The 121896-nt window shown below is 44.3% G+C and overlaps 5 protein-coding genes across 19 annotated transcripts; 3 read left to right on the top strand and 2 right to left on the bottom strand.

Moving 5' to 3' along the window:
- The first annotated feature begins 225 nt into the window (after positions 1-225).
- pacsin2 (protein kinase C and casein kinase substrate in neurons 2) lies at positions 226-30806 on the top strand. 11 transcript variants are annotated; one of them, XM_023795522.2, is made up of 13 exons: positions 227-393; positions 10982-11087; positions 12298-12376; positions 13448-13604; positions 13707-13942; positions 21458-21610; positions 22800-22975; positions 23292-23412; positions 23928-23975; positions 25822-25940; positions 26686-26802; positions 28469-28647; positions 29057-30806. In XM_023795522.2, exons 3-13 carry the CDS (start codon positions 12320-12322, stop codon positions 29164-29166), a joined length of 1473 nt encoding a protein of 490 aa, XP_023651290.1. In that variant the 5' UTR covers positions 227-393; positions 10982-11087; positions 12298-12319; the 3' UTR covers positions 29167-30806. The 11 variants fall into 11 exon arrangements, with proteins under 11 accessions (XP_023651293.1, XP_023651290.1, XP_023651289.1 ...); XM_023795521.2 differs by having other exon boundaries at positions 12295-12376; XM_023795520.2 differs by having other exon boundaries at positions 227-436.
- Positions 30807-31107: 301 nt separating this feature from the next.
- Positions 31108-43370, top strand: LOC111835338 (ADP-ribosylation factor GTPase-activating protein 3-like). Of its 2 annotated transcripts, XM_072708907.1 has the most exons (17): positions 31108-31303; positions 32550-32668; positions 32985-33057; positions 33200-33331; positions 33505-33585; positions 34587-34668; positions 35053-35103; positions 35201-35236; positions 35642-35688; positions 38338-38483; positions 38715-38846; positions 38969-39085; positions 39849-40001; positions 40214-40337; positions 41463-41550; positions 41779-41900; positions 42004-43370. In XM_072708907.1, exons 1-17 carry the CDS (start codon positions 31235-31237, stop codon positions 42019-42021), a joined length of 1590 nt encoding a protein of 529 aa, XP_072565008.1. In that variant the 5' UTR covers positions 31108-31234; the 3' UTR covers positions 42022-43370. The 2 variants fall into 2 exon arrangements, with proteins under 2 accessions (XP_072565008.1, XP_072565034.1); XM_072708933.1 differs by lacking the exon at positions 35201-35236.
- A 101-nt stretch (positions 43371-43471) lies between these two features.
- On the top strand, positions 43472-66830 carry ikbip (IKBKB interacting protein). 3 transcript variants are annotated; one of them, XR_011989268.1, is made up of 4 exons: positions 43472-44337; positions 46668-46785; positions 47855-50775; positions 50811-56958. XR_011989268.1 is itself a non-coding variant. In XM_072709001.1 (3 exons), the coding sequence occupies exons 1-3, from the start codon at positions 44114-44116 to the stop codon at positions 65812-65814; spliced, it is 1071 nt and encodes a 356-aa protein (XP_072565102.1). In that variant the 5' UTR covers positions 43472-44113; the 3' UTR covers positions 65815-66830. The 3 variants fall into 3 exon arrangements, 2 of the variants coding, with proteins under 2 accessions (XP_072565102.1, XP_072565067.1); XM_072709001.1 differs by lacking the exons at positions 47855-50775; positions 50811-56958 and adding an exon at positions 65086-66830; XM_072708966.1 differs by having other exon boundaries at positions 47855-56958.
- Positions 66831-96395: 29565 nt separating this feature from the next.
- LOC140587283 (uncharacterized) lies at positions 96396-105379 on the bottom strand. Of its 2 annotated transcripts, XR_011989236.1 has the most exons (9): positions 105068-105379; positions 104635-104709; positions 104451-104536; positions 104324-104371; positions 104148-104231; positions 103971-104071; positions 97732-97797; positions 96596-96944; positions 96401-96488 (listed from the first exon to the last, which is right to left on the bottom strand). XR_011989236.1 is itself a non-coding variant. In XM_072708774.1 (8 exons), the coding sequence occupies exons 1-8, from the start codon at positions 105183-105185 to the stop codon at positions 96848-96850; spliced, it is 675 nt and encodes a 224-aa protein (XP_072564875.1). In that variant the 5' UTR covers positions 105186-105379; the 3' UTR covers positions 96396-96847. The 2 variants fall into 2 exon arrangements, 1 of the variants encoding a protein (XP_072564875.1); XM_072708774.1 differs by having other exon boundaries at positions 96396-96944.
- Positions 105380-105779: 400 nt separating this feature from the next.
- Positions 105780-110411, bottom strand: LOC140578581 (uncharacterized). Its single transcript, XM_072700137.1, has 12 exons — positions 110359-110411; positions 109597-109691; positions 109417-109515; positions 108085-108926; positions 107716-107882; positions 107342-107584; positions 106699-107251; positions 106527-106585; positions 106364-106411; positions 106132-106233; positions 105954-106054; positions 105780-105845 (listed from the first exon to the last, which is right to left on the bottom strand). Exons 4-7 carry the CDS (start codon positions 108227-108229, stop codon positions 106829-106831), a joined length of 978 nt encoding a protein of 325 aa, XP_072556238.1. The 5' UTR covers positions 108230-108926; positions 109417-109515; positions 109597-109691; positions 110359-110411; the 3' UTR covers positions 105780-105845; positions 105954-106054; positions 106132-106233; positions 106364-106411; positions 106527-106585; positions 106699-106828.
- Between the last annotated feature and the right edge of the window lie 11485 nt (positions 110412-121896).

Genomic DNA, 121896 nt, shown 5'->3' with positions numbered 1-121896 from the left:
ACATTCATAAATTGTTTCATTAATTGTAGAAAATGCATTTTTTGTTAGAATCCTAAAACAAAAATGTTACATGTGTTTCACATCCCTCTAAGATATTGAATTTAACATTTTTCAATTAACATCTAACGTTTATTGAGTCGAGGAGCGCGCCCGGCGCGCCGTCACAGCTAGAGCCGCTTCGCCTCCCGGGCGCGTCACCGCCGCCGCTCTCTCAGGGCGCAGCCGGCTGAGGGGGCCTGACGTCAGAGAGGCGCGCCGCTGCTCACGGTCACTCTTCTGTTAAGTGGAACTGCCCAGAAATAGTGCGGGGGAAAAGACCCACTGAAGTTTTCGCCGGGGCTTTGCAGCTGTCTGTCTTGTCGGATATTTGCTGGCTCAAGTTCTTGTGCCAAGGTAAAGACCGAAAGTTCGCTTTTACCGGAGTTGTGCCCCCTTGGTAAGTTTTCGTGGCTTGCTTGCTGGCCATCTTGCGACATACAGGGCTGCTAATGTTACACAAGTTAATGAAGGCTTTTAACTGCACTTTAAAGGGGCGCTAACCCCCAGGAGGGCTTCGTGATCTGTTCGGGTGACCGTTCCGCCCTAAAATTTACTTTATAACTTTTGATAGTTATGAATTCTTCAGAAATGCTAGTCCGTAGTATCCAGATGTTGTCATTACAGACATACTGTTGGAATAAACTTTTGAATTTTCCCGTTTTAGTTATGTGGAGGTCCATATTGGACCTTTGAATTTTCATGATATAAAACATTTCACTATGTTGAAATAACGCACGTTCACAATAATTGTTTTTGCTTGGGACAAGAGTTTTCTATTTACGAGGATATTTGTATTTATAGTTTTCTGTATATGTCGAAATCCGAATTGTTAAAATCAAGTCACATCCGTGTGTATGTATGTTTTTTCTTTGTGCGACAGTAAATGTTTGTATGGAGTAGAAAATATTGCATATTTGCATTGTGCTGCTACTTTATTTTTATTTGGGGGTGGGGGGGGGTTGTAATGTTGCGGAGGGAGGGGTGCGCGTTTGGAGGAGCAGTACGAAAGTACATTAAGCGAGGGTGAATGGCAGAAGGAGTTAATCGACTGGCTGAGCGATAACTTTCCTCCCCTGCGGCACGGTGGCTGTCGCTGGTTGGCGGTGTGCTGACTGGCTTTCCAGCTTCTGGCTGTGGGAATGCTCGTACGGGCGTGGGCCGCTGCTCGGGCTTGGCATTGTATTTCGCCAGGTAACTCGAACGGGGCCTCGCTCTGCACATGCCTTGGGGAAACTGGAAACCGCTTCTCGATGGGAAATGTTTAGCGACACCGGCTGTTTTAATGTTAAAATACAAACGCAGAAGCCCACTGTTCAGGGGTCTCGCTAATGAGTGCTGTCCGAATCTTACACCCAAATGAGAGTAAACTTTGACGACTTTTGGCCATTTACTACTCTCCAAGATAAACGAGAACTTACATTTCCGGCGTTTGGCAGATGCCCTTAGTCAGAGCGACTTAATAAATTCAATGTATGTCGAAAATAGCCTTGGGGGTAATCAAGTCATTTTTACTTTGTGATTTGTGCATTTTTTACCTTTTAGGGATTAATGTAGTAAATAAGAACAGTCTAATAGCACACTTTATACTTTGATAGGCTTTATCCTCCACGTTTCTAAGCAGATTCAACACCCATAAAACGCAAGTTTTGAAACAGGGCATGCCTTTCTGACTTGAAAAATGTATAAAAAATACTGTTCCTGTTTTTGCTCGTCGCTATGGTAGCACTAATCTAATCGCACACTGCAGAGTGAGGGACTGGAGGAGGGAGTGACATACTACTTAATTTTTTCCGGATTCCCCCACAATTAAACTATACTCTCTGCTGCTCCAGGAATGTAGGAGAACAATGGCATTGTCCACGGGGTTATGCCCCATGCTTGGCTGAGTCACATCCTGTAATGGTGCTGATGTTGCTTGAGAAACATGAGAGTAAAAAGTAACGGGTCAGTTTCGAGGGTGGGGTATCCGCTGTTGTACCCTTGAACAGGGAGCTTTATTTGACTTGTTCCAAACAAGTTGGGACAGCAGGAACAGTCAGTTCTGGTGGATAAAAGGCACCGGTAAAATCCAGGCGATGGACACATTAATTGGTTGTTACTACTGTGTCATCCAGAGAGAGTTGAATTTTTGATAGGCATGTTCCTCAGATGGTGTGGGTTTGTGGAAGGCTACAGGAGCTCTGCTTAAAATATATCTAGCTATTTGCAGCACTACCCTTGGGTGGTTCGTTTTACTGAGAAGGAAGTATCGGCGAAAGACGGAAGTGATGATAGTGACTCATGAATGACAAGTCCAGTGCTGAGGCGGGATGTGAGAGGTTTCTGTTTTGTTTATTGCTCCACGATAGAGATTAGGCCACTGTGAAAAGACTGTACTGCATACATGCACTCGTAGTCTGTCTTTTCTCTGGGTTGCACATAAATGTCCCCCCAGTAGCCATAATGTGCTCTGGTACTACACATCACTACACATCACTGCCACAGAGACATCTGGGTAATCGTGGCCTCTGTCACCAAGAAAAATAACATAAAGTGGTCTTAAAATAGAACAGACCATAGGTTAGGTTCCTGCAGTATCCTTGTTGTGTATTGTGTTGCTCTTGTGCCGATGCCAAGTTGCAGTAAACAAATAGGTACTTGTCATTTCTTGAAAGTTCACCCTAGTTGCCCTTTTGCCTTGTTGTGTCCTTGACCCCTGTATATTTAATGTTCTATTTGCATCTGTTGTATGTCTCTTTGGACAGAAGTGGATGCCAAATAGACAAATGTAAAACCTGAGAGCCTGGGCTGACTTCTCTGCGGACTGAGCCGTGTGTTTATGGAAAAGAATGAATCAGAGGAGGAGCAGGAGCCTGTCTGTACACATTCCAGCCCGTGAGCCTGTTTCAGCAGAACTCTGCAGCTGTTGTATAAGGATAATATGCAAAAGCGGAAATATATTTAGAAAGGGTTAGGGCAAGCTGTCTGCTGGTCACATGACCATCATTGGAGACTGTTTATAATAAATTTTCAACTGTTGTGTTCTTCTATAACTGGAATTCATGAAATGTGGTTTGTAAATTTTTCTTGAGTACCAAAAAAAGTTTTCTTTTTTATATTTCATGGAAAATCTTCTTCTCGCTTGTTTTAGTAATGAATTATAAGTGGCAGTGTCTCATGTTACCAGTGCTCAGGTCCCTTGTGCCAGGAGAGATGATGGCATGAGCTTTGGCCTATGTTGACCTTTGGCCTTCTGACTGGTATGAACAGTGCCGCATCAGGTGTCCGAAAGGGAAGTTGTGGCTTTGCCCAAGCTATTTTCCTGGTATCCAGGCAGCAAGTTGTTGGTCTGTTTGACTTCCTGAGCCTCAAATGACTCTTATTTCTGAAATGTCTCTTGCAACAGGCATTTCAGCGTTACTGTTACTGGCAGCTCTCCATGTGTTCAGCTTGCTAGCTATGTGTTCTGTGTTTTCCTCATTAGACCTGTGTTGGGGGGGGGGGGGGGATCTGCCTCCTGTCATCCCCTGATCTAGCTGCACTATACTGACCACTAGGCCCATACTGGCACAACATGCCCTCCCCTCCCCTTGGGGAGATCTCTGAGCAGCCTGGGACAAACACCAGAACACTTGGCTCACCGCTGTTTGGAGCCAGACTACTGGTTTCTGAGGGAAAAGGTCACTTGTGTCTCAGACATCTACATGCTTAAAAGTGACCGTTAAATTCCCTTTTTAGGGTTAGCTGGTGTTTTCATATACAGATGGCCCAAATGAGGAATTTGACATATGCACTCCCCCCCCCATCCCCCCCGCCGCACACACACACACCTGTCCCTGACATGCAAAATAAGGATTGCATCGTGTCACTCATGAGTTTCTACAACTGAAACTGAGTTCCTGAATCTGATGCCTTTCCTGAAGTTGGCAGACAGGCCTCCCTTTCAGAATGTTGTCTTACAGAGGTCTGAGACACACTAGGAGAGATGGAGCCCAGCCAGGGGGTCATGATCACCGAGGAGGTTTGGGTGAGCCCTGACACGCTGATGGAGGTGTTATGCACATCACTGCAACAACCCTGGAAGTTATTTAAACACCTGAGTCCAGTATCAGCCCAATGAAGACCGGTAATTAGCCTGTTCACTCCTGGAGAAGTTTTTTATTCAGAACTTTTCTGAACCGGTACTGCAGCAGCAGCATCCTGGGCCTTTTGTGGCCATTTGAAGAGCAATCTAAGTGGGAGCCTTGCCCTAATTGTAGGGGGGGGACCCTCATGATGATTAAGTTCAATTTAGTAAATTTTTATGTAGTGCCTATCGCAACAGAGTTGGTGCTTTACATGGGTGTGGTGTGATACATTCCTGCATCATTTATGCAGAATAATTTAAAAACAGGGAAAAGGGAAGACAAAGAAATGAAAGAAAGCGGAGGATGGAGGAGAGGAACCAAAAACTCCCAAGTAGGTGGAAAAAACACCCCTGGGGGGTCTGAGGTCACCTGGCTGCCCCCCCCCCCAGGCATGCTAATTATATAGAAAAAGAGAGTGGGCTGGCTTGCTAAAAGCAAGGAGTAAACTGGGGTCAAGGGCAAAGCCAAAGTCCATCACTGAGTCAGTTCTTCATGTCGGCCTGTGCAGGATGGCTGTGTGGCATTGCTCTAAGGAATTGTGGGAATTTTTCATTTACCTCCTCTACTGTCAGCTGACGGTGGGAAAATTTATAACTGAGCCAGACAGAGGAGAGACAGAATTCTGCTTAATATCAGCTGCTTCAAGAAAGTACCTGAAGTATGGTGCTTCAAGGTGATTTTCCACTGGCATAATAACTGGTACCGGCACTGAATGACATCACAGTGCAAAAAAATGGCTGAAGTATATTATAGGGCTGGCCAATATGGGATATTAATACCAAAGAGCAGGCTTTTTCTTACCTTCAGTTCAGTACGGACATTATAGCACAGGGAGTTTGTCTCACTGAAACATCTTTATTATTTAATTTTATTATCTTTATTAAGTATTTAACATTATTATTCCTTTTCAAGATTATCTAGTATGTTTAAAAATCAGTTTAAAGTTTACCTCCGCTGCTTTTGCATGAGTGCTTTGTGTGTTCTCTGAAACAGTCATAATCATTTTCATCCTTGCTGTTTAAATCACTCCTAGACACGTTTGTGAGAAATTTATGTTGAACCTACTTTTCTGTTTTATAAATACCCCAATATTTATTACAACAAAATTACATTGCAGTACTTAAAAATTGTCCAATACCATGCTGTCTTAGTATATTATACAAAATACTTTATTACTTTTCATTCTATCCTGATCTCTGGTTCTTCCAACCTAATCGCAGTTAAAGCATCATTTGCCCACGCATCCATTATTATTTTTATTTTATTTATCATTGTTTTCTGAGTTTGCAGCTGTTTTCACGGTGGCATTTCTGTTGAATTTCAGAGGCAGGCTTTTTGCATAACCATTTGACAAAGAAAGTCCCTCCCCAAAGTACCGTGCTGTCTTACCAAAGTACCAAAAAAGTACCCCCCCCCGGCACTTCTGGTACTGGCACTTTTGGTCTGGCTGTTTTGGTTGCCCTAACTCACAGGTGTCAAACTCCAGTCCTGGAGGACCGGAGACCTGCACATTTTTGGGATTTCCCTCGTTTAACACACATCTTTGTGCTAATTACCACACAGCTCTTGAGCTGAATAATTTGTGATGGAACAGGAAAAGAACTAAGCTACACTGGGTTCTGGCCCTCCAGGACTGGAGTCTGACACCCCTGCCCTAACTGAATGGCCAATTGAGCGTTTCCTTTTTGTTGTCAGAAGTTGATATGCCGGTCCTGGCATATGTTCATATCAATCATATGTTTGGCACAATCATTTCTTGTTTCCTTTTGCAGTTTGAGTAAACATTTACATTGAATAAACATTTACCTTTGGGAAAAACGTTAGAGAATCGTGATCTCAATTCAAGCAACAAAAGGCAATTTTTTTTTTCAGAATTGTGCAGCCCTATTTAGCTTTCTTTTTTTAAATTCTAAACTTTCCCTGTACCAGAATTCACCCTTGTCGTAGACAAGAATTCACAACCTTAAAAAAATTAAATGTTAAAAGCCTTCAAAATCTAAAACTAACAATACGTACTGATGTGTGTGCAGCGTTTCACTATTGTAATAATCTTAGTTTAAAAATGTGTATTTTTATGAAAATGGTGCTCCTTTAAAGTCGTGTCCCTGATTTTTGTCAGCTCCGTCAGATTTCTACACAAACACAATTTAATGTATCCTAAGGACCACTTCCTCAGTTCCTGGTTTAAAAATGAGAGAATACTGCTCAAGCACTGGTAAGCTCTCTTCTAAGTTCATGAAATAATATTGAATCAGGTATGTCTCAACCATAACAGGTCGACTCCATAGCCCTTTTAAATAAAACTAATTAAAATTATGGTTTTAATATGCATATGTTGGTTACCATTAAGAGAACTCTTTACAACTTTTAAAAATAAAATGGCTACTCATTACGATTGTGCTGTGAAATTAAAAAATATAACAATTTTGTCAACCCTGTCTCATTTTACAGGTTTCGATATGAGTTCTGAAACAGCTAAAAATAGTATGAATGTTTGAAATGATGTTCTTTGTGCTTCTAAGTTTTTAAAATGTACAGTTTTGTGACGTCAACACTGTCAGTTGGCTGTCAGCTCAGTCAGATGGATTTTTTCTGTTATTGATTGAAAGTATGCTTAGAATGTTAATGAGTTTGTCATTAAAAATTGTCATAATAGGGTTATAAATGTTTCATATTACACAAAAATTCATAATATTATAACTGATGGAGTTGATAAAACTTTTCAGCTGCAAAAAATACTGTTTAAAATGAAATAAAATGAAATCACTGGGAGGTTGGCCTGTTCCAAAGTTTAACAGCCACGACTTTGATCTTTTAAAATATATTTTCCATATTTTCAAGAGTGAGTGAATAAAAATGATGGAATAAAATATCTGCCAGGCTCTGGGATGCTGACTTGTTCTCTGTATGATTTCTTTCATTTCTTGATGCGCTTGAAGTCTCTTGTTGCTGGTTTGACGTTCCTTTTAGTGTGGGCTCTGACCTTACACTGGAGGCAGCCTGTGCACTGTTGGGTGTTTTTCTGAGACCATGCAGTGGGCGTGACTGAGGCTTGTGTGTCTCCAGTGAAACGGAAAGGTGGGGCTGCTGTAATGCCAACCAGAGCCGTGCCACTTTATCGACAATGTTTACCAGTGAAATCAACCATGCAACAGGTGGTGCTACATTCATGGAAGGGCTTTTCTGCAGTGAGCTGTACTCACTGGGGGTCCTGCACAGACCTCACCCCTCCTCTCCTCTCCTCCCTCTCTCCTTTTATCCCACACCTTCTCCCTGTTCAGCCTAGTTTGAAAGTGGACTCTGGTGTTCCTTGGAACAGTGACGCCATGCTGCCAATAACACTTGCCTGTTTTGCTTGCATAGTTTTCACCGTGATCTCCACTCAGCTGCTCTATAGCTCATCTTGTGTTTGTGCTTAAGCAGCCTTTACATAGCTGCTGGGTAGCGGGTGCTGGGGCGTGGGCCATTTCAACCTGGTTGTTTTGGCAGCCCCCATGGAAAGGTGTCCTTGGGGGGCAGTGGTATTTACCCAGTGCGAGGCTTTAGTGTTTATACCTCCAACCACAGTGTTCAGCCCACGGCTCCGCTGGTCTGCAGCCCACACCTTGCTCTTCTCCAATGTTTGGAGTTTGCTCATGAACCAAATCTGCTAGCGGTGTAAGTTTTGGCACACTAGCACATAAAGGTTGGTGTGTGTCTTGCCTCGTTTTCACCAACATGGAGCTTGTGCTGGGCTGGGTTTCTCTTGGTGCCTTTTGAGAACTTGCCCACATTTCCAGCGATTTCAAAAAAGAATGGAACAGAAATGTTACATAGATGGAAGTGAGTAAAATAAAGGTTCATATGAATTCCATTTTTTGGATTTATTCTGATTTCTATCTAAGTTGATCTTAAGTTTTTATACAACCAGTTTTGAATCTTGTTTTTGTAAGCAGCTGAACCAAAAATATCAGCCTTTGTCTCATAGTTTTCAGAGTATGACTCTTTGCGCTTTGTCCATATTGCCTGCATCCATTTTTATCCCCTTAAACGCTATTTGTCCGTGTGTGTGAGTGAGTTTATTCTTGCTCGCTTTTTTGTCGCTGTTCTTTTAGGATCATGCAATAAGAGTCTGCTAAAAATTGAACATTTCTTTCCACTTCATGATTTGTTCAGCACTTGAGTGTCATTTTTTTAACTCGATCCATGACATGTTTATAATTTATTAAATCTGGCCAGCAGATCAAGTTTTCATTTTCCACAGAAGAAGAAAATGATGATGAAACGTTCTGTTAATAAACTGGCAGTTTGTTTCACTGTCAGCACCTGCGATATCAGATAAAATTACAATAATTATGCATTGAATTCTGGGTATGTGGAATATTTCAATGTGATAGCCTGTCCCACTTTTATTGACGTTTTGGTTCCAAATTCTGTGAAGAGCTTTTCTGTAGTGCCGTGCTGGAGCCGTTTTTTCTAGCCCAGACCCAGTTTTTTCGTGGAACCATGCGCAGAACCAGTTCCAGTTTGGGGAAGAAGCCTTGCACCAGCTCCGGCACCGTGTTGCAGTAAACAAGGGATAAGAAAACACTTTGTCTGAAATTGGCTTGCTTTTTTGCCAAGGTCAAACCATTTATCCGGGGGTGGGTTATAAGCCTTGCTCAAGGACCCACTGGTGATGGGACTATTCTGTTGAGGCTGAGGCTGGTGCTCGAACCAGCTAGCTGATGGTCACTTAGCACTTAGTCTGCTCCATATCGCCCCCTTGTTTGTTGGATGTTAAGTTAAATCTAGGGCTGCAACTGACAGTAATTTTCATATTTGAGTATTCTATCGATTTATTTTTATGATTAATCAGGGAATCGTATAAAATAAGTATTTTGTTCATTTTGTTCCCTTATGCCTAGCAGGTCTTTGAATAAACTAATAGTGGTTTTCATGTCACAAAAAAAATTATTGCACTTATTGCACGAATTACCAATCAAAAAAAAAAATTTTTTTAAAGTGCCACTCCTGTTCAGTGCATGCCTGCCGTATTGCATCTTTATCTAATGTCTAATAAACTGCATCCATTTTTCGAATTCAGTACGAAATACCCTGTCTCATGCTATGATGTCATTCAGCACCGGTACCAGTTTTTATGGCAGTTCAAAACCAACACCTTGAAGTACCAAAAGTAAGGTACCTGGTGTGGTGGAAAAGCACCCTAAAAAGAGAATGCAGAATTATGGGATGCTTGAGACCCTCTTCGGGCAAAAGGAGGAATGCTCCCAAACTTGTGATAGATGACTGGTAGAAAACAGCAGAAATTCTTTCGCTTTCCCCATTTTCATTGTCTTCCATTCTTCCACACAACCACACACACCTCTTGATGTTCCAGTTAATATCGTCCGTGCCCTGCTGTTACGAGTTAAGCAGTTAAGTTATGAGTGTTGAACTTAATCTTTGTCAAGGTCTCACTCTTGCTGCTTTAGACTGCCTGACCCAATATCTTTGGTCCGTCTGGTATAGGTATTAGTTGTTTTGTATTGGATGGGCTTGTGTTGGCCCTTCGGTTTACACTAGAAGCCACTGTTTGATTTGAGGAAGACGTGTGTGTGTGTGTGTCTCCCTTGCATTCCTGGGAGGTGAGGCATGGACTTCAGTGTAGCAAACATCTTGGTGAGGTCAGCCTGAGGACCCCAGAGCCATCCGGTGCTTGAGACCAGCTGGGGGGACTCACACTTTTTCCAGGATCTGCACCCCCCTGCCATTGTTGGAAACAATACCATTTTTTTTTTTTTTGCTGGGGTCTAAAGTCGCCATCACGAGTATGGAAAGTATGGGCTGGTCCCCCATGGCCCTCTGGGGGTAAGCCGCTTTGGCCAGGCCGTTGTCGGGCCCGTCCTTCCCTGGAAGAATGGCAGGAATGTTCATCGCTTCCCTTGGAAAGAACATGCTGCTACACGTAACAGCTACTGGGCTCTGTGAGGACAGGCTATAACTAACCGGCGGGGGACTGGGGAGGATCCCCCCTCCCCTCCCCAGAGTTGCCCTGGAATGGTGGCGGCTGTGTAGAGATGATCACTGTTTATCCTCATTGCTGGTTTGGTGGTTCCTTCTGCAGTCCATAGACATGCATGTCTTTCCTCCATTTCAGCTGCATATATTAACCAAGGAAATATCCACTGGGCAAGTGAGGGCCTGTAACTCCCTGCTTTTCATCTGCGAGATCAAAAAGGCGACTCGTTCGCCACGCTAATGATCGACTGCGGCACAAACCCTTAGTTCATCAGTCAAAACAAGGAGACCCCCTCCCCCCTTTTTATGATGTGGCTCAGGGGCCTGTGGAGGGGGGGTTGGGGCTGCGGCATTGGGAGGCTCCTTTACAGGCGGCTTTTCTCAGATTAACTTTTGTCTTACTTTAAATGTGCCAAAGAGCAAGACACTTGGTTGTTAAACCACTTAATTTTTATCAGAACAATTTAGTATAAATATAGAGGCTTGGTTAGGATTTGTTTAAATAAAAAGAAAAATGCTGCATTCTGTAGTTATTGAATACTAACAAAATAAGCTTGGGGGGTTTTAAATGCCACCGAACTATGCCAACAGGTAAAGTGGGACCGCTGCTGTCATGTCCTGCGAGGGGCCCCGTCTCCGCACCCTCCGAGGGGCCCCGTCTCCGCACCCTCCGAGGGGCCCCGCTGCAGCCCTGTGCTGCTTCACCAATGATTCTGCAGCTGCATGAGTTTCATCTCTGTCTTGACATTACATGTTCCTTATTTAGTTATTCAGCAGAGCCATACTTAGTGACACACACAAGGGCCCAATGGTGAAACCGCTCTGCTGACCCTTGGATTTGAACTCATGACCTTCAGTTTACAGGCAGAGCATCCTAGCCTGCTGAGCCACACCCATCAGGCCCGGCAGCAGGGCACTCCGGCTCCTTCATCCCGCTTGCCCTCCATCTCAGCTGATTAAAGGGTATGTGTTAGGGTCGCATCTTTTCTTATGGAGGAAAAGCTTATGCTGCTCTCCATTTCAACTCAGAAGTAGGAAGTTTTGCATTCCTAGTTGGAGTGACCCTCAAAGTCTGAATGAAAATCGGAGGAACCTCTGCAACCCAACCTCAGAATTCAAGGTGGCTCGCCTGTTGTCAGCAGACATTAAAGCTGTGGTTATATACTGTATATTAGCGCTTATGTTTTATTTGTGTCTCATTATATTGGTTGTACAGACATTACTCTCTAATTGTTATTTGTAGCTGTGTCGCTATGGTGTTCTATGTGGGGGAAAAACTGCACAATGAATTGATATCAATTGGTAATGCTAACAATAGCTAACAATGAACCTGGCTAGAACTGGTTTTGCTAAATGGCTTTCCAACTTGTTTTGCTGGAACGTGATTAATTCAGGTGTGACATAATTTCTAGCTCCGACTTCTGACCTCCGAGGTAAATGGATGGCAACCTTAGGACTTCATTTTCCTCTAGGGTTCAAGCTGGAGGAAAGCAGCCCGCAGGGTGTGAATGAGTGCCGGGTGATGTTAGCAGATCCCTTTAGCAGCGGTCATGCAGGCGCTGACTGTTTCTGAATCAGTGCGTGAGGTCGAGGTGTGGCCCGCTGCTTCATCGCTGAGTCCGGACACCTGATTCTGAGTTTGCATGTGATGGTAGCCCAGGGCACAAACGCAGCCTATCATTAGAAATGAGGTGACATCTGAAGATGCTTCACTGCCCTGCAGGCTTTACCCTGCCCTGGGTGCGATGTGGGGGGTAAAAATACCCATGGTGGAGGAGCGGTGTCCTGTTATGCCCTGGCCACTGGCCGTTTACATGACAACAGCTGTGCCGTTGTCAGGCTGGCTATTTTGAATGCACTGTGTGTGTGTGTGTGTGTGTCTATGAGGGGGGAGTGTGCCACATTGTGGGAACCTGTGGGAACATTTTTCAGGCGCCTACAATATAAACCTCATATTTATAAAAATCTTTAACTGACCAGAAAACTTAATGAGCCAAATGTTTGGTTCCTTATGGTTAAGGTTATGGCTGAAGGTTGTTGTTAGGATTATGGTAATGCCCATAGAAATATATGGAGTGATTCCCACAATGATAGGAATATATGGTCCATATTCCTGATGGCTATGGTATAACCTGGAGGAAAGCTGACACACTGGTTTGTCCCATTCCAGTAGCTGAGACCCCATAACCCCAGCCATGTCCGGCTCCTACGATGACTCCATGATCGACGTCTCCAGTGACAGCTTCTGGGAGGTGAGGCTCTCATGCAAACACACATGCATGGAGATCACAGCTGCTCACTGCGGCCAAGAGTAAAACACATACATTTCCAAAATGCACACAATCACCCGCTCCAGCGCATGCCCCTATAAGATTGCAAACAGCATATGCTCAGGTTTGGACACCAGTGTCCTGTCCCTCCCTCACACATGCACAAGCAGCAGTAATCTCCAGTCTCCTCTAAATAAGTCCCATTTTTGTACTTGCATGACGTTTGCAGTTCCATCTATCCATCCTCCCTCCCTCCCTAACCACTTATCTGACCGCGCCCCAGGCATAACATCATCCTCTAAACTGATGTCACTGTGCCTTACATCTTCAGATTAATTACTCAAGGCTCAGGACTGGTACAAACTCTAACTGTAAAAATATTAGTGAGATTTTAATCTGGTGACAAGTTGATACTTTGTGCACTCCCAAGGGATGTGCACCTGCTGTCACGCACACTTATCCAGCTGTGTAGCCGGCTTCCTTAACAATGATATCATTTAAGAAACCGGGAGAACGACAAGCTAATTCCAGGCAGGTTGATTTAGTCACAGAAGAGAAACTCGATGCTCACTCGTTTTATCAAACTGCTAGGCCCTGCTCCCTCTGGTTGTCCTCACCTCGGCCCTGCTTCCTGTAGCATTTTCCACATTTTCTACCCCACGACCTTCTTTCCCTGTGTCCTGCTTCCCCTCCTTGCTTTTCCTCCCCGCGGCCCTCTTCCCCTCCTTGCTTTTCCTCCCCGCGGCCCTCTTCCCCATCCTTGCTTTTCCTCCCTGTGGCCCTCTTCCCCCTCTTCCCCTCCTTGCTTTTCCTCCCCGCGGCCCTCTTCCCCCTCTTCCCCATCCTTGCTTTTCCTCCCCGCAGCCCTCTTCCCCCTCTTCCCCATCCTTGCTTTTCCTCCCCGCAGCCCTCTTCCCCCTCTTCCCCATCCTTGCTTTTCCTCCCCACGGCCCTCTTCCCCCTCTTCCCATCCTTGCTTTTCCTCCCCACGGCCCTCTTCCCCCTGAGATCACTGCTGCACATTCTCATTCCCCTCCCCCATCCTCCCTTCAGGTGGGGAATTACAAACGCACGGTGAAGCGCGTGGACGATGGGCAACGCTTGTGCAATGAGCTGATGAACTGCATCCATGAGCGTGCACGCATCGAGAAGGCGTATGCCATGCAGCTCACCGAGTGGGGCAAGCGATGGCGGCAGCTCATCGAGAAAGGTAACCCCCCATGATGCTCCCTGAATCACCTGAGCGTCGTGGCTCTGCTTTCTGACCACTGTGATTGGTTTCCTAAACTGGATCTGACCCTGATTCCCTCAGGTCCCCAGTATGGAACACTGGAGCGAGCCTGGACTGCCGTGATGACCGAAGCGGAGAAGGTGAGCGATCTGCACATGGAGGTGAAGACGTCGCTGATGAGCGAGGACTTTGAGAAGATCAAAAACTGGCAGAAAGAGGCCTATCATAAGCAGATGATTGGTGGCTTCAAGGAGACAAAAGAGGCAGAGGATGGCTTCCGCAAAGCCCAGAAACCCTGGGCCAAGAAGCTCAAAGAGGTATGATTCCATGTTTAAGGAGAAACACTGTGCTGTGAGCCTGGGCGTGACTCTGGGCTTTACGCGCAATAAACAGGCCTGCTTCTGTTCCTACTGAGGCTGCTCTGTGCTCCATGATAAGAGTGGGAAAGTGATTTGCTGAGGAGAAAGGCCTTCTGGCCTGGTCAGGAGCACTGGATCCATGCTTGCAGGCCCTGAAATGGATATTAACACTATTCTGATGGGGTTTTGGGAGTATACATTTCCAGTATGCCAGCAAGAAGCAGGCTTAGGACTGAGCCTGTTACCAGTACCACTGGGTTGACAAATCCCGAGAGTTTTGACACAGCCCATTTATTTGCTGACATAGCCTTGGAAACTGGCCCTTGTTTATATTCTGGCATCAGATGCCTGTTAGCGAATGTGATGTGATGTGTGACATGTGGCATAAACCAACATAGTCAAATCATTAAGGGCCAGGAGCCAGCAGAGGAGAATGAGTTTGCTGATTGGTCTATGTTTCCCCCCCCCCCCAGTGATCAGAGCCTGGCTGTTAAGCAGACAAAGCTTCTTGGGCTGATTAGAGGTCTATTTAATGTCATATTCATGCAAAGGCCTGCTTGCCTGGGTTTAAAACCAGGACGGTGTTCTTATGACTGTATGGGGACCTCATTCAAACCAACAAACAGAAAGGCTCTGGTTATGGTTCTAGGACTGGTGGGCAAAGGATGTTTTTGGTTTCAAGTACATAAGAACATAAAAAAATAATAGATTTGCAAACAAGCTCACTTGGAGGGAATTAAACTAATAATTTAAAGTTTGCAGGATCTTGTCGAGCTCAGATTTGAAGGACTCTAGGGTTTTAGCTTGCAGACTATTCCATAAGTTTTCTCAGATCCACACTAAAGTGTTCCCCCACTAATTTCCGACTGTGGCTATAGGTTCTTGAATTAGAACTTATTTTGAAGTAGCAATTTCAATGAACAACATCTAGACCTGTTAGAACCTTATATACCTGAATCATTTCACCCCTTAGTCTCCTACCTTTCTGCCAACCTTTGCTCGTAAGACATCCCCCTAAGGCCAGGAATCATTCTTGTAGCCCTGTGTCGGGCCGCGTCTAAAGCAGCAATGTCCTTTTTGTGGTAAGGTGACCAAACCTGGACGCAGTATTTTAAGGTGAGGTTTGACAAAGGAATTATACAATCTTAGCGTTACCTCCCTAGATTTAAACTCAACACACCTGGAGATGTAGCTCAGCATCCTCCATCCATCCATCCATCCATTAACTTCCGCTTATCCGAGGTTGGGTCGCGGGGGCAGTAGCCTCAGCAGGGAAACCCAGACTTCCCTCTCCCCAGCCACTTCCTCCAGCTCCTCTGGGGGAATCCCGAGGCATTCCCAGGCCAGCCGAGAGACATAGTCCCTCCAGCGTGTCCTGGGTCTTCCCCGGGGCCTCCTCCCAGTGGGACATGCCCGGAACACCTCACCAGGGAGGCGTCCAGGAGGCATCCTAAGCAGATGCCCGAGCCACCTCATCTGGCTCCTCTCAATGCGGAGGAGCAGCGACTCTACTCTGAGTCCCTCCCGAATGACTGAGCTCCTCACCCTATCTCTAAGGGAGAGCCCAGCCACCCTGCGGAGAAAGCTCATTTCGGCCGCTTGCACTCGAGATCTCGTTCTTTCGGTCACTACCCAAAGCTCGTGACCATAGGTGAGGGTAGGAACGTAGATCGACTGGTAAATCGAGAGCTTTGCCTTTTGGCTCAGCTCCTTCTTCACCACGACAGACCGATGCAGCGCCCGCATCACTGCTGACGCCGCACCGATCCGCCTGTCGATCTCCTGCTCCATCCTTCCCTCACTCGTGAACAAGACCCCGAGATACTTAAACTCCTCCACTTGGGGAAGGACCTCCTCCCTGACCCGGAGAGAGCACTCCACCCTTTTCCGGCTGAGGGCCATGGTCTCGGATTTGGAGGTGCTGATTTTCATTCCAGCCGCTTCACACTCGACTGCGAACTGCTCCAGTGAGAGCCGAAGGTCGCGGTCTGATGAAGCCAACAGAACCACATCATCTGCAAAAAGCAGAGACCCAATCCTGAGGTCACCAAACCGGACACTCTCAATGCCCCGGCTGCGCCTAGAAATTCTGTCCATAAAAGTTATGAACAGAATCGGTGATAAAGGGCAGCCCTGGCAGAGTCCAACCCTCACCGGGAACGAGTCCGACTTGCTGCCGGCAATGCGGACCAAGCTCTGACACCGGTTGTACAGGGACTGAACAGCCCTTATAAGGCAGCCCGGCACCCCATACTCCCGGAGAACTCCCCACAGGACTCCCCGAGGGACGCGGTCGAATGCCTTCTCCAAGTCCACAAAGCACATGTACACTGGTTGGGCAAACTCCCACGCACCCTCAAGGATTCTGCGGAGAGTATAGAGCTGGTCCACTGTTCCACGGCAAGGACGAAAACCACACTGCTCCTCCTGAATCCGAGGTTCGACTATCCGACGGACCCTCCTCTCCAGCACCCCCAAATAGACCTTACCAGGGAGGCTGAGGAGTGTGATCCCCCTATAGTTGGAACACACCCTCCGGTCCCCTTTCTTGAAGAGGGGGACCACCACCCCGGTCTGCCAATCCAGAGGCACCGCCCCGATGTCCACGCGATGCCGCAGATGCGTGTCAACCAAGACAGCCCCGCAACATCCAGAGCCTTGAGGAACTCCGGGCGGATCTCATCCACCCCCGGGGCCCGGCCACCGAGGAGCTTTTTAACCACCTCAGCGACCTCTGCCCCAGAGATAGGCGAGTCCACCAGACTCTGCTTCCTCATTGGAAGGCGTGTCGGTGGGATTGAGGAGGTCTTCGAAGTATTCCTTCCACCGACCCACAACATCCCGAGCTGAGGTCAGCAGTGCACCATCCCCACCATAAATAGTGTTGATGCTGCACCGCTTTCCCGCCCTGAGACGCCGGATGGTGGACCAGAATCTCCTCGAAGCCGTACGGAAGTCGTTCTCCATGGCCTCGCCAAACTCCTCCCATACCCGAGTTTTTGCCTCAGCAACCGCCGAAGCCGCGTTCCGCTTGGCCCGCCGGTACTCATCAGCTGCTTCCAGAGTCCCACAGGCCAAAACAGCCCGATAGGACTCCTTCTTCAGCTTGACGGCATCCCTCACCGCCGGTGTCCACCAGCGGGTTCGGGGATTGCCGCCGCGACAAGCACCGACCACCTTACGGCCACAGCTCCGGTCAGCCGCCTCGACAATGGAGGCGCGGAACATGACCCATTCGGACTCAATGTCCCCCGCCTCCCCCGGGACATGGGCGAAGTTCTGCCGGAGGTAGGAGTTGAAACTCCCCCTGACAGGGGATTCCGCCAGACGTTCCCAGCAGACCCGCACTATACGCTTGGGTCTGCCAGGTCTGACCGGCTTCCTCCCCCACCAGCGGAGCCAACCCACCACCAGGTGGTGATCGGTTGACAGCTCCGCCCCTCTCCTCACCCGAGTGTCCAATACATGCGGCCGCAAGTCCGATGACACGACCACAAAGTCGATCATCGAACTGCGGCCTAGGGTGTCCTGGTGCCAAGTGCACATATGGACACCCTTATGCTTGAACATGGTGTTCATTATGGACAATCCGTGACGGGCACAGAAGTCCAATAATAAAACACCACTCGGGTTCAGATCGGGGGGGCCGTTCCTCCCAATCACGCCCCTCCAGGTCTCACTGTCATTGCCCACGTGAGCATTGAAGTCCCCCAGCAGAACGAGAGAGTCCCCGGGAGGAGCGCTCTCCAACACCCCTTCCAAGGACTCCAAAAAGGGTGGGTATTCTGAACTGCCATTTGGCGCATAAGCGCAAACAACAGTCAGGACCCATCCCCCCACCCGAAGGCGAAGGGAGGCTACCCTCTCGTCCACCGCGGTAAACCCCAATGTACAGGCGCCCAGCCAGGGGGCAATAAGTATGCCCACCCCAGCTCGGCTCCTCTCCTCTCAGCATCCTGTTTGCCTTTTTAACTGCTTCCCCTCATTGGTGAGGGTGAAACATGGAAGTGTCAATATACACTTCAGCTGGGTACCGAACATTGGTACTTTTGTGGTACCAACCGAAATGCTCTGAGGATGGGAAAATGATCTTTTGGTACCCAGTTCTGATACCCAAACAGTAAATCTCGACATCTGTGAGGTACTTGTGTGAAGATCTAAGGTTACTGGCGGTCTAATGAAATGTTACACAAACGCGTCATAAAGGCCAGAAGGAAAATATGCCCAGAGACAGCTTTGTGAACTGGCTTGTGTGTGTGTGCTGTTGCTTTTTGTGTCATATAGTGTAAATGCCCAAGAAGTCAAGTGTGGTTCCACAGGGTTCCAGACTATCATTTGGTCACATTTTGCCTCAGCAATCGCTGAAGCCGCATTCCGGTTGGCCCGCCAGTACTGATCAGCGGATAGGACTCCGTCTTCTTGATAACATCAGGGTTCCCCCTGGAGTTTGATTTCAATTCTTCACTTTTCTTTGTATTTTTGCTTCTATTAATCAAATTCTTCACTTTTTTTCAGCATCCGTTTTTTAGTCACTCTCTCACCGCTTCTTAATAAATTAATCATTAAACTCACTGAATATACACTGTGATTGGTCAACTAACGGCATGGGCGAGTCACGAGTCTACTTGATAAGGTTGGGAGAATACTGTGTAAAAATTTGCGTGCTGGCGTGCTGAAAACATGATGTATAGTACGCATTTCGGAAATAATGTTCTAATTACTATATATATAAGGTAAGCTAATACTTTCCCGGTGTTTCATAGTACCTTTGAGAGGGACATTCTAAAACGCTTAATGTGAAAGCGCTTAATGTGGTTTAATGTACCAAAATAGCGACCAATAATAACCAAATTTCGCACACACACATCTGGTCGTCATAAAGACTTTCACCTGACAAAAAAATCAAAACCGAAATACAAGGAATATGGACTTCATTTTACGTTAAGCGTTTTCCCCTCCATTGACGCCCATTATAAGGAAAAGGCTTAATGTAACTTAAAGTACCAAGACAGCCACCAAAAATCACCAAATTTCTCACACATATATCTGGTCATAAACACTTTCACCTGACAAAAAAATCAAAACCGAAATACAAGGAATATGGACTTCATTTTACGTTAAGCGTTTTCCCCTCCATTGACGCCCATTATAAGGAAAAGGCTTAATGTAACTTAAAGTACCAAGACAGCCACCAAAAATCACCAAATTTCTCACACATATATCTGGTCATAAACACTTTCACCTGACAAAAAATCTAAACTGAAATACAAGGAATATAGACTTTATTTTACATTAAGGTGAAAGTGTTTATGACCAGATATATGTGTGAGAAATATAGTGATTATTGGTCGCTATTTTGGTACATTAAACCACATTAAGCGTTTTCACATTAAGCGTTTTAGAATGTCCCCACACCGATCGATAACATTTGCTACTTTTAGAACGGCCCATGCTCATTTGACATGGATGATCGACGATCGTGTGTCCGGGGCGCCGGGCCAGTTTTGATTAGGTGCTACGGTTGAAAATTGGGGGAAAATGAAATTCGACTTTTCAAAAATTCAAAATTCGTCATTTGAAAATTGAATTCGCCAGAGTGACGATTTGATGCCGTTTTTCTTCGTCACCATGGGTTCCGTTTTCGTCAATGACGAGAGTGACGAGCGGCAGCGGGAACCCTGTAACATCCCTGTTTGCTGGTGTCCACCAGCGGGTTCAGGGATTGCTGCTGCGACAGGCACCGGCCACCTTACGGCCAGAGCTTCGGTCAGCCACCTCCACAATGGAGGCGCAGAACATGGCCCATTCGGACTCAATGTCCCCTGGGCGAAGTTTTGCAGGAGGTAGGAGTTGAAGCTCCTTCTGACGGGGGATTCCGCCAGACGTTCCCAGCAGACCCGCACCATACGCTTGGGTCTGCCAGGTCTGACTGGCTTCCTCCCTCACCAGCGGAGCCAACCCACTACCAGGTAGTGATCGGTTGACAGCTCCGCCCCTCTCCTCACCCGAGTGTCCAAGACAAATGGCCGTAAGTCCAATGACACGACCGCAAAGTCGATCATTGAACTGCAGCCTAGGGTGTCCTGGTGCCAAGTGCACATATGGACACCCTTATGCTTGAACATGGTGTTCATTATGGACAATCCGTGACAAGCACAGAAGTCCAATAACAAAACACGACTCGGGTTTAGATCAGGGGGGGCCTAAGTATGCCCACCCCTCCTCGGCGCCTCTATATATAGTCCGAACCTCACAACCTCGCGCACCAGTTCAGGCTCCTTGCCCCACCAGAGAGGTGACTAGGTCCCTAAAGCCAGCTTCTGCAGCCGAGGATCGGTCCGCCGAGGTCCCCGCCTTCGGCCACTGCCGAACTCACACTGCACCCGACCCCTTTGGCCCCTCCTACAGGTGGTGAACCCATTGGAGGGGGGACCCACGTGCCTTCTTCGGGCTGTGCCCGACCAGGCCCTACCCCCAAGCCTGGCTCCAGGGGGGGGGGGCCTGGCGACCTGTATCCAGGCGAGGGAAAATGTGTATCCATGTTTTTACTCATCAGAAGGGGTCTAATGAGCCACACTTTGTCTGGTTCCTCACCCAGGACCTGTTTGCGTTGGGTGACCCTACCGGGGGCATAAAGCCCCAGGCAACTTGGCTCCTGGGATCATTGGAACACGCAAACCCCTCCACCACAATAAGGTGTCAGCTCCAGGAGAGGTCATTATCAATTAAGCAGATAAAAGGCCAGGAGTTGATTTGAGGTGTCTTGTTTGCATTTGGAAGATTGAGGTGTGAACATACAACATGCGGTCAAAGGAACTCACTCAGAATGCAGGTGAAGCAGGCCATCCTGAGGCTGTGAAAACAGAAAAAAATTATTCAAGAAATTGCTACAACATTTAGGAGTGGCAAAATCTTGTTTGGTACATCCTGAGAAAGAAAGAAAGCATTGCTGATCTCAGCAACGCAAAATGGCCTGGACATCCACGGACTACAACAGTGGTGCAAAATACCCCACCTCGCGTTGTGATGTCATTCCCCACTGGTACCAGTTTTTACACCACTGGAAAACCAACACTTTGAAATACCATACTTTTGATACGTTCTCGAAGTACCCTGATGTCATATAAAGTTATGCTCCCCTCTACATGTACATTAGGTGCCCTTGCAAGGCAGATATGCTTTTACAAACATAGCACCTTTCCAACGAGGGTAATCCACATGCAGAACTAATATATATGGATCATCGTTCACTGGAGGAAGTACTACCATCCTTTCTGTCCTGGCAGTCTCTATGGAAAGGAGTGTAGCCATCAAAATTATATTCATCCCCATCACTATCACTCAGCCATGTTTGTTATTCCTATTACATCATAAGACACTGATGAAATTAAAGCCTCTAAGTAATTATTTTTTTGTTTGTTTTTTTTTTTGCCAGTGTTGGTGTGGACTTGGGGTTTCATGCTGTCATTGCAGGTGGATATAATGAAGAAGGCATATCACTCAGCCTGCAAGGAGGAGAAGCTGGCCACTAGCAGGGAGAACAACAGCAAGCTGGAGAACAACAACCCAGATGCTCAGAAGAAGCTGCAGGACAAGGTGGAAAAATGCCAGCAGGAAGTGCAGAAGGTGTGTCCGCTTGCCTTGTCTGTAACAAGTGTTAAGCTGAGGGATTCCGTTAAAATGCATCAGTGTTGCCTGAAGAAGGATTCTGAGAGGATTGCTAGTACATTCCTTCCCTCACCCCCCATACCACCACTATCCTTGTTCACAGTTTAGTCACTTCACTACTGCAATCCCCTTCTGTCTGGTCTGACAAACAAATCCCTCCATAAGCTTCAATTACTTCAAAATTCTGCTGCTCGTATTATTACTAAAACCCCCTCTATACATCATATCACCCTGTCCTGCAGCAGCTGCACTGGCTCCCGGTACCTCTACGCATTAATTTCAAAATCCTCCTCTATACGTTTAAGGCCATCCACAACCTCGCTCTTCCATACCTCTCTGATCTTATTCACATTGCTACTCCCTCTCGTTCCCTCAGGTCTTCCTCCTCTATACGTTTAAGGCCATCCACAACCTCGCTCTTCCATACCTCTCTGATCTTATTCACATTGCTACTCCCTCTCGTTCCCTCAGGTCTTCCTCCTCACTACGTTTAAGGCCATCCACAACCTCGCTCTTCCATACCTCTCTGATCTTATTCACATTGCTACTCCCTCTCGTTCCCTCAGGTCTTCCTCCTCTATACGTTTAAGGCCATCCACAACCTCGCTCTTCCATACCTCTCTGATCTTATTCACATTGCTACTCCCTCTCGTTCCCTCAGGTCTTCCTCCTCTATACGTTTAAGGCCATCCACAACCTCGCTCCTCCATACCTCTCTGATCTCATTCACATTGCTGCTCCCTCTCGTTCCCTCAGGTCTTCCTCCTCTATTCATCTCATCGTCCCTTCTGCCCGCCTTGTCACTATGGGGAGCAGGGCATAATGTTGCTCTGCCCCCCGACTCTGGAACTCCCTAACAAAAGACATTAGAAATATAAACTCCTTTTCTCTTTTTAAAACGCATCTGTTTAAAAGTGCCTACTCTGTGAATTCCTTTAGCTTTTTATACTGTTTTAGTTTTATTCTGGTCGTTCTTATTCATTGTGTAATTCTGTGCGGTGTCCTTGTGTGCTCTGAAAGGCACCTTTAAAATTAAATGTATTATTATTATTATTATTATTATTATTATTATTATTATTATTATTATTATTATTATTACATTGCAGTGCGAGTTGTGTGTTGACCCCTCTAACCTGACCTCCCTCAGATGAAAGAGCGGTATGAGAAGTCTCTGGAGGAGCTGGACAAGAGCACACCCCAGTACATGGAGAACATGGAGCAGGTGTTTGAGCAGTGGCAGCAGTTTGAGGACAAGCGGATTCGCTTCTTCAGGGAAGTCCTGCTGGAAGTGAAGAGTCATCTGGACCTGTCTGCCAACCCCAAGTAAGAGTGACACTCTTTTGCTCCAAGTCCCATCTTGCACCTGTCTCTCACGTGACCTCTTTCTGTTTGATGACTTTTAATTTGGGCTGTGTGCCATATTTGCGTGACCTCATGTGGATCGTTAAGGTACTCTGACTCATTCAGTTGCTGACTCTGTTTGTTCAAGGTTTTCTAGTCCGGCTCCTGTAAAAGTCCTTGCCAGCTGTTGAGTTATTTCGGGTTCTGCTGAATACTGATCTAGGAAGCATGCGTAGAAATGGAAGAAACCCACATGTTCTTAAATGAAAGAAAACTAAATAACTGTAAATGCTCTCAGGTTCCAGACAGTTTACCATACACTAGAGGACACCATCAAATCTGCAGACGTGGAAGAGGACTTGAAGTGGTTCCGGTCCAACCATGGCCCTGGGATGCCCATGAACTGGCCACAGTTCGAGGTACTGGTGAGCTCGCTAATCTGTCTGTGGGTGCAAGTGGGAGATAGCAGATGCTGAGGCTGCCACTGGGGACTGAAAGCTGCAGTCTGTCATAGGTTCAGGAATTCAATTCAGTTCAATTTATTTTTATATAGCGCCTTTCACAAGTCGCCCCAAAGCACTTTACATGCGTGTCTTGTGATACACTAATACAGATGCATCATTGATACAGAATAATTCAAAAGCAGGGAAAATGGAAGACAAAGAAATGAAATGAAGGCATTTAACTTCAAGATGTTTATTGAGCAATTAAAATGTAGTCTTTGGTGTAATTTGAATGTTTTCCTTTACCATGCCCAGTAGGGTGTTAACCGAGCTTTGTGTTGCAGTTTCATCTCTAAACATATTCCCCAAGACTAATTATCTCTTTTCCTATGTTGATCTCTTGTGACGAGGGACAGGCAAGCTATTTGGGTGCATGCTCTCTAGGATGATGATGTAACTCCTCTCCCGTTCCTTTCTGAATCACCTGACAGAACCTGGGCCAGTCTGTTTCTTCCTCCCGTGTGCGACGGTCCATATTAGTGAGTTCTGCATGGTGGATTCCACTCGCTTGAAAGCCCCTTTGTTTGTACTGAGCTCCTCTTTTTTCAGGGCTTTTTTTCAGCCCTGTCATATTTCCGCTAAATGGGGGAGTGGGACTGGAGAATACCTGTGTAATTCTTTCGTCCAGTGAAAGCTGCCAGCACAGATGCTGTCTGTCCAATGAGAGCTATTCATGTGAGTTGTGGCCAATGAGCTTTGACCATACTGATGAGGAAGCTGAAGTGTCTCATCCAGTAAAAGCATTCCTGTAGTCCTTGTAGAATTGTACCAAGCAGAATATGGGACTGGAGTTCTACGATGGCGTTTTCTCCTATGTTCTGGTTATTTGTGAAAGAAGGCTATCAGTTGGGTCAATGATGTGAAGTAGGCAAAACTAATCCTAAACAAAACTAAACAAAGCAAAGATAAACTGATGTGCGAGACTGTGCTCAGCCAGGCGGGACATGCCAAAGATGTACCCACTGTGGCACCCCCTGTTGGCAGAGAATCACACCACTACTCCCCACTTTGGCTGTGTTCACCAGGATGTGTGTCAGCTGTAGCATGGACCTCCGTGTTCTACAGCAGACTCAGATCCCACAGTTGAAGCGCCCGGTTTGGTCAGGTTTGCCGCAGTCTGTTATCGCTCCATTGCGATACTGTTTCTACGGTATTCCTCCAGTGAAGGCCGTGAGCCTGGGAGGCCTGCGCTACCCTGCTGGATATTGGGGTGTCGCACAGGTGGAGGCTGTGCTGATGTTGGTTAATTGGGGCTTTTGTCTTAAGCATGGGTATGACGGTGAGTATGGCCTGTGCTTTAGTGCTGCTGTGGAATTTTCGTGATCTGTTGTACGCTACTGTGGTAGGACACACACAGACACACACACACTTTGTATTTATATCTTTTTGGGGACTCTCCATTCATTTCCATGAGACAAACTCTAAATCCCAGCAATGAGAGGCTTAACCCCTACCCAGCCCTAACCTTAACCATAAGTAACCAAAGAGAACAGAAGACTTTTGGAATTTTTAGTTTGTTGATTGGAGTTAGATTTTTATAAAATTGAGTTTCCCTTTGTGGGGACTGAAAAAATGGTCCACACAAGGTCAGAATAACAGGTTTTTATCACATTGTTGCGACATTTGGTCCCCACAATGTAATATATCCATGAGAGTCACTCACTCACCAACTCATAATCCAGTGTTTCAGTTCTGCAAGTTCCTACACCACTGGGTGAGTGGTTTCCTATTACAATTAACATCCCAATGTTTAAAATTAAGTGTTGAGTAACTGCATGAAAATGATTCCACACACAGGGGATAATGATCTCTGCCAGTTTTGTGTTTTCCCATGCTGTGTTAAAGCTGCACACTGCAGTGAGTATCCAATGAAAATATGCATTTAGCAGGGATTTACACAACTGATATTCAACTACACATTTTCTGTGTAAAGGTTCAAATGTGCTGTCCCATCATCGCTGCACAAATACACATAAAATAAGTATGCTTTTATGCTATTGCAACAAGAAATTACCAGATATTTTAACCTTTATATGGCAAATGTGTACTTCTGTACCACTTATGTCATTCCCTGATTATTAGTGATTGTTGGGGTAACATCTCTCCACATCAGGCTTTAGACAGACCTGTGCATGACATGCTGATTGACCTCACTGTAAGACTATTAACTGTTTGTGTGTGTGTTTGTGTGTGTGTTTGTGTGTGTGTTTGTGTGTGTGTTTGTGTGTGTGTGTGTGTGTGTGTGTGTGTGTGTGCGCGTGTGCGTGCGTGCGTGCGCGCGTGCGTGCGTGCGTGCGTGCGTGTTCGCGCACACCCATTTTTCAGGAATGGTCCATAGACCTCAACCGGACCCTCAGTAGGAGAGACAAGAAGAGGCCATCTGATGGAGTCACCCTGACAGGGATAAACCAGGCCAGTGAACCAGCAGCCAAGACTAATGACAGGTAATTAGGACTCCTATCAGTACCAAAAACATTGGTCTTTGTCCTCTAGCTGACCTCTGTTCTGCTAGGGTGGCGGTGGACAAACACTGACATCCCAACATGGTCTCTCCTCTCCCAAACACTGACATCCCAACATGGTCTCTCCTCTGCCAAACACTGACATCCCAACATGGTCTCTCCTCTGCCAAACACTTACATCCCAACATGGTCTCTCCTCTGCCAAACACTGACACCCCAACATGGTCTCTCCTCTGCCAAACACTGACACCCCAACATGGTCTCTCCTCTGCCAAACACTTACATCCCAACATGGTCTCTCCTCTGCCAAACACTGACACCCCAAATTGGTCTCTCCTCTGCCAAACACTGACACACCAACATGGTCTCTCCTCTGCCAAACACTGACACACCAACATGGTCTCTCCTCTGCCAAACACTGACACACCAACATGGTCTCTCCTCTGCCAAACACTGACACACCAACATGGTCTCTCCACATTCCCCAGAACTGAACATCACAGAGCTGTGTGAGTCGCAGTCTGATCTTTAGCTCACCACTTACTCTGATCCTTACTGCTGAAGTGTGTAAGGAATTTGCGTGCTGCGTCTGTGCTGTGCTCCGATGTGGGGATGCTCGGCCCTCCGATGTGGGGATGCTCGGCCCTCCCTCTGTTCGGTGCTGCTGAGTCTTCCGTGTGCCATGATGGTGCAGGTTGGTCACACTTTTCTGTCTCCATGCCACCAGCCTAACCCTAAGCAGCAGTCCAGAGCAGGGAAGCTCTAACCCGTTTGAGGAGGAAGACGCTGACCAAGAGGCCACGCCAGCCCTCCCTGTTGCTGACGAGGAGGTTAAAACCAAAATGTTGGTGATGCCATCCTTCCTTCCGTTGCTGCTCCACTGTTCTGTGTTTCCTGTTCTTCTGTCGTCCTCAGTCTTTTCACTCCTGTTCCCCAGTTAAAATGGCAATGTCTTTGTGAGCAAAGCGGCCCATGTCGCCGTGTTTCTCGCAGCAGAGCCTGCATGTGTCCCATTGTCACGCGAGCCGTAGTCAGACCCATGCATAGTTGCGGTTGTGTCCCTTTTCCGCTTAAATTGACACAGCTGGGCTGTCTTTCACCAAATAAAGTTGCAAAACTACAGTGGAAGATTGAGATATCCGGTTCCTTGGGTAAATGCATGCAATTCGCTATCTGGTTCACTGTCCCAAACCTTATTAGTTCATGTCAAATTTTTGGCTCTGTTAAAGCTAGGTAAATATTTAAAGTTGGAGCAGTAAAACTGGACTTCGGAGCAAACAGGGCCTTTTTGCCCTTTATCCCAGTGTTTGACCTACAGCGGGAAACGAATCCTGCTCCTTCCTGTGTTTTAGCATGTTTTAGCTGCTTGGGTCTGACTGGGTCTGACTGCAATGCAGCTTCTGTGTGCATCAGTGACGCTCTGTTGTCCTGTGTGTATTGGGGGGTGGTCTATGCTTCATCCTGGATCGAGGTGTTCCCGGCTCCTGTAGCAGTGTGCCTCCCTCTGCTGGTGGTTGGGCAAGCTGCATGCATGCCTTGAGACTGACGGACTCTTATCAACAGCTCAACTGCATGACATGTTGATGTGTGACAGAACTCAGGGGCTTCAGGTGGCTGTATATTTCACATCATCCGGACAAAATGGAATCGACCACGTCAGTGAGAATTATCTGTTGCAGTTAAAATGTCAGCACCTTGTTCGTTCTGTGACTCACCACAACACTTGATGGCACATAATGTTTTCAATGCAGTAGACCCACATGCACAGTGCAAATAAACGTATTGTGGCAACTGTGTGAGTCATTTAAATAAAGATGACTGTTTTGCAATTGAAGTTGCTCTCTTTATTAACAACCACTATTTCCTTAATACTAGCAGTGGCACAGAAAGCCAGCAATTTCAACAACACTTATGGTTATGCACTAAGAACACGTTCCATGGCAGACATTAAACGGTTACGGTCACTATCAACATAAATACACAGATACATGTATTAATTCACCCAATTGAGATACATGTGATGTGCTAACTGCATATAGTTCTGCTGACCAACCCCCCTGATGACTCATTTATGGGATCAGAGGCTTTGCTAAGTGACCCTGCTCAGGCGGTGCACCAAAATGCTGATCACTGCAGTGATTACGGCTCATACAACGTATAGCTAAAACTGCATTGATTTCGTCTGAAGTGCACAGCTACCTTTAAGATACAGCAGAAGGCATACTGTCATCGATGTGAATGACATAGCTCACAACTGCCAGCCTTGTTTTGGAGCATGTGTGGGTCATATAACTGGGGAGTCAAACTGGGAAAGATTTATAAGATATGTATTTAGAATGTGTCTCGAACACACAACTATTTTTTGAACCAACTCAATGTCTCTCTTTGTTCCCCCTTTTCTTGCCTTGTTATGCAAACTATCTAGTCAGTATGTTTCTGGACCCCTGATGTGACAGCCTTTTTTGTGAGAGAGACACTGGTATGTGATTGGCTTTGCTGTGTTCCTGCAGTGTTGCAAAGACCCAGGATTGGTCAGATGATGATGACATGGGGAATCCGTTTGCTGGCAAAACCAACGGTAGCGGGAATCCCTTTGACGATGAGCCGACATCCCCGGCTGTCTCAGTACCTGTCCGTGCGCTGTATGACTATGAAGGCCAGGAGCAGGATGAACTCACTTTCAAAGCAGGTACACTAACACCTGTGTTCATAGTAGGGCTTCATCAGTACACATATTCATCGTGTACTCTCTGATACATTATTTTCGGTTTGCTACACACTTTGACTTATTTTTACTGTTCTTGTTTTTTTGTTTGTATATTTAATAATAAAATTTAAAAGAAATTCTGTTTTCCCTGCTGTACTGAAATTGTACCGAACCGTGAACCCAAAACCATGGTTCGTACCTAACCATGAATTTTGTGTACCATTACGCCGCTAGTTCATAGTGGAGTTAATAAAACAAAACTGTGATCCATGAGGTCTCTCGGTTCTCTGAAGTTTGGTTTCAGTTGATAAACTATGCTCTGCTTCACATGGTGTCAAAAATTTCTTTCCAGTTAATGTTTTTTCTTTTTTTTTTCCACCCCACCTAAAAGGTGATGAATTTATAAAAATTGGGAATGAAGACGATCAAGGCTGGTGCAAAGGTCTCCTGAAGGACGGACATGTGGGACTGTACCCAGCCAACTATGTTGAAAATATCTAGTAGTACCTAGGGTGAGTGGTGTGGGCAGAGGGAACAGAGACCCTGAGCCAGATTTCTGCCTTCTGCCCCCTAGTGGCCAAAGCAAGAGTGGTGGCTGTTGAGGACTGTGTGGGACAAAAACCAAAGCCATGCCTTTTTATCACAAAACCGTTTGGCAAAAGGAGTCAGACAGCGCCTGGATGCACATCAATCTTTTCAGTCATTATAAGCAGTTGCAAAAGCCTTCAGATCTTGATCAGAAACATGAGCTGTACAGATGAATTCATGTCCATCAAAAACGTTTGAGCAATGTTTGGTAATGTACATTTTCCTAGGAAGTGACAGTTAAAACCAGTTCAAATTTTGAAACCTATGGGATATGTATACCGTGGACAGTCTTTGTGTGTGTGTCTATGTCTGTGTTTTACCTGTCATTGATTAAATAAATAAATTTATATACTGTATATGCGCGAGAGAGTGGCTCTTCTGGGTTAGTGGGTTTGCTGTAAGTGGGTCGTTCAGGATCCTCTGCTGATAGCTCACTTTGTAATCAGCCAATGAACTATCTCTGAACTAAACCCTGGGTGAGACATGGTGATTGTAAACTTTATACTATTTTCTTTTGTTTCTATTTTTGAGATTTCCTAGTTAATTGTTTCACTGAAAATGGTCAGCAAATGTTTATGTTGATCAAACCTCAGCACACCAGGTTAGAGAGCCTGTAATGAGGTTGATTATTTAATGTTGGGTTACGTCTTCCTTCTATTGTGAATTTATGCTGTTCCACTCATGCTGCACCTGTCTGTGTATATTTTTTCACAGGTTTTGCATGATCAGTTATGGTTCATAGTTTAGTTTCTGCACTGACTATTAATTATTTTTCTTGATAAATGTGTATCATTCCTGATTAGTTTCTGGAGCAGTTCTGAATGTTCAACAATGGCTCACTCAAATTTATTTGAGCAAGCACTGGAAATTTTGATGTCCGGCCACATAAATTGCTGTTAGTTTGATGACACATTTTTATGACTGTCAAGCCCTCATTGTCTTAAATGACTCTAAAGAAATAAAGTTTGCCTTGTTTTGCATGTAAATAAACATGAACTTATAAACAAATTAAATGATTTCACAAGCTATACAAGAAAGAGTTAATTTATAGTACTGCTTTAGTGCCGTTGAAGAAATGCTGTGATTTTAAGCCGCTTCAGAATAATTGAATGTTTTATGAAGTTTGAATTCTGAGACTATTGTGAATATTCTTTTGGACGTCTGTAAACATCCATAACAAAGATCTGCAATATTCTTCTGGCTATTTTGGTCTTTTTACATAACTGTAAATGCTTAGTACTTGTAAATGATTTGATCAGTGATCATTTCAATGTAAAATCCCGATTGTACTTTGTATTTTTAACTTCAAAGTATGTTAATCCTTTTCTTTTTGTATGGCCTGATGTTCTTAGTTTGGAAAAAATGCAGTCGATGCCGACGTTGATAGTCGCTTTTTCGAAGACCAGGCCGGCATATAGCGACCGACCGCGAAATGTATATTGGGTAGTATGTGTCAGGCAGATCTTTGAGGATATTACAAATTATTCTTGCACAGTTGTTTGTAAGTGGTATCCCCTCTCAAAAACACCAATAAAATATTGTATTAAATATAACTCTAGTTGTTATTTTTGAAAATAAATCCATTTTTTGTGTAATTACGAGCAAATTGAATATGGGCGATTTTTGCCCTGATATGATTTTTTTTTTGTATTCATGCGGACAGAATAGGCAGTAGTGGTAAATAAAGTGGCCACAAACTCAAATACGATCTCCTGGCAGTAACCGCTTACCATTTATTTTACTTTCTTGTAGTTTCATGAACAACCTCAGATTCCCATAATGCACTGAAATGCCTCGTTCGTTTGTTCTCTCGTTTGACCAATAAGAACGCGCCTCAAACGTCATTTATTTTGACGTGTCTGTTATCACGCAGAGTGCGGAAATTCATCCGGCTCTCCGAGCAGTAGTTGATGTGGCGTCGGTCGGCGCTCGGTAGGTGAACTTTGGTTAGTTGTTTGGAAGCCCGGGAGCAGGTACCGAGATGTCGGATCCGAGCAAACAGGAGATCTCCGCGATCTTCAAGCGGCTACGGTCCGTTCCCACGAATAAGGTAATGGTTTGAGCTGATCTGGAAGGCGCTCCCGGGTGCTTTGGACCTTTGACAGCATTGGGATTTTTGGACACGTCGCACTGTGGCTGGTGTGTGAGAAAGCGGACATTAACATATGGTGGGGAAACTGGACCTTTTAGCAGCAAAATCTTGAAAGTTAACATGGTTTTCTTGACTACATATAATACGAATATAATACGAGTTATTTAGTTACTATTAACTTCGTTATGTCACCTTCGTTAAGTGCAGCTATTTACCCAGTTCCCAAAGTGTTACATAGTAACTTTTGTTTAGCCTGTTGATAACCTCGAAGGATTTTGATACTTTCAGAATATTTTACAATAAAACATTTAGAATTGGTGGTTAACTGTTTTGGTCAAGTATTCGTGCTCTTTACGCCAAACTACTGAACAGGTTTTTAAGGAAACTTTTTCTAAATCGTTTTTTTTCTAACCCAGAATCTAGACGCATGCCTATGAAACTGCACAAGTGAAAAATAACACGCATGAACGCCCTAAAACCATTGTTTAAGGCAATATTTTACCGCAACGCGCAAAACTGGTTAAGGCGGCTACGTTAGAAAATGGAAGGAGTTACTGGGCTCTAAGGTGGATATATTCTAAGTGACTTTGAAGACCATACGTGAACATGTACTAGTGTGTCAGACGCAAGGAACCGGTTTAAATGAAGTTATTAATAATTATAGCACTTTTTTCCCCCTGAGTGCGACTCATTTCAGCTTAATTACTAGTTATCAAGTTTTTTTTTAAGCTTTGAGTCCTCTGTTGACCACAGCATTATGATTTTTAAGAGGTTGCAAATACCCGTCTTGTTCTTCAAATGGTGAATAAGTCCCTCAAGCAAACATTTTTCTGAGTTCATGTGTTTAGTAATATAGTAATCTCTTACTGTTTCCTTCTCTTCTTACAGGTTTTTTTATTTTTGGCCCCTTACATATTTTCTCTGTCTAACAAGTCGTTTGTCTGGCCTATGCATGGTAAATGTATTACTGAAAGGGAGTCATACTTTCTTGGTTAACTAAACTGAACTTTTAACCAGCAGAACACCACATTAATGCAGAATAGTCATCATTTTATCCCCTTAAAAATAATGTCTACAGTTCCGGTCAGATATCATGGGCAAGGGACAGAACCTAACCTGCTCTTTAATCTGACTTGTATAGATGCCCAAAGGCCTGTGATAAACCTCGCAGCTGTCTGGTATTAACTCTCTCCCTGTTTGCTAGGCATGTTTTGACTGTGAAGCTAAGAATCCCAGCTGGGCTAGCATCACCTATGGTGTCTTCTTGTGTATTGACTGCTCTGGCACGCACAGATCTCTTGGCGTACACCTGTCCTTCATCAGGTAGGACGTGGCTAGATGCTTTTCCTTTTTCTAAATGAGCTTTACAAAACCCCTTCAGATATAAACAAGTCCTCTGCCCTGTCTCTCCCCTGATAAGAGCCTTTATGTTGTTAGCCTGGCTTGCTTAATGGTTTATGGTGGTCTACTTCTGTTCTGTTTTGGACTTCAGCAATCCTGGAAGCAGTGATGATTCTGTGGTTGCTTATGAATAAATTTGACACGCTTGAGATGCATTTCAGTTTATTTTAGTAGTTCTTGATAGGTGTGTTCTTGATGTGGTGAGATGAAAGGGTGAGATATGAATTCTGTCTTGCAGATCCACGGAGCTGGACTCAAATTGGTCCTGGTACCAGCTGCGCTGCATGCAGGTGGGCGGCAATGCCAATGCGGTGAGCATCTCCTGCCCGAGAAGCTGGCGTGACATACTCAGTGATGTACCGAGTGCTGCTGCTGCCATTTTTAAGGGCTCTGTAGTGGCACATTCTCTACAAATCTGTGGACGGGGAAATGATCCCCTCTGTGTCTGCGCAGATGGCATACTTCCAGCAGCACGGCTGCACAGCCAACGCAGCCAATGCCAAATACAACAGCCGAGCTGCACAACTGTACCGAGAGAAGATCAAGGCCCTGGCCATGCAGGCCACCAGGCAGCATGGAACAGAGGTAACGTATGTTTCTGATCCATTGGGTGCCATATCTGCATGTCTGTCATGTTGCACTGGGTTATTGTGATGTGTATGAGATGGCCTTGGAACAAGAATGTGTTGTTGCATTATGAAGCTGCTTAGCCTTTATTCAAAATAAGAGGTCTTTTAAGGGTTATAACTTTTTTCCAGTTATGGCTGGACAGCCAGGCTCCTATCTCCCCAACATCACCACAGAACAAACCGGAGGATTTCTTTGCCTTGCACACGCAGGTATGTCTTGTCTGTGTGCCTGTAGGTTAGCCGTGTTTGTATATACTGCCCCCAATGGCTGGCGGAGTGTTTTACAGTGCCCGTGCAGACGGTTGTTATTACTGGCCTGGCATCTCTCTCTCTCCCTGCCATTGCTGTTGGTTTGCAGTTTCTCTGCTGATGCCCCTGGTTGAGCAGAGTCTTAGCTTGCATCTATCTGTCTAGGCACTCTGAGGGTGTTCAGTTGTAGTTAGGTTCATATCTCAGGCAGAGCAGGCTCTACTGCCTTAGGAGGCTGGGGTCCTTCAATGTCTGCAGCAAACTCCTGCTTATGTTCTACCAGTCTGTCACAGCCAGTGTCCTTTTCTGTGCTGTGGTATGTTGGGGAGGCAGCACTAGGAAGAGGGATGCTGGACGACTGGACAGGCTGGTGAGAAAAGCAGCTCTGTGGGGGGCATGGAGCTGGAGTCACTGACATCAGCTGCAGATAGGAGGACCCTGAGCAGACTGCTCTCAATACAGGACAATGACCGTCACCCTCTGCACACCACTTCCTCCAAACAGAAGAGCATGTTCAGTAATAGGCTCCTGTCTCTGTCATGCAGAACAGACAGGCTCAGAAGGTCCTTTGTCCCTATGGCCATACAGCTCTTCAACATCACATGGAAGGGGACGAGTGTGATGAACTTAAGTGTTTAGGCCTGTATAGCACACTGCCCTCCTGTTATTTTCCTTTGTACTGTTGCAGTATGTATGTGTGTGTGAATCTCATTGGTCTGTGTCCCTATGTGTATGTATACTGTGTATAAGCTACTGGACACCTAAATTTCCTTCTGGATATCTCTCTACTAATCTCACAGTTCCTAATTTAGCTAGTATATTTGATTGAATTTGAGTCTTTGCCTTTGTGTGGTGTTGCTGTGATTTGCTTGAGTTTACACAATTCAGAAGTAGCACTTTTTAATTTCATTGTATGTTGTGCAATGACAATATGTTTTATTCTGTTCTGTTACCACTGGCAGGCAGGTCATGATGACCAGTCTAGTCTAGACCACTCGGCAACACTGGAACTCAGAACTCAGGAGAGCCTCAAAACCAACGATGGTAGGCTGGCCCACACGGAGTGTAGACAAAACTAAACTCTGCTTTATTATTGTTCAGTTCATCATGGCTTTTTCTTAGCCAAAGTCTTTATGTAAATGTGTAGGATCAAAGGTGCAGTAGGGGCACGGATACCTTGGCAGATTCAGGGGGCCCAGAACTTTACAGGGGCCCTACCCAGGGGTGCAGTAGGGGCACGGATACCCTGGTAGATTCAGGGGGCCCCAGAGCCTCACAGGGCCCTTGAATACATACAGTAATTGTACAGTGGAGGTTGTGGGAATGTGCCCCTGTGTGGGGTGTGGGCTGTTGTAGGATGGCAGGTATGTTGCTGTATAAATTGTTTGTTGCTATTTATCTAATGTAATCTGTCTGTCGGTGAATCAGAGGAAGGGCCTAGTGTGGATCGTCTGGGCGTCTCCCCCAAGGCAGCACTGGGTAAGCGGTGGTCGGCAGCCAGTCACTCTATCAAATGGCCTTTTAACATAAATCTGTTGTACTGACAGGCATGTAACAGATCTGGCTTGTCTTGTAGCTGACTTGTCTCCTGCAGGAGTTACTCCAAATAAAGGTAGACAGCCAGTCCTCCTCATACCTGTCCTGTCTGTCCTCTGTCATTTTCTGTGCCAAGTGGCAAACTGCCTTTACAGACCTGACTGTTAGTTTAGCTTTGGCTGAAGCATGAGCAGGCCCGCCTCGTGGCCGCAGTCTGTGTGTGGCTGTCCCGCCTCGTGGCCGCAGTGTGTGTGTGGCTGTCCCGCCTCGTGGCCGCAGTGTGTGTGTGGCTGTCCCGCCTCGTGGCCGCAGTCTGTGTGTGGCTGTCCCGCCTCGTGGCCCTTCTCTGATTACTTGGGGCAGAATACATGTAGCATAGCCGGGTTGTACTGCCTTTGCTGGGAAGCCCTAGGCTCATCGCGGCTCTTACATCATGCTTTTGCATTTCTGAAACTCATGGTGTCTCACTTGGCTTTAACAGAGGCCTCCTCACTGATCAAGAAGAAGCCAACTGCTGTCAAAAAAACGGTATGTCTGCAATAGCAGTCTGACCACATGTACGGGGACACACTGGACTTTAATGGTGTGTGCACGTCAGGGTTGGGCTGGACTGACGACTGACACACATCACCATGTTGCTGTAGTCCACCCCCCCCGGTGGTCCACACCGACGATCTCTGCTAGGCGCACTCATAAAATCTATTTTTAGATCTACCTATATAGTTACATACCAGGTATGTAACTGCCTTAGTAAATCAGGGGGCGAGACTATTTGTTAGAGAGACCTGAAGATTAAAAATTATAGAGCAAATTCTCCCATACTGTACTATATCAGTCTTAAATAATTCCTAATCATTATATTGTTGTGGCTGAAACTGGGGATTTCCATTTTACGTTGCATTATATAAAAACAACAGAATTCACAATAGTCAGTCCTGTGTCATTGTGACCATAGACACTCCTCACTTAATGAACTACCTGTTTGACAACCGGGTGGACTTACAACCAGCTCTCTGACCAGTTGGTATTGTAAGCTGTGTGAGGAAAAACGTGGAAACGGCAGCATGGCATCTCAGTGTCAAGCATCTCATCTTGTGTCATCCTTTCTCAGTCTGTCTGTCTTGTTCCCGCTGTTGGTCAGTATTCACTACAATAGCGTTCACAATGTCCCAGACTACATATATATTTTCTATAAATTTGCATTGTTGGAGATTCAACCTGCATAATCGGAGTATCAGCAGTGAGGCAGCAAGCACACACGTAGAAGCAGTTTACCATTTCGATGGAATCATGGAGATATGAAAGTTATCAAGTTTCCTTTAGGCCTTTTCAGAATAAATAAATAATGATTACCTGTATTTACAGTATGCAAACCTCTAATGTATATTAGAGCTGATTTACTCTCTTCTGTGTATTACAGTATATAATATTCTACTGTATAAACATCTTTAAATATGCTAAAAATGTTATAAATGATGCAAAGGTGACATTAAAACAATATCTAAAGATGGTTGACACAAACCCACTACTGGTACAGTGTGCTTGAAATATCGGTAAGGGGCAGATCCTTGTTTATCGACCAGTTCTCTTAACAAACTAGTCCTATGAACGTAAATTGGTTAAGTGAGGAGTGTCTGTAATGCGTTGACTAAAATTGCGTACTAAAATACACAATTCCGATTGGGGGAAGAAAGGGTAAGGGGAAAACAACTCCATGACTTAATTTATGCCAAAACAAAATTAATTAAGTAACAAAACAGTGATCCTAGTGGCCAATATTGTAATTATATGCATAAGAAACAGTACATTATTAAGTTTATACCATAAACAACATCTATAGGTCTTGTGAGTCTCATGAGAATTGCCTAGTAACTTAAACCAAATGTGCCAGACGTCGGCATTAGTGAGCCACAGCCACAATGCGGCCGGGCGCGCACACGGCGGAGGGGCACCATGCGGCCGGGCGCGCACACGGCGGAGGGGCACCATGCGGCCGGGTGCGCACACGGCGGAGGGTCACTGAAAGTGCCATGGCTACAGACAGCCGACGAAAAGCAAATATAAGCAGGGATGGACATAACTGGTACACAAGTACGCATTCACCTTTAAAAACGATATGTGCGGCAATCGATTGTGGTAACAATGTAAATGCGTACTTGTGTGCATTTGCACTGATATGAAAATATAAGGCATTTTAACTCTACTTCATTTGCAGTATACAGGTTAAAATGTGAGGTATTTTCTTGTCATGTCAGCGCAAATGCACATAAAATGAGTACGCATTTACACTGTTACTACAATCGATTGTCACGCATATCGTTTTTAATGGTGAATGTATACTCGCATACCAGTTATGTCTATCCCTGAATATAAGTGAATTAAAAAAAGGTTGCTGTGTGTTTTATATAATTTGTCGAATATTTTTAGAAGCTAAGACATTGATCTGTGCACTGCGTAGATGTACAATAAGTTCAATTCTTTTAGATTTGAAAACTGTTCAACTGATTTAACTGAAAAGAATCGATTCAAAAGAATGATTTGTTCACGAATTGGACATCACTATCGTGCACTTGCATAGCTGTATTTGCATGCCAGTAATGATTTTCTCTAAAACCATATTACATTGTAGTTCGCATAATACTTTTCTCTCTGACTGAAAGTCGTGTAAATACAAATGCGATTCCACATTGTATTGGACATGGGTGTAAATATATCAATTGCATTCGAACAGATTCGCTGGGTAATACAGGACTGACTGTAATTGAAACTGACCTGGTTAAATTAGGCTTCACTTATGCATACTCACGATAGGCTCTATGGAGTAAGGAGAGTGGATGGGTGGAGGAGGGTGGGCTGTCGGGCTTGCGTGCAAAAAAATAGTGATTAATTCATTGTGTACCTATTATTAATCATGTAAAAAGTGTAAACTAAAAATGTACAGTACCTTAACTAGATGACCCATGTCATCGTCCGTTGTGATCTTTTACTGCCGACAACATCATATGCCAGTTAGGTGGGCATCACCCAGCCCTGCTACCTGTGCTTTTATGCATTGGCCTGGGCTATTGTAGGCTTTTACTCTGAGAAAATTGTCAGCAGTTTGCATGAATGTATGTCAATGTCTGTATGACTGTACATGTGGTTTTCGTTCCTCTTATATCACCATCTGTGTGTCAGATGGCCACCAAGAAGGGTGGTTTGGGAGCACAGAAGGTGAGCGGTCAGAGCTTCTCAGAGCAGGAGAAACGGGCCCAAGCTGTGGACAAGCTGCGGGAGCACCGGGAGTCCACTGCCAAGATGATCAGCCCGGCCGAGGAGAACATGTGAGCACTGCCTCGTCTACAGCCTGCTTCCATCTGTCTGCCTGTCCTGTCTTTGTCTTCAGCCTGCCTCTGTCTGCCTCACCTGTCTTTATGTTTAGGCTGCCTCGTCTACAGCCTGCTTCCATCTGTCTGCCTCACCTGTCAGTCTTTAGGCTGCCTCTCCACACAGCCAGGTTCTGTCAGTTGTCTCTCCTGTCTTGTCTTCAGTCTGCCTCCTTCAATTCCATATAGAGCTTCTTCAATGCTTCTGGCCTACAAGGACCTAGAGACCCAGAGGAAGAAGGAGGAAAGCAAGATGAAGAATCTTGAAGGGAAGAAGAAGGAGCAGGTGGAAAGATTAGGCATGGGACTTGGCAGCCGGAGGTGCGCTGATGCATGCTCTGCCAGCCTTGCTCTGCTTGGTCTGGGTTATCGCATTATCTGCTGCACTTGCTGTTTACCAGCCTTTTCCTCACACCTACCTTGTTCACTCCTCTGGTGCTTAGTGGGGTGTCCCACTCCGTGCTGTCAGACATGCACATCATCCAGCAGGAGGCGCCATCTGTGATCCAGACCTCCAGAGGACGGAAGTACACAGAGGAAGAAGATGGCACCTTCTCCAGGTGCTGAACACGGAAAATGTCTCAACATGAGGGTTTTCTCTGTGCCCAGGGTCTGTCTTAATCAGTCAGCTATGAAAATTAGTCACATGTCATTGTTTGTTATATGTGAAAACTTTTAGGGAGATCCCTTTTGCCTATTTTCTTGCCACATTAAACCATAAAATTTGATCAAATTTGATTACTTATCAATCAGTTTTGTGAGTGACAACACCTTACCTTACCTGGTAAAAAAACTGCTGATATGGGTTAGCAAATGCAGCACTAGATAATTTGCAGTTATACTAAGTAATACATTTATTGCTTTCTGAAATACTTAGAATACATTTCCACAGTTAAAATAACCTTAAAGGGTTGAATTGATTATTGCGTGGCCTGACACAACAGGCTATATGACTGACTGATGGTGAAATACCCAATGACATATTGCCCAAATACTTACTAAGATAATGCAGTGAAGAGTGAAGTTGGCGCCAAGCAATATGCATGGTGGCTCCTAAAGACTGGGGTGCTGTTAAACTCCATGTGTGACCAATGGTCTGCCTAAGCGGCACTCTGTCCCCCTGCCTGTATTGCATGAGCTCCTTCCTTTACATTTGCATTTTATGTATTTAGCTGATGCTTTAGTCCAAATTGTTGCACAAGGCAAATAGCACATTACAGCCTACATGTGTAGGAATCTAAGCTCAAGTGTCATGTCAGGCTGTTAGTCCTGTACTGGGAATGAAGGCTGGCTGGCTGCTGCATATCCCCCTTTACATTGCAGGCTGTCCCCCAAATACACGGACGAGCCTGCAGAGCCCTCCAATCAGTTCTTCTCCAGCTGGGCCGGGCCTGAGGAGAGTTCCTGGAAGATGGAGAACAGAAAGTCAGAGCCAGATGTCCTCCTCATTTCCAAGACCCCTTTACTGGACGAGAGGTATGGCGTCAATCACATGTGTAGGTAGATGAGCACTTTTCAATAGTACGGTCTGATTTTGGACACCAGCTGTAGAGGAACCTTTTTGTTTTGAGCTATCAGCTGGCATGTTGTAGGCACAGACTGGAGTAGAGCTTGCAGGCCTTCAGTGGATTGTCTCCCTATTCCTTGCCGCTTTCTTTATCTCATGCCATGCCCTGCTCTGGACACAGGGCTACGACAAGGCGCAAGCATGACTGTGAGTCTAGCAGTGCCTCCGATGAGGCTCAGAGGAAGTTCGGCGACGTGAAGGCCATCTCATCTGACATGTACTTTGGGAAACAGGATAACTCAGAGGCAAGTTTTACGCAAACATGTTTGTGTGCACATGCAGACCTGTGGCTTGTCTGCCCTGCAGTCCTCCAGCTGAGAATATTCCAGGTGTCAGTGTTCGTGCTGTGTTATAAGGAGACTGCCTTCTGCAGTCCTCCAGCTGAGAGTATTCCAGGTGTCAGTGTTCGTGCTGTGTTATAAGGAGACTGCCTTCTGCAGTCCTCCAGCTGAGAGTATTCCAGGTGTCAGTGTTCGTGCTGTGTTATAAGGAGACTGCCTTCTGCAGTCCTCCAGCTGAGAGTATTCCAGGTGTCAGTGTTCGTGCTGTGTTATAAGGAGACTGCCTTCTTGGTCATCCTTGCATTAGTTTAAAATGAAACTTTAGATGATGCTTTATTGGACACTTATACAAGTGTATTTACAGGTACTTTGGAATGCTTTTATCACATGCAGTCTTTCCTTTTTAGATGTACACACACATACAAATACAGGTGAGAGCAAAGCTTGGGGTCCCAGCACAGGGTCAGGCCATTTATTTGGTGCCCCTGGTGCATTTTTAAGGGCCTTTGCTCAAGGGCCCAGCAACAATGTGACTATTCTGCCAAACATGGAATTTAAACTGGCAACCTTCCCATCTCAGGCACACCGACTTAACCTGCTGAGCCGTACCAGCTTGCATCGTATGTCCTCATATCCTCATAACAGTTTATAGCTGCTCTGTCTTTTGAAAGTAAGGCTATTCTTTGGGTGACTGTGTTTAATGTCCTGTCACCGTTGGTTAAGGTGCCTTCAGTCTACATTTATTAGCCCAGATCACTGTCATTGACTGTTTCTGCCATATTCAGCTAAATTAGTGTGACTTTCATACTTCCAATGAGAGCTAAGCTCTCTGGCACCTGAAAAGCGTAGGATTACCCAGGGTGGTGAAAGGAATACATGTAAGACCGTGTACTGTTTGCTAAGTGGATCAGTGGTTAGACAAACTGTCCATCCATTTTCTATCAGATAGACGAGTAGCAAATACAAAGTTTGGGTAGAACACCTAAATATGGTATTAATTAGCATGTACTCCTGCCTCTAAATGCCTTCTGGCTCAGGATGTGCAGTGGGATTCATGACAGACGAGTTGTCTCTCTCTCTCTGGTCCAGTACGAGGCGCGGACCAGACTGGAGAGGTTCTCCAGCAGCTCAGCCATCAGCTCGGCAGACTTGTTCGATGATCAGAAGAAGCAGACTGGTGAGTAATGAAGAGGACAGGAACAGTTATTTAGGGAAGAGTTAGTTGACTTAACCACATTGGGGGCACAAAAACAAAACATTTTAGAAAAAGTAAAGTGGCAGCCATTTTAGATTAGGAGTCTTCTCTTTTGTCTGTATTGGGTCAATTTTTCTTGGCCATCTAGTTGCAAAAAAATGTCCTGATAATCATTCCTGACTGAAAATGACTGCTGCTGGTCACCCCCAGGATCCTACAGCCTGACAAATGTCCTCCCCAACACGCCAGACATCTCACAGCTGAAGCTGGGAGTGAAGTCTGTTGCCGGGAAGCTCTCTGTGATGGCCAGTGGAGTCATGTCATCCATCCAGGTATGTGGGGATGGAAGCAGCAGCAGCAACTACACATGTCCTGTTGTAGGTGAAGCTCTCGTTGCATTGGTTTCCTGGTTCACTCTGGTTTCTCTTCTTTCAGGATCGCTATACCACGTGATTCCCAGATTCCTGTGGATATGTGCTTTCTCCCTGCACATTCTCGTACACCTGTCCTTCTCCAGAATCACTGTTGCATATGTTGTCCTTCTGTAGCTGAGAAATCCGTAATTTCCCCAAAGTCTGGCCTGTTTGCCTGTGGATCTAGTAGCACAACGGTGTGTTGGACAGGGTGGGAGGTTCCTTGCAGGATGCAGTGGGCTCACTGCTGACCCATGAACACTGATGCCATCTGCTCAACCCTCAGAGGGATTTCTTTTCCCTCTCATCTTAAACATCTGGTAATTTGTTTGGGATTTGGTTTGGGTTGATGAGCCTGACATTCATGAAGTTGTTTGGGTATTCCCACAATCAAGTCCTGTTCCTCAGCAAGTCTGAACAAGCCCTTTTTAATGTCTGATGAAACAGCTGTGTTATGAAGTGTGGTGTCTGCCCTGTGAAGGGAGGGTTTTCTGGGGTGGCTAGTGTGAGGATATCAGGGTTTTGGGGAAAAAAGCACTTTTCCTTGGTCAGGACTGCTGTGTGTATCCTTACTATGTTACTTTAAAATGTTGTTGATCATTTAGAATTCTCCACTGTTGAGAACCTCTTTCCACGGTAGTCTGTTTTCACCCTGTTCCAAAGTGTTTCACTCCAAGAATAACCAGATAATTGCCCTAAGATGTGAACAATCCCGGGAACATGCCGAGTGACACACCATGACACTTTTTATGGTGTAACCCAGAGAAATTGGGGTCTCCTCCCTTTTGTATGTTCTTTATAATTTCACAACAGCACGGGGACTCCACATTTCAGCAGTTGCCTATTACTATATACACAAGCCAAAGCATTAAATATTGTAGCTCTTTGCAAGTTGCCATTACAATTTTATATGTACAAGTCTGTTTTTATTTACCCAAACGTTCATTGTAGCTTTTGTCTAATTGTAGCTGATTTTTGTAAAATGTATGAGTCGTAATCTTATGTAAGCTACCGATAGTTCTTTAATTATTACAGTGCAGTTGCTTTAAATCTCATTGTCTGAGATACTGTTTTAACTCGTGCTTTTCACGTACTGATTATATAATCGGACGGTTCAGGTTTTTTGTGCAGCACGAGTTTGCCTTTATCACAGACTGGTCGGTGCTATTGAATCTCCGACATCTCCATACAGCTGTTAGAAATTATTTACAGGCGAGAGTTACTGTGCATTAGGACCTGATTGAATAGAGGGGAAGGGAGTTAAAACTATATCGACAGTGGAATATCCGGGGGAGTTGCTACGCGTTTCATACTTAGCATAGATAAGAGTTTGATTTGAAATGTTGTTATATATGGAAAATGATGAATAAACGGTTTCGCGTACCCCTGTACAGTTGCCTGAGCGTTTCTTGAAGTGTGAGTACCCGGTCAAATGAGCGTCCCTGCGTTGTTAATCTAGTAAACCCTGTGTGCGGTTCAGCTGCATGGAAGTACATTACGGATGTTTTATATATGTAAAATATCAATGGTTCTCACGAAGAAGCTGGCGAATAAATAGACTTCAGCCTCGTAAGGTTCTCCTGTTGACTGTAATGGCAGGGAAGCCGGAGCGGAATGGATACCGACGCGTCCAGCGCTGCCTTCCCGGCGTTGCTCGCGGGTGTCGGATTGCAGCGCCGTCATCGCGGCGGAGGATGAAGGAGGGCCGGCTGGGAAGTGGACGTGGACTGTATTGATGACGCTGGCATGAGAGCTTCGATACTAGCACTCAATAATTTTGAAGATTTTTTCGGTCCTGTGGGAGTTTGCCCGGTCGTGCACGGGATAAATCGGACGAAGGCTGAAGTAAAACTTTCTTAGAAACAGGACAGATTAGATTAATGAAATGCTCTCAATGCCATGAATACAGGGGCACGGAGGAAATTTATTCATACAGTCCCGGACGACCTCCTTTTCCGCCTTTTTCTTAAGGATTGATTTAATATTACAGAAAATATAGTTGTGCACGTGATTTATTTGTGTCACTTCCACTGAACTTCGGGTCAGTTTGGCAAAGGGCACGACTGCGACATTCTTCGAGTTCCCGGAGTTCCCACAAACAGGCCAAGACGGTGCAAAGGTATTTCCCAAAAATGCCTGGTAATGAAGTGAAGCAACGAAAGAAAATCCAGTCGCAGGGAAATAATAATGCCGCGTTGGATCAAACTGTACAGCAGACCTACGATAAAAGTGAGAATTCGGCGGGCGACAAACTGATGATTGCGTCGGGTGATGCCGAGAAATCATCTGCCTTCCCACCAGACATAAAAACATGTGTCTGTCTGTTCTTCACTGTAGTCTGCCTGGGACTCTTATGGTAAGTGCAGTTTTCTCATACAGCAGTACCTATCCTCATGGCATAGACCTGTGTTTGCATATTCTGGCATTCGTCACTTTGTACAGTAGGTACTATCCTTATTTCGGCTGCTGTTTTGGTTGTATACAGTACATCGTTTATACATTTTATTTATAATAATTTACTTATGTTCCTTAGTACCGTGCTCGTATGTTATGTAGTATTGTTTGATCCAATCCATAACTGCTGCTCTACCGCCGAAATTTCCCTTCGTGGAATTAATAAAGTTCATCTCAAACAAACAATGACTACAAAGTATCAAAATATCGTTACCACATATTTATGAATCAGACTAAAACAAAAACCAGAAAATTTAACATTGGAACATATGCCCATATTATGGAAGCCCGTTTCCGCCACCCGGAGGAGAAAAAAACCCCATTTATCTCAGAATTCTGACTTATTAAGTCGGAATTCTAACTTTTTATCTCTGACTCTGATTGGATGGTTCAATGACCCTTGACCCTATAAGCGAGAGAACGGGAGCTTTATAGTTAAGAGGGTGCCGTGTAGAGAAAGATGATGCAGATATGGTTTTCCGTGCTGGACAGAAGCATAGATCAGTATAGCTGATCAGTTACCTACACATACATGCCCTGCATTTTCATGATGGTGGCGCAGGAGGTAGTGTTATCGTTCGGCAACTGGAGGGTTGCAGGTTCAAGCCCTGGTTCCTCCTGACCCCATCAAAGTGTCCTTGAGAAAGACACTGAAGACCAAATTGCTCCCGGTGTGCAGGTTGGCGCCTTGCATGGCAGCCTCTGCCATTGGTGCATGATGTGAGTGTGGATGGTGAATGTGAGGCATAAACTGTAAAGCGCTTTGAGCACTCGTAGGAGTAGAAAAGCACTATATAAATGCAGTCCATTTACATACATTCCCCTGTGGACACACTGTGGGCACATTGGGCGGATACGCATTGAACACGCATGCTCACAGGGAGTGCCTTTAAATGGGGATATCAAGGGATAATCAATAATTGTTTTAATTAGCTTTCGCTTTCTCTCCTAATGGTCTTTCTGATTAGAAACACCTGTCTCGAGATCGCAGGGAATGTGTCCCCAGTGACCACACAAAATAAATGGCAGGGCCAGAACACTCTCTATGACGGGATTGTTTTCTAACCCACAGCCAAAATGAGGCGCACAGCTTTAGATAATAATAATAATAATAATAATAATAACAATAACAATAAACTATTATTGATAATAATGATCACCGACAACAATAATAATTACTATTATCTATGTTGCTGTCGATAATAATAAATAATTAATAATTTAATTAATCACTAATAATAATTTATAATAATTACTTGCCTTGGTGACTGTGTGCAGTTCTAATTAAAAAGGGGCTGTCAAAACTGCTGCAGGCCCTCCATGGGCTTACTCACAGGGGGGCTGTGTGGGTTTTCGGTGGGCAAGCCCACAGTGGGTTAGCCTACAGAAAACCCACATAGGGGCCCCAAAGGGCAAAACTGCTGCAGGCCCCAGCATGGGCTAACCCACATGGGCCCCACCTGGGATTAGTGTGGGTTTGCCCTGCCCACACTGACCCACACCTGCCCATGCAGGGCCCAAATGGGCATGTTTGCTGGGTTGTTTGTAAAACCACAACTAAAATACTCAGCTATGTGCTCCATGCTGTTAAGACCAAGTATACGTCTGCTGTTACATGCACATTTGTGAATGGATTTAAGTCAGCACTCAACATTCAATGAAAAGTTAAAAAACAGAAAGAACTCAGAATTCCGACTTAAGTCAGAGTTCTGAGATAAATGGGGTTTTTTTTTTCCTCCGGGTGGCGGAAACGGGCTACCATACCAATTTAGAGTAACACAACAAAAATTAGCAAGAATTTCTTCTGCTCTACAAAAAGATACTGAAATCTCTGCGGATGGCTAGACGAATACTACTTTGGTTCTCAAAAAGTCCTCAGGGGTGCCATTCTATGTAGGCCTATTTGATGAGTTTCTCGATGCTGGCTTAATTACTAAATTCACTTAGTTTAAAATTTTTTTTAAAAAAAGTCAGCGAAATTTTACTTAGCCATTGAGGTGGCCTAGTGATCGAGTGCAGCACACGATATGTGTGCTGCAAATACTGTGTTGACTTTAGTAGAGGTTTTGAAATGATTAAACTGACAAGACTCTGACACAATTATGGTTTTATATCAACATGAAGATCATTTTAAACATTTCCTTTTACACAGTACATATGATATTTGATAACACGTATCATCTAAAACGCCCAAATTGTTATGTAGTAATGTCACGTCTCATTTTTTGGAAGGATCATCTTGCAGCAAAACTCAAGGTTTTCCGACCTTGAAGAAAAGTACAGACTCGTGAACAGAAAGGCAGGAGACTTCCAGGAATTGCACGTTGAAGTCAGTAGAATTTCACAGAAGGTGAGTGTCTTCAGCGATGGTGCTTTCCAACAAAGATAACAGACAAACATGCAAATTTTCTCCGCAGCGCAAATCATGGCCATGTTAAATGCACTTACTGAATTTGGTTGATGGGCTCAGTCATTTCATACTAATGAGGAAAGCACATCTCTTCTCTCATCCACCAAACCGTAACTGTGTTTCGGCCGCATTGACAGTAATAACAATTTATTAAGTGGGAGTGGGGGTCCCCTCTCTATGTTTCAACAACTGGTGGACGGAAGCAAATTTTAAAGACAGTTAAAATTCGTAATTTTACTACCTGGCTACGTGTCTCTATGGTAGCAGTGATTTTTTTTTTCTAAAAGCATGAGTTAAATACTTTAAACTCTGTTTTAATTTGACTGTATAGAGTTATGCTTCAAATAGTTTTAATTGCTCCGCTGAAGAAAACCTTGCTCCATCACATTACTGTACAATCCAGTAGGTGACCGCAAAGTACAGGCGCTCCTCTGCTTATGAAGTTTCAATTTAGTCTTCTTCGGTCATATGTCTGAAAGCTTGTAATTCCAAATTGTGTTCATTGGGCTCCCGTTTCCTGTCCACAAAATCAAATTTTGTTCTGTGCGCCAATTCAGCCTAGTACGAATTCTGGCGACTACTGCTGGCGCACAGCAGCATAGCATGCAGACTCCCAGCATCCTAGTTCTTTGTACTTGATCTCTTGAGATCAAAGTTTACTTAATTTTTATTGTGAAATATTCTGTGCATCCTTTATCCATCTTGGTTGGTGAAAAGCGTAAGGCTAGTAATGACAGATTTGAGTATCCTTAAAATATTGTTGAATAGCGACTTACGAACATTTCAAGTTATGAACGGCCCTAGAAGAGCATCTTTATTGAGAACAAGCTAAAATGCAAGGAGACATGAGCATTTATTAAGTGTTATAGTGTACTGATTAGATGCTCATGGTTTTTGATTGGCCTGCTGTACTCCTCAGTTTTACCGTATTCTTTAGAGTTTATGTGGCCATAACTTTGGGGGCATGCAGAGTGAGACACACAATTCCCATTTTATGTTGTGGGTTCAGCTGGACTTCGTGGAAGATGACCTTCTGGGAATGCTATCTTCCATGTCGCGGGCGGGTGAGCTGGAGAAGGAGATCTCCAGCCTGCGTGTGGCCGTGCTGGCAGAACAGAATGGTGAGAGCTCAGACACAGTCAGCGTCCATCTTCTCAGCATGCACTTCCAGAACGTGACAGAAGCCCGTCAGCATGGTTTAGAAGACGTGGTGGGGGAAGTGGGTGCCCTGAAGGTGGAGACGCGGGCTGCCCACGCCCAGACAGCAGAACACGTGAACGAGGTAGATACGCGGCTGCAGGCTTTGGAGGAGAGGCTGGAGGAGTTAGAGGAGAGCACGCAGAGGAACATGCGGGCATTGGAGCGCAGCGAAGAGGAGGACATCCTGCATGCCAGGGAGCGAGTGGAGTGGAACATGCAGAGGATGCACCACCTGGAGGAGCGGCAGCGCGGCTTGGCCCGGCGTGATGTGGAGATGTGGGGGAAGGTGGAGGAACTTGTGCCCCGTGTGAGCCAGTGCGAGGGCCAGCTGCCTGCTGTTGAGGAGGCGGTGCATTCCATCCTGCGCCTTTCAGCCAACATGATTGGTGTCCATCAGAGGGCGCAAAAGCTCACCCTGCAGGTCCTGCAGCTGGAGCAGAATGTGCCAAAAGTGGCATCTGAGATCCTGGCGATGCAGAAGGTACTGGATGGGGAAAATGCCTCCCTCGGGACGGTTAAAGAACTGGTCATCGTTGAGGACGTGAGAAAAGACTCCTGCAGGACTGCTGAGGGCAGAACGGCAGAGTGGAGGCATCTGAGCATACAGCCAGGAGATTTGATGCCTGGCAAGCACGCCCAATGCGAGGAAGCTGCAGAACTGGAACACAAAGCTGAGCTGTGTAAGGAGAAGTACTGAGGATAACCTAATGTTCTTGGTTGCTAATTTGAATAAACAGAAAATTCAGATCATTGGAAGGTTGGGAAGGGAATAGGAGGCTTTTGTTTGGCACCAGCAGTGTGCTGTGGAAGTAACTGAATTTATGGCATTAAAGTGGAGTGTTTAAGGTCTGCTGATTGTGTGTTTGCTCTCGTATATATGTTACATTTCCCCCAGATGTTTCTGTCACCAACCTGTGATGGGGGATTTCAGCAGTGAAGTTAATAAAGACATGATTGGGGTTCCTCCAGTCAGATGAGTGTCTGACTGACTCTGTCTGGCCAGGGGTGCTTCCTGTGTGTTTAGCTTTGAACATAATATATTTTTTGTCATTTTGAAACAAGACAATAAGAAAAAAAATAACACAAACATAGAACAGAACATTCCTTAACAACACCCTTAGCCTGGCCTCCCAATAGAAAATGCAAAAATAAATAGAGAACACAGATACTTATATATGCCATTTAGGTACATAATAATAGGTGACAATCTCTGATGAAAAAATATCCATTTTAAGTTGTAAATGGGCTGTTATGTGCTCATTGATGTATACTTGACAAAGTCCATTTAAGCACTGTGGTTGGGTGCGGCTTCATCCAGTTAAGTGTATTTGTTTTCCGAGCAGTAATCAGAAGCATGTGCAATATAGAGTAAGTCCCCAAGATAAGAACCATTTCCGGTCCGGGAGTGGGTTCGCAGGTCCAGCAAAATAAGCCTAGGCATGCAGCTGATGACGCTCCAACCCCAAACCCTCAACCCCTATCGAAAACGTGTAAACGTACAGCTATTTGTACATAAAAAAATGCTATTAAAAGTTAATATTTGTATTTTTATTATTGTTTTCAGGTGCTTTTGAACAAATTACAACTGAGAGTTATTTGTTCCATTGTTTTCACTCTGTTGATCCTACTGCCAGTGAGCGAGCCCATGTGTACAGCTACCTCGCTCTCCTTCCCCCAACCTATCGAAAACATACTATTTGTATTGTATAGAAGATGCTTTTAGAAATTATTGGGTTTGTATTTCTTGTTTGATTTTAACAACTAACAACCAAGTTCTTTTTTTCATATTGTTTTCAGTCAGCTGATATCGCTTTCTGTTAATGAGCAAGCCTACATTACTGTATCAAGAATTACATTTTTTTTCAATTCAATTTTATTTGTATGCCGCATTTGTACAACATTACATTGTCTTAAAGCGCTTTACAGCATCCCTGCCCAAAGCCCCTAGTGAGTAATGGTGCGTTCCATTTGCCCTGGGAACTCGGATTCCGAGTTGGATTCCGAGTTTCAAAGCCGGAAGTGACGACATGCGCGCTCCCGTTTCTCGGAGATCCGAGAATGATCTCGGATAACGCAGAGGATCCCGAGTTCAGAATCGAAGATGGCTGCGCCCTTTATCAACAGAAGGGAAAGTTGTAGTTTTATCCTGTTTAAGCACTACTTCTCATTTCTGGCTCATTAAATCGGTCGCACACACTATACCGTCCAACTTATCTGTGGACGTGTTGCTACGGAGTTTTATACGTGAAGCACCGCGCGTAATGTGTTATCAAGTGATATGGCTAACAATGGCTACCAATTAACCGGTCTAGAATTGGATTTCATGATTAGTCGGATTATTTGTCGGATTTAAGGTAGTTCGGGCTAATTGTAAGTGAACGAAAATAAAGGCCATTTAAACTGAGGTACCTTAAATCCGACAAGTTGTCCGGCTAAGCAAAAAATCTTGCTTTTTCATATGGGTCGATGGTATTGCTACTTCTTTGGCAAATGGAACGTATCCAACTCGGTTTTTCCGAGTTTTTACCGGATGTGACGTAATCTCGGATTCCGAAAATCGGAATCCGAGGCAAATGGAATGCACGATAAGCCATAGGCAACAGTGGCAAGGAAAAACTCCCTAGAAGGAAGAAACCTTGGGAGGAGCAGGGGAAGCGTCAGAGGCAGAAGGGCGAGCAGGCCGGAAGGGCGAACAGGCCGGAAAGACGCCACAGGCAAAAGGGCGAGCAGGCCAGAAAGGGCGTCACAGGCAGAAGGGCGAGCAGGCCGGAAGGGCGTCACAGGCAGAAGGGCGAGAAGGCCGGAAGGGCGTCACAGGCAGAAGGGCAAGAAGGCAGGAAGGGCGTCACAGGCAGAAGGGCGAGCAGGCCGGAAGGGCATCACAGGCAGAAGGGTGAACAAGCCGGAAAGACGCCACAGGCAGAAGGGCGAGCAGGCTGGAAGGGCGAGCAGGCCGGAAAGACGTCACAGGCAGAAGGGCGAGCAGGCCGGAAGGGCGTCACAGGCAGAAGGGCGAGCAGGCCGAAAAGACGCCACAGGCAGAAGGGCAAGCAGGCTGGAAAGACGCCACAGGCAGAAGGGCAAGCAGGCCGGAAAGACGCCACAGGCAGAAGGGCGAGCAGGCCGGAAGGGCGTCACAGGGAGAAGGGCGAGCAGGCCGGAATGGCATCACAGGCAGAAGAGCGAGCAGGCCGAAAAGACGTCACAGGCAGAAGGGCAAGCAGGCCGGAAAGACGCCACAGGCAGAAGGGTGAGCAGGCTGGAAGGGCAAGCAGGCCGGAAGGGCGTCACAGGGAGAAGGGCAAGCAGGCCGGAAGGGCGTCACAGGGAGAAGGGCAAGCAGGCCGGAAAGGCGTCACAGGGAGAAGGGCGAGCAGGTCGGAAGGGCTTCACAGGGAGAAGGGTGAGCAGGCCGGAATGGCATCACAGGCAGAAGGGCGAGCAGGCCGGAAAGACGCCACAGGCAGAAGGGCGAGCAGGCCGTAAGGGTGTCACAGGGAGAAGGGCGAGCAGGCTGGAAAGACGCCACAGGCAGAAGGGCGAGCAGGACGGAAGAACGTCACAGGCAGAAGGGCGAGCAGGCCGGAAGGGCGAACAGGCCGGAAAGACGCCACAGGTAGAAGGACGAGCAGGCCGGAACGACATCACAGGCAGAAGGGTGAGCAGGCCGGAAGGACATCACAGGCAGAAGGGCGAGCAGGCCTGAAAGACGCCACAGGCAGAAGGACGAGCAGGCCGGAAGGGCGTCACAGGGAGAAGGGCGAGCAGGCCGGAAAGACGCCACAGGCAGAAGGGCAAGCAGGCTGGAAAGACGCCACAGACAGAAGGGCAAGCAGGCTGGAAGGGCGTCACAGGGAGAAGGGCGAGCAGGCCGGAAAGACGCCACAGGCAGAAGGGCAAGCAGGCCGGAAGGGCGTATAAGGGAGAAGGGCGAGCAGGCTGGAAGGGCAAGCAGGGAGAAGGGCGAGCAGGCCGGAAGGACATCACAGGCAGAAGGGCGAGCAGGCCGGAAGAATATTACAGGCAGAAGGGCGAGCAGGCCGAAGGGCGAACAGGCCGGAAAGACGCCACAGGCAGAAGGGCGAGCAGGCCGGAAGGACATCACAGGCAGAAGGGCGAGCAAGCCGGAAGGACATCACAGGCAGAAGGGCGAGCAGGCCGGAAAGACGCCACAGGCAGAAGGACGAGCAGGCCGGAAGGACATCACAGGCAGAAGGGCGAGCAGGCCGGAAGGGCATCACAGGCAGAAGGGCGAGCAGGCCGGAAAGACGCCACAGGCAGAAGGGCGAGCAGGCCAGAAGGACATCACAGGCAGAAGGGCGAGCAGCCCGGAAGGGCGTCGCAGGGAGAAGGGCGAGCAGGCCGGAAAGACGCCACAGGCAGAAGGACGAGCAGGCCGGAAGGACATCACAGGCAGAAGGGCGAGCAGGCCGGAAGGGCATCACAGGCAGAAGGGCGAGCAGGCCGGAAAGACGCCACAGGCAGAAGGGCGAGCAGGCCAGAAGGACATCACAGGCAGAAGGGCAACAGGCCGGAAGGGCGTCGCAGGGAGAAGGGTGAGCAGGCTGGAAAGATGCCACAGGCAGAAGGGCGAGCAGGCCGGAAGGGCGTCGCAGGGAGAAGGGTGAGCAGGCTGGAAAGATGCCACAGGCAGAAGAGTGAGCAGGCTGGAAAGATGCCACAGGCAGAAGAGTGAGCAGGCCGGAAGGGCATTGCAGGAAGTGCTGCCGTTGTAGGCAGCAGGGTAGGCAGAATATCTTAATAATTTGGTGTCTCCAGGCAGCACAGCCCAGGAGGGGTAGCGGAAATAAAATGTGCAATTAGTTGAAGTAGGGGAGACTAGAGGTAGTGCAAACAGTTAGGTGAGTGCAATATGTAACCGCTGGCAGTTAAGGCTATGGCAGCATAAGTAGGAGGGGGATGCAAGTGGGAATGCAGGCATGGGGAGTCCCTGAAATGTCAGCACTGCAATTTCAAAAGGGGGTGTGAAACTAAAGTGACAGCACTGACAGTTCAGTGAATATTAGAAATAAGCATCGGGGACTGAAAAACAATATGTATCTTGCTTACCCTGTGTGTTTACTGATATATCTGATGCACACAAAACCTATTATTTTGCCTGTATATAGGGTACCAACAAACTGTTTATGCAACGTTGCAAAGTTTTGTGATAGAAAACAGTTATAACCTCACAACACCATCCATTTATTGAGCCTTGATGGTAAACAACTGCTAAATCCATGCATAATACCTTCTGTTAGCTAGTCAGGTAAAACACTTCAAATACAATTTATCTAATGCGGCAGAAGTTGTATCTCTTTCTGATTTGCATAGGCATATTAGTCTCCATTTTTGCCTTTTGTCCACACTACCCCCCAAAAATGGAGACTTTTCACCTTGGTCTCAGAGCTGTATATTTCTGGAAACTACATTTTAGGTTTGCAGTGTGGATGAGTCAAAATGGAGACTTATGAAAACACATACTCTAAAAGTGTCCTAATTGATCCTTACTGATCACTTGACCTGTAGTAACTTCATAGGGGCAGTTGGGTAGAAGCACAGCACTCTTTTTTTTGTCTCCCAGTTCAACTCGGAACACTAAACACAACATCTACAGAATCATTGCCACCTACTGGACAATATAAAACTTACAATATTTCCACAGTTTCAACATCCCTCTCCCCTTAAGTGGATTCTAATAAGTAGACAATAAAGGAACATTCTAACACCATTTTTCCTTATTACAATTTTTTTCATTTACTAATGAACACTAAACACATCGTATTACCACAGTTTAACTACCTCTCTTTAGTTCAGCTGGAAGTCTTTCAGATAACCAGGCATCTTAGTTTCTTTTTGACCTCCTCACTGGAGTGGTCTGTATCAGTGTTCTTTGAGCGGTCTCTCTAGTTTCTACAGTCTTTGTGGTGGTTGGCTTTTCCGACTTGTCACCACTGAGCACCACCTCCTCAACTTCCAACCATGGCTCTTCCTTTGCCGCAGCTGCGCTGAGCAGGAAGAGCAGGCAGTTTCTCACTGTTTCTCATTGGTGAGCATGAATCTCCTGTTTTGAACCAACATCCCACTACCCTTTTGTTGTGGTCTATTATTTGTCTTTTTTGGTTTTTTGTTTTGTACTTTCTTGGCCAGGTCTTGGTGAATCCAGAGTGCAACATAACTTCCGCCCAAGTAGCAGCTCGGTTTGGGATAAGCATGTTGTACTGTGAGGGGTCACTCGATAACTGAATAACACTCGGGCTACCTTGGTTGTCAGGGTTCCTTCTGGGCATTTTCTCATCATGCTTTTGAATGTCACATGACAGATACCATTCTTCCTCAGGAAGTCTTTGATCTCTGTGCCATTATCAGAAACCAACAACTCAGGCAGTCCATGGTTACTAAAACTGGTGTGTAGGCATTCAGTTGTGGCTGCTGCGGTTGCGGAGCTCACTGGATGCACATTAATCCGTTTTGAATGTACATCTATGAGCATATAAATGTCCATAAATGGACATGAATCTACATGAATCCGGCTCCAGTGCTTGCCAGGCCAGTCCCAGGGGTGCAGTGGAGCTGGTGCAAGATTGTTCCTGACAGGTTGGGCAGTTCTTTACAATATCCTCCAAGTCTTTGTCCATCTTTGGCCACCACACATAACTCCTAGCTAAAGCCTTCATTCGGGACGCTCCTGGATGACACTGGTGGAATAGTCTCAAGACATTTCCCTGCCCTGGTTTTGGCACAATTATTCTTGATCTCCACAACACAAAACCATTTGGAATGCTGAGTTCATGTTTCCTCACCTCATAAGGAGCTATTTCCATCCCATGTTTTCCTGATGACCAGCCCTTGTGAACCATCCCTTGGACATGTGAGAGAACAGGATCTTAGTCAGTCCATTAAAGGCCCTTAAAATGACAGCCCACCTCTGTATCCTAGGAGAGGCCGATTGTAATTGCTCGAATCTGGCTGAAATTGATAATAAAGGCTTGTGATCTGTCACTATAGGGAACTTATGCCCATAAATGTACTGCTGGAAGCGTTTTATTCCAAACATCACTGCTAAACCATCCTTATCCAGTTGTGAGTAATTTTTCTCTGCCACATTCAGCGTTTGTGAGGGGATTCCAGTAGGTTTCTGTGTTCCATCAGGCATGTGATGTGAGAATATGGTGCTATCTAGTGAACTTTTGTCCACCTGAAAGACTGGTAAGGAGGTCTTTGATTTTGGGAATGTGGTACTGTTCCAGGTTGGATACTTGATTTACTGTTAGTTTGTAGCCCCCACACAGTAATCTGGTTTTAACACTGGGACCACAGGTGCTGCCCATTCTGCATGCTACACTGGTTTAATTATCTCCTGGGCTAGAAGATGTTCAAGTTCCACCTCAACTCTTCCTCTAATGGAGTATTTAAAGATCAGTGATCATTGTTGATACACCACAGCACACAGTGCACAACAACAAAATGTGTCCTCATATGTGACATCATGACATAGCAGTGGGTAGCTAATTCAGCACCCCTCATTTTGGGGATTCGAACCAGCAATCTTTCAAATTACAAGTGTGGGTCCCTAACCATTAGAGCACCACTGCAGCACCATAATATGACACAGGCCTGGCTTTAAAGAACCTAGGGGTTGTATCCGTGTCCGCATTTCCTTCTTTTCTTTGCTCTCAGCGGAGGCGGACGCACTTCTCTCCCTCTCCCTCCCCTTATCTTCCCTGCTTTGCTCCTCTCGTCTCGTCCAGTCTACTGTCTTACTGTCTATACTTGAGAGACTCTCTCAGCCCTGCTCTTCAAAACTAAGGAAATTATGGATTTGATCAACTGGTCTCAACGCAACGCAATTGACACCATCTTCTCGACGAGAAGCCCAGGTTCAGGGGCACCTGACTGTCCTGCAGGAACATACGCAGCTGGCTACACGATGGACAGATGGGAGAAGTGGAGGGTTGTGTGTCTGGCAGCTCTTTCCGTGGAGGACATCGAAGACATTTACCTATTCGGAACCATGATTACAGGTCTGATGCTGATTGGATTAGGCATTGCCCTGAGTTATCGGAAATTGAAGAAAACGGTGACAGCCGCTCAAAGCCCAACTAGGCATGCTGGGATGATTGACGGACTTGGCAGAGCTGTTGGCGCCAAGACTTTGGCTATAGATCGCAAACTGGATAACATCACTGTGTCTAATGACCGCAGATTTAATAACATCACCGTGACTATGGACCGCAGATTTGATAACATCACGGAGAGGCTCACGGCTCTGCAAAGGATTTTTGATGGCGGAGACCAGCATGGACATTAGAGGAGCTGCGAAATTACAGTGTCTCGCCTGAAAACCCAAACAACCCCATTCTATCTGCTTTTGGCTCCCCCCTAATCAGCACGGGCCTTGGCCAAGGCCGCTGCTGAGCTCAGCAACTCCCCCTGAAGAACAAGGCAGTGAGACTCCCTTGCATTCCTCTCCCCCAACCACAAGGACACCCTACCCCCATCCCACGCCTTCGCCGCTTCATACCCCCAGCGTCGTTTGGCTGCAGGATCAGACTGATGTTTGACTATGCTGGACTACCTCCACCTCCCCATTCCCCTCCCCTATTGCCAGTCTCGACTTTAATGTTGTAAGATGTGGTGACTATGTGCTTATGTTGCTGAGGTGTTTTTTTTCTGTTCCTACATTGTACTCCCTACTGGAGTATAGTCTGGGGGCTGTTTTTTTTATTCACCTCTACTCTCCTCACGTAATCTTGTTCCCCTGTCTTCCTGACCTTTCTACCCCCTGTAATGTGATGTTTGTAAATGTATGGTCGGGTTGATGGCAAGATGGCGCTGAAGTGACGGCAGCCTTGGAACTAAATTTCCCGGAGGAACCTTCCCGAGGGATTAATAAAGTGCTATCTAATCTAATCTAATCTAAATGCTTGCTTGGGGGGGGGGGCTTTAAATCTACCTCATTCATCCTTGAAAACTTTCTCATATCTACCCAGTACCTCCTCTAAGCTCTCTTGCCTGACATGGTAGATCTGGGTTTCTGGTGCACACTGTAAGCCTAGCCTCCGCATCCAGTACCTGCCTACCTGGGGTAAGTCTGTTTCTGACTTTTTGGTGCTGCACCTGGACCATCCATAGCTGCTCCCAGCACATTTACTCTGTGCCCTGTATAAGTTCAGTCTCACTCTGCACGGTTGTAATTTTGGCACTTTCTTTCCCCATGATGTTTTGTGCACTGACTGGTTTACCACTGTAACCCCACATCCAGAGTCAACTTCAGACTGTATCTTTTTATCATTAACTATTAGTTTCTCCAAAAATGGCTCTTCTACTGGTATGTCTATTTCATCCATTTTGTACAAAGTGAACATGACCTCCTCTGTGTCCAAGTCCTCTATTTTCTCCTCCCCCAGTAGCCTTAAAAGTGATAGCTGAACCTTTGGACCTGCACTTTTTCTGGATATGGCCAATTTTGCCACACTTGTGACAAGTTTCTTTAACCCTTAGGAGTCGGCGGACCCGCCGGCGGGGACACTTGCATTTTTTTCTGGTAACCGTGAAAAGAACTTAAAATGCGTCGTCATGTTTGATCATACACGTAAGTGTAGTACATAATTTTTATCTGTAAATGGTCTACTTTTATTCATGTATACTCACAATATCCACGAAACATTGTGCTTTTGTACAATAATGAAAATAAACAGGGTGCGCTTTCAGCCGTCTCAGTCTCCGTGAAAATCTTTTTGAAACACGTCACTAAAATGAACTGAAACTCCGCGAATACTGCACAGACAAACATGAGAAATATATCTATAGAAAGCTTAAAGTGTCTACTTTTAAATAAAGCAATTTAAATGAAAAATAAATATTTTCAGTTTATGTAATCCATGTGAAACCAAGGAGAGGCACAGAATTTCTGTCGCACTTCATTATCTGCTAATGACCCGAGGCAGGGCACGCCCACAGCCATTCACACGGAAAACAGTCCGGGCAGCATGCGTACAAGGCCACGCCCCCCGGCTTAAAAACACATAGTCTAATGGTGCGTTCGTTTTTCTCTCGGATCTCGGAAATTCTGAGTTGAGTGACATTATGGTGCGTTCGACTATTTCTCTCCAAGTCGGAACTCGGATGAAAACGTCACGAAACGTCAAGAAAAACGTCGCTTCCCGTCGGAAACACGCCTCTTTCATGACGTTGAAGTCGGACAAGATTTGCCCCAAGAGCCTGTCACTTACCAGCCAATCAAAAAAAAAGAAAGGGCCTACACAATAGCCAATCAGAAAATAGTACTATTGTATCTGGGTAAAATACAACACAACAACCAATGAAAAGGCATCCTGTGGAATGTCACTCTTGCCTGTCTTCAAAACTTGACAGCCCTGGGGTAAGTTATTAAGTCTTATATAACTCTTATTCTGATAATATTAAACTAATATTAGTAAATATTTTCCTCACTTCAGCTAGCTTTTGTCAGCTTATGTGAAACATTGGCTTTCAATGCCATTTACATAGGTTAGTGTAGCATGTAGATAACTCTGCTAACATGCTGCCTTATGTAGCAAACATGTTGTTTCCTGGTGGCTAAGATAATGCCTTATGGAGTTTACAGATGTTTGTAAATGTTCTAATGTATTTCACCTCGTTTTGGATAGCTTTAGATTATGTTTGCTAATATATATTTGGCTCCGTTTTGGTTAGCCTATAATACTGCTATCGGTAATGTTATTTAGCACAAACATTTTGGGTGTAAATGTTTGAGATGCTAACATTTTTTTATTTATTTGTTTTTAGGAATGTGTCTGCATCACCCTTGCCTTCACCAGCACCTCACATCGGGACATGCATGCTAAATAAACCACAAACCAAGAAATATGTTTCTGTCCTCAAATTATTTTCTTGTAGCACTTTCCTCTGTCCCATACCTGACTGAAAGGGGTAATTATACAGCTCATTATGCAGGTCTTTGTCTTCTCTGGTGTGAACTACAGCATTATTCATGAGCATTCCCACCTCCTCGCATATGGCCTTTCCAAACAAAAAGTGTCTTAGAAAATTTAAATGAATGTATTGTTTTCTGTAAATGAGTGAGTGAGATGATTGTCACATCATTTTGAAGTAAAACCTCTACACTACAAGATCCAGGTCACAAAAGTCTTGTACACAAATGTCATGAATGTGTTTTGTGGTCTGATTTCAGTGACTTATTTTTTTGTTGTTTTCAATAATCACGCATAACTGTTTTTTTCTCCAATATAACGACTTGTACATACATGCTGCTCATATATTATTGTAGCCCAGTTACAATGTTATCAGACTTTATACATTTATATGTTTATAAGTAACTGAAAAAATACACAAATGTCAGGACATGTCAGAATCTCTTCAGGGCTCCAAATCACCTTCAGACTCCTAAGGGTTAATAAACTTACAGTTTCCAGGCCTGTGCTGTTCACTAGCTCACCTGTACCATTCTATCGGCTGGTGCTGCTGCCCAACGGGGGCTTGTTTCGTTGACATCCTGTACACTGATTGCTATGTCCTCATGTGTGAGGGAGCCGATTCTTAATCACCTGGGCCTTCAATGCCTTGTCGAAAGTCCAGTCTGGCTCTGCTAACAGCTGCCTCTGTACGGTCGTCTCCAATTCCACACACCAGCCCTACACCTATCCCATAGCATCTATCCACACACCAGCCTATCCCATAGTATTTCTGATAATTTATCTCCATAGTTTCAATCTTGTGGCAGTTTCCTCAAAACAGCTACATACTCCATAACAGTTTCTCCATGCTTCCTGATTCTCAATTTGAATTTGAAGCGCTGCACAATTTCGCTGGGTTTCGGATTGAAGTGATGTTTTAACAGCCTAACCAGCTTGTCACCTGGTTTATCGGGGCTGCCTTGGTTCCTCATTAGGCTACATGTCTGACTGCTGAATGAATTGAGTAGAATGGCTTTCTGGTGACTTGCATCTGTAATCTCATTAGCATCAAAAAAGTGGTGAAGGACCTCACAATATTCCTCCCAATTTTGAGCTTGGCTATCAAAGGGAGCAGTGCCGGCACACATGGCTGCCACCGCCATTATCTCTCGTCACACACCATACGATAATCACGCTTAACAGCAACTCACATGGCCATCTGTACTCCAGTGAGACCTCCGACTTGCAACTTCATAGGGGCAGTTGGGTACAAGCAGAGCACTCTTTATGGTCTCTCAGTTTAACTCGGAACACCTGAACTACATCCTTCACCGGGAATAATCCTTGCTCTCGCGCGCAAGATTTCTATCATGAAATCGTCTTGGTCGTCTCCGCTTAAAACTCTAACTCAACATCTACAAAAGCAACATTGCCACTTAGTGGACAAGATGTAACTGTGGAAATATTGTAAGTTTTAACATGGTCCTTCCCTGATTTGATCCCCATAGTTACAACATCCCATTGTCTGATTTGTCACCTGGTCACCCAACACAGAAGTAGTCAGTATTTATGGTAACATGGTGAATATGGAGGAGCTGTTTTCACTAGTTTTCCCTGTTGCTGACATGGAAATGCTACATCATTCACTACCGTTCAAAGGTTTGCGGTTACTTATAAATTTCCTTGCTTTTGTCCATTAAAATAAATCAGAAATACAGGGTAGACATTGGAAATGTTGCAAATGACTATCATAGCTGGAAATGGCTGTTTTTTAATGGAATATCTACATATGTATACAGAGGCCCATTGTCAGTAACAATTAGTCCTGTGTTCCAGTGGAATGTTGTGTTTGCTAATGTAAGTCTATCATTTTTAAAGGTTAATTGATCATTATAAATCCCTTTTGTAATTATGTTAGCACAGTTGGAAATTGAAATGCTGATTAAAGAAGCAGTAAAACTGTCCTTTGGACTAGTTGAGTATCTGGAGTATCAGCAATTGTGGGTTTGTTTACAAGCTCAAAATAGTCAGAGACAAATAACTTTCTTCTGAAACTCAGTCTATTCTTGTTCTGAGCAACGAAGGCTAGTCCATGTAAGAAATTTCCAGGAAACTGAAGATCACATACAATGCTGTGTACTACTTCCTTCACAGAGCAGCACAAATGGGCTCTAACCACAACAGAAAGAGGAGAGGGAGGCCCTGGTGCACAACTGAGCGAGTCATAGGTCTTCAACTGGTAGCTTCGTTAAATAGTACCTGCAAAAGACCAGTCTCAATATCTTCAGTGAAGAGGCTACTCTAGGATGCTGGCCCTCTATGCAGAATGGCCAAGAAAAAGCCGTATCTCAGAATGGCCAAGAAAAAGCCGTATCTCAGAATGGCCAAGAAAAAGCCGTATCTCAGAATGGCCAAGAAAAAGCCGTATCTCAGAATGGCCAAGAAAAAGCCGTATCTCAGAATGGCCAAGAAAAAGCCGTATCTCAGAATGGCCAAGAAAAAGCCGTATCTCAGAATGGCCAAGAAAAAGCCGTATCTCAGAATGGCCAAGAAAAAGCCGTATCTCAGAATGGCCAAGAAAAAGCCGTATCTCAGAATGGCCAAGAAAAAGCCGTATCTCAGAATGGCCAAGAAAAAGCCGTATCTCAGAATGGCCAAGAAAAAGCCGTATCTCAGAATGGCCAAGAAAAAGCCGTATCTCAGAATGGCCAAGAAAAAGCCGTATCTCAGAATGGCCAAGAAAAAGCCGTATCTCAGAATGGCCAAGAAAAAGAAAAGACTGAGATGGGCAAATAAATACAGACATCGGACAGAGGAAGATTGGAAAAAAGTTCTATGGATAGACAAATCTTCAGGTGTTCGGATCACAAAAAACAATGTTTGTGAGAGACAGATCAAATGAAAAGATGGTGGAGGAGTGCTTGACGACAACTATAAAGCATGGTGTAGGCAATGTGATGATCCAGAGCTGCTTTGGTGATGGTGAAGTGGGAGATATGTAGGGATCTAGAAGAAGAAAGGCTGTCACTCCATTTTGCAATGACATGCCATACCCCGTGGATGGCACTTGATTGGAGCCAATTTCATCCTACAACAGCACAATGACCCAAACACAGTTTCAAGCTATGCAAGGACTATTTATGAAAGAAGCAGTCAGCTGGTATTCTGTGTATAATGGAGTGGCCAGCACAGTCACCGGACTTCGACTCTATTGAGCTGTTATGGGAGCAGATTGACCAAATGGTATAAGAAGTGCCCATCAAGCCAATCCAACCTGTGGGAGATGATTCAGGAAACATGGGGTGAAATCTCATCAGATTGCCTAAAGAAAATGAGAAAATCTAAAATTCCCAAGGTATATAAGGCTGTAATTTCTGCAAATGGAGTTTGAAGATCAAACTATTTTAATTTCAATATGTCAATGACTATTTTATATTTATAAAGCTATATCTCCTATTTAAGGTAATTTTGTGTATGTTTTCATGGAGAAAAATGGAAGTTTCTAAGTGACTCCAAACTTTTGAACAGTAATGTATATGTTTTTGGCGGGATTGGCACTCCAGTCACCGTAAAACAACTCACAACAGCTCAGAATAAACAGACATGATACCTTCTGCTCTCTGCGGGAGTATCTCTGCTGCAGCTGCCCACAGGAAGTGCCCATTTTGTGGATTCTGACCACATACTTGTTGTTGCTACTCTGAAGATTAAGCTTAGATCCAGTAGGGTACCACCTACTAGGAAAATGAGGCTGAACCTGGCTCCAAGATCAAGCTGTTTCTGATGAGCTTGCATGCAGTTTGTGTGGAAAAACTTGCAGACTTGGGTGTGACTGCTGTCTAATGTGATGTGGGAGACCTTCCATGATGAGACCTTGAAGGTTGCCAAAGGTTGTGTTGGTGTTGCCAATGTTCCCAGAAGGAGGTGCTTCGTCGCGCACACAACATGGTGGTAACAGTTTGTACTGGAAACTTAGGAGGACGGCTGTGAGGGTTCAGAGGGCAGATAAAGAGGCGTTTGTTAGATGAATCTGTCAGCAGGTGACACATCATCTGTGGTCTAGTGACCCACATCCTGCTTACAGAGGAATCGAAGCATTACGCAAATTTGAATTTGTTCCTTGGAGACTTGCAGTCAGGCTGGGTGATGGAACGGTCCTTACGGATGACACTGCAGTTGAGACCCACTGGGCCAGCTACTTTGAGCAGTTGTTTAAAGCAGACCCACCAGCAATGGCGTTAGACATCTCTGGTCCACTGTTCTAAAGGCTGATCTTCTAATCAGCTGTGAACCACACAATCTCACTGAGGTTGCACGGGTGGTGAATCAGCTGGGGGTAGGGAAGGCCATAAGAATCTATGGTATCCAGGGTGAACTTCTCCAGGCTGGTGATAAGGCTGTCCTTGCATTGCAGGCAATCTTTGACATCATCCCAACTGACTGGAAAACGGAAATTGTAGTCCCTATCAGAAAGGGAAAGGGTAATTGCCTGGATTGCGGCAACTACAGGAGGATAACACTACTTTCAGTGCCGGGTAAGGTCCTTGCTAGGGTCATTCTTAACAGAATCCGTGATCACTTGCTCACCTGTCAGCAACTGGAGCAGTCTGGTTTTACGCCTACAAGTCTATCATCAACCGTATCCTGACACTGAGGATTCTCATTGAATGGTAGTGCAAATATCGGCATAGGTTCTTTGCAGCCTTTGTTGATTTTCATAAAGCATTTGCCTCAGTTGATCAAATTGCCCTGTGAGACATCCTGAGACTTCGCGGGATCCCCTCGAAGCTGCAGGACATCATGGCCAGCCTGTACACTGGTACTGTGAGTGCTGTGCAAAGTGGAGGGAGAACCTCCACGTTCTTCCCAGTTGATTCTGGGGTTCTCCAGGGGTGTGTTCTTGCTCTTACTCTGTTCAACGCTTGTATGGACTGGGTGTTGGGCAGGGTCGTGGAGTCCGGCAGCTGTGCGGCATCCATTGGTGCAGAAAGATTTACTGATCTTGACTTTACTAACGATGTGGTGATCTTCACAGAGTACATGCAGACTGGGGATCTTAGCGAGACTTAAGCTGCCTGTGCTATAATATCTGTACCAAATTGAAAGTAAGAAAAGGCCTGATCTTAATCTAGCTGACTAGCGATGCAAGAACTAGATGTGCATAACATGCGATGTTGGTATTAATATTGCATGTCATCCAGTCCTACTCTAGCCATTTTTCAGATTCAGTGCAAAATACCCCAATTCGCACTGTGATGTCACTTGGCACCGGTACCAGTTTTTATGCCAGTGGAAAACCAGCAACTTGAAGTACTGTACCTTTAGTACGTTCTTGAAGTACCAAAAGTATGGTACCTAGTGTGGTGGAAAAGAACGCCCTTTAGTTGAGTGGTGAATTGGACAGCTTTACAGCACTTTACACAGCTCTGCTATGCCCCCTGTTTCTTCTGTGTACTGGCTTCTTCTGTTAATTCCGAGTCAAAGCTGGGGGGAAATTTTGAAGCATGTGCAGAGCGCCTAGGCCAGTTTGAGTCCGATTGAACGTAAATTTACTATCAATTGCATTATCTGGGTATCTTAGAGAAATTTGATTTAGTACAATTTCATGTTCACATACACTTTAAAAGTCAGTTTAAGTAGAACAATATTGACTCACAGAATAATTGGTTTTTCTTAGTGTGCATGTAAATGTACTGAATGTGAAGCAAAAATAAGCAAATGCCTCTTAAAGCTTAACATGTGTCACTAGCACTAGTTAGAGAAATGGGTTATTTTAATGTATGAAAAGGAACACCGCACACATCGGGGAAATTAATAATATTTACATATAAGTATGAAAATGATTTTGTGCAAAGTGACATACAACTGAGGATTGGAAAGCAGGGGCAGGCAGGCAGTTGGGGTTAAAGGCCTCACTCAAGGGCTGGAAAGTGTTACCACTGGGCAGAGGATTTGAACCAGCAACTGTCTGATCACAGGCCCTAACCTAGAGAGCTACACACCATCCCCATATCGAAGCTGTATGTATTTTGAAGGGTGGGGCCACTAACATTTTGAGTTCTCTGAGATGCCATCATGGTTGTGGTATGTAGTAACAGCATGTCTGTTTGATCCTGTGCAGTTTGAGAGCCTCCCAGATGTGCTGGGGAGGCTGGAGGGCCAGCTGGTACAGGCTCAGGTGGAGAAGCTAGAGGTGGATGTGGAGGAACTGAAGAGATGGAAGGCGGCCGTGGTGGAGAAGCGGGAAGGGCTGCAGGTGGACTTGGTGGAGCTAATGCGGGCCGTGCGGCACATGGAGGAACGCACAGCCACCGTGGCCAAGGATGCTGCAGCCCAGGTCTCATCAGCGCGGACAGACATGAGGCGGATGTCGGGCCTGGGTGCGGAGACGGAAGCCCTGCTGGCACGCATGGCAGTGCTGGAAGGGAGGGTCGCGCGGGCAGAGACGGCCATGGCCAAGCGGATCGGTGACCTGCTGGCGGGAAGCATCGAGCGGGTGTCGGCCCTGAGGGGCCTATCAGAGCGCAACAGCCAGGCAGCAGAGAAACTATGGCAGGGCGCAGCCAAGCTAGAGGCGGCAGATGGTGAGCTAGCAGGCCGCCTCTTGGCCCTAGAGAATGGCCATGCCCGGCTGCTCAAGACAGTGACCTTTGCCTCTGACGTGAAGCCCAAGGTGGCCACCATCCGCCGGGAGCTGGCCATGCTGGAGCCGCTACTGAGCGACCTGATCCTGCGCGTTGGACACCTGGCCCAGGATCTGGGGCACAGGGAGGGGGACATCGCCCTGCTGTGGGATGCCCTTACGAGTCTGAGTGCCTCAGAGCAGTTGCTTGCCCAGGTGCCCAGCTAAAGCCACAAAATCCCCGCCAGATACCTGTCCGGCTACGTACCCATGGAGAGACGTCAAATGATGGCTGCAGGAAGGGGAATCTCCTCAGACTGCAACCTTCAATGACATCAAATGCTATTGTCAAGGACTCAAATTGAAGTCCGCGTACCATAAAAATTCTCGTATCCAGCAATGTGGACCGAGGCACTTCCAAAAAGTTGAATGCTACTTTAGAAATGTTAGATGAAGTCGGGTATTTGATATAACTTAAGATAATGTGAGGAAACAATTGCAGAACAAGTGGAAAGACTACTAAAGTGTGCCATTCCATGCCCAGGAACTAACATGTGTTACTCAATGCCTTTCTTTGTTATTTTTTGTTATTTTCTAAGTATTTAATAGAATAGTATACCTTATTTCTTTTTTTTAATGATATTTTGGAATTCTGTGATGGGTTGGCACCCCATCCTGGCTTATGTCCTGCCTTGGGTCCCTAGCTTGCCGGATAGGAAAATGGATGGATATTTTATTAATTGTGCTGGTTACACTAAAAGGTCTTGTATCTGTATTTGAGTATCTTCATTGAGAAATTCTAATGTACTGATATACTTTTCAATCAGTTGTCTTTCTCTTTGTTTAAAGAGCCTGTTTTTTTCTTTATTTATAGGAATATAAGCCTCTGTGGTGTTTATTTAGGTAGGGGGTGCTTTGCATTTACTTTTCATATTTTCCACTGAACATAACAGATGAGAAAACAGGAAATGGAGCATGTTACCATAGAAGCATTGTTAGTCTTTTTCAGATGAGTCTGCTATTTCTTACAGAAGTTATTCTTAACACTATGCTTTTTGAACATGGGATTGGTTTTTAAAGTCTAATGCACAGTAATTTTTAATTCACGAAACAGATGCAAGAGTTATTGAATCCACCTGTTTATGATAAATAATGCTACAAATACTAACTAGTGTAAAATAAAGTACAAAGTTAATATGATAGATTTGCAGGATTTTATAATAATAATAAAAGTTCTATTTCGATAGCGGCTTTCATACACTCAAGGAGACTTTACAAATTCAACAAAATCACATTTAACAAAACAGTACAAGTTACAAACAAGAAGACGAATAATATGTGTTGAAGAGATGTGTTTTTGACAGGAGTTAGAAATGGATAGTAGATTTTTCCTCAAGAAGGCTGAGAGGAAGAACATTGCAAATTTTAGGGGCTATTACACTAAATGCTCTGCCACCCAGTTTTGTCAGCCAGGGATTGGTCCACCAGGGCCTCCCTTGGCTGCCACCCAATTCACATAGCACCGAACCACTGACATTCCCCTTGCGGGTGGTGGACCCACCTGGGGACGGTCCCATTTGACCCTTTCGGGCCGGGCCCGGCCCGGTCCCACGAGCCAAAGCCCAACCAACAGGTACTCTCCAACGGGCCCCTCCCCCAAGCCTGGCTCCAGGGTGGGGCCCCGGTGACCCTAGTCCAGGCGAGGGTAACGAGACCTTAGTATAATACTCTTTCATCAGGAGTTTTTTGGATTGCTCTTCGTCTGCCCCCTCACCTGGGACCTTTTTGCCTTGGGAGACCTTTTTTATTGCTTCCCCACACTGGTGAGAACGGGACATGGAAGCATCAACATACACACCAAGATTTTTCTCGTAATCAGCTACCATTATTTCCGTGGAACCCATAAAATATCTGTACTTTATATTTCTGCTCCCTGCATGGATTATCTTACATTTATCTATGTTAAATTTCATCTGCCAGGTGTCAGCCCAGTCGCTAATTAAATCCAGATCCCGTTGTAGCCTCTCTGCTGCTAGATTTGCTACACCACCCACCTTGGTGTCGTCTGCAAATTTAATCAGTTTACTGTATGTATTGGTGTCACTATCATTAATGTAAATTAGGAACAATAGTGGTCCTAAAATTGAACCCTGCGGTACCCCACTATGAACACAGGCCCACTGTGACATTGTGCCTCTAATAACTACTTGCTGCTTCCTGTCTGTTAACCAGTTTTCGATCTAAGCTGCTACAGTTCCTAAAATCCCTGCATCTTTGCGCTTAAGCAAGAGCCGTTTGTGGGGGACAACATCAAAGGCCTTCTGGAAATCTAAGTAGATCACATCGTAGGCCTTTTTGTGATCAATTTCTCTTGTAGCTTCCTCAAAGAACTCAAGTAAATTAGGATCAAGTAAACAGGACCTACCTCTCCTAAATCCATGTTGGCTATCCCTCAGAATGTTATTCGAATCCAGGTAATCTACTATTTTCACTTGGATTATAGCTTCCATTATTTTTCCAGTAATGCTAGTTAAACTGATTGGCCTATAGTTTGCTGGATTACTTCTATCCCCTTTTTTGAATATAGGTGTTATATTAGCATGCTTCCAATCTGAAGGTACCGCACCCACAGATAATGATTTCTGGAATATTAAAGTTAAAGGTTGGCTAATAATGTCCCTCATCTCTTTTAAAAATATAGGTAAGATGACATCAGGGCTCTGCGATTTATTTATTTTGAGCTTAGTTAGGCTTAGTACCACATCAGCCTCAGTTATACATATATTGGTCATAGATGATACTGTATTTGTACTAAATGGTGGTAAGTTACTCATGTTCTCTACTGTGAACCCTCGTGTAAAATAATCATTAAATTCATTTACTGTATCAATTTCATTTTCAATTATAAGGCCCTTACTATCCTGCAAATTAGTGATTTCAGCTTTTAGAGCTCTTTTGGAGTTAAAATATTGGAAGAAACTTTTATTGTCATCCTTAGCCTCCAATGCAATCTTTCTTTCTACATTCCTCTTGGAGAGTCTAATGTTATTTTTTAACTCAACCTGTAGACAGATACTCCTGCTTTATTTTGAAATAATTTATTTGTAGTTGGTTGTAGTTTCCTAGATTTAATTTTGCTGGAAACAGGCATGAAGTCCTTTTGCACTTGTAACAATGTGCTTTTAAAAAATTCCCATGCCTCAACAACCATTTTGCTATTTAACTCCATCCAGTTTACAGTTTCTAATTTCAGTCTCATACCATTGAAGTTAGCCTTCCTAACATTGTATACTTTTGTTTTGGACTTTGCTCTTCGGATACTAAAATTAACCTCGAATTTAACCATGTTATGATCACTACCGTCCAGTGGTTCTAAAACCTCTAATTTTCCAATCCTATCCTGGTTATTAGAGAAAACAAGATCAAGAAGGGCTTCTCCCCTGGTAGGGGTGTTAACAAACTGAGTAAAAAAACAATCCTGTACTAATTCCACCATCTCAAGTTCATTTACAGAAGAGCCAGAGACTGTGTCCCACTGTATCCCAGGTAAATTAAAATCACCCATAACCACCACATCATTTTTATTACTCATAATCCTGATATCGCCATATAACATTCTGCTTTCCTCTGCAGCTACATTAGGTGCTCTATAACAAACCCCGACAATTAGGCCATTTGAGTTTTTAGCATCTAGTTTTATCTGTACAGCTTCTGTACTTTTATTTTTATCAGTGAGCTCCCTTGCCTGCAAGTTTTTTCTTTTACGTATACTGCAACACCACCTCCCTTCTTGCCTATCCGGTCTCTACGGAACAACGTATAACCATCCATATTATATTCTTCTCCATCATTATCACTCATCCATGTTTCAGTTATTCTTATAATGTCGTAAGTAGGGATGCTCCTTTTGACCGTTTAACCGTTAACCGAAATAATTAATTTTGACCGAATATTACTATCAGTTAAACGGTTTAAAATGTTTTTATATATATTTTAATTATTAGTAGTAGTATGAAGTTTTGTGGCATCTCAGCTGAAGATCGCTTTTCACGTTCTAAATACACTGGGTTTGAATTGGCGATTGTGATTACAGGCACGAGCTTTGCTGCTGAAAATGGAAACATTGGCGCAAAGCTTCAGCGGCAGAGACGTATCCGTGTGCTATATTGTAGCCGATCGGTGTAAACACTACCCAGACATGTGCTTTTGTTTTATTTTGGTTACAATGGGCGTATTCACATATTTCTTTATCCAATACTAACTGTCGGATTATCATGTTGTTATCATGCGAATAGCGCAATTTGCAAATGGGAAGGCGATCAGAGCTGCTTCGAGACGCAGACGCTTAAGTCAATCACTCTTGTTCTTTCTATTCGTATCACGAAGCTATAAAAATATATTTAGTTTCTACCTATATATATATTTGAAAAGTAGACCGTCCAAGGTTTCTGAGGGTGTTTTTTAAATGTGCATATGATAAAACCTCGCAGAGTTATTTAAATGGTTTGGCGAAATTTCTGTCAGATCCTGCCGGCGGGACCGCCGACCCCAGAGGAATTTAATATTCTAATCTAATCAGTTAACGGTTAATGTTCGGTTAACGAACGGCGGTTGTCGGTTGGGAAAATTAATCGAAATGAGCATCCCTAGTCGTAAGTGTCTGATGAAATTAAAACCTCTAAATCATGAATTTTGTTTCTAATACTCCTAGCATTTAGACCGCAAAGGGTAGGCCTTTTACAGTGCCTACTTTTAATATTAATTGTGGTTTTCCGTCTCCCCCCACCTATATTCTTAACTAACCTCCCTGCCCCTCCAGTCCCTAGTTTAAACATTCCTCATCTACTCTACATATACGCCTCCCCAATACACTGGTTCCCCTCTGGTTCAGATGCAACCCGTTCGGCTTGAACAGGTCCCACCTGTTCCAGAAGGTCTTCCAGTGCCCCATAAACCTAAACCCCTCTTTCCTACACCACCATTTTAGCCACGCATTTAATCCCCTTATCTCAGCTAACTTAGCCTGGCTTGCATGTGGCATGGGAAGTATTCCAGAGAATACCACCATGGATGTTCTGCTTCTAAGCTTATCTGCCACTTCTATAAATTTATCCTGCAGAACAGCCCTCCTGCCCTTACCTATGTCATTGGTGCCAACATGCACCATCACAACTAGATCCACCCCGGTTGGGGCCAAAAGCCTGTCCACACGATTCGGAAGGTCCCCTACCTGGGCACCAGGCAGGCAAGACACCGTACGTGACCCTCTATCACGGGTGCACACATAACTATCTACACCTGTAATAATTGAATCCCCTACTACCACAACCTCCCTCCTCCTGGGGGTAGGCGGCTCCTTGGTGCCCAAGGGCCCACTTGCCTCCCCAGTCTCTTCCGGCTCTAAAGCTGGAAGCACCTGAAAGCGGTTAGACACGTCACTTCAGGTGATGCCGCCTCTGTAAACTGTGTATGCCCTTTCTTATGTCTATGACATACGGTCACCCAGCTCTCTCAACCTACCTGTTCTTCATCCCCCCTCCTCCCCGCTTGTTACGTACACACTGTCTCCCTAAAAGGGGTATTAACTCTCTCCTTTAACTCATTGTTGTGTTTGATGAGAGCCAGTTGCTCCTCGAGGTCACGAACCTTGACCATGAGTGAGTCCACTAACATCGCTCGCAGATGAAGTCCGTCTGGACGCAAACATCCAGAAGGGCAAACGCAACACTGAGCTGGCCCCATAATTACCTAACTCGCTATGACCCCGTCCTTTACTCCCAGCCCAGTATATTAATATATCTTATTTAAATCTTTAGTTGATCTAATTAACGTATAGTTGAAACAATAAAGTGCTGAGTACAATAAAACAATAAATTTAACACTTCCGTTAAAACTGAACTTTTAAAATTATCCGACAGCATCAGCGATAACAACCTTTGAAATTAAACTTTTAAAATAACCAAATTAACAATTACCTACACGAGACGAATTTCATGCTGAACCACGTTTAACCCTTGGGAGTTGGTGGACCCGCCGGCGGGGACACTTGCAATTTTTTCTGGTAAAAGTGAAATGAACTTAAAATGCGTCGTCATGTTTGATCATACACATAAGTGTAGTACATCATTTTAATCTGTAAATGGTCTACTTTTATTCATGTATACTCACAATATCCACAAAACATTGTGCTTTTGTAAAATAAAGAAAATAAACAGGGTGCGCTTTCAGCCGTCTCAGTCTCCGCAAAAATCTTTTTGAAACACGTTACTAAAATGAACTGAAACTCTGCGAATACTGCACAGACAGACATGAGAAATATATCTATAGAAAGTTTAAAGTGTCTACTTTTACATAAAGCAATTTAAATGAAAAATAAATATTTTCAGTTTATGTAATCCATGTGAAACCAAGGAGAGGCACAGAATTTCTGTCGCACTTCATTATCTGCTAATGACCCGAGGCAGGGCACGCCCACACGCCATTCACACGGAAAACAGTCCGGGCACTATACATACAAGGCCACGCCCCCCGGACACCGTCTTAAAAACACACACACAGCAAGCTGCTATGACAATGGTTAAGTTATTAAGTTTTATATAACTATTATTCTGATAACTAATATTAAACTAATATTAATAAATATTTTCCTCACTTCAGCTAGCTTTTGTCAGCTTATGTGAAATATTGGATTTCAATGCCATTTACATAGTTTAGTGTAGCATGTAGATAACTCTGCTAACATGCTGCCATATGTAGCAAACATGTTATTTCCTGGTGGCTAAGCTAATGCAGGGGGCAGTGTGTGGCTCAGTGGGCTAAGCCGTGTGCCTGTAATCACAAGGTCGCCGGTTCAAGCCCAGCATCCCCTTCGCGGACAGCTTGCTCTACAAAGAGCAAGTTGAGGGAGGCGTAAAAAGAATTTCCCCACAGGGATCAATAAAGTATCAATTATTATTATTAATGTCTTATGGAGTTTACAGATGTTTGTAAATGTTCTAATGTATTTCACCTCATTTTGAATAGCTTTAGATTATGGTTGCTAATATATAGTTGGCTCCGTTTTGGTTAGCTTATAACACTGCTATCGGTAATGTTATTTAGCACAAACATATCGGGTGTAAATGTTTGAGATGCTAACATTTTTTTATTTAATTGTTTTTAGGAATGTGTCTACATCAACCTTGCCTTCACCAGCACCTCACATCGGGACACGCATGCTAAATAAGCCACAAACAAAGAAATATGTTTCTGTCCTCAAATTATTTTCTTGTAGCACTTTCCTCTGTCCCATACCTGACTGAAAGGGGTAATTATACAGCTCATTATGCAGGTCTTTGTCTTCTCTGGTGTGAACTACAGCATTACTCATGATCATTCCCACCTCCTCGCATATGGCCTTTCTAAACAAAAAGTGTCTTAGAAAATTTAATGAATGTATTGTTTTCTGTAAATGAGTGAGTGAGATGATTGTCGCCCGTCCTCCCTGTGCGGGGGTTGGCGCCCCCTTAGTCCCTCGCGGGCTCCCTCTCGGGTTGGGCGGGTGGTTGTCTCGGGGATGCGTGGCTGTGGACCCTTGTGCCGGGGGGGCAGTAGGGTGGCCTCGGTTGCCTGGTTCTCCTGCCTTCACCTTGGGCCTAGGGGGGTTGCTGCCGCCTCCCCTGATGGCATTAAATGCCAGCACATCCAATGACAAATCAGGTCACACCTACACTTGCACATGCATACAAGAATGGTTGAGCGATCAATATCATTATTATTATTACTTTTTAGGGTATGTTATAGATTTATAGATGACATAACCCCCCCCCAAAGGCGCGCACACCGGGCGCGCCCAAGAGGAGGCGACGGACGAGACGGAACCGGGGAACAGGACCTGGAAGACAAAGCAAAACATCAACCAAAAACAGGGAACAAGACAGAGACACAAAACAGGAACAGGGACGAGACGAAGGACAGAACCCGACAAAGAACAGGGAAAGCGGACAGACAGACCTGGAAGGGAGACACAGAAGGGGAGAAAGGCGGAACAAAAGGGCCAGGAGTGAACGGAGGAGAAACAAATGGACGAGGAGCAGAGACAGGCGGGACAAAGGGAAAGGGAGGAGGAAAAAGGGGAGCACGAGGGAGCCCAGGCGGGTGACGGGCAGCGGCCGGAGGGGCCGCAGGGGAGAGGGAGGAGGGAGCAGGAGGGGACCACCCAGGGGCCAAGGGAACGGGACGAGGGAGTGACGGAGGGGACATGGAGGGAGCAGGAGGGAACACCAGTGAAGGCAGGCAGGAGGGGGAAGCCGCGGCAGGCGGAGGCGCAGCCGGAGCCGGCGAAGGCGCCGTCTGACGCTCAGCCGGAGCAGGGGGGCCCGGAGGCGGCCGACATGGACCCGGAGGCGGGACCGAGGACCGGCACCGAGGATCCAGGGGGGGACCCGGAGGGGACCGCCGACCCCGAGCCGGAGGACCCGCAGGCAGCCACCGAGCCACAGCCAGGGGCCGAATGGGCGAGCCAGGGGGCAGGGCGGGCGGGACCCGGGCCCTACGCCTATGTCCCCGCCCCTTGCTGGAGACGGAGAGGCGGGGTCCTGGGGGGCGTCGGCCTTGCCGGGGTAATGGCGAGGGAGTCAGGGCCTCAGGCAGGGCCGCGGGGAGGACGGGAGAGGCGGCCTCAGGCAGGGCCGCGGGCAGGAAGGGAGAGGCGGCCTCAGGCAGGGCCGCGGGCATGTGTCCAGCAGGGGGCGCCTCGGTGGGCGTGGGTGCAGGCAGAGGCGGCACCGGGACCTCAGACGCAGCTGCAGGCACCACCAGCACGTGGCCAACAGGGGGCGCCGCAGCAGGCACCACCAGCACGTGGCCAACAGGGGGCACCGCAGCAGGCACCACCAGCACATAGCCAGCAGGGGGCGGCGCAGCAGGTAACTCCATCGTGCGGCCAGCAGGGGCCGCCTGGGCAGGCGTTATTTCTGTATACCTTTCTCTCTCCCCCTCTCTCCCCTTCTCCCCATGTTGATTGATGTCTGTTATTGTTACGCTTGTTGTTTCTGTATCCCCCCCCTGTTTTTCTTTTTTTTTTTCTTCCTTTTTCCACGGTACTGGTGGTCTTTGCTCTGTAATGTAATGTAAAATAAAGTTGTCCTCCGAAGAGGGGGGGTGGTGTCAGCTCGCGGCAAGCAGGCAAGCGGTGAAGCAGGAGAGCGAGCCGGAAATACGGACAAACGGGGTTTAATGGAGGCAGACTGACGGACAAAGCACAGCACATGACAATACAATGACAAGTCTGGGGAAGACTGACTCAGACGAGGACTAAATACAAAAGACAAGCTAGACTTAATAGGACACAGGCGATCACAATCAGGGCTGAACACGAGGTAACGAGGTGGGCGTGGCACACATTAGGATCGTACGGAGCGGGGTGTGACAGGTGGTGGTGGTGGGCAATAAAAAAATACATGAAAATAACTGTGGACTAAAGAGAAAGACCATAGCAAAGCACTGCTTGTCTACAGGTCCACACCACTGCAACAACGCTTATCTCCTTCACAACTGCTTATGAGCAGACGATTACGTACAACCCTTCCCCAGACGTCTGGTCACTTGGAACATCTGTGGCCAGACCTTCAGGAGTTACAGCAAAAAGATCATCAGGTGCGGCAGAAACACAGCACTACAACTATCGCCATGGCTGCCGTCCACTTCCCAAGCTCCACTCTGGGCAGACTGTCTGGCTGGCAGTGGAGAAACTGCATGGATCTGTTGTGGGTCCAGCACACTCTCCGAGGTCCTACTTGGTGGAGACTGAAAGTCGGAGATTTTTTAGAAGGAACCGTAGGCATTTATGGCCCTCTGGTTTTGTTACTAGATCAGGACGGCAAAGTAAGGCTCCTGAAAAACTGGACTTGTGAAAAGAAAAAAAAAATGGAGAAATAGTAAAAGTGTTATGATTATTTCTCTGAATGAGAGGATACCACAGCTGTACGACTTCCTTCTGCACCGTATTACTGCACATATTCAGGTAAGGGGGGAGGTTCCACACCATACTCACATGGGACAAGTAGTGTGAAGAGGAAGAGCATTCCACAGGGTTCGTACACATTTTTACCATTACATTTCCATGACTTTTCCATGACTTAAAGGTAAATATTCATGACTTAATAAACAGTAGTTCTGAGGCACTCACAAGGAATATAAGTTTTAAAAGCCTTTATTTAAACTTGGCTATCCATTAAAAACATGCCAACATGTTTCAGCCTCTGTGGCCTTCTTCAGGGCAAAAAAATGCTGTTTTTTTTATGGGACCCGTCCCATAGCCTGACATGCATGTCTAGCTGTTTAGCCTGTAAATAGTGATTCAGGCTTTCATCAAATAACATGACATATACTCGTTGCTTTGATACACTAGCCAAAGTCAGTTTCTTAAAATAAGGAGCCAGTCCAAAATTACACATATATGAGCACTTGCGTTCACCGCATGTAAATCTTGCAGCTATCTGACTGTCGGGGAACATGACCGGAAAAAGCTGGCTTATGTCTTCACAAGACTTGTGAGAATAGTGAGAATTAGCCACTTTTAGCGCCCACAGTACCTCTGCAGTGAGGGTTTCGTTTCTGGACACAGCACTCAAAATGGTCCCTTGCTTTGTGGTGGAGGAGAGGGAAGCACTGCAGCTGGCAGAGGGTATCATGACATTAGTCACCTGGGTGAAAAAGCCAGCGATCGGGTTGGAAGCTGACTGTTGCGCAGCTGCAGCGGCAGACTGGTGCTTTGCACCTTTAGCATGGCTAGATAGCGCTGCTTCTCCCATGTTCGAAATGTCGAACGTTTTATGGCAAAGTCTACATTTTGCTCGTCCCGGGTCCTGGTCTTTCTCAAGCCATGCATTATACTTTTCAGATTGAAGCCAAACATTATTAAAGCGACATTTTCCCGGCATTGTTTATTTTTGCTCAGCTGCAACTGAGTTGCCCCAAGCAGAGAACATGTCACGTGATCCCTGTCAGCACAAGTACGTAGGCAATACGTCGCATAAACGGCGGATGGTCGCATTTGGATCGCGTTCCATTACGAAGCATCGCGTCTTATTCGCGAAAACGTCGGATCGTCGCGGTGTTGAAAAGTGTTGCTCGCTTAAACGCCCAATGTGCAAATGACTGAAAAGCTACTAAATACCGACCTTAAAAAAACTTAAGCGACGTAGCACCGACTGGGATGTGACTGATCGCCCGAACGAAAAAATTATTGCAATTTGAAAACCAATATTATCAATTGAACAAATTCAAGTACACAGATATTTTTGAAAAACAAATTTCCATGACTTTTCCAAAACTTTCTGAGTTTATTCATTTTCCAAAACTTTTCCAGGCCTGGAAATTGCCATTTTAAAATTCCATGACTTTTCCAGGTTTTTCATGACCGTACGAACCCTGATTCCATAACCGAGAAGCACTGCAGCTATAAGATCTTAATCCTATAGTGCAGGGGTATTCAACTAAAATTTAACCCTTAGGAGTCGGCGGACCCGCCGGCGGGGACACTTGCATTTTTTTCTGGTAACCGTGAAAAGAACTTAAAATGCGTCGTCATGTTTGATCATACACATAAGTGTAGTACATCATTTTAACCTGTAAATGGTCTACTTTTATTCATGTATACTCACAATATCCAAGAAACATTGTGCTTTTGTAAAATAAAGAAAATAAACAGGGTGCGCTTTCAGCTGTCTCAGTCTCCGCGAAAATCTTTTTGAAACACGTCACTAAAATGAACTGAAACTCCGCGAATACTGCACAGACAGACATGAGAAGTATATCTATAGAAAGCTTAAAGTGTCTACTTTTAAATAAAGCAATTTAAATTAAAAATAAATATTTTCAGTTTATGTAATTCATGTGAAACCAAGGAGAGGCACAGAATTTCTGTCGCACTTCATTATCTGCTAATGACCCGAGGCAGGGCACGCCCACAGCCATTCACACGGAAAACAGTCCGGGCAGCATGCGTATAAGGCCACGCCCCCCGGCTTAAAAACACATACAGTCTAATGGTGCGTTCGTTTTTCTCTCGGATCTCGGAAATTCTGAGTTGAGTGACATTATGGTGCGTTCGACTATTTCTCTCCAAGTCGGAACTCGGATGAAAACGTCACGAAACGTCAAGAAAAACGTCGCTTCCCGTCGGAAACAAGCCTCTTTTATGACGTTGAAGTCGGACAAGATTTGCCCCAAGAGCCTGTCAGCCAATCAAAAAAAAAGAAAGGGTGTGCACAATAGCCAATCAGAAAATAGTAATATTGTATCTGGGTAAAATACAACACAACAACCAATGAAAAGGCATCCTGTGGAATGTCACTCTTGCCTGTCTTCAAAACTTGACAGCCCTGGGGTAAGTTATTAAGTCTTATATAACTCTTATTTTGATAATATTAAACTAATATTAGTAAATATTTTCTTCACTTCAGCTAGCTTTTGTCAGCTTATGTGAAACATTGGCTTTCAATGCCATTTAGGTTAGTGTAGCATGTAGATAACTCTGCTAACATGCTGCCTTATGTAGCAAAAATGTTGTTTCCTGGTGGCTAAGATAATGCCTTATGGAGTTTACAGATGTTTGTAAATGTTCTAATGTATTTCACCTCGTTTTGGATAGCTTTAGATTATGGTTGCTAATATATATTTGGCTCCGTTTTGATTAGCCTATAATACTGCTATCGGTAATGTTATTTAGCACAAACATTTCGGGTGTAAATGTTTGAGATGCTAACATTTTTTTATTTATTTGTTTTTAGGAATGTGTCTGCATCACCCTTGCCTTCACCAGCACCTCACATCGGGACATGCATGCTAAATAAACCACAAACCAAGAAATATGTTTCTGTCCTCAAATTATTTTCTTGTAGCACTTTCCTCTGTCCCATACCTGACTGAAAGGGGTAATTATACAGCTCATTATGCAGGTCTTTGTCTTCTCTGGTGTGAACTACAGCATTATTCATGAGCATTCCCACCTCCTCGCATATGGCCTTTCTAAACAAAAAGTGTCTTAGAAAATTTAAATTAATGTATTGTTTTCTGTAAATGAGTGAGTGAGATGATTGTCACATCATTTTGAAGTAAAACCTCTACACTACAAGATCCAGGTCACAAAAGTCTTGTACACAAATGGCATGAATGTGTTTTGTGGTCTAATTTCAGTGACTTATTTTTTTGTTGTTTTCAATAATCACGCATAACTGTTTTTTTCTCCAATATAAAGACTTGTACATACATACTGCTCATATATTATTGTAACCCAGTTTATGCTCAATACAATGTTATCAGACTTTAGACATTTATATGTTTATAAGTAACTGAAAAATGCACAAATGTCAGGACATGTCAGAATCTCTTCAGGGCTCCAAAACACCTTCAGACTCCTAAGGGTTAAAGAGGTCCAGTTAGAGAAAACTTCTTGAAGCAAAGGTCCGGAAGATGACAATGTCTAACTATTTATTGTGATCTACATTTAAGTAGCCTATTAGTTGTATCATCATTGCATGTAATCAGTACCTGACTGTCAAATCAAATTAATTCAGTACAATTCAAAAACGTTTTGACAGTATTTATTGTCACGTGACATAGAACTTCGGCCAGCTGGCTGGTGTGAGATTTTCAGTTCGCGATGTCTGCACACACATGTAACAGTTTTTACCTTGTAAATAGTCTGCTTTTGTAGTTAGGTTTTTCTTATTTATTTATCCAAATGAATGTTGCATCTACACCATTTAATCATCTTCATGTAGCCAAGACTTTGGTGATCAGATATCTGGGATCAAAACAAACTGCCAGCATTGCTTACTATGTACTTTTATAATGTTTCTGCAAGTGTTCCAAACTGCATTTTGCAATGTCTATACTTTGATGTCAAATTTCAAACTTAACAAAAATCTGACATATTTACAATATATATTAAAATAAAGAGGAGTGTAATGGCAAAACAAATATATAAGAAATTATTTATTTGCCATGAATTAAGTTTATGATATTTTAAGAAATGTGTGATCATGCCCCAGTCAGTGAAAGTGTGTTTCCTACCCCTAGACCCCAGAGGGTTAAGAACCTCAGGTTATTTTTGATAGTACTGTCTCTTTTGTTCCACATATTAATAATATTACTTGGGCTGCTTACTTTCACCTTTGTAACATTAACCGTCTACGTATGTCACTATCTCGTAATAAAACAGCTATTTTGGTTAATGCTCTGGTTACATCTCGTCTTGATTACTGCAATGCTCTCCTCTCTGGTTTACCTTACAAATCTCTTAGTAGACTTCAACTGGTTCACAATTCAGCTGCTCCAGTTATTACCAGATCTAAGCGTTTTTCTTCTATTACTGTGGTTCTCAAGCAACTTCACTGGCTTCCAATCCATTATTGTATAGATTTAAAAAATTTTCTCCTAACTTTTAAAGCTTTACACACTTTAGGTCCACCATACCTCTCTGAACTCCTTGAACCATACTTACCGTCTCACTCTCTCCATTCTTCCTCTGCTGCTTTTCTCTCTATACCCTCTGCATCACTACCGACTATAGCAGAGGTCACCAACAGGCGGACCGTGGGCCTGGTCCGGACCCAGAAGCTGTCTCATACGGACCCGGACCGATAGCCATAACATTAAGTTATTAATTAAAACGACAGGACACTTCTATTTTAATCGGCGCAGCGTTTGTAGTCTTTTCGGTAGTGGTTTAGCAGTAGAGCCGCCGTTTCCCACACCAATGAACGTGAAACGCCTTTGACCGCCAAGCAAGACATAGTTCGGCGTATGCAGCCCTTTGCGCTAATGTACCGTTAGTGTTAATAGCAGCATCAAAGCTAAAACCACAACCAAAAAGCCGTAATGTTCCTAACAGAGTGACTGGTCTGTTCTGAAATCGTAAAGCTGAACAGTTTTCAGATACAGTATGTATTATCTAACATATTTAATAGACGCAGTTTATTGTTGATTTCATGTTTGTTGAAGTTTCTGTTTTTTAACATATGTATAAAGTAACGTCTGTTATATAAACTCAGGTGAAACAAAAAAATTAACGTTTTCATGGCTGCCAAAACTCATCTGGCATGACACTCACGCTGGAAATCTTACGGCAAATCTATATTATTTCATTATAAAACCTAAAATTAGCTACGTCAAAAGTGTATTGTGGTAAAGCGAGAACCCCCACTCGCTTACGGACGTGGTAAACGTTCGTATAAGGTGGTAAAAATGATGGCTCCACCCGCAATAGCACTTCAGTGCGAAGTGAGATTTATTTATAGTGCACAAACAAAAAACAAAAACAGGAAAATAAAGGTGGGGAAATAAATCCCAAAAAAAAAACAGGATGTATCCCCAATATAGCAATAGAAAGACTAGCTCAAGGCACCACAGTTGCACTCTCGCTCTGACTTGGTTAGCACGCCACGCAAAACAAAAACACCAAAAAAAAAAGTTGGAGTCTGGTCTCCTCTTTTATAGGCCAGACTCCGCCCCTTCCTGGGACTCTCTCATTAATTGGTAAGTACTTTCATACAGAAACCATTACTTTACTACCGTCACATGGTTAAGACATTTTCACACCAACTTGGTCAATGTTTTCACACCACAAAAAGGAACAATCCTTTACAGAAACAATGTATTTTCTAGGTAATTTGTTCCCCGCCCCAAATTCAGGCACCCCTCCTGACATTACTCAATGGTTTGGCCGGATTCAGTATCGCACACCGGAGTGCCGGCCGTCGCATGCCTGCCCAAAAATAAAACACAACCGCACGGCCAAAATAGCACGACAAAGTACAATGTCCGGGATTATGAACGTGCGTAAACAGAGGAAGTAATGTACATTATGTGCGTGTGCCATCGGAAGCGTGTGTGCACCCGCGCTGCCGACAGCAGGCGGAAACGGCGAGAGGGGAGTGAACGTGATGGTTTTTTCAGAGGTAAGCGCGTGTGTGTGTGTGAATGTGTGTGCCAGGGTTGCTCAGCGGTGACATCTAGACCAGCTTTGTCACATGTATTTACATTGACACCTGGCCACGTCCCCAACCCCCTTTTATGGCGCTGAAGGGGATGTATCTGGATCGCGTTTCACCGTTGCGCTGTTAATCAAATTACCATGCGAAAGCGATTTGAATACGCGCTAATGCGGCTATTTAGAATGTGAATAGCGATCTTCGGGTGAGAGCAGTACTACACACCCCCGATGCAGGTAAAACAAAGTAAGATGACATGGTTTACTTTTTTGCCGATTTAACCTAATTAAAAAAACTTTAATACTTCAGACAATGGACGTTTTGAAAAGAAGACAGATTATGGATTTAGCCAGCGTTTTTTTCATGATTCTACATTAAGATTTCAGCGAGATATAAACTGAAATAGACGCGAAAAGTACGCGATGTCGCCGACGACATACTCGACCCCAGAGAGTTAACCTGGGGGGGAGGAAAAAGACATGAACTTCCAATGGGGAAAGAAAAGGTGCTAAGATCTGAAAGTGTGGACTTTTTACCAACTAAAATAATTTCAGTTTTGGACCCATTTAATTTAAGGAAATTATGAGAAAACTAAACTTTTATTTCCCAAATTGCTTTCAGAAGAGGCTCAGGTGGAAACACACTATTGGGTTTAGCTGAAAGATAAAGCTGAGTATCATCAGCATAACAATGAAAGTTAATGCCAAATTTCCTAAGGATATTACTGTAAGGAAATGTAGTAAAGTAGACAGGGCTACGGCAGGCTGCAGAGCATTCTCTTACAGAGCTCCGCAGCTGTGGAATGGTCTCCCGGCGGATGTGCGGGATTCAGGCACACTCTCGCTTTTCAAGTCTAGATTAAAAACGCACTTGTATAGCTTAGCGTATAGGAAACCTAGTTCTGGTTCCAGCTAGTCCCTCACTCCCAGTCAGACTAACAGTATGAGGTGATGAGCTGGGTGGGGATCGGTGTCATTGGCTTTGGATAAACTGAGGCGTCAGTGCTGTCACTCTAGCTTTACACTAGAGTGCTGATGTTTAGGGAGTCCCCATGCCTGTGTTCCCGCCTGTCTCTCCCTCTTTCTCATGCTGCTATACTCAGATCTGCCGGAGCCTAGACGAATATTGCACTCGATCATTTTGCTTGCACTGCCTCTGGTTTCCTCAACTCTGGCTAATACACAATTATTCTTACTTCCTCCCTCACCCCTTCTGGGGTGTGCTCCCTGGAGCACAATGTCGTTGAAGAATTTATGCCTCTGCTGCCTGCAAGACAACTACCTCCACCTCCGGCAACTACCCTCCAACCTGCCTGCCCATGGCTCAACACGATGCCTCGCCATCCATCCTGCGGCTGTGTGTCTATTAATCCTGCCATCGTGCATCAAGCACCACGTGCCGGTCGGCCGCTGCATTGAGACATATATTTCAACCCCTGTATTAGCTTAGCCATTTCATCTTGTCTGTATTAGCTTAGTCATTTCATCTTGTTTGTTTGACTCATCTGCCGGCCCCTGGAGGATGGGCTCCCCCTTTGGGTCTGGTTCCTCCCAAGGTTTCTTCCTCTTAGGGAGTTTTTCCTTGCCACCGTTGCCTTTGGTTTACTCAATGGGGGGTCCTTACGAGGCAGAAATGTAAAGCGCATTGAGACAATGTAATGTTGTGATAATGCGCTATATAAATAAAATTTAATTGAATAAAGATGCCCCAAGGTTCTTGGTTGATCATTTGGATACAGATAGTGTTAGCAATTTATGATCATGGGGGAAGTCAGGGAGAGAATGGGGGTTCTGGTCGGCACCACTAGGGTGATAAGGAAGATAACTAAATTACATTGATCATAAAAGTCTCCACCCTGTCCTGCCCATCCCTGCCCCAGGCTCCTCTCAGGTCAGGGGGTCACTCTTTATATGTAAATTCACTCACAGCACCTTGGTGGGGAGGGCCTTTTGGGGTATAAAGGGGGGTGAAGAACTGCCCTTAATTTGTATTTGAGCTGCCTTTCAGTACCCGGTGTATGTCCACACTGTACTACATTATACTATTTTTACTGTTCAATAAACCACCATTTTGCTGAAACTGCGGAGACACTGCAAGTGGATTCCTTACATTACTTAAGGGAAGAAGGTAGATAATAAACAAAAGGGGACCAAGGACCTAACCTTGAAGAACACCACTACTAACAGGAGATGGATCAGATGTAAAGTTCTTTAGCTGCACAAACCGAGTACAATTATAAAGATAAGATGTAAACCATAGGAGTACTGTATTGTTTATAACAATAAAGGCTAAACGATTTAGCCATCAATGTTACATTATGTTACATTTACACAAGTGCTGTGGTGGTGAAAACATGTACATTTCAGCAAATCCTGTCTGGTGTAATTTCAGTGTTCTCTGTATATAAAGATCAATATATTATGTTCAATTGTCTGTGTGTGTGTGTGTGTGGTTGGGTAATTTGTATGTGCCCTGAGATAGAGATGATCACAGTGATGCTGCATTAAGGAAAACTGTATGTGTGTCTGTCTGTGTTTTACTTATATTTACGTGCAGTTTCAATGAAGTATATATAGAGAGTTTACCTGAAAGTACATTTAGTGAGGGTCCAATTTATATAAAAAAAAATAGCACATATTATTACGGTGGCCCTAAAGGTCAAAACGACAATTCAGAAAACATTTTAAAAAACACGTCGTTACAGAAAACACAACTTTTAAAAAAAATACATTTAAAAAAAAAAAAAAAAATGACATTACAGAAAACATAACATTTCAACCATAATGCCAACCATAAACCCTCACCCTAAGGCCCTAAACTTAAAGATACTGTCACACCCTGCTCCGTCCGATCCTGATGTGTGCCACACTCACCTCGTTACCTCGTGTTCATCCCCGATTGTGATCACCTGTGTTCTGTTATTTCTGCATAGTCTTTTGTATTTAGTCCGAGTCTCAGTCTGTCTTCCTCAGATCCGTCATTGTATTGTTACCGTGTTTGTGAACATCTGCCTTCTTAGTCCAATTAAACCCTGTTTACCCAGTCATCTGGCTTCTCTCGTCTGCTTCACCGCTCGCCCGCCCGCCTGGCGTAACAGATACCGCTGATACTAACCATAAGGATAATCTACCTTAGGGCCCTAAACCTAGACACCGATGGTGCGATGGTGGTGCAGGAGGTAGTGCTACCGTTCGGCAACCGGAGGGTTGCAGGTTCGAGCCCCGGGTCCTCCTGACTCCATCGAAGTGTCCTTGAGCAAGACACTGAACCCCAAATTGCTCCCGGTGAGCTGGTTGGCGCCTTGCATGGCAGCCTCCGCCACCGGTGTGTGAATGTGAGTGTGGATGGGTGAATGTGAGGCATAACTGTAAAGCGCTTTGGTACTCGTAAGAGTAGTAAAAAGTGCTATATAAATGCAGTCCATTTACCATTTACCCCTGATTCTAACCGTAACCCCTAGATACCCCGAAGCCCTAACCATAACCACCCCCCTCTCCTAATTATAAACCTAAACATGGTTAAGACTTCAACTATAATGCCTAATCCTAATGTAACTTTCCCCTGAGCCCTAACCCACCACTTGATATTAACTAAATATGGCCAGCAGGCATTCTCCATTGGCCACCATATTTTGGGAAAACAGCTTATCTTGGATTTGGGGTCTCTGGAGTGGCTGGGGGCATCTAGCATTGCCCCCGGAAGGCCAGTGCACAACTCTGGTCCTGGCCTAGGCTTTGGGTGGCGGATAATCTAACCCTTACTAGTGTGACGACCCTGGCTTTCTTAGCCTGTGGTCTATGGGTTTTGTTATTGTTTTAGGTGATTGTGGGCGGAGTCTAATCTGATTGACCAGGCGCACCTGGGCCCTGTGCACCTGGGCAATCATTTAAAGACCCTGCAGTTTGTTAACTTTTTCCCCCTTTTCTTTTGTCTTTTGTTTTGCTGCACTTGTGAGAGGCTGGTCTGCACCTTTGGCTGCCGGGAGCTGCTGCCGGCTGCGGTTTCCTGGACTAAGTCGTGGATGCCATGGCCTGCCATAACTTTTTCTTTATGTTGTGCTTGTGTTACATTCTATTTTTCTTTGTTATTTCATTAAAAACCTTTTAACTCACAACGTTACTTATGCGTCTGCCCCATTTGATTTGTTGCGGCTTTGAGCCGGTCGTAACACTAGCCAGTGTCTCCGGGGGTATATCTTAATGTTCCCTGGCTGCTTTGTGGGTCCCTGAAATTTATTAAGCCCTATTTTGGGAGATGAGCCACATTTGTGGGCGGAGCCAAGCAGTACTATATAAGAGGGTAATTTCTATACATAATCAGTCCACTTGAGGACTTGGTTGAATAAGGATGGAGGGTGCTCAACATCTAATATGATTTACTGTAGAGATTTATATAGTAAATCAAGGGGATGTCAGAACATTTATATATGGGGAAATTAAAGTCCCAGCCTGATGAAGGACAATTAGATTACGAAATGTAGCTACATGGGCTTGCATATTGGATAGAGAAATGTATGTGCACAATGTATATAGTTTGTTTGCACTTCACAATGTAGACGCCAGCAGGCATTCTCCACTGGCTTTGAGATTTAACCTAAAAAGGAAAAACAAAAAAATTATACTTGGACTGGACATGTAATACTTACCTTATGGATGATGTCTCCGTGGTTAATCAAACCTGTAAAGGAAACAAATATACATACGATTAGAGAAACAAGACACTTACCTGAGCAGGGAGGGTACAGTGGGGACTGGTATTATTTTCAAAGGTAGTGATGGCTGTGGATTGTATTTGGGGCCTACTTGTGGTCTGATATCTAGAAAGGGGGAAACAGAGGCTTATTAAGCCAGTAGGCATTCTCCACTGGCTGTTTGCCCTGTTCCCTAACCCTAAACCCTAGATCCCCCCCAAGCCGTAACCATAAGGATAATCTACCATAGGGCCCTAAACCTAAAAACACCTCTGATTATAACCATAAGGGTAATTTACTTTAGGGCTTTAAACCTAAAGCTGATTATAACCATAGGTGGGGATTAATTTAGATTTAATTAATAGTTTGGAGGATTAAGATAACCATAAGGTACAATATTAGGTAGAGCTATAATAACTGCCGTGATATAAAATTGTGAATGGTTAAACCACTGGGGTGTAGGATGTCGTCGGCGACATCGCGTACTTTTCGCATCTATTTCAGTTCATATCTCGCTGAAATCTTGATGTACAATCATGGAAAAAACGCTGATTAAATCCGTAATCTGTCTTCTTTTCAAAACGTCTATTGTCTGAAGTATTACAGTTTTTAAAATTAGGTTAAATCTGCAAAAAAAGTAAACCATGTCATCTTACTTGGTTTGTTTTACCTGCATCAGGGGCGTGTAGTACCGCTTTCACCCGAAGATCGCTTATTCACATTATAAATAGCCGCATTAGCGCGTATTCAAATCACATTCGCATGGTAATTTGATGAACAGCGCAACGATGGAACGAGATCCAGATACTTCTCCGTCAGAGCCATAAAAGGGTGGTAGGGACGTGGCCAGGTGTCAATGGCTCATTCATAGACATGAAAGTTTCTACATATTCAATGAAAGGAGCCAGAAATACTGACATAAGTTAGCTTTTTCTTCTTTATCCAATTTAATGTTGCAACTACACCATTTAGTCATCTTCATGTAGCCAAGACTTTGCTGATCAGATATCTGAGATCAAAACAAACTTCCACCATTGCTTGCTATGTACTTTTGTAATGTTTCTGCAAGTGTTCCAAATGGCATTTTGCAATGTCTATACTTTGATGTCAAATTACATACATAACAAAAATCTGACATATTTACAGTATACATTAAAATAAAGATGAGTGTAATGGCAAAACAAATATATAAGAAATAATTTATTTGCCATAAATTAAGTTTATGATATTTTAAGAAATTTGTGACCATGCCCCAGTCTGTGAAAGTGTGTTTCCTACCCCTAGACCACAGAGGGTTAAAATAACTTTCACATATAAATGTATAAAAGATTAAGATTACTTTTAAAACTGTGGAGGATTAAATAGCCACCATATTTAAAAACTGCTTTTTACTGTGTCACCCTCATTTTCCTTAAGCCTCTACAGAGTAATGATGTGGGACAAAACACTGGATTAATTGACTTTATTGTGGTTATGTCTATTTTCCTTACTGTGTTACCCCCATTTTCCTTTAAACCTCTACAGAGGAAGAACGTGGGACATAGTGCTTAGTTAATCTATTTTATACAGAGGGTGCTTGGTACTGGATGGCCCAAAATTAAACTTGAGGAGGATTAACATATCCCTAAATATTTGATTGTGGAGGATTAAAATAGCTTCCAAATAAAAATGTATGGATGGTCTAAATAACCACCATATTTAAAACTTTTCCTCACTGTGCTACCCTCATTTCCCTTAAACCTCTACAAAGGAAGGACGTGGGACACAGTGCTAGTGAATTAGCTTTATTGTGATTGTGCCTGGCATACGATGGCAATGGATTGACTGTGGAGGTGATTTGCGCGCTGGCAGGTGCCCTCGGGAGGTCCTGGGAGCCATTGTTGATGCCACAGGAAGTTGCTAGCCTATAGCAGGCAGATTGCCTGATCTGTTGTGAGGTATTAGGTCCAGCTTAGGTTATGGGGGGGCATGCTGTTGAACCACAGTCCAGAAAGTCAGATCTGAGGGGGTGCCATTTTAGGTGAAAAGCATGGAAAAGGGTACTTTAGCTGCATGGAAGGGCATATACCTGTTGGCATCGTCGCTGCTCCTTTTATGGTTCTATTCTGCAAGATATTCAAATGATGTAACCATGATAAGTTTAACTTTTATGATTTTTAAATTGTTATTATAAGTTACATCAAGACCTCCACCACGTCCTGTAGGACGAGGTTTGCAGATGTAGCTAAAATTAGGGGGAGTGGATTGAGTGCATAGAAATCGCCTGGTGGCTGCCAGGTCTCAGTGAGAAAGAATGTCAACATTGTTATCTATTATCAGTTCATGGAGTAGAGATGATTTGTTGTAAACAGCACACATTTAAAAGTGCACAGTTTACAAGTTGTGGTTCAAATGAAGTCTGAGGTACAGTATGGAGATGGTTAAAATTAACAGCACACTGGGTACGGTAGTTCGTCGATGCCGAGTAGTCCAGAACGTGCAGATGTTGGTGCTGTCACATCTGAGAAGTTTTATAGCGCCTTGAGCCACGATGAATAAAGTGATGCTGGCGTAAAATGCCTGCTTTGCAAGCAGCGGAGGCAACTTCTCTAGATAGTCGGTGGTTGCTATTAAGACGTTTCAGGTCAGCGGCGGAGTATTTGTAAAAACGTGGAGCAATTTGGAGAAGCGCAGTTGGTAGGAAGATTAAGTAACCGATGCAGGCTGCCAATATTACTGACAGGAGCAGTCCACACTGTAGCAACATTTCAAGTGGTACTGAATAGTAGGAGAACCTAAGGCCAGTACACTCAGTACAATTAGTGCTGGTCTGCCCCCGATGTCAGAGCCAACCACCTGAAAAAGCCGACAGCAGTGCACAACACAGCAGATTATTTCAACTGAATTGTAGGAGAACCTGAGGCCAGTATACTTAGTACATTTAGTGCTGGTCTGCCCCCGATGTCGAAGCCAACCACTTAAGAAGCCGACACTGTGCGCCGCACAGCACAACAGACTATTACAGCGGCGAGAAAGAAAGCCTCACTTACCAAACTGAAGTTGGCCATCGAGCTCCAGTTGGAGAAGTGGAGACTTCTCAGGACGAGGGTCGGGAGGGGGTGCAGTCAACAGACAGTGTGCCACGTAACTGTTCATGGCAGGGCGGTCAGGGCATGTAGGCACATAAGCGTAGGAAGAAATAGTCCAGGGGCAAAATCCAGTAGTAGGCAGCTGTGCGTATTCAAAAGTCCAGTGGAGTCCAGAGAGGAGACATCAGAGACTATGTACGATCATGCTGGACAAGCCGGAGCAATGAATAGAGACTTCTTAAGTTGATCGTAGCAGCAATAATAGTGGATCCATGGATAGTGTTAAAAAACAAAAAGAAAACTGACAATCAATCATGATTTTACAGACAGATAAATAAATCACGCAAAGATGCACTAGACGCGGGGAGAAGCGGCAGTCAAGACAGACTGCAGCAGTGCTCTCACCCGGAAATGATGTCAGACGTGCGGGGGAAAATTTCTCTGTAAACAGTAATGGTCTCACATTTAGACTGCATATCTAGTTTATGCAGAGCAAAATGCTTTAAAGAAAATGTCTTGCAAGCACTGATTGCACCAAACACTTATTTAAACAATAAAGGACAAAGCTCAACAGAAATGTTATAAATTAACATAAAGACAACCAAGGCCACAAAGTTCACTAACAAACAAAAAAAAAAAAAACAGAAACAAGTTCTGAGCCCACCAAACATCTTTTTTTATAGCGATTACCAATTTAAATTTTGTAAAGATCACAAGTCCACTTATGCCACATTTAAAATCAGCAACAAATGTAACACATGCATGCGCACCACCATTTTTGTTAGCTAAGCAGACATTTCTGTCACCGTACATGTCGACCTTGTTTAAACATTACAGTCTAATTCATCTCATTCTGAGATAAACGGTGGCATGGCTTAAAACTTAGTTTAGAAAATTAAATGCAAATTAAAAAAAGGTTTGACATTACCAAACGACGCTTGTTCCCAGACACGTCTTACAGCCTGCACTCTAGTCAGGAATATGGCCTCACCCCTTCCCACGTGACTACAAGCACATGAAAAAGTCTGCCCCTCGCCCTGCCCCCACACTGAGATTGCTGGACATTTAAAAGCCGCAATGGTTATAAGTCCAATGTAAATCCATAATGTCTAGAACTTGGATGCTTAAAAGCCATGATGTGATGATGTGTAGATATCTCAACTAAAATTTGTTTAAAGGCCATAATGTCTCAGTGGGTCGTTTTCACCATCTGCAGTCATTTGCGCTATGATCTCTTTCTCCTGCCAACCTAAGAAACTTCCTGTTCCTCTGCGCAGATTGTGGCAGCCATCTTGGCCATCGCTGGCATTGTGATGCTGACATACGCCAACGGGTTCCGCATCCTTGGCATCACCCTGGTGGTGTCCTCTGCCTCGAAAAATTTGTTTAAAAGCCATGTCATCACCATGCTATGCCGTGATATAAATGTTTAAAATCTGTAATGTCTAAGTCTGCTGTTTTGACATTTTGGCAATCAGCGCCATCTGTTCAATCAACCTTTGCATGCCTACCATAACCGCATGCACAGTGACTGGTAGAGGAGTTGACGGGGAAAAAAAACTTTGAGACCATAATTGAGCAAAAGCCTTTTATTGGTGGGGAACATTTTTTTTTTAATAAACCAAAACCTCAGATATAACAAAAAAAACAACAAATAAAAACAGCACTTATAAAATTCAGCAAAAAATACATAAGGAAAAAAAGCAATTAAAAAAAAATATTCTGTATATCATAAGTGAGAAAATAAATATAAATCAGAAAACAAATAAACAGATGACCAGATATCTTTACAGTGACTCGTCTGAACTGCATTGACTAACATACAAGACAAGACATGAAAAAACTGACATGCATCTGTCAAGTCTTATGAGCTTTATTATGACATTGCAATTGTAATTATTATTACTATTATTATTACCGGAGAAAAGCACCGAGGCCACCTGTGGCGACGAAGCTGCGTGGTGGTGCCGCGAGCAGTGAGCCGCCTGCTCCTCCAATTGGCGGACACTCTGTTTCAGCAGCGTCAGCTCATCGCTTTCCTCAGAGCGTTTTGCTCTGAACTCCTGCAGGGACTGCCTTGCTGCAATCTTTTTTGCGGCGGTCACCTAGGTTTCCAGCAAGAGATGATCATGTGAAATGCTGAGACAATGAAGTGCTATAGAAACCTGAACAGATACAAATGAATTTAATGGAATGGAATACCTGATTTTTCAATTCATCGCCCTCCAGGTTGTGCCGGACCCGCAAATGGCGGTCCAGCCCCACCAAGTTCGTGGACAGGCAGTGGGCCACTGGACAATTCAGTGGCCCAGCATACCTGCCCGACAGTGCCGCATAAAGCAGCCTCCTCTCCTTTGTGCTGTCCACCTGGTGGACATCACGCAGGTGGACTGACACGTTAAGATAGCGCAGAGGGGGCAAGCCTGCGGCTTCCTCGTCATTGTCAATTAGATCTAGAAATCAAAAACATTTCCGAACAACGATTGACCATCTGTACAGAAGCACATTTGATTGCATATACTTCACAGTGCATTTCATTGCTTTATGCATTAAGTGGAAAGTTGCTTGTTTAAAATGCTTAATTTTAAATTACAGGTTAACTCTATGGGGTGCACCAGGGGCCCCTTTGCAGGGGGCCCATTGCAGGGGGCATTACTTCCCTCTTTGGATTAATTACCTTATAACTAGAGATGTAAAAGTCACAGACACATGTCTGATACCTAAAATCAAAGCTGACCCCTTTACAATCAATTGTTGGAAGCTCAATAACCAAAATGAATAACTATAATTTATGGACATGAGAATATAACAAAAACAGCTGGAAAAATACAAAAACCTGTCTTTGTGTCTTGGATTTTTGCAAATATTTTAAAGAAGTACATGATGGATTAGGTCCAATTTTCAATATGTGGTTCCCTAACTTGTTTTCTACATGTGTGCCCAACTTCATGTCATTTGATGTAGCAGAACAGGTTTTACAGAGGAATGAACAAATGGTGTGACTGGGAGCCTTTCATATCCAAAACCTATCTGAAACCAATTCAAAATGGCCACAGTGTAACAAGCAGTTTTTTTGGGATAGTGTCTTTATTTCTAAATGCATTACCACTTACAGGTCATAAGAAACATTTTGTCACACATCACCACACATCTGGAGGAAAATCTATATTTTATTCACACGACTTGTGCCAAATATATCCAAAACCTATCCAAGACCTATCCAAAACCTATCCAAACTGGCCACAGTGTAACTAGCAGTGTTTTTTGGGATAGCGTCTTTCTTTCTAAATGCACTACCACTTACGGGTCATAAGAAACATTTTGTTTCTAACCCTAACCCGAACTCCGCATAACTTTGCCCAAACAAAGCGTGACAAGTGCCAGGCATAACTTAGCCCAAACAAAACCCGACAAATGCCCCGCATAACTTTGCCCAAAAAACCCGACAAGTACCGTACATAACTTTGCCTAAACAAAGCCGACAAGTGCCCCACATAACTTTGCCCAAACAAAGCCCCACATAACTTTGTCCAAGTAAAAGCCAAAAGCACTAAGCATTACTTTGCACACGCAAAGCTTGACAAAGGCGATGCGGAACTTTTCCCTATGTACCATAATAAAATTGTTACCAAAGCAGATGTTAATTATAATTTGCTGAATCACGGAATTATAAAAATCTATAGAGTAAAAGAGTAAACTGTAAATAAATGTACTTACATGTCAAGGGTTGCATACTCTGCGTACTCGAGACACTACCACAAAAACTGCACCAGCAGAGAATAATTTGCGCATTTATGTCCCCAGTGCGAAAAACAATGCCCAATCAGCACATCACATACCATTTTGCAAACCTTAAGACTATGACCTTATGGGCAATTTTAATCCTAGGGCCCTAACCCTTACTTACCTGGACCACAACCATAAGGGCAATTCCAACCCTGGTTGGAGGAAAATTATTAAAAATGTAGGTGGGTCATTCAACCTCATATAAATACAGTTACGGTTAGGGTTATAGTTAAATGTCCTGACTGCCGTTTCCAGGAGACAGTCCCGCACCCCCACTCCCAGGGATACCGTTATGCATGGGCCTGAATGGCCCCGTCCAACATCCACCCCCTTACACCACACATAACCCCCTGGATATGGTGACAATAATTGCTATTTTTTGTGTTTTGCAGGAGAAGACGGCAATGGAGAGACCAAGAAAAGGATCCAAAGACCAGGCAGCCAACCCGGAGGAAGACGAAGACAACGGAGGAGCACACAGGTAGGTAATTGCCAGTTAATGCCCTTTTATCAGGTGCTGCCCCTTTATAATTTTATACTTCTTTCCATAATATGATGGATTAGCGCCCCCCTGTGTGGAATCCCCGCAATCCCTGGTGTCCCCCAGAGGCACCTCCCAGCCTCTAAGACCCCCCAAGGGTCAATCCAGCACCATCCTGTCCCGATGGACAGCCAATAAATGATTTTCTTCCACCCCTGAGTCCCATGTCCTCCCTCTGTGGTGGTCAGAGGGAAATGAGGGAACTCAGTGGGGAGCGGCCCTATTTATAGGGGATTGCATCACCCGCCTAAAATTTAATAAATTATCCGACAACTAAGGTTATTTCACCGTTAGCGTTGTGGTCCAGTAAATTTAGGGTTAGGGCCCTAGGGTTAAATTACCCTTAGGGTTAGAGTCCTTAGGTTTAGGGTTACGGTTAGGCAGAAGGGTTAGATCCGTTGGTTATGGTTAAGGTTATGGTTAAATATCATGAATCCTGTTTCTAGGAACAGTCCTGCACCTCCGCTCCCAGCGATACAGTTACGGTTATGGTTATGGTTATAATAGTCTGTGACCACAGCGTCCCAGGGTCACAGGAATGCACTGGCCAATCTTGGTCAATCGTTGCATCCACCCGCTTGCGCACACAACCGTCATCCCTTATTAGGGTTTAATTTTAAATTGTTTTTCCTGTTTTGCAGGGGCGACGAGACGAAGAAGGACGACGAGGAATCCAGACCACTAGGGGGCACCGCTTCCGCCGTTGGGGACTTTTCGCCGTCTTCGCCTGGGGGTATGGGCATCTCTGCCAGAGGGACCTATAAAAATAGAAAAAGGGAAAAAGTTAATAAAGGTTGAATGCAGCCAGTGCACTAAGAACATCCATGATGGTATTTTAAGATATTATATACCGCAACCTAACTGTAATCACTAACCATAACCGCAGTCTTAAATCTAACCATAACCCCTAACCCCCTTCCTAACCCCAAACTCCCACCCTAACCCCCAACCCACCTCCGGTCCCTAAACGTAACCCTTACCCAAACCATAACCCTAACCACAAACTGCAGGCCCTAACCCTAAATCCCAACTCCAACCCTATTCCTGTCCTAACCCCCAACCCACTTCCGATCCCTAAACTTAACCCTAACCCCAAAAGTATTTCCTTAATCCTAAAACTACAAACCCTGACCACAAACCCCTTCCCTAACCATAAAACTCCAAGCCATAACCCCAAACCCCTTCCCTAAACCTAAAATTCCATGCCCTAACCACAAACAACAAATTTATTTTTGTATAGCGCATTATCACAACATTACATTGTCCCAAAGCACTTTACAGCATCCCCATCCAAAGCGCCCAGTGAGTAAGCCATAGGCAACAGTGGCAAGGAAAAATTCCCCAGAAGGAAGAAACCTTGGGAGGGACCAGACTCAAAGGGGGAGCCCACCCTCCAGGGGCCAGCAGGGAGAGTCAAATACAGTTAAATCTGAAACACAAACGGGGAGCAGGGGGGAGATGACAAGCCGGTGCCACCACTCCCTCCAATCGCCAGGCAGCCGGAAGGCAGGGAGCGGGTCATACAAGGAAGATGACACAGGCAGAACGGCGAGCTGGATGCACGGTCATCATTGGTCGTGGCGACGTCACATGTTGCAGGGTGTGCTGGACATCTTGATAGATTGAGGGCTCCAGGCAGCACCCCCCAGGAGAAGGTGATGGAAATAAATGCAATTAGTCAAAGTAAGGGAGACTATAAACCCCTTCCCTAACCCTAAAACTCCATACTCTACACCCCATTCTCTACCCTTACCACAATTTCCAAATCCTTACCCCAATCCTCAGCCCTAACCCTAAAATACCCCCATGTCTGACCTTCATTTTCCCCTAACCAGCCCGTGCCTCATGCCAGCATAAACTTGACCAAGGACAATTTAATTTCTTTCTCCCTTGTCCACAACAAGTTCCTTTAAGCTCCATATGGATATTTCTGGCCATATAATTTTTGATTTAGTTTTGTGTAATTGAAATATGCGGTTACTGGCTTTCTGGGTTTGGCTCTTATTAAAAGACAATTTTTATACATTATTTTGTAAATAACTATATTAAAAATCTACTGGATTTATTAATTATATAATTAATATGTAATATTATATTAATATATACATTGCAAACCATTAAACTAATTTAGAACAATTTTTTGGTGCAAAAAGCAATTTCAGAGCCATTGATTGGCTCTCCTTGAAAGATGCACCTAAGTCCCGCCCCTGCGGCTCTGAGTGCTGCACTGAAGGCACAATTTGTCAGTTGGACATTGGCAACTGCAGGGAAAGGAAGCCTCTAACATTGCTGGCATTACAAAGCCCTCCTAGTTGCCATATCCAGGTTTGATTAACAACACTTAATCAACAGTTTAAATTTAATTTTCTTCACTTTTATTTTTATAAAACACTTAGCTTGGTTAGTACCTTGAGCAATAATCTTCCTTTATTATCTATAGCAAGCCCGCCTGAAGAAGGTCCCGGGTGGACCGAAACGTTGCGCAACGGCTTGCCCATCTTTTTTATTAATATAAAACAATTTTATTTTATTTGTTTACTATACTTACCTGTAGAGTTCCAGAGGATTTCTTTACTAACCTGTGTGTGATTCCCATGGTGTCCTGGTTCCTGTAGAGAAATAAAACAGCAGAACATTATTAAATCTCATTTAATCTTACTCCTCACGGCCTCACGTACCTGAGTTTTTACCCATCATCATTGCTTACCTGTTGGGGAGAGAGAAGAGCAGATTAGTTATTCATTGACCTTTTATTTTAGTTATTGTTAAATACACTGCTCTAATTGTAGTTTACTCAATTATTAGTACTTACCTGGTTGAATCCAGACGAATATACTTACCTTTGTTGACCAGTTGGTGAGAAAAAGAAAAAGTTATTAGTTTCCTGTAGTCACTGACTACTGATTTCAGTTTCTTAGCTTTTATATTTATATTTTGATTTACTTACCTGCTGTTTTACAACAATGCCACTCCTGGACAGTGAGGGATGGACGGTGGTTACACGGAGACACAGGCGTACCAAACGAAGCCCAGACAGGGCCTTCTTCCGTCCACATGGACAGACTCCATACCACACGCAGCAACGAGCAAAGTGCTCCTATGCGGACGCAATTAAATACAGTGCAGATGATAGAGGCACCTATACCTACTGTTATAGTCCTTCATGGTCAAATGGACCACAATTTTTTGAACCGCGGGTCTATGCAGGACCCGCTAGACTTACCGCCCAGAGGGCACCTCTTGATACCAGGCCTCGCACTAGGCAGACAGGTGATTCACGGGAGGGGGTCAGGCACCTGCAAAAGGAGAGAAATAGGAGGCAGGGCATCAAACCCCAACATCACAGTGACCCGGAATTCGTCCGCAGGACTAGATGCATATTAAAACTTATTAGAATTACTCACCACCGATTCAATATTGCAGGGGGCCCACCCCCTGCCATTAATAAATTGGAAAAATTTCTGGCCGACATTATCCAGCCTGCCCTACCTAGTCCCAAAACACAAAACCTCATCAGGGATAATGCCAAGAAGTGGGCCGAGACCACAATGTCTGTCCTTTATCAGCATTACTATGATGCCCTGATGCTACAGATCTATGACTTCCCTCCCCAGAATTGGGAAGAATGTTTCCAACAAGCTAGTAAATGGGCCAAAAGGGACATGGGCAGAAGACTTAAACAAGCCACATGTGATGAGGTGTTGGACATGCTGCGAGATGCATGGCCTGCCTCTTTTGAGGGCTCTGTGGCCATCCCAGAGGAACCAGTCTCCCAAAGGGATTTACAGCCATCTTCCCCCAGGCAAAGTGGGGGTGACAACACGGTGGTTCCTGAGGCTATGGTCCACACAGAGGTGAGTCCACAGTCTCAACTTATAACTCCTGACCTGGAAACAGAGGGTGGTTACCCATACAGACCTTGCAGCACAAACATCCCCTGGGTCAGAGGAACCGATGGAGAGCCCCCTAGAGACTCTTTTAGGTCTCCTTATTCCCTCCCCAGAGGGTCAATTTCACATCCAGCCCAGTGCCCCTAAGGAGCAGGCCACTCCCAAAGGCCCACGGACGGCCACACCTACTTACCTTGATGTTCCATCAGATCCAGACTTAGTCTTAGTAGAAGTCCAGGGGGCAGCAGTCAGACTAGTCCTGTGGGGACACAGAGAAACGCCATTAGCCACAGCCAGGTCACTAACTTCAGGGCAGTGATACAGACCCGCCTTAGAACCGTCTTTAGGACCATTACACCACCTCCACCACAGGCGGACGCCTGTCCTAGGGTGCCAGCGCAGGCCTGTTCTAATTCCAGGCCCAGTGTTAGTACACCGCCTCGGTCGCAAACTGATAACCTGAAGGGTAGGCTTCAACGACACATGACCATGTCGGAGGTGACGCACAGTCTCGTACCCAGGACACGGCCCCTTAAAAGGAAAGAACAAGGGAGAGTCAGCAGGCCTTAAGATCAGGGATGAGGCACTTAATACCTCAGAGTTTATGGGGGCCTGGTTAAGTTGCTGGTATTAGATGGACAGTGCATTTCAGGCAGCATGGGGGCCTCCAAACCATTACCTCAACCCCCTTCCTAAGCCCAAACTCCCACCCTAACCCCCAACCCACTTCCGGTCCCTGTACTTTCGCTTTTCCATTGACTTCTGGTCGAGTACCAGTACCGAAATCTCGAGTACCAAAAGTGCCAAACCAGTTGGGGTACTTCTTTGGCACTTCGGTACTTTGGGGTGGGACTTGCAAACATATTTGCTGTCGATTGGTTATGCAAATAGCCTGCCGCTGAAACACAAAATACAACCGCCATCTTTTGAAATACACAGCGAGAAACAAAATAAAAAGCAGTAGAAACAAAAATATAAAAAAGTAAAATGGAAGGATGAACAAACGAGGAAACACAGACTTTAATTGCCATATGGCCAGATGAACAAATCCAGTGGGATTTGGATGGCACGACAGCAGTTCAGTTTCGCTGTTTCCCCTGTCGCACGCTGATTTGTACACGGTTTTGCTGTTGATTTAATGTCTTTTTATGAGGTAAACAAGCCATATATTAATTTTAAAACATCACACGCCTTTTGTGTTTTTTGTTTTTACAGATAATAAATGAAATTACTTAATTCGCTGGATAGAGGTATTTCTTGATGAAAATGTTATAGTATTGCTTATAAGACTATATTATGCGTGACGATCTACTGTATTCACATGTAATAATGTACCTGAGTGATTTTCTGACATTTCACATACCTCTTTGCTTTAATATTAGGGAAAACATTATTTCCTAATAGACAGGAGAAATATAGGGAAACTTAATTGCCCAGAACACCGTAATACCAAGCCGCTTGGAAGAAATGGGGCACACGCGAAACACTGAACAATGCCGCTTGAAAATCAAAAAACATAATTAAATAATTTGTTTGCTTTCAAAAGACTGAATTAGCAGTAAGCTAATTCTTACTGCTTTGATCGGCTTAGCCAAAGTAAGTGTACCTATGTAAACGTAATTGATGGCAGCATGATTTGGATTTTACTGAATCTTATACTGTGATAGAAGCTGACATAACAATAAACCGCATTTTCCAGCCTCAACACTTAGTTTTAATTTTGGGCTGTCAGTCAGGGGCGGTCACTGATGATGTCATTTGGCGCCGGTACCATTTTTTACGGCAGTGGAAAACCGACATGAAAGAAGTACCAAACTTTCGGCACTTTATGGAAGTACTGAAAGTACCGAAAGTACGGTACCTGCTGCGGTGGAAAAACGCCCTTAAGTAATCTGTAATCTCTAACAATCACATTTGACACTTTGTCAATTTTTCACTTTGTCATGACCAATGAACAAGAAACTGAAAAAGGTAGGCAATCTGTCATCTGTACGTAGGGAATGCGGCTTCAGCAGCAAGCAGTAGGGGATCCGTCATGTGTATGTAGGGGATGAGGCCTCAGCAACAAACAGTAGGTAATCAATCATCTGTATGTAGGAGATGCGGCCTCAGCAATGAACCGTAGGGAATCCGTCATGTCTATGTAGGGGCTGTGGGCTCCGCAACAAGCAGTAGGGACTCCGTTATGTGTATGTAGGGGATGCAGCCTCAGCAAAAAAAAAAGCAATAGGTAATCCGTCATCTGTATGTAGGAGATGCGGCCTCAGCAATGAACAGTAGGAAATCAATACATTAAAAAGAAACAGGAGACAAGATTTTTTAAACCGAACACCTTATTTTGTTAAAAGTCATTACCTGTAAAAACAGTTTCTCTTTTATTTTAACAAAAAAAGGACAGTGTCCCTGTTAGGGTTGCAAAGGGGCGGAAAATTTCCGGTAAATTTCCGGAAAGTTTCCGGTAAATTTCCATGGTAAGTTAAGCTTGGGAATTTTGGAAATATTCCATATTGGAAACTTTCATTGGAAATAATGGGAATTATGGAAATTAATGGGAATTTAGGAGAACTAACTGGGAATATATTATTTCCAAGCATAAATATAAACATAAATCATAAGAAAACCTCCATGCAAAATGTTTTCAACAGATATTTCAACAGATTTATTTGTAAGTACAGTAGAATAGAACACGTTTCAATAACTTGTTTCATGGATGAATAAAAACAGAAATGTTGAGTTCAATATTACCATCCCCTAACCCCGCTCATTCAAAAATGCCCCCTGTCCAAAAATCTCCACAAAGTCCCATTCAAAAGGTTAAATGAAAAATGCCACTTATCCTCCAAAACGTCCCATTAAACATGCAAATCTTCCTTCAAGCAATCGTCTTTTCTCATTTTTGCTCAGTCAATAGACTCTTCCTGGACCTCATCATCATCCAACAACATGTCCACTTCCTCAGCATCCAACTCTGAGTCTTCCTCTTCAGTGTCACTTTCCAGCCTTGTTGAGGATGGCTCTGTGTCAGGCTTAAAGAGCCGTAGGTTTGCCCGAATGCCCACCAGCTTTTCCACTCTCACATTTGTGAGCCTGTTGCGAACCTTTGTGTGGGTGTTCCCAAACAGTGACCAGTTGTGCTCGGAGGCGGCTGATGATGGTGGGATTTGGAGGAGGATAGAGGCTACAGGTGCAAGGGCCTCAAATTCACATAGTCCCTTCCACCAGGTGGCTGCAGATATGTGCTGGCATGACTGCCATATTCCATCCCCTTTCCAAAGGCCTTGCTTTGTTCGATACTTTGCCAAACTGCCTAGAACTTTGCCTTTATCGAGACCCAGGTGGTCAGACATGGCTGTAATGACCGCATAGACCGCATTCCAAGTTTATTCCCATAAATTCCCGTTAATTCCCGTTTATTCCCGTTAATTCCCGTTTATTCCCATTAATTCCCGTTAATTCCCATGGAAAGTTTCCATCTTTGAAAATTCCGGGAATTTTGCAACCCTAGTCCCTGTCACTGCTGCGCTCTGACATGTAAAAAGACAAAAAATGAAGGAGAATGATCAGTCAGGACAACCACAATAGTGCAGTAGTGGTGCGAGCAAATGAAGATTTTCAATGTTTACTGATGTGGCTTACTTTTCCAACTCTTTGATAACATCACTGATATCACGCAGGCTGAAGTTTTTTTCACCCATCTGTTGCTGATTGCGAGGACTGACTCGTATCCCTGTTGTTTCCCTTATCTGAAAGGGGATTATTACATCGGTATCATATTTAACATTTGTAGCAACCAATGAGATAAATGACAGCGATCTTACAGTACTCTGATCCATATGCCAAGAATTGTAGCTCTCCTGGGCTTCCATTAACAGATCCAACATGATATATATTACTGTTGCTTCCATTTCTTCAATCGAAAACAAACATGTCTTTAAAGTCACATAATGCTACGCTTAAAATCCATAATAACTAAGTCTAAGACAACTGAACAAGCTTTTATTACACTAGATCATATACTTTAAATAAACTCGATTGTAAAATACACGCACATGCACCGCCATTTAACCCTCTGGGGTCTAGGGGTAGGAAACACACTTTCACTGACTGGGGCATGATCACACATTTCTTCAAATATCATAAACTTAATTCATGGCAAATAAATTATTTCTTATATATTTGTTTTGCCATTACACTCATCTTTATTTTAATATATATTGTAAATGTCAGATTTTTGTTACGTTTGAAATTTGACATCAAATTATAGACATTGCAAAATGCAGTTTGGAACACTTGCAGAAACATTATAAAAGTACATAGTAAGCAATGCTGGCAGTTTGTTTTGATCCCAGATATCTGATCACCAAAGTCTTGGCTACATGAAGATGACTAAATGGTGTAGATGCAACATTCATTTGGATAAATAAATAAGAAAAACCTAAGTCATGTCACTATTTCTGGCTCCTTTCATTGAATATGTAGCAACTTTCATGTGTATGAATGAGCCATTGTCACCTGGCCACGTCCCCAACCCCCTTTTATGGCGCTGAAGGGGATGTATCTGGATCGCGTTTCACCGTTGCGCTGTTAATCAAATTACCATGCGAATGCGATTTGAATACGCGCTAATGCGGCTATTTAGAATGTGAATAGCGATCTTCGCGTGAGAGCGGTACTACACGCCCCCGATGCAGGTAAAACAAAGTAAGATGACATGGTTTACTTTTTTGCCGATTTAACCTAATTAAAAAAACTTTAATACTTCCGACAATGGACGTTTTGAAAAGAACACAGATTACGGATTTAGCCAGCGTTTTTTTCATGATTCTACATTAAGATTTCAGCGAGATATAAACTAAAATAGACGCGAAAAGTACGCGATGTCGCCGATGACATACTCGACCTCAGAGAGTTAAACTTAGTTTAGAAGATTAAATGCTACTAAAGACAGGTTTTACATTACTTACCAAACGATCCACAGAGAAATATGCTCTACAGCCAGCTCGACATGTAAAAACCAGCCTCACCACGTGCTTCCGAATGCGCAAAAAAAGTGCCACACCTCCCCTTGCGTCACAAAATGTTACATTTTTGTATCGATTTGCCCAGAGAAGACGTGCCATTGCCTAGACAACCGTGAACTACTGCTCTGAGACCAATAATATTCAGACTTGGCAATCAGTAATTACTAAGCTTTAAACAATTTCACTTTGATAGTAAATAATTTTACTTTTGTAAAGTTATGAAACTTCACACACTTGTTCATAGATATACCTAGTTCATGCATGCCTAATTTCAAACCCATAGCTGGTACAGCTCGGCCGTGACGCCCCCTCCTGTTTATGTAGGAAATGTGGCCTTAGCAATGAACAGTAGGGAATCCATCATCTCTATGTAAGAGATGCAGCCTCAGCAACAAGCAGTAGGTAATCCCTCATGTCTATGTAGTAGGGGTGGCACGGTTCACAAAACCCACGGTTCAGTTTGTATCACGGTTTTAGGGTCACGGTTTTCGGTTCTGTACGGTTCTTGTTATTTTTTCTTTTAATCTTTAACAATCCAGAAATGCACTTCAGCATATGATATATAGCTTAATTATCCACAATTTAGGATACAGTATTAAAAAAGTTATATCATGTAATCATGCATAAACTGAATTTGACTTGACTTAAAGCACATTATTAAAATTATTAAACATTATTAATCTCAGAACAGTAATAAAATAAAAGTCTTGCCTTAACATAAATGCTAAAAGAATAAATCGCTTTAATCGCTATTACACTTGGGTATGGGCACGCGGTCTTATTTAGAAAACATACAAAAAGAGACGCATATAATGTTTAATCATTCGTTTTGTATTTGTCCGGTCCACGGGGTTAATTTAATTGGGGATCGTTAAAATGATAGATCACCTATCTTGATTAAGCCTGATTCGGTTCGTTATATATATATATAATATATCATTATATATAATATATCATTATATATAATGAGCAAAAGGAACACAGACGAGCGGTAAAGCAGAATTACAATATAATGACCGGACTGGAGAAAGAAACGGAAACACGGACTAAATACAATGGAGTAATGACAAATTTGACAACAATCAGGAACAGCTGGTAAACACGGGGAATCCACACAGGGTTAACAAGGGGGCGTGGCACACGGAAAGAGCGGACGATCGAGGCATGACACTCACTGGAGTGCTTTGTCACAGATAACTTAATTTTCTTTAACAAAGTGCCTAACCGCACATTAAATAAAGTCACACAACAAAGGCCCACAACAGTGTTCAGATGTTGTGCTATCGGTTGGCTGAAATTTAAACGTTTTCTTCAGAGACAGGGTGGTAACGCCGAAAACTCGAGCTAAACGCAGCAAACGAAAGGCTACCGGAAATTACTTAGCTGGCTGAACTTTTACCGGAACTTTTACTTTTTCAACTCGTCGATGAAGTGAGCGACGTGGTCCAGAGTGAGGGACAAGTCTATGGCCAACTCATAAAGCTCCTTGTTTTGGTACACCAGGCTGCTGATCTGAGAGAAGAACATTGTGTTAGATTCACGTTCCTGATTTTTAAAACCTAATGAAATTGAATGAAAGTGTACTTACAGTGCAGAAAAATATAGGCAGATGCCACTTGTCTCGGAAGGTTTCCTTTAGCAGCTCCTTCAAGCGGTCCTGATATGCCGACACCTGCAACATTTCAGGGCAGACTGATGTGTCTTTGATGATGCCACACAAAGTCATGTGCATGCCATGCCCGTTAGAGAAATTAAATGCCTCACCGGCTTCATTTCCTCCGGCCGTGGAGCCCTTCTCAGGAGGCCGCGAAGCTGTAATGAGACATGTGATTATGTATGTTTGCAGTTTTACATGTGTGCACACCAAAGAAAGTAAATAGGTGAGACTTACTTCACTCTCTTCGCGCTTGGGGGACTTGTTTCTGCCCTCCGGTGACACGCCTTCTGCCACTGCACCTTGTGCCGCTGCACCTTCACCTGGAATGTCAAGAGGGACACCCATGTCTTGAGCATCACTGTGATGGCGGGGGGTCAATCGATTAACTTGGCTATACTTTGTCATTTGCATCTCTTACCTATGGCAGGAGCTTCGTTCCCCTTGGGGGTACTGCTGAGGTGCTCTTCTTCAATCTCAGCCATGATGTGTGAGACTACCAAAGACAACAAAATTAATTTAACCTCCTTATACCTTCCATAAATCCTATCCTCTACTTTCAAGCATTGTAGGGATTACGCAATCATGACAAGAACCTTCTAGAAGTCTCTAAGCACGATGTTGGAGAATAAACTCGGTTGTACCGTTACACACGACCTACACCCGGCACATTTTCGTGTTCGCTAGCTGACCGAACATTTCCCAATGGCTGTTTTAATCAAGTGCGGCATGTCGCTCACATTTAGAGATTTAAAGTCTAAGCATCTTGCTCTGAGATAAACAGTGAGATAGCTTAAAACTGTCAAAGTGTCAAATATTAAATGTGACAGACAGAAAAGTTTCACGTTACTTACTAAGGGCTGATTCCAGACGTGCAATCTCCAGCCAGTCAGACATGCACACGGCTCTGTTTCGCAGAGGGTTCTGAGCGCACCACAAAGGACATTCTGTACTGTCCCCCTGCCTCTCCATACTGAGCCTTTCACCCAATAAATGCCTAAAGTTAATGAATAAATTAGCATATCATGAATATTTTATGAAGATGCAGCTTTTCTATGAAAGCCTAGGGGATCTGTAATACATATGTAGGGTATGTGGCCTTTGCAGCGACACTTAGGGCTTATGTTCCCCATATCTATGGGATGCGGCCTCGGCAACAAACAGTGGGGCATCCGTCACCCATATGTAGGAGATGCGGCCTCAGCACCGAGCAGCAGAGAATCCGTCATCCGTAGATAGGAGATGCGGCCTCAGCTATGAAACCCAGGTAACACGTTACCCATACGTAGCAGATGCAGCTTCAGCGAGGAACCATAGGGACCCCGTTACCCATATGTATGAAATGCGGCTTATGTATATGTGATCAGTAATCCCTGAGTCATTTTTGCTGAATGTGCCTTTAGAAATGAGACTTAGGAGATGCGTAATACATACACGTGTGATGTATACACTTCTGATAGGCTGACGACATGCGGCATCAATAGACATTTCTACCATGAGCCATGCACAGTGATGACAAAAAGGATTGATGGACAACAGGCATTTATTAGCCTAACAGATGAAAAGATAAAACTCAAAAATGGGATGAAAACTGCTGACTGCATCCACATTCAGACCTACTGGTCAGTGGATCTGTTAAGAGACAAAGAATAAATACAGGTGATCAGAAAAAACAGCCGCGACATTGAAATGACGGTGACTGCAAAGCAATTTTACCAATGTTCAGTTGATGTAACTTACCTTTGCACTTGTTTCAGGAGCGCCCTGATATTGTCGATCGTGAGGTCCATCTCTTTGCACTTCGCCAGGAGCTCAGGATGGGCATACAGTACTTCATTGATCTGAAAAGTGAATATACCATTGTGCTTGTGTTTCTAATTTTGCAACAACCTATGACATTGACTGAAAGGATACTTACAGTCCTAGTGCTTATTGGTAAGTCAAGATGGTCTGAGAAACAGCTCTTGACCTTCTCCCTAAAACTATCAGGGTATAGCAGCTTCCTGCGATACGTCGGTCTCTGAAATATTTCAGGGGCAAAAAAGAACCGGCATGTCTTTAACGCCACCACAGACATGTATATGCCCTCTCACAAAAACAGACACAAACACACAGACACACCTGTCTTTAAAAATGAGACAAAACCTCACCTCTGTACCAGCCGGTCAGACAACTGTCTTCGGTAGGGGACTGGGGAGCTGTGATGAGAAAAAAAAATGTTGGTTTTCGGTTTTGTATTTCCGCAAACGTTTCAGGTAAGACAAGCCATTCCAGTGCCTCAAATTGCCAAGACAGCATACTGGCATGACTTACCTCGGCTTCTTCGGCCCCAGAACTGGATGGGTCATTTATGTCTGAGGACAAAGTGACGACTGAAGAGTGTGGATGGACATGTAGAGAACACAGATACATTCTTTCAGTATCCAGACCACTATTTCATTTTTCCAGCTATTGCATATTTGCTTGACTATACTTTGTGACTTACACATCTCTTCGGCAGGTAAACGCTCCAGAGGTACTGGGATGAGGGGGCTAAAGATGAAGGGCGGAGCATCAACCTTGCTGAGCTCCCCCTGCAATCCCGCACTATCCGAAGGTACCGGGTCGAGTGAGCTTCAAGTGCACAGTGGGACCAGGCCCCCGCTGAGGTCCTCCATGAGGCCCGCACTCTCCGAGGGGACCGGGTCGAGGGGGCTTGAGCTGCACAACGGAACCAGGTCCTTCCTGACCTGCATCTGCAAGCCCGCACTGTTCTTAGCAGAATGCACAGTCTCAGCTTGCTTCGTCTTTGACTTCTGCGGCCCGGGCTCATCCTCTCCTGATGTGGAAGAGATAGTTAACCTAAACCGCTTCCTCGGCGAGTGGAACACTTCCTCCTCTGACTGAGACTGCTGATTGGTTTTATGGCGCGGAGCCTTGCTCATGCCCAAGGCTGTCTGCAGGAGGCCCCGACCACTGCAGGCGTCAGCACCGTCAGGCTCCGCGACATAAAACCGGTCAGCAGTCTGACGCTGCTTTTCCGGGAGGTTGCGCTGGATCTGTAAATGGGGACAGAGAAATCGATTAGCGTACCAGTGACAAATCATCAGGCGCTACGGACTTTGGCATCGTCCTGAATCACAACTTACGCAGGTCGACACACCCGTGCGGATCTCCGATACTGAGAACCCCCATGGCAGGCCGCATGCGAGGCAGGTCTGTGTCACCACATTATTAAGTTTACGGAAGGGCTGCCCGGACGCCACAAAGAAGAATATTGCTGGCTGGTGGCAGAAGCCGGGCAGACGTGGCCTTCGCAGCCACGAATGCTCCCTTTGAGTGAGGCAGATTTTTGCCCTTCCAAAGGTGCCAGATGTTTTGTGATTGGCGACCTGTGAAGATGAGTACACGGGTTACCGGAGACGGTGTAGAACATCAGACTATGTGTGACAAAAATATGAGTTTCATCACACGTTTTACTTGATTCGAAGATATCACGTCAACACGGTTTCCGGATGCTCACACTGATCACCATGTAGTCCCCTTCTGGGTGGGCCACATTGAATTCTTCAAGTGTCATATTTATTAAGACACTGCTGCGGTGCCTGCTGATGGCAAAGAGCAATGTCACCAGGCATCCCACGCAGCTGTTTCTAACTGTGATGTCCAGTGGAGATTCGGCTAGGCCATCTTCAAGAAAAAAGCGAAACGTGATCATGGCCCTCGGAAACATGACCGGTGCACTTTCCCCATTTTGTATTACTCTCTCTAATGATGTTGCAATGTATCACAACAAATCCATGTAAAGCTCCTCGGGATAACTATGTTGTGAAAGGCTCTATGCAAAAACAAATCAAACTGAATTGTGTAGATTTGACGGGTATCGACTCACCTAGGCAGTCGGGAATCTTGCCACGCAGCTCCGTGAGCAGAGCTGCTAGGTCTCCCCGTTGGGGCATCCTCTTTGTCTTTTTGTCTTTAACAGTCTGCCTGTGTCCGACTATTTTTTTGGTGACCAGTTGCATCTGGAATTTCATGTGCCGGGTTATGCCGGTCAGCCTTTTCTGGCTTAGTCGGACACAGGGTAGACTGTTATCGACCAGGAACTGGATAAATTTAGGTGGTTTTTAATGGTGGTTACTTTAAATTTTGAACTGAGATGCTCCATCCAGTTGTTAATTTGGGAGGGGTCAGCGATGTACTTTACATGGGCCGGTGGTGGCTCATCCTGATTGCCCCACATGAATCGCACAAAATTTTCTAAATCTTTTACCTCGTGTTTGTAGTTTTCAATGACTTTGCCATAATGGAATTACCATTTAGAGTAACCCGCATCAAAGGGTCTTTCCCCCTTGCTAAAAAAGAATGAATATATTAGGACAAGGTAATAGTGCTGCCAGTGCACCGTAAAACAGTATAAGTGTCATTTTAAAACATTAATATTTACCCTAACCCTGTTTAAAAGGATGATGTGTCGGTGCGTAAGCGGGCTGATGCACCGATGAACCCGATTGATTGGCCAGTGCATTACTGTGTCCCTGGGATGGCAGGGTGCAGTTAGGGGTCTGATCCCTATTCATAAACCTAACCATAACCCCTAACCATTTTTTTATTATTTTTTTTTTATTTATTTATATATTTGTGATTTGTTGTGTTAAGTGACCTTGGGGTCGTCTCCACCTCCGCCGAGGCCACCGCTTCGGTCTGGGACAAATATATCTCTACCAGGGTAACCTAAAAATAAAGGGAAAAACAGGAAAAAGTTTTTAATGTTGCCAGTGCACCATAAACATCTATGATAGATCATTAAAACGTTTCTTACCAAAAACCTAACCGTAACTGCTTCCCTAACCCTAAAACTCCAGGCCCTAACCCCTTCCCTAACCCTAAAACTTCAAACCCTAACCTCAAACCCCTTCCCTAACCCTAACCCTAATCTTAACCCCTAGACCCTAAAGCCATTTTGGCCTAGGGCCCTAATCTTTAAAGTGCCCCTGATTTGACCCCAAGGCTATTAGAGCCTGGGGCCCTAACCCTAAGGCCTATTCTGGCCTAGGCCCTACATTTAATTATTTAATTAGTATGCCTCCTATATATATGGATGTTTCCCCATTGTACCCTCCTCATTTCCCTCCGACCATCGCGGAGAGAGGATGTGTGCTGCAATTGGGGAATGATTGGACACCTGGGGAATGGATATGTCAGTGGATGGATGTGGATTGACCTTGGGGGGGGACTATGGCACCGGGAGGTGCCTCCGGGGGGCCCGAGGAGTTTGCGGCAATACCGCAGGTGGTTGCCAGGGGGGGTAAAACGTAAGACCCTGGGAAGAAATAGGGCAGTTATTTGTGTCAATAAGACCAGAGTAAGGGTCATTATTATTGGCATCTATGGCTATACTTACCTGTTGGTGGCGTCGCTCCTCCGACGGTCCTCCGGGTTGGCTGCTCGGTCCATGGGACTTACCTGAGTTCCTCCTGCCTTTGCTGCTGTCGTTTCCTGTGGATGAAATTGAAAGGGGATGATTAAATTCAGAGGGCAATATAAATTATTAGTAACCCTATTCTGGTGTGACCACGGTCATGTTACGGGGGATGGACCCAGATAGGCCCGTGCCTAACTGTTGCCTTGTGCACAGATGGGGGAAACCCTAGTTAGGGGAAACCCTAACCCTCAACAACCTAACCATAACCCCTAACGTCTGATTCTAACCCTAACCCCCCACCCTTCCTGGACTCTAGACAGTAGGCCCTAACCCCTAACCCTTGACCTCTACCCGGACCCCTAACCTTTACCCTTGACTTTAGACTACAGTCCCTAACCGCTAACCCTTGACTTTGTTACCTTTCTACTATTGGAACCCTTTACCTCTACCCAAATTCTAACCCTAACCTTCAGGCTCAACCATAACTTTCATCTTCTACTATAACTCATATCTGACAGCTCCTTTCCCTCTCCTTCCCCTCATGCTACTTTTCTCCTCTACATACATTTCTCTTTCTCCCCCTCTCTGAATGCAGGAAACTGGATACTTCCAGTGGTCCTTGATTTCCTTATTTTAAGGGTATAAAGTTAATCGGGTATGACCTGCCTTTCTTACTGTGTATGCTTGACATAACTGATATAAACATGATCAATAAACAGCAATTGGTTCTTTGTACAGTACTTTATTTTAGATTTCTCTGCTGGATTTGCCATCGTTGAGGGCTCCGATACTTCGGGCATATAGACCAGGGTAGGAAGGACATTCCACCTCAAAAAAATAAGAGGACAGACATTAGAGGTTTCTAAAAGGGTTTTTACCAGAGTGTTGAACCTAAAAGGTGAAGTGTACTTACCAGGGTCCTCTCTGTTCCGGGAAAGTGGATTTTGAATCCACTAGGGGATATTATACTTACCGTAGATCCTCTTCGTCGCCGTCGTCCTCGTCGTCACCGCCGTTCCTAGATAAAATAAAAAAATCAAATATGGGTTAGTAGGGCGATATTGCTCATGAGCCCATTCAAAGGGATAGCTTACTCACCAGGGACCGGTTCCACCTCCGACGACTCCGCCCAGGCCGTCGTCTCTATTTTGGACAAGTATATCCCTATCAGGGTTACCTGAATGGAAAAAAGGATATTAGAGTAGGATAAAGCCGTGAATGTTGCCCGTGCACCCTTAATATCTATGATATTTTGTTGAGCTTTTCTAATTTCAAAACCTAACCATAACCCTAACCCTGCCAGTGCACCCACAATATCTATGATATGTTGTTGAGCTTTTCTAACTTCAAAACCTAACCGTAACCCTAATGTCCCTATCTACGGCCAGTAGGCCCTATCCCTAACCCTTAGTCCCTGGACCTTAAGGCTAGTGGCCGGGTCCCTAACCCTAAGTCCCCCCTCCTAAGGCTATTCAGCCGGATCCCTAAACCCAATTTCCCTGCCCATTTATGCAATAATCCCCCACTGTGCTTCCTCATTTCCATCTGGCTTCCGTGGAGGAAGGTCATAGGACACAGTGCTGGTGTGATTTTGTGTATTGGGCATTCTATTAATTAGGATGGATATGGATTGACCTTTTGTGGGGGTCTGGGGCACTGGGGGTGCCTCCGGGGGACACCGGAGTGGCGCCGGCGCCGAACACAGGGGGGCGCTTTACCTGCAATAGGATGAAACCTCAGTGAGGAAACAAAACCACAGTGTGGACATAATAGGATACTTACCTCCTGAGCCGGCGTGGGCCTGGTCAGCCACATACGAGCTAGAATATAGGAGAGGAACATATAATATTTAGATTCAAGTGCGGTGCCCAAAGCCCCAGTGGGGGACCTAAAGCCCTAGTAGGGATATGCCCTGTTGCAGTGTAATCGTTGTACTTACCTGTCTGCGTCGATGCTCCTCCATATTCCTCCGGACCACTTACCTGTCTTGGACTCCTGGATCGTCGTCTGTTCCATCATCACTGCAAAAGAAAACATAATTCATCACTACAATTTAATATTTAAAGCCCCAGTGGGGAAACGGACATGGTGCGTGTAGGGGGGTGGATATATGGGTGGACCTGGATTGGCCAGTGCATTACTGTGGCCCTGGGACGCTGGGGTCACAGGCCTAGGGGTTCCTAACCCCGTCTCATAACCGTAACCCTAACCGCTGACCCTGACCATAACCCTAACCGTAACCACCTAACCCTAACCCTAGGTTCCAGAATGGGCTTGCATGTCCTCTGATGAAGCATCATTTGATGCGAAACGTTAGGACTTTTATCAAGATCCTGAAACCAAAGAATGAACAGTGTTTTACTAGTGATCTTATGGAGAATTAGAAAACTTCCGTTTGGGAGAAATTTTATTTGGTCATTTTAATAAAGATTTAGTTTTTAACAACAACTTCAGTGGGCCAGACAGGAATTAATATCTACTGCTATTAAACCCCAACGGGGGTAACGGAGTATCCCTAGGAAATACATGGACTAATAAGTGCAGACTCACCTGAGGATCCACCAGCTTGTTTCCAGGGACGAGGGAGACTGTAGGACCCGGGACTGAGGGCCTCGGTTTGAGGCCTCCTACAGCTGGATGCAGCACCCCTGAGGCCTGCTCACCCATCTGGAAACAACATAAAGGACTCTGAGAACAACACCTTGGGATATATCAAGCTAGAGCGGTGAGATTTTCTTAATTTCTTTCTGGTCCTTTTGGTAGGTGGTGTGTTTTAGAGTTGATTATGTGTACCATCCGAAATAGATTATCTGTTCTGGAAGGTCTTGATCAGGCTCATAATATGGAACCTAGTGCTAAAAATCATAACAGGGTAACCAAGGCTGTTACTTTTGATAAAAATATTACTAAAATATATTTTAAATTGATACAAATTACCCATCACCTTACAATAGTGGAACAAACGCTGCAGAATAGTGTATTCCCACCAGGGATGCTCAAACAAGCTATTAAGTTGGCCCAGTTTATAAAACCAGCCATGCCCACAGATATTACCTGCAATAGACTAATGGATAATACCCTCTCCTGGATGGAGACGAATATGAACATCCTGTTGGAACACTATGTACAAAATAAGTTTGATTTAGTGTCCAAACTGGATAAATGGAGTGAGGGGGAGTGGGAAGTGGCCCAAAAATGGGCTAGGAATAGATACAGGAACAAACTGAGGCCCAATACTTTAAGACTCACAGAACAAACTATAAAGACTGAACTGGTTTCAAAAAACTCCTCCCCTCCCCCTACAACTACTACTAATGATAGGATTGGCCCTAGGGAAGTGGTTTCTTTGCCTACTTGGATTCAATCTGACTCTAAGGTACAAAATACTAGTAATAGAAGTGAGCCACCTAAGTCTCGGGGTTCACTAGGCTCCAGCTGTCGCCCCAGACAGATACAAGTTCAGGCCAAGGTACACCACATTCCACGGAATGGTAGGAGTACCTCGGGTATTAGTCCTAAACACACCCGGATCTCCCATACTTACCTGCAGGACTCTTCTCCCATAGGTCCCTGCACCCCAGAAGGTAACTCTCTGGATGAACAAACACACCCAGGGGGGAATAAAATGATGCAGGGGCAACAGAAGGGAGTTTCTCCCATTGCTCTGGCCCACTCTGAGCTCCCCCCTCAACAACCTATAATAGGAGTTGAGAATTGTATCACACAATTTCCAAAATTACCATCCCCGACCTCCTCCATCACTTCGGAGGAACAGTTCAGAGATCCCATTAGGGAGACAGTTTCTAAGCCATATAGACACCCTAATACGGACAGAAAAAAGGTGGACTGGTCCCTTAAAATTCATAAACCCATTTTGTTTATAGGGGATTCTAACCTAAGCCGAATACCCTCAATCAATGATCCTCAGATACAGGTGGACAGCTTCCCGGGGGCCAAGTTCAGCCATATTGCCACAGTAATCCAAAAATTACCCCCTCAGCCATCAGTACAAAGAGTAATTTTATCAGTTGGTTTAAACAATCGGGAACAGGATCCTTACAAAACAGCTATAAAACAATTACAGACTCTATGGAGGGAAGCTCACAAAACCTTTCCCAATGCCTCGATTTACACCCCAATTATTCATTTCTCTGACCTTGTACAGAGGGAGCCACGTCAAATAGCCGCGGCCGTGTGAATGGCGTGCGAATGGCGTACGGCTGCCCTATGGACGGCGTAGTCCCCCCTCCCTCTCAAGCCAGATAGGCGTGTCAAGATTTCACAGTAAACACGCCTATTTATTCATTTACCTGGTGCCACCACTAGATGGAGCTTCGTTCTCAAGAACATGTTAACACAAGCCAGCAATCTAGCTGCGCTGAGTTGCAATCACGTGATTTTAACCACCCACCCCCGCCGAACTGACGCTATCAAACTGCACTACAGAAATGAAGATCGCAGCTTAATGGACTAATCGCGGTAAGTGGTGTTTTATTTTATAAAATTGGTTTGGGGTAGTTCACAGGTTACTTCCCAGTTTAGTTTTTTATTGGCCGTTTCGAAAATCACTGGCAGCAACAGCAGCGGTCAGATGTGACTTTAGATAACTTAATGATCTGTCTACCAAGTCTGGAGTTAACATTACAGCTTACTGTCAGTGTCACAAACTAACAATACAATGTCACTCCTCTTTTCCTCAAAAAGACGCTAAAGCTTCGAAAATACTATTAATGTCCCTATTACAAAAACTGCACTACTCGAGAAACATACAGTAAATGTGTTTGTGCTCTCTGAAAATGCATTTATTTATTCTTTGGGTAAGAGTTAATCTGCAGGTTATTTCTGTGACTGTAATATAATGTGATGTAGTTCATGAGGGACAGAAGATAAGGATAGCTGTACAGGAGCTAGCGAGCTAAACGCTCATTACCAGGTTTATATTTTTCCCATTTTTTGCATGGTAGTTTTGCAACGCATACTGTACAGTACAGTGTATATACTGCTCATATACAGTATGAATGTTATATCGCTTAACTTATTTGTATAAAAAGTGCATTAAGTAAATTCTCAGTTATTTTAATGCAGACGATAATACAAACAGTCAGTGGCTACTGTTAACAAAGTTCAATGGTTAACATTAGCGCAGGCAGTTTATTTACATTCCAGATTTCCCAAAACAGTATTTTACACACTCTGTGTTACATAGGTTTATTAGTATATTTTCTTTTTTTATCTTAACTAGATATTCTGTAAAGCGTATTTACAGTATCTTTTTCTTCACTAAATTCTCCTGTTCTCTTTAAGCAGAGCTCCGCTATGGAGGCTTGGGTCAGACGGGTGACGGCTGGCCTTTTGGAGCTACTGGAGGAGCCTGAACAAGCTGTTGAGGGAGCTGGAATGACGTCAGTGCAACAGATCTAGAATGATGTTTGGTCAGATCTATATTCTGAACATAGAATTGCAAAACGTCTGACAGTTTGGCGGAAACAAAGACTTAAACTGTTGCATCTTTGATAGTTTTTTTTAAAATAATATTTTAGTATAAAAGAACCAGATAGAGACTAATCAGCAGATGGTGTTATCCAGGTATTTTAATGACCTTTAAGCAAAATGCAACATGTACTGTATTGTATGTTTTAGACAAATTACTGTTTTAACTCTGACTATTTTTGGAAGAATAAATTTTTAAGTCATGTTTGCGTGTTTTAATTGTTGGGGATTTTGTTGGGGTATTGGAAAAAAAAAAACATTTACTTGAACCAACTACTTCAATGGGCAGAAAATGGGAGACATTCTTAAATTCAGTCTGTCTGAATCGTTATAAACGCCAAATTTGGGAACCATGTTTAACACTAGCATCCCTGAAAAAATCAAGCTCTCCTCACAAGGAACCCCCCCCCTCCCCCCTCACTCCCCACACAAGCTGCTCGCAGCCTCCTCAGCGCCGATCAACACTTATTGTTTTGCAAATGAAGCGAGTTTCACGGTTTCAACCTCGAGTGAGCACAAAGACGTTTTTCTAAGAGTGTGGTCTGAGGAATCATGAAATACAGGTTGTAATATATCGTACAGTAATTTGAAATACAGTTCAATCCCCATTTCTCGTGATTCGGCAATTGCGATTTCAGTTTTCCCACCGTCAGCCAAATATATTACGGCGCAAACAGTGTAGACAGTGTTTATTTTGCTGACCATTACAAAACTGCCATGTCCACAAAACTCTTTTTATAAAGAGTGTCTCCAGCGAGGAGAGCGTCGCCCAGATATATATGCGGCCAGTGTGTTTTTGGCGCTATGCCCATTTGAAGCCTACCAGAGTTGGGCAAAGCAGGTAAACTGGGGTGGGACAAACGGCAAAGCCAAATTGCCCAACAATTTAAAAGACAAGGTGCAGGAGACTGTCATGCGGAGATTTCCGGATCTCACAGCGGACCACTGGTTCCGGATCAGAAATAAGATCAACGAACGACTGAGAAGTCCACGTAAAGTTGACCCTGAACAGTCACGGGCTGGCTATACTAGGACTTGATGTTTGTTTTCATTTTCATTGTTTTCATTTCATTTCAGTGTAGCTATATTTTTTTTAATAAAACTTCATTTTTCATACAGCGTTGGCTTAATTTGTGATTGAGACAAATGGGTTTAATTGAAATAATTTATATTGGTAGGAGTAAATCAGGCTCTAGCAACCTTGGACAAATAAACCATGTTTAACACTAGCATCCCTGAAAAAATCAAGCTCCCTCACAAGGAGCCCCCGCCTCTCACTCCCCACACAAGCTGCTCGCAGCCTCGTCAGCGCCGATCAACACTTATTGTTTTGTAAATGAAGCAAGTTTCACGGTTTCAACCTCGAGTCAGCACAAGAGACGTTTTTCTAACAGTGTGGTCTAAGGAATATCTTAATTTGAAATACAATTCAACCCCATCTCTCGTGATTCGGCAATTGCGATTTCAGTTTCCCATCAGCCAAATATATTACGCCGCAAAAAACTTACTTTCGCATGTGTGTTCATGTGTCTCCATATCACATTCATTCGATTATAATTCTAATTATAAATATTGTGTGGGGAGTGAGGGGTGGTCCACCAAAGGTTCCGAAAAATTTCGTAGACCTCAGGAATGCCAGTGTTAACACTAGCATCCCTGAAAAAATCAAGCTCTCCGCACAAAGAGCCCCCCCCCCACCTCACTCCCCACAGACATAAACTGTATTGATATTTATTATCATTATATAAACGAATGAATGACATACGGAAACAAACACACGCACACAAAAGTCTTTTTTGTTTGCACCGTAATATATTTGGACCGCCGTCTTGTCTTTACAACTGAATAAGGTGACGCAGATTGTTGCAGACATAAACTATCTATATTTACTGTATAACTAGAAATATAACCGAATGAATGTGATATGGAGACATATAAACACACATGCGTAAGTCTTTTTTGTTTGCGCCCTAATATATATTGGCGCTAATGCGGCCAGCTTGTGTGGGGAGTTGGGGGGGGGGCTCCACCAGAGGCTCCAAAAATTTTCGGAGCTTTCAGGGATTCTAGTGTTAATAGCGCATGCAATCTGGAACAAATGTCTGCCCATACAGATCAGTATTTCTTTTGTCATTTAACCATGCATAATGCTCCCCCATCAAAAAATCTGATGGGGCATTAATCACTTATCACAACTGTGAATAGATGTGGCAGAAGAGACAGATTAATTACCTTTGTAATGCCAATTTTTGACTATAAGTAAAAAAAAAACATCAGCGAAAACATCATCAAAAATATAACGAAAACAAACCCAAGCAGAAGTTACATTTTGAGCATAACTTTGCAGCAAAATAGTATTTATCAGTGTACTAAATGGAACTAGGTAAAATACACCGTATTGTAAAATACTGTACATAGCCCGCATTTGTATTCCGTACCTACAATGATCGGTATACTGTAGATAAATTACAGACGTTACCGTGTCTTTAAGGATCATTAAGCATGTCTTGAAAAATACTTCACTAACTACTGTAGTTTCATTAATTCATTATTTAATAATAAATAGCATAATCATCATGGGTTGTGTATTGAGTGATTTAACAAATCTGTTTTATTAATCAGTTTGTTGTTTTTTTACCACGTCATCTATCTATGAAACTATGTTTGCAATAAAAGAACTGCCTGTACTGTACTGTATATTAAAGATACGGTGCAGTTAACTGTGCCAGTCAATGCTCCACCTGGCGGGATTATACAGCATTGCAACCATCTTTTTAGAAAGCGCATGGGGCGTTTATGGGGCGGGGCTTCGTTTACTGCGTCATCGCGGGGGATCACATTCCGTGCACGGATCGTGCATTGACCTTGCATGGTTCTGCCATGGACCCGTCACGCTCCAGGCGGCTATTTGACGTGGCTCCCTCTGTACACATCATCCAAACATTACTGTTAAATATAAGACTAGTTCAGTATCCATTGATTTTTTAGATACGACGGTTTTCTTTGGGGTCTCACCAGGGAGCCCGAGGACCTTTAAGACCAAGGTCCATTTTAAAGATACAGACACACATACGTTACTACATAAACATAGTCATCACCCTAAACATTCTTCTGCTGGCCTTATTAAATCTCAACTTACAAGGTTTTACCGTTTATGTACGGAGACGGAGGACTTCAATGCCGCCACAGCCACTCTGTTTAAGGCATTGAGGCACAGGGGGTATAGTAAGCGCTTCCTAAGGGGAATAAAAACAAAGACATTAAAAGATATCCATACACACACTCAGCCAGTTACGGAATTGGGTCCTATAGTCCCATTAATTACTACATTTTCATCTAAAACTGTGATATTAAATAGACAACTACGAGCTAACTTTCTCCAAGCCCAGCAGGAGGTTCCTCAGTTAACTCTATGGAGGGCACCAGGGGCCCCTTGCATGGGGGGGCATTTCTTCCCTCTTTGGAATAATTACCTTATAACTTCAGATATAAAAGTCACAGACACATGCCTGATACCTAAAATCAGAGTTGACCCCTTTACAATTGATTGTAGGAAGTTCAATAACGAAATGAATAACCTGTGTATAATTTATGGACATGCGAATATAACAAAAACAGCTGGAAAAATACAAAAACCTGTCTTTGTGTCTTGGATTTTTGTAAATATTTCAAAAACTACATGATGGAATAGGCCCAATTTTAAAAATCTGGTTCCCAAACTTGTTTTCTACATGTGTGCCCAATTTCATATCATTTGATGCAGCCCAACAGGTTTTACGGAGGAAAGAGCAAATGGTGCAACTGGGAGCCTTTCCTATCCAAAACCTAACCTAAACTAATCTGAAACTTATCCAAAATGGCAATAGTGTAACTAGCAGTGTTTTTTGGGGTAGCAACTTTCTTTCTAAATGCATTACCACTTACAGGTCATAAGTAACAATTTGTCACACATCATCACCACACATTTGTAGGAAAATCTATATTTTATTCACACGACTTGTGCCAAACTTATCCAAAACCTATCCAAAACCTATCCAAACTGGCCACAGTGTAACTAGCAGTGTTTTTTGGGGTAGCGTCTTTCTTTCTAAATGCATTACCACTTATGGGTCATAAGTAACATTTTGTCACACAAAATCACCACACATTTGTAGGAAAATCTATATTTTATTCACACGACTTGTGCCAAACCTATCCAAAACCTATCCAAAATGGCCGCAGTGTAACTAGCAGTGTTTTGGGATAGCGTCTTTCTTTCTAAATGCATTACCACTTATGGGTCATAAGAAACATTTTGTTTCTAACCCTAACCCTGCATAACTGTGCCCAAACAAAGCCCGACAAGTGCCCCGCATAACTGTGCCCAAACAAAGCCCGACAAGTGCCCCGCATAACTTTGCCCAAACAAAGCCCGACAAGTGCCCCGCATAACTTTGCCCAAACAAAGCCGACAAGTACCGTACATAATGTTGCCCAAACAAAGCCGACAAGTACTGTACATAACTTTGCTCAAACAAGGCCGACAAGTGCCCCGCATAACTTTGCCCAAACAAAGCCCCGCGTAACTTTGCCCAAGTGAAAGCCAAAAGCGCTGCATTACTTTGCACACTTCAAAGCTTGACAAAGGCGATGCGGAACTTTTCCCAATGTACCACAATACAAGTGTTACCAAAGCAAATGTTAATTGTAATTTACTGAATCACGGAATTATAAAAATCTATAGAATAAAACAGTAAACTGTAAATAAATGTACTTATGTCGAGCGTTGCATCCTCTCCGCGCAAAAAAGCGTCCTCCTCCATCGAATCAATGGATAAAAGCGACACTTTCTTCCCCCGAACCACTCTTCAAAATCATCTTCTGTGCTTTCTCAACAGTGAAAGTCATCCGAGCCATTTTTCTTCAGTCAAAAAAGTTGTTGTCCGAAAATAACTGGGTAAACTCACGGAGACTACGTGCGCAATGCGTAATCGAGACACTCCCACAAATACTGCACCTGCAGATAATAAGTTGCGCATTCATGTCCCCAGCGCGAAAAACAATGCCCAATCAGCACATCCCATACCATTTTGCAAACCTTAGACACACCTCTATTGGATGAAGCAAATGACACTGTAATTTGATGTTCATGTAAAAAGTTTATTATGGTGAAACATAACCATGGGCAAAGGTTCAGTGCGTAAAAAATAATGTGCTAGCAGGGAAGCAGAGCATATATCTGAAAAAATACTTGACAATGAAGGATTACAGTGATTGATTTATGTACATAAGAGATCAAGCTTTCAAACGAGGGTAACTTTGTCATTTTATTCATTGGTTTTCTTCTAAAACTCCGAAGATAAAAAACATTGCACGAATGTACAGAATGCCGACTGACATTTTTCCGCGATGAGTGAGCAAGCTATTTGAGAGCATTACAGTCATATTTATGGAAAAATGCGTGTTTTGTCTTAATACTGTGACGGTTTATGAAGTATTGGCCGTGAAAGAAATAGTTTGAAGTGCTTAGTTTTCATTTTATTAACACTTATATTTTACTTCCCGACACTCGACCCGTTTAAAGATGGCTACCATGGTCATTTTATTTTTACTTGTTACAAAAAAACCATGGCACAAAAATTGCGCAACTTTCTACAGATATTATCTGAAAGGTTTTTTGTAGTGTAACAAGCCGTTTTTGGTTGATTTGATACATTTGTTTCTTTTATTGAACGTCATTTTTTTTTGTTATTGAAAATTTGGACGTATGCGTCCGAACCACTAGGCGGCGACAATGAAAGAGTTAACTTAGCAACTTCGGAAGTGTGAAGTATGTTTTCTGGTTTCATTGCACTAACGTAGCAATTGTGGAATTGCGACGCATGTTTTCCGGTGTCATCTTTCTAACTTAGCAATTCTGGAATTTCCGCGTTTCTTTTCCGGTGTCATCTTACTAACTTAATTTTTTGAAGTGTGATGTGTGTTTTCTGGTTTCATTGCACTAACTTAGCAACTTTGGAACTGTGATGTGTTTTATGGTTTTATTACATATGTTTTTGTATGTTACTTTATGATAAGGTAAATATCTATCTAATTGATGTGTGTTTTCTGGTTTCATTACACTAACTTAGCAACTTTGAAACTGATGTGTTTTACGGTTTTATTGCATATATTTATGTATGTTATTTTATGACAAGGTAAGTATCTATATCTAATTGCATTTTTATTTTTTCATAGGACGCAACATGGGTCGTAAAAAGGTGCCTTGCCCACTCTGTCATGTATCATATATTAATGTAACAGTACATTTAAGGGATGTACATAAGGTTACAAGCAATGAGGAGCGAAAGCTCCTCATTTCTTGTAAGACGAGCCGGTTTTCTGGTCCACTAGACTGCATGATCCCTGGTTGTCCTTCAAAACAATTGATTCGGCTGGACAAGCACCTCCAACTGAATCATAATAAGTGGTGAAGAGCTAAAGACCATGGTTCATCAAGCCAAATGTGCTGCTGCAAAAACAGCAGTTTTAAAGCATAGAGCAGAATCAAAGGACAAAGATAGCGAGATAGCGCAAATGAAGCAAAATATCGAGGAGCTTGAAAGCCGCCTTGCGGAACTTGAGGGGCAAAATCAGGACACACCAGGCCCCAGTAAAGTAATCCATAAGGTCTTCTTTAATGGTAAGTATAATAATTATTATGACATAAACTATGATATCATGCAGTCATTGTAATCTTCTGTAGTTAACGGCATTGTTAGCGACGCCTAGTATTTTTCTTGTGTATTTCAGTTAACTTTATGCAATCTT

This window comes from Paramormyrops kingsleyae, chromosome 1 (assembly GCF_048594095.1).
Source record: "Paramormyrops kingsleyae isolate MSU_618 chromosome 1, PKINGS_0.4, whole genome shotgun sequence".
Taxonomy (NCBI): Eukaryota; Metazoa; Chordata; class Actinopteri; order Osteoglossiformes; family Mormyridae; genus Paramormyrops; species Paramormyrops kingsleyae.
Note: the sequence above shows the minus strand (reverse complement) of the source record. Positions and strands in the feature narration are given on the sequence as shown.

What these genes read in the sequence shown, in the direction of transcription:
- pacsin2 (XM_023795517.2), top strand. Translation starts at nt 12,320, where the DNA reads ATGTCCGGCTCCTACGATGACTCCATGATCGACGTCTCCAGTGACAGC. An exon ending in GCCAGCAGGAAGTGCAGAAG is followed by an intron (nt 21,611 to 22,799) that starts GTGTGTCCGCTT and finishes GACCTCCCTCAG; the next exon opens with ATGAAAGAGCGGTATGAGAA. An exon ending in GACCTGTCTGCCAACCCCAA is followed by an intron (nt 22,976 to 23,291) that starts GTAAGAGTGACA and finishes AAATGCTCTCAG; the next exon opens with GTTCCAGACAGTTTACCATA.
- LOC111835338 (XM_072708907.1), top strand. Translation starts at nt 31,235, where the DNA reads ATGTCGGATCCGAGCAAACAGGAGATCTCCGCGATCTTCAAGCGGCTA. An exon ending in GAGCCTCAAAACCAACGATG is followed by an intron (nt 34,669 to 35,052) that starts GTAGGCTGGCCC and finishes TCGGTGAATCAG; the next exon opens with AGGAAGGGCCTAGTGTGGAT. An exon ending in ACCCCTTTACTGGACGAGAG is followed by an intron (nt 40,002 to 40,213) that starts GTATGGCGTCAA and finishes CTCTGGACACAG; the next exon opens with GGCTACGACAAGGCGCAAGC.
- ikbip (XM_072708966.1), top strand. Translation starts at nt 44,114, where the DNA reads ATGCCTGGTAATGAAGTGAAGCAACGAAAGAAAATCCAGTCGCAGGGA. An exon ending in GTCTGCCTGGGACTCTTATG is followed by an intron (nt 44,338 to 46,667) that starts GTAAGTGCAGTT and finishes ATTTTTTGGAAG; the next exon opens with GATCATCTTGCAGCAAAACT. An exon ending in TCAGTAGAATTTCACAGAAG is followed by an intron (nt 46,786 to 47,854) that starts GTGAGTGTCTTC and finishes TTGTGGGTTCAG; the next exon opens with CTGGACTTCGTGGAAGATGA.
- LOC140587283 (XM_072708774.1), bottom strand. Translation starts at nt 105,185, where the DNA reads ATGGAGAGGCAGGGGGACAGTACAGAATGTCCTTTGTGGTGCGCTCAG. An exon ending in ACGTCTGGAATCAGCCCTTA is followed by an intron (nt 104,710 to 105,067) that starts GTAAGTAACGTG and finishes TGTCTTTGGTAG; the next exon opens with TCTCACACATCATGGCTGAG. An exon ending in TGCCTATATTTTTCTGCACT is followed by an intron (nt 104,072 to 104,147) that starts GTAAGTACACTT and finishes TTCTTCTCTCAG; the next exon opens with ATCAGCAGCCTGGTGTACCA.
- LOC140578581 (XM_072700137.1), bottom strand. Translation starts at nt 108,229, where the DNA reads ATGAAATTCCAGATGCAACTGGTCACCAAAAAAATAGTCGGACACAGG. An exon ending in CAAGATTCCCGACTGCCTAG is followed by an intron (nt 107,883 to 108,084) that starts GTGAGTCGATAC and finishes TTTTTCTTGAAG; the next exon opens with ATGGCCTAGCCGAATCTCCA. An exon ending in GGGACTACATGGTGATCAGT is followed by an intron (nt 107,585 to 107,715) that starts GTGAGCATCCGG and finishes TCATCTTCACAG; the next exon opens with GTCGCCAATCACAAAACATC.